General features: G+C 47.2%; 1 protein-coding gene across 1 annotated transcript; it reads right to left on the reverse strand.

Moving 5' to 3' along the window:
• Nucleotides 1-34,009: 34,009 nt before the first annotated feature.
• Nucleotides 34,010-118,607, reverse strand: LOC139259455 (uncharacterized). Its single transcript, XM_070874927.1, has 4 exons — nt 118,438-118,607; nt 107,897-108,663; nt 45,226-45,387; nt 34,010-36,449 (listed from the first exon to the last, which is right to left on the reverse strand). The coding sequence occupies exons 1-4, from the start codon at nt 118,487-118,489 to the stop codon at nt 36,270-36,272; spliced, it is 1,161 nt and encodes a 386-aa protein (XP_070731028.1). The 5' UTR covers nt 118,490-118,607; the 3' UTR covers nt 34,010-36,269.
• Nucleotides 118,608-144,179: the final 25,572 nt, after the last annotated feature.

Here is a 144,179-nt window from a genome sequence, read left to right on the forward strand (position 1 = left end):
CAAGGGACAAGGGACAAGGGACAAAGGGACAAGGGACAAGGGACAAAGGGACAAAGGGACAACGGACAAAGGAGAAAGGGACAAGGGACAAAGGGACAAGGGACAAAGGGACAAGGGACAAAGGGACAAAGGGACAAGGGACAAAGGGACAAGGGAGAAAGGGACAAGGGAGAAAGGGACAAGGGACAAAGGGACAAGGGACAAAGCGACAAGGGACAAGGGACACGGAGCAAGGGACAAGGGACAAATGGACAATGGACAAGGGACAAGGGACAAGGGACAAGGGATCTAGGGACAAGGGACAAGGGACAAAGTGACAAGGGACAAGGGACAAAGGACAAGGGACAACGGACAAGGGACAAAGGGACAAAGGGACCAGGGCCAAAGGGACAAAGGACAAAGGGACAAGGGGCAAAGGGAGAAGGGAAAAAGGGACAAGGGACAAGGGACAAGGGAAAAAGGGACAAGGGACAAGGGACCGGGGACAAGGGACAAGGGTTAGGGACAAAGGGATAAGGGACAAAGGGACAAGGGACAAAGGGACAAAGGGACAAGGGACAAGGGACAAAGGGACAAAGGGACAAGGGACAAGGGACAAGGGACAAAGAGAGAAAGGGACAAGGGACAAGGGACAAAGGGACAAAGGGACAAGGGACAAAGGGACAAGGGACAAGGGACAAAGGGACAAGGGACAAGAGACAAGTGACGAAGGGACAAGGGACAAAGGGACAAGGGACAAAGGGACGAAGGGACAAGTGTCAAAGGACAAGGGAGAAGGGACAAAGGGACAAGGGACAAAGGGACAAGGGAGAAAGGGACAAGGGACAAAGGGACAAGGGACAAGGGACAAGGGACAAAGGGACAAGGGACAAAGGGACAAGGGACAAAGGGACAAGGGACAAAGGGACAAGGGACAAGGGTCAAAGGACAAGGGAGAAGGGACAAAGGGACAAGGGACAAAGGGACAAGGGAGAAAGGGACAAGGGACAAGGGACAAGGGACAAAGGGACAAGGGACAAAGGACAAAGGGACAAGGGACAAGGGACAAGGGACAAAGGGACAAGGGACAAGGGACAAAGGGACAAAGGGACATCGGACAAAGGGACAAAGGGACCAGGGCCAAAGGGACAAAGGAGAAAGGGACAAGGGACAAAGGGACAAGGGACAAGGGACAAGGGACAAAGGGACAAGGGACAAAGGGCCAAGGGACAAGGGACACGGAACAAGGGATAAGGGACAAATGGACAAGGGACAGGGGACAAGGGACAAGGTTACAGGGTTTTACCTGCCACTGGAGGGTGCGACTGTCGGAGTCCCAATGGTCACTAGCAGACACGTGCAAACCATGTCAATAATATCGTAAGCCATGTTGAATCCTCACTTTGAATGTAAATAAACTGCAGTAAGGTCCTGCCTGAACTAGCTCACCGTACTTAGCCTTGGGGAGTTATTCGATACTTAACAACTGGTAAAAATACGCACTTTCACGCAACCATGTCTGTTGGAATTTTGGAGAGATTCGTGGAAGCGGAAGACTGGGAGGATTTCACTGATCACCTCGACCAGTGCTTCGTAGCCATCGGATTGGAAGGAACTGATAACGCAATTAAACACAGGGTGGTTCTCTTTACCGCTTGTGGGTTAAAAATTTATGGTCTTATCAAGGATCTACTCTCACCGACTCAACCATTGGATAAGACTTACGATAAATTGTGTACGCTGGTTCACAACCATTTTAAACCGAAGGAAAGCATCATCGTGGCGTGGTATCGTTTCTTTCCGCACAATCGCTCCGAGGGCCAGGAGATGGCAGAATTTGTCGCCGACCTGAGATGTCTCGTTGAGCCATGCAAGTTCGGAGCTGCGTTGGAAGAAATGCTGTGGGCCCTTTTCGTGCTTTGCATTGGCCACGAGGTAATCCTTCGAAAGCTGCTGGCTGCTGAATCTCTAGACCTGAGCAAGGCCGTCACGATTGCCCAGACATGCATGTCTATGGACGAAAACTCGAAACAGATATCATCCCAGCATTGGAACTCACCGGCAAATACTGTGCATAAAATAATTTCATCGGCAGGCAGAGCTGCACATGGCAGGGCCTACTCGTCCGCGTTCGTACGACCTGTAACTGCTCAAGGTCCGCCATTGTAGGTATTATGTCTGCAATTACCATCGAATAACTCTACGAGGCCTTGTACTGTGAGTAAGAGCTGTGTGACTTCAGTCCATTTAATACGACTGCAAAGTGAGGGGCAGCATGGCTGACCGCCTTTTATATGCCCCTGCACACCTGGGCAAGTAACCCCTGGGGCCTCCAACAGCAGCGCCCTCAGGTGGTACATCGTACATAGTTACATAGTGAATGCAAAGAATTTGCATATATAACATCATTCCCCCCCCCCCCCCATAGTCCTTGATGCGAGTTGATTACAGGTTAAGGCGTCTCGGAGCTCTGCGCTCCCTGGTTGACCGTCTGAGTGTTGCTTCTGGCCTGGGTGAGTTGGTTGGGCCACTGCTGTCTTGCAGCGCGCCTGTTGGGCTGGACTGTTGGGGATTGTGGGATCAGCCTCGTGTTTGGCAGCGAGGTCTGTTGTCGATTGGGCGTGTGTTGGTGGGTCGCTGAAGATGAGGTCCTCTTCCGGTGGTTCCTGATTATCTGTGAATCGTAATTTGGTTTGGTCCAAATGTTTTCTGCACATTTGACCGTTAGGCAGTTTGACAGCACTCTATTCCCCTCCTTGGCTAATACAGTGCCGGTGACCCATCTGGGGCCCTGACCATCATTCAGCACAAACAAAGGGTCATTTACAGTGATGTCGTGTGATACAGCTGCGCGATCATGGTACGTGTTTTGCTGATAGGGTCTGGTTTCCACCTGATCAATGAGGTCAGAGTGTACTAAGGAGAGCCTGGTTTTGAGTGCTTGTTTCATTAGTAATTCTGCAGGGGGAACTCCAGTAAGTGAGTACGGTCATGTCCTGTAGCTGAGCAGTACCCGGGAGAGGCGGGTTTGTAAGGAGTCTTCCGTGAAACATTTCAAGCTCTGCTTTATGTCTTGACTGCCCACTCTGCTTGGCAGTTAGATACGGGCTTGAACGGGGCAGATCTGACATGCTTGATTGCATTACGGGTCATGAATTCATTGAATTTCGAGCTTGTGGAGCACGGACCATTGTCACTGACAAGAATGTCGGGTAAGCCATGGGTGGCAAACATGGCCCTGTGGCGTTCAATGGTGGCTGCGGAAGTGGAGGATGCCATTATTACACATTCAATCCATTTGGAGTAGGCATCCACAACAACCAGGAACACCTTTTCCAGAAAGGGACCCGCATAATCCACATGGATCCTGGACCATGGTTTTGAGGGCAAGAACCAGAGACTAAGTGGAGCCTCCCTGGGAGCATTACTCAGTTGTGAGCATGTGTTACACTAGTGCACGCATGACTCCAGGTTTGAGTCAATGCTGGGCTACCAGACGTGGGACCTGGCGATAGCCTTCATCATGACTATGCCTGGTTGGGTGCAGTGTAGCCACGTATGAAGGTTTTTATGCCTTTCTTTGGCAAGATAACGCGGTTGCCCCATAAGAGGCAATCTGAATGGATCGACATTTCGTCTTGACGATGGTGAAACGGCTTGATCTCGTCTTGGATGTTTCTAGGGTCCGCTGACCAGTTCCCATTGAGGACGCAACTTTTTACAAGGGATATCAGAGGTCTTAATTTGACAGGCTGTTACGGGTGACCATTCGCTATCAAAGGTATCCATGGCCAGTAGCAGGTCTGCGGGCTGCGCCGTTTCCACCCCGGTGGTGGGCAACTGTAGTCGGCTGAGTATCAGCACAGTTTTCAGTGCCTGGCCTGTGATGGATCACATAGTCGTAGGCAGACAGTGTTAGTGCCAATCTTTGGATTCGAGATGAAGCATTGGTGTTTGTGCCTTTGCTTTCCGAAAACAGTGAGATTAGGGGCTTGCGGTCCGTCTCTAACTTGAACCTGAGTCCGAACAAATATTGGTGCATCTTTTTTGCATAGTAAACACAGGCTAAAGCCTCCTTTTCGACCATGCTGTAGTCTCTTTTGACCTTTAATAAGCTTCTGGACGCACATGCAACTGGTTGGAGCTTGCCCACTGCATTGGCTTGCTGCAAAATGCACCCGACACCGTACGACGACGCATCACATGCTAAAACTAGACATTTACATGGGTCATATAACACCAGCAACTTATTCGAACACAGCAGGTTTCTGGCCTTCTCAAAGGTGGCCTCCTGATTTTTACCCCCAGCCCAGTCGTCTCACTTGCGTAACAGCTTGTGCAACGGTTCCAGCAAGGTGCTCAACCCTGGAAGAAAGTTACCGAAATAGTTGAGGAGTCCCAGGAACGAGCGCAGCTCCATTACATATCGTGGTATGGGTGCATCCTTGATGTCTTCGAGTCCGTGGGTCTGATGTCGTCTGCCGCAATCTTCCTCCTCAGGAATTCTACCTCTGGCGCCAGGAAGGCACATTTGGATCGTTTCAACCGGAGTCCAACTCTGTTTATTCGACTTAAAACTTCTTCCAGGTTATGCAGGTGTTCAGAGGTATCGCGGCCAGTGATGAGGATGTCGTTGAAATCTGTGCGTGCAACCGATTTCAACAGGCTCTCCATGTTTCTTTGGAATATGGCTGCAGCCGAGCAAATCCCGAACGGGCGCCTGTCGTACACGAACATTCCTTTGTGCGTGTTAATGCATGCTAATTTTTTCGACGACTCAACCAGCTCCTGGGCCATGTAAGCGGAGGTTAGATCCAGCTTGGTGAATGCCTTTCCCCTTGCTAATGTCGCGAAAAGTTCATCGGCTTTGGGTAGTGGGTACTGGTCCTGTAACGAGACTCGGTTGATCGTTACTTTGTAGGCGCAGCAGAATCTGACCGTGCCATCGCTCTTTAGTACCGGAACAATCGGGCTGGCCCACTCGTTGAACTCGACTGGCAATATGATTCCCTCGCATTGAAGTCTGTCCAATTCGATCTCCACTTTCTCCCTTATCATGTAGGGGACCGCTCGAGCCTTGTGATGAACAGGCCATGCCTCAGGGACCAAGTGAATCTGTACTTTGGCGCCTGTGAAGTTGCCGATGCCTGGTTCAAATAAAGATGGGAAGTTGCTCAGCACTTGAGCACAGGAAGCATCGTCCACTGAAGACAGTACTCTGATGTCTTCTCAGTTCTACCGAATCTTCCCCATCCAGCTTCTGCCAAGCAGCATTGGCTCATCGCCTGGTACAATCCACAATGTCAGCTCGTGTGCCTCTCCATCAAAGGATACTTTTACGTTCGTTCTGCCGATAACTGGTATCAGTTCCTTGGTGTAACTGTGCAGCTTTATCTGAATCAGGCTCAGCTTGGGTCTTTGTGCTACAGCCTTTCAAATGCCTTCTGGCTCATAATTGACTGACTCGCCCCCGTGTCCAGCTCCATGGATACAGGAACGCCATTTAATTTTACTTTTATCATCATGGGAAGACTTTTTGTGGTGAGGGTGTGCACCCCGCACACTGCTCCCTCAGGCTGAGTTGCCTCTCTAGCTTGTCCTTTGTGATCCACGCTGGATCGGGACTCTTCTGCTCACTCCACTGCCACGTGGTGAGTTGCAGTGTGTTTGCACTTTCACTGGAGGTGGCCCCTTGTTCTGCAGCTTTTGCACGCATAGTCCCGCAACGCCAGCATTGTGTTAACGATTTCGCATTTACACCCCTTGGCGGCCTAGCAGCAGCAGGCATGTAGGCTCTGCTCTGTACAATTCTTATTAGTTCAACACTTCTGCCTGCAATCGGCGTTATTTTACGTACAGTACTTGCCAGTGAGCTCCGATTCTGGTAGGAAGTCATCTGTATGGTATCACAACTCGAGGACATGAACGCCTGGCTTATGTTGAAGCGATACCTAGCTGTTAAGATGCTCTCTGTTGGTTTGGGGTGTTCCCGAGTCAGCGTGTGCAGCTCTACGTATGACTTCTCTGTTGGTTTCACTGCCGCAAGCAGATCCCTGATGAGGCCGTAGACCATGGACCCACAGCTGGTCAAAAGAATTGCCTTGCGTTTTCCTTTCAGTGCCTCGCCGTCCAGGTCATTGGCCACGAAGTGCTGGTCAAGCCGCTCGATAAAGGCTTCCCAATCTTCACCCTCTGCATGCTTTTCGAAAACACCAACGGCAGCCATGACTGCGTAAAAGTTCGGGATCTGCAACTCGTCGCCAGTTATTATGTCTTCAATTATCATCGAATAACTCTACGAGGCCTTGTACTGTGAGTAAGAGCTATGTGATTCAGTCCATTGAATACGACTGTGAAGTGAGGGGCAGCATGGCTGACCGCCTTTTATATGCCCCTGCACACCTGGGCAGGTAACCCTTGGGGCCTCCAACAGCAGCGTGCTCAGGTGGTACATCATACATAGTTACATAGTGAATACAAAGAGTTTGCATGCATGACAGGGGATGAATCAAATCTCGCCTTGTTGACGTTGTGGGAGCTATCATCGGGCCCATCAATACCGATTCAAGCAATACGTGTGTAAAGGCTGTGAAACAATTGGGCACCTTCAGCGAATGTGTCCAACCGAGCAAGCATGCTGCGACACACCACGTGGCTGAGGATGATCAATCCAGTGTGGATCAAGCGGCACAGGCAACTCGACCCGAAGTACAGGACGAAGAAATGTATGGGGTACATTCTTTTACCAAAAGTCCTCCGATAATGCTGGAAGTTAAATTAAATGGGGTTCCAGTATCCATGCAATTGGACACGGGTGCGAGTCAGTCAATAATGAGTTAGAAAAGCTGTGGGACACTAAGGCAAAAAGACCCAAACTGAGCCCAATCAATGCGAAGCTGCGTACCTACACCAAAGAGCTCACACCAGTCATTGGCAGCGCGGCAGTAAAGGTATCGTACGATGGAGCTGTGCATGATTTATTATTGTGGATCAGGCAATGGCCCAATGCTGTTCGGCAGGAGTTGGCTTGAGAAAATTAAATGGAACTGGAACGATATTAAAGCCTTATCATCATGGATGATGCTTCGTGTGCTCAAGTGCTGAGCAAGTTTCCTTTGTTGTTTGAACCAGGCATCGGCAACTTCACGGGAGCCAAGGTGCAGATCCACCTAGGCCCGGATGCAAGACCCGTCCATCACAAGGCTCGGGCGGTTCCATACATGATCAGGGAGAAGGTTAAGATCGAACTGGACAGATTTTAATGGGATGGAATCATATCACCAGTAGATTTCAGCGAATGGGCCAGTCCAATTGTCCCGGTGTTGAAAAGTGATGGCACGGTCAGGATTTGCGGCGACTACAAGGTAACGATCGACCGAGTCTCGATACAGGATCAGTACCCGTTATCCAAGGCTGACGACCTGTTTGCAACGTTAGTGGGGGGAAGTCGTTCACCAAATTGGACCTGACCTCTGCTTACATGACACAGGAGCTGGTTGAATCTTCTAAAAAATAGACATGCGTCAACATGCACAAAGGACAGTTTATATACCACAGATACCCTTTTGGAATTCGCTCGGCAGCAGCCATATTTCAGAGAAACATGGAGAGTTTGCTGAAGTCTATCCCAAACCATCGTGTTCCAAGATGACACCCTGATCAGCGGTCACGACGCCACCGAACACCTGCACAACCTGGAAGAGGTTCTACGTCGTACAAACCGGACGGTCTCCACCTGGTCAGGACCGGAACCAATGTCCTAGAGGGAGTGTTTGCTAGTGCTGTTGAGAAGGGATTAAACTAATATGGCAGGAGGATGGGAACCTATGCAGGGAGACAGAGGGAAATAAAATGGGGGCAGAAGCAAAAGATAGAAAGGAGAATAGTAAAAGTGCAGGGCAGAGAAGCCCAGGGCAAAAATCAAAAAGGGCACCATTACAGCAAAATTCTAAAGGGACAAAGAGTGCTAAAAAGACAAGCCTGAAGGCTCTGTGCCTCAATGCGAGGAGTATTCTGAATAAGGTGGATGAATTAACTGCTCAGGCAGCTAAACGATTATGATATAATTGGGATTACAGAGACATGGTTCCAGGGTGACCAACGCTGGGCACTCAACATCCAGGGGCATTCAACATTCAGGAAGGATAGACAGAAAGGAAAAGGAGGTGGGGTAGCGTTGCTGGTTAAAGAGGAAATTAACGCAATAGTAAGAAAGGACATTAGCTTGGATGATGTGGAATCTGCATGGGTATGCGGAATACCAAAGGGCAGAAAATGCTAGTGGGAGTTGTGTACAGACCACCAAACAGTAATAGTGAGGTTGGGGATGGCATCAAACAGGAAATTAGGGATGCGTGCAATAAAGGTACAGCAGTTATCATGGGAGACTTTAATCTATATATAGATTGGGCTAACCAAGCTGGTAACAATGCGGTGGCGGAAGATTTCCTGGACTGTATTAGGGATGGCTTTTTAGACCAATATGTCGAGGAACCAACTAGAGAGCTGGCCATCCTAGACTGAGTGTTGTGTAATGAGAGAGGACTAATTAGCAATCTTGTTGTGCAAGGCCCCTGGGGAAGAGTGACCATAATATGGTAGAATGTTTTATTAAGATGGAGAGTGACAGTGTTAATTCAGAGACTAAGGTCCAGAACTTAAGGAAAGGTAACTTCGATGGTATGAGACATGAATTGACTAGGATAGACTGGCAAATGATACTTAAAGGGTTGACAGTGGATAGGCAATGGCAGACATTTATAGATTACATGGATGAACTTCAACAATTAGAACATAGAACATAGAAAATAGGTGCAGGAGTAGGCCATTCGGCCCTTCAAGCCTGCACCGCCATTCAATAAGATCATGGCTGAACATGCAACTTCAGTACCCTATTCCTGCTTTCTCACCATACCCCTTGATCCCCCTAGTAGTAAGGACTACATCTAACTCCTTTTTGAATATATTTAGTGAATTGGCCTCAACAACTTTCTGTGGTAGACAATTCCACAGGTTCACCACTCTCTGGGTGAAGAAGTTTCTCCTCATCTCGGTCCTAACTGGCTTACCCCTTATCCTTAGACTGTGACCCCTGATTCTGGACTTCCCCAACATTGGGAACACTCTTCCTGCATCTAACCTGTCTAAACCCGTCAGAATTATAAACGTTTCTATGAGATCCCCTCTCATTCTTCTGAACTCCAGTGAATACAAGCCTAATTGATCCAGTCTTTCTTGATATGTCAGTCCCGCCATCCGAGGAATCAGTCTGGTGAACCTTCGTTGCACTCCTTCAATAGCAAGAATGTCCTTCCTCAAGTTAGGAGACCAAAACTGTACACAATACTCCAGGTGTGGCCTCACCAAGGCCCTGAACAACTATAGTAACACCTCCCTGCCCCTGTACTCAAATCCCCTTGCTATGAAGGCCAACATGCCATTTGCTTTCTTAACCGCCTACTGTACCTGCATGTCAACCTTCAATGACTGATGTACCATGACATCCAGGTCTCGTTGCACCTCCCCTTTTCCTAATCTGTCACCATTCAGATAATAGTCTGTCTCTTTGTTTTTACCACCAAAGTGCATAACCTCACATTTATCCACATTATACTTCAACTGCCATGCATTTGCCCACTCCCTAACCTATCCAAGTCACTCTACAGCCTCATAGCATCCTCCTCGCAGCTCACACTGCCACCCAACTTAGTTTCATCCGCAAATTTGGAGATACTACATTTAATCCCCTCGTCTAAATCATTAATGTCCAATGTAAACAGCTGGGGCCCAGCACAGAACCTTGCGGTACCCCACTAGTCAATGCCTGCCATTCTGAAAAGTACGAATTTACTCCTACTCTTTGCTTCCTGTCTGCCAACCAGTTCTCAATCCACGTCAGCACACTACCCCCAATCCCATGTGCTTTAACTTTGCACATTAATCTCTTGTGTGGGACCTTGTCGAAAGCCTTCTGAAAGTCCAAATACACCACATCAACTGGTTCTCCCTTGTCCACTCTACTGGAAACATCCTCAAAAAATTCCAGAAGATTTGTCAAGCATGATTTCCTTTTCACAAATCCATGCTGACTTGGAACAATCATGTCACCTTTTTCCAAATGCGCTGCTATGACATCCTTAATAATTGATTCCATCATTTTACCCACTACCGATGTCCGGCTGACCGGTCTATAATTCCTTGTTTTCTCTCTCCCTCCTTTTTTAAAAAGTGTACATTCCTGTCTGGAGTAAAAATAAAATGAGGAAGGTAGCTCAACCGTGGCTAACAAGGGAAATTAGGGATAGTGTTAAATCCAAGGAAGAGGCATATAAATTGGCCAGAAAAAGCAGCAAACCTGAGGACTGGGAGAAATTTAGAATTTAGCAGAGGAGGACAAAGGGTTTAATTAGGAGGGTGAAAATAGAGTATGAGAGTAAGCTTGCAGGGAACAGAAAAATTGACTGCAAAAGCTTCTATACATATGTGAAGAGAAAAAGATTAGTGAAGACCAATGTAGGTCCTTTGCAGTCAGAATCAGATGAATTTATAATGGGGAACAAAGAAATGGCAGACCAATTGAACAAATACTTTGGTTCTGTCTTCACTAAGGAAGACACAAATAACCTTCCGGAAATATTAGGGGTTCGAGGGTCTAACGAAAAGGAGAAACTGAACGAAATCCTTATTAATCAGGAAATTGCATTAGGATAATTTTTGGGATTGAAGGCCGATAAATCCCCTGAGCCTGATAGGCTGCATCCCAGAATACTTAAGGAAGTGGCCCTAGAAATAGTGGATGCATTGGTGATCATTTTCCAACATTCTATAGACTCTGGATCAGTTCCTATGGACTGGAGGGTAGCTAATGTAACACCACTTTTTAAAAAGGAGGGAGAGAGAAAAGAGGGAATTATAGACCAGTTAGCCTGACATCGGTGGTGGGGAAAATGTTGGAATCAATTATTAATAGCAGTGCATTTGAAAAGCAGTGACAGGATCGGTCCAAGTCAACATGGATTTATGAAAGGGAAATCCTAGAATTTTTTAAGGATGTAACTAGTAGAGTGGACAAGGGAGAACCAGTGGATGTGGTGTATTTGGACTTTCAATAGGCTTTTGATAAGGTCCCACACAAGAGATTGGTGTTCAAAATTAAAGCACATGATATTGGGGGTAATGTACTGACGTGGATAGAGAACTGGTTGGCAGACAAGAAGCAGAGAGTCGGGATAAACGGGTCCTTTTCAGAATGGCAGGCAGTGACCAGTGGGGTGCCGTAGGGTTTAGTGCTGGGACCCCAGCTATTTATAATATTCATCAATGATTTAGATGAAGGAATTGAATGTTATATATCCAAGTTTGCAGATGACACTAAAGTGGTAATGGTGTGAGCTGTGAGGAGGATGCTAAGAGGCTCCGAGTGACTTGGGTTAGGTGAGTGGGCAAATGCATGGATGGCAGATGCAGTATAATGTGGATAAATGTGAGGTTATCCACTTTGGTGGCAAAAAGAGGAAGACAGAATATTATCTGAATGGTGACAGATTAGGAAAAGCGGAGGTGCAACGAGATCTGGGTGTCATGGTACATCAGTCATTGAAGTTTGTCATGCAGCTACAGCAGGCGGTGAAGAAGGAAAATGGCATGTTGGCCTTCATAGCTAGAGGATTTGAGTATAGGAGCAGGGAGGTCTTACTGCAGTTGTACAGAGAGAGCCTGGGTGAGGCCACACCTGGAATATTGTGTTCAGTTTTGGTCTCCTAATGTGAGGAAGGACATTCTTGCTATTGAGGGAGTACAGTGAAGGTTCACCAGACTGATTCCCGGGATGGCAGGACTGACATATGAGGAGAGACTGGATCAACTGGGCTTGTATCCACTGGAGTTTAGAAGAATGAGAGGGGATCTCATAGAAACATATAAAATTCTGACGGGATTGGACAGGTTAGAGGCAGGAAGAATGTTCCCATTGCTGGGGAGTTCCAGAACCAGGGGTCACAGTCTAAGAATAAGGGGTAAGCCATTTAGGATCGAGTTGAGGAGAAACTTCTTCACTCAGCGAGTGGTTAACCTGTGGAATTCTCTATCGCAGAAAGTTTTTGAGGCCAGTTTGTTAGATATATTCAAAAGGGAGTTAGATATGGTCCTTATGACCAAAAGGGATCAAGGGGTATGAAGAGAAAGCAGGAAAGGGATACTGAGGTGAATGATCAGTGATGATTTTATTGAATGACGGTGCAGGCTCGAAGGGCCGAATGGCCTGCTCCTGCACCTAATTTCTATGTTTCTATTTCTATGCTTCTATGTTTGGACAGAGTGGGACTCAGGCTAAAACGCTCCAAGTGCGGTTTCATGGCACCAGAATTCGAATTCCTGGGGAGAAAGATTGCAGCAGATGGCATCAGGCCTACAGACTCGAAGACAGAGGCTATCAAGAATGTATCCAGACCCCAGAGTGTGACGGAGCTGCGATCGTTCCTGGGTCTTCTCAACTATTTCGGTAACTTTCTACCGAGTTTGGGCACATTGCTAGAGCCCTTGCTGAGAAAGGGTAATGACTGGGTTTGGGGCAAATCTCAAGACAGAGCCTTTGAGAAGGCCAGGAACCTGCTATGTTCCAATAAATTACTGGTACGCTATGACCCATGTAAGCGGTTCGTGCTGGCCTGCGATGCCTCATCATATAGGGTCGGTTGTGTGCTCCAGCAAGCCAATGTATCAGGCAAACTCCAATCAGTTGCATATGCGTCCAGAAGTCTGTCTAAGGCTGAAAGAGCCGATAGTATGGTAGAGAAAGAGGCTTTAACATGCGTATATGGGGTTAGGAAAATGCACCAATACCTGTTTGGGCTTCAGTTTGAACTTGAAACAGACTACAAGCCGCTCATTTCATTGTTTTCTGAGAGCAAAGGTATAAACACCAATGCCTCGTCCCGCATCCAAAGATGGGCACTGACATTATCCACTTATGATTATGTCATCCGTCATAGACCAGGCACTGAAAACTGTGCTGATGCGCTTAGCCGGCTACCATTGTCCACAACCGGGGTGGAAATGCTGCAGTCCGCAGACTTGCTGCTGGTCATGGATGCCTTTGAGACCCATCACGGCTCACCAAATTAGGACCTGGACCAGTTAGGATCCTGTACTGTCAAGCGTAAAAAGGTTTGTCCTAAATGGAAATTGGTCTGCTATTCCCAGGGAAATGCAGGATGAAATTAAGCCTTATAGCTCCCGCAAAGATGAATTGTCTATTCAGTCTGATTATCTGTAATGGGGAAATCGTGTTGTTATGCCAAAAAAAGGCAGGGAAATCTTTGTGCGAAATTTACACAGTACCCACCCAGGCATTGTCATGATGAAGACCATTGCCAGGTCTCACGTTTGGTGGCCCGGCATTGACTCGGACTTGGAGTCATGCGTGCATCAGTGCAACACTTGCATGCAACTGAGTAGCACACCTGTGGAGCCTCCGCTGAGTCTGTGGTCATGGCCATCCAAACCGTGGTCAAGGATCCACGTAGATTTTGTCGGCCCCTTTCTTGGAAAAATGTTTTTAGTAGTAGTGGACGCTTACTCCAAATGGATTGAATGCGTAATCATATCATCCAGCATGTCCACAACCACTATTGAAAGCCTCCGGGCCATGTTCACCACCCAAGGCTTGCCCGATGCCCTTTTTTGTCAGCGACAACGGACCATGTTTCACCAGTTTGGAATTCCACGAGTTTTTGACCCGTAATGGCATCAAGCATGTCAGGTCTGCCCCTTTCAAACCTGCGTCTAACGGTCAAGCAGAGTGGGCTGTCCAAACCATTAAGCAGAGCCTAAAACAGATTCACTTGTCTCACATTCTGTTCAGTTACCGGACGAGACCCCACTCGCTCATTGGGGTCCCTCCTGCAAGCTGTTAATGAAGAGAGGCCTCAAAACCAGGCTCTCCCTTGTACACCCGGATCTCAATGATCAAGTCGAAACCAGAAGGCAATGACAGCAATGGCACCACGATCGCGCGGCCGTATTCCGTGACATTGCTGTTCATGACCCTGCGTTTGTCCTGAATTATGGTCATGGTACAAAGTGGATTGCTGGCGCGGTTTTGGTCAAGGATGGGAACAGGGTGTTTGTAGTCAGACTGTTAAATGGCCAAACGCGCAAGAGGCACATCGACCAAACCAAACTGCGATTCACAGACAACCCAGAACAAATTGAAGATGACATCATCATCGACCAACCAACACACATCCAACCATCAGTTGACCCTTGTGTCATTCACAAAGATGAACCTACCATCCCCGACAGTCCTGTCAGACCAACTGCTGTGCAATGCAGCAATGGTCCGACTAACTCACCCAAGCTTGGGTTCAAACTGAGAAGATCAACCAGGGAGCGAAAGGCCCTGGACTGTCTCAACTTGTAAATATAACCTGTACCAAGGACTTTGTGGAGAATGATGCTATGTATGTTAACTGGGTTGTACCTGCACCGGAGGGCGCGACTGTCAGAGTCCTAATGGTCACTGGCAGACACGTGCAAGCCCTGTATATAATGTTGGCAGCCATGTTGAATCCTCACTTTGAGGATAAATGTTGTGTATGGAAGAACTCCATGAGGCTGAGTACTGTGAGCTAAATTTGGTTTGAGCTTAGTCTTCTTTATTACAACACCAGAGTGTCTAAAAAACATGGCAGCCAAACTTTTATACTGGCTCTACAAGTGTGTGCAGGTGACCATTAGGACTCCAACAATCGCGCCCTCTGGTGGCAAGTATTACATAGTTACATACATAACATCACTTCCCCGCAAAGTGTTCGGTACAAGTTATTTACAAGTTGAGGCGATCCGAAGCCCTTCGCTCCCTGGATGAACGTCTAAGTTCAAACCCTGGCGTGTGTGAGTTGGTCGGACCATTGCTACACTGCACCGTGGCTGGTCTGACCGACTGTCAGGAATGGTGGGTTCGTCCTCATGATTGACAGCGAGGTCGATTGCTGGTTGGGTGTGTGTTGGTGGATCGTCGATGGTGATGTCCTCGTCAAGTCGTTCCTGGTTGTCAGTAAATCGTAATTTGGTCTGATCTAAATTCTTTCTGCACGTTTGGCCATTTAACAGTTTGATTATAAGTACCCTATTCCCTTCCTTGGCCAAAACAGTGCCAGCAATCCACTTGGGACCATGACCATAATTCAGGACAAACACAGGGTCATTGACATCAATGTCACGTGAAACAGCCACCGGATCGTGGTACATGTTCTGCCGGTGTTGCCGGGTTTCCACGTGATCATTAAGATCCGGGTGGACTAGGGAGAGTCTGGTTTTGAGGGCTCTCTTCATTAACAATTCTGCCGGGGGAACCCCAGTGAGCGAGTGGGGTCGCGTCCGGTAACTGAGCAGAATGCGAGACAAGCGGGTCTGCAGGGAGCCGCACATCACATGTTTCATGTTCTGCTTGATTGTTTTGACTGCCCGTTAGAGGCAGGCTTAAACGGAGCAGACCTGACATGCTTGATGCCATTGCGGGTCATAAACTCATTGAATTCTGTGCTGGTGAAACATAGTCCATTGTCACTGACAAGGACGTCGGGCAAGCCATGGGTGGCGAACATGGCCCGGAGGCTTTCAATGGTGGCTGTGAACGTGCTGGATGACATGATTACGCATTCAATCCATTTGGAGTAAGCGTCCACAACTACTAAAAAAATTTTGACGAGAAAGGGGCCGGCGAAATCTACGTGGATCCTGGACCACGGTTTGGAGGGCCATGACCACAGACTCAGTGAAGCCTCCCTTTGTGCATTGCTCAGTTGCGAGCAAGTGTTGCACTGATGCACGCATGACTCCAAGTCCGAGTCAATGTCAGGCCACCAAACATGCGACCTGGCGATTGCCTTCATCATGAAAATGCGTGGGTGGGTACTGTGTTGGTCGCATATAAACATTTCCCTGCCTTTTTTTTGCAAAACCACGCGATTACCCCATAGGAGACAATCCGACTGGATGGACATTTCATTTTTGCGTTGGTGAAACGGCTTAATTCCATCTTGCATTTCCCCGGGAACGGCCGACCAGTTCCCATTTAGGACGCAACTCTTTACTAATGATAGCACAGGATTCTGGCTGGTCCAGGTTCTGGTCTGGCGAGCTATGACGGGTGACCCCTCGCTCTCAAAAGCATCCATGACCAGTAGCAAGTCTGCGGGCACCGCCATTTCAACCCCACTGGTGGGTAATGGTAGCCGGCTGAGAGCATCGGCACCGTTTTCAGTGCCTGGTCTGTGACGGATAACATAGTCATAAGCGAATAATATTAGTGCCCATCTTTGGATGTGGGACGAAGCAGGTATTTATACCTTTGCTCTCTGAAAACAGCGAAATGGGCGGCTTGTGGTCAGTTTCAATCTCAAACCGATCCAAATTGGTATTGGTGCATTTTCTTAACCCCATATACACATGCTAATGCCTCTTTCTCTACCATACTATCAGCTCTCTCAGCCTTAGACAGACGTCTAGACGCGTATGCAACTGGTTGGAGGTTGCCCGATACATTAGCTTGCTGTAACACACAGCCGACCCCGTACGATGAGGCGTCACAAGCTAGCACTAAACGTTTACATGGGTCATAGTGTACAAATAACTTATTTGAACATAGCAGGTTCCTGGCCTTCTCAAAGGCTGTGTCTTGAGATTTGCCCCAAATCCACTCGTCACCCTTATGTAGCAACATGTGCAAAGGCTCTATCAACATGCCCAACCTTGGTAGAAAGTTACCAAAATAGTTGAGGAGTCCCAGGAACGAATGCAGCTCCATCACATTCTGTGGTCTGGGTGCATTCTTGATGGCCTCTGTCTTTGAGACCGTGGGCCTGATGCCGTCTACTGTAATCTTTCTCCCCAAAAATTCGACTTCTGGCGCCAGGAAAACACACTTGGAGCATTTCAGCCTGAGTTCCACTCTGTCTAGGTGATTTAGAACCTCTTCCAGGTTGTGTAGATGTTCGATGGTGTCATGGCCAGTGATCAGGATGTCGTCTTGAAACACAACGGTGCGCAGAACAGATTTCAGCAAACTCTCCATGTTTCTCTGGAAAATGGCTGCAGCCGAGCGAATCTCAAAAGGGCACCTGTGGTATATAAACAGCCCTTTGTGTGTGTTGATGCACGTCAGTCTTTTTGAAGATTCAGCCAGCTTCTGTGTCATGTAGGCGGAGGTTAGGTCCAACTTGATGAACGACTTCCCCCCCCCCGCTAACATTGTGAACAGGTTATCCGCCTTGGGCAGCGGGTACAGGTACTGTAGTGAGACTTGGTTAATCATTACCATGCAGTCTCTGCAATTTCTGACCGTGCCATCGCTTTTCAACACCGGAACAATTGGACTGGCCCACTCGTTGAACTCGACTGGCAATATGATTCCTTCACATTGGAGTCTGTCCAGTTCGATCTCGACTTTCTCCCTGGTCATGTGCAGAGCCGCCCGAGCCTTGTGATGGATGGGCCGTGCATCGGGGCCTAGATGGATCTGTACCTTGGCACCTGTGAAGTTGCCGATGCCTGGTTCGAATAGCGAGGGAAACTTGCTCAACACTTGAGCACACAAGGCGTCATCCACCGAAGATAGTGCTTTGATGTCGTTCCAATTCCATCCAATCTTTTCTCGCCAGCTTCTGCCGAATAGCGTTGGGCCATTGCCTGGAACAATCCACAATGACAGGTCATGCACAGCTCCATCATACGATACCTTCACTGCCGCACTTCCAATGACTGATATGAGCTCTTTGGTGTAGGTACGCAGCTTTGCATTAATCGGGCTCAGTTTGGGCCTTTGTGCTTTATTGCCCTACAGTTTCTCAAAAGCCTTCTGGCTCATTATTGACTGACTCGCACCCGTGTCCAAACTCCATGGATACTGAAACTCCATTTAATTTGACTTTCAGCATTATAGGAGGGCTCTTGGTGGTGAAGGCATGTACCCAATACACTTCTTTCTCGGGTTGAGTTGCCTGTGCTGCGTGATCCACGTTGGATCGATCATCCTCTGCCACGTGGTGTGTTGCAGCACGTTTGCACATTGGCTGGAGGTGCCCCATTGTTGCGCAGCCTTTGCACACGTAGAGCTTGAATCGACATTGATGGGCCCGATGATTACCCCCGCAGCGTCAACACGGTGCTAATGGATTCACATTCACCCCCGATGGCAGACTCTTGAGTCATCACAGGTCTTACAGCCGCAGACGTATAGGCCCTGCCATATGCAGTTCGGCCTGCTAGCGACGTCATTTTATGCACAGTACTTGCCGGTGAGCTTTGATGTTGAGAAGATATATGTTTGGTGTTATCGTCCATGGCCATGCATGCCTGAGCGATCGCGATGGCACTGCTGAGGTCTAGGGTTTCGGCAGCCAGCAGCTTTTGAAGAATGACCTCATGGCTGATGCAAAGCACGAAAAAGTCCCGCAGCATTTGCCCAACGCAGCTCCAAAATCGCAAGGTCCCGCGAGGCGTCTCAGGTCGGCGACATAATCTGTCACGTCCTGGTCCCCGGAGCGATGGTGTGTGTAAAAACAATATCTGGCCATGAGGATACTCTCCTTCGGCTTGAGGTGGTCCTGAACCAGCGTGCACAACTCTGTATATTCCTTCTCCGTTGGTTTTGATGGTACGAGCAGATTCTTGATGAGGCCATAGATTTTAGGCCCATAGACGGTAAGGAGAACTGCCCTGCGCGTGGCTGCGTTAGTGTCTCCTTCCAGCTCGTTGGCCACGAAGTACTGGCCGAGACGCTCGACGAAGACTTCCCAATCATTACCCTCTATGAATCTCTCTAATATTCCAACGGCAGCCATGGTTGCGTGAAGGCTCGTATTCTGTTACTCGTCGCCAGTTGTTGTGTATAGAAGAACTCCACGAGGCTGAGTACTGTGAGCTAAACTTAGTGTGACCGTAGTCTTCTTTATTACAACTCCAGAGTGCCTAAACAACACGGCAGCCAACCTTTTATACTGCCCTGCACGTGTGTGCAGGTGACGATTAGGACTCAAACAGCCGTGCCCTCTGGTGACAAGTATTACATAGTTACATACATAACAATAAATAAACTGGAGTAAGGTCATGCCTGAACTAGCTTACCGTAATTAGCCTCGTGGAGTTATTCGATACTTAACACAGGGGACAAGGGACAGGGACATGAGACATGGGACAAGGGATAGGGAAAGTGGGCAAGGGACAGGGACAAGGGGGCAAGGGGTAGGGGATAGGGGTGGGGTGACAGGGGACAAGGGACAGGGGACAAGGGAGAGGGGAGAAGGGACAGGGGACAGGGGACAGGGGAAAAGTGACAGGGACAGGGGACAGTGAAAGTGGGCAAGGGACAGGGACCAGGGGGCAAGGGGCAGGGGATAAGGGTGAGGTGACAGGGGAAAGGGACAGGAGACAGGGACTGGGGACAAAGGACAGGGGACAAGGAACAGGGACATAGAAATATAGAAAATAGTTTCAGGATTAGCCATTCGGCCCTTCGAGCCTGCACCACCATTCAATATGATCATGGCTGATCATGCAACTTCAGTACCCCATTCCTGCTTTCTCTCCATACCCCTTGATCCCTTTAGCCTTAAGGGCCACATCCAACTCCATTTTGAATATATCTAACAAACTGACCTCAACAACTTTCTTTGGTAGAGAATTCCACAGGTTCACAATTCTCTGGGTGAAAAAGTTCCTCCTCATCTCGGTCCTAAATGGCTTACCCCTTATCCTTAGACTGTGACCCCTGGTTCTGGACTTCCCCAACATCGGGAACATTCTTCCTGCATCTAACCTATCCAATCCCGTCAGAATTTTATATGTTTCTATGAGATTCCCTCTCAATCTTCTAAATTCCAATGAATATAAGCCTAGTCGATCCAGTCTTTCTTCATATATCTGTCTTGCCATCCCAGCAATCAGTCTGGTGAACCTTCGCTGCATTCCCTCAATAGCAAGAATGTCCTTCCTCAGATTAGGAGACCAAAACTGTACACAATATTCCAGGTATGACCTCACCAAGGCCCTGTACAACTGCAGTAAGACCTCCCTGCTCCAATATGCAAGTCCTCTCACTATGAAGGCCAACATGTCATTTGCCTTCTTCACCACCTGCTGTAGCTGCATGCCAACTTTCAATGACTGATGTACCATGACACCCAGGTCTCATTGCAGCTGCCCTTTTCCTAATCTGTCACCATTCAGATAATATTCTGCCTTCCTGTTTTTGCCACCACAGTGGATAACCTCACATTTATCCACATTATACTGCATCCGCCATGCATTTGCCTACTCACCTAACCTGTCCAAGTCACCCTGCAGCCTCTTAGCATCCTCCTCACAGCTCACACTGCCACCCAGCTTAGTGTCATCTACAAACTTGGAGATATTACATTCAATTCCTTCGTCTAGATCAGTAACGGGGCCCCAGCACTGAACCTTGCGGTAACCCACTAGTCACTGCCTGCCATTCTGAAAAGGACCCGTTTATTACTACTCTTTGCTTCCTGTCTGCCAACCAGTTCTCTATCCACATCAATACATTACCCCCAATACCATGTGCTTTAATTTTGCACACTAATCTCTTGTGTGGGACCTTGTCAAAAGTCTTTTGAAACTCCAAATACACCACATCCACTGGTTCTCCCTTGTCCACTCTACTAGCTACATCCTCAAAAAATTCTGGAAGATTTGTCAAGCATGATTTCCCTTTCATAAATCCATGCTGACTTGGACTGATCCTGTCACTGCTTTCCAAATGCGCTGCTAATACATCTTTAATAATTGATTCCAACATTTTCCCCACTATCGATATCTGGCTAACCGGTCTATAATTCCCTGTTTTCTCTCTCCCCCCTTTTTTAAAAAGTGGGGTTACATTAGCTACCCTCCAATCTATAGGAACTGATCCAAAGTCTATAGAATGTTAGAAAATGACCACCAATGCATCTACTATTTCTCGGGCCACTTCCTCTGGGATGCTGACTATCAGGCCCTGGGGATTTATCGACCTTCAATCCCATCAATTTCCCAAAAACAATTCCTGACTAATAAGGATTTCCTTCAGATCCTCCTTCTCGCTCGACCCTCGGTCCCCTAGTATTTCTGGAAGGTTATTTGTGTCTTCCTTAGTGAAGACATAACCAAAGTATTTGTTCAATTGGTCTGCCATTTCTTTGTTCCCAATTATAAATTCACCTGATTCTGACTGCAAGGGACCTACATTTGTCATCGCTAATCCTTTTCTCTTCACATATCTATAGAAGCTTTTGCAGTCAGTTTTTATGTTCCCTGCAAGCTTACTCTCATACTCTATTTTCCCCTTCCTGATTAAACCCTTTGTCCTCCTCTGCTGAATTCTAAATTTCTCCCAGTCCTCAGGTTTGCTGCATTTTCTGGCCAAGTAATATGCCTCTTCCTTGGTTTTAACACTATCCCTAATTTCCCTTGTTAGACACGGTTGAGCCACCTCCCCTGTTTTATTTTTATGCCAGACAGGGATATGCAATTGTTGAAGTTCATCCATGTGATCTTTAAATGTCTTCCATTGCCTATCCACCGTCAACCCTTTAAGTATCATTCGCCAGTCTATCCTAGCCAATTCACGTCTCACACCATCAAAAGTGACCTTTCTTTAAGTTCAGGACCCTAGTCTCTGAATTAACTGTGTCACTCCCCAACTTAATGAAGAATTCGACCATATTTTGGTCACTCTTCCCCAAGGGACAGAGGACAGGTGACAGGGGCGAGGGGACAGGGACATGGTCCGGTGTCAGTATACAGGGTACAAGGGACAGAGGACAGGGACAGGGACACGGGACACGGGACACGGGACACGGGATAGGGACAGGGGACAGCGGACAGGGGACAAGGGACAAGGGACAGGGGACAAGCAACAGGGTCAGAGGACAGGGACAGTGAAAGGGACAAGTGTCAAGAGACAGGGATAGGGGACGGGGACAAGGGACAGAGGACAGAGGACAGGGAACAGGGGATAGGGGACAGGGACAAGGACAGGTGACAGGGACAGGGAACATGGATAGAGGACAAAGCTATAAGGTATGTATTCCTGGGTTTATTGCCACCAGGGGGAGCGACCGTCGGATGTCATTGGGCTACAAACACACACGTGAGGCCCTTGTATATAAAGAAAACCTCCATGTTTAATCCTCACTTTGAGAGCTAATAAAGTAGAGTCAGGTCGCACCTGATTGAGTTCACAGTACTAAGCCTATTGAGTTATTGCATGCGCAACATTTGGCGACGAGGCACAAAACGAACTTTCACGCACACCAAAAAAAATGAGCACCGTTGGAATCCTGGAGCGATTTGTGGAGAAAGAAGACTGGGAGGACTTTACAGAGCACCTCAACCAGTACTTCGTGGCCAACAAGATGGATGAAGACACTGACGCAGTAAGGCGCAGGACGGTTTTCCTCACGGTTTGTGGTTCAAAAATCTATGGCCTCATAAAGAATCTGCTCTCACCTGCACGTCCAACGGAAAAGACCTATGAGGAATTGTGTGCTTTGATTCGGGACCATCTCAAACCTAAAGAAGACATCATTATCTCGAGAAATTGCTTTTACAAGCATGTTCATTCTGAGGGCCAGGATGTGGCGGAATTTGTTGCCAACTGGAGGCGTCTCGCTGGGCCGTGTAAATTTGGAACCACATTGGAAGACATGCTGCACGACGTCTTTGTAATAGTCATAAACCACGAGGTGATCCTGCAGAAGCTGCTGGCTGCGGAGACGCTGGATCTGAGCAGGGCCAGCACGATCGCGCAGGCTTGCCTGATCACGGTCGATAGTACAAAGCAGACATCCTCGCAGAGTTGGAACTCCATGGCAAGTACTGTGCACCAAATTGTGTCGTCAGTTGGCAGAGCTGCACCTGGCAGGGCCTACCCGACTGTGTTTGCGAAACCTGTAGCTGCTCGAAGTCCGCCATTGGGCACGAATCCGATTTCACCCTGTTGGCATTGTGGGGGCAATCATCTGCCTCATCAGTGTCATTTTAGACAGTATATTTGTAGAGGCTGTGCGAAAATGGGGCACCTTCAGCGAATGTGTCCGCAGCTCAGCAAGTGTGCTGCGACACACCACGTGGATGATGATGACCGATCCGGAGCGGATCCGGCAATGCAACCCGAGATATCCTATGAGGAAGTGTAAAGTGTACATTCGTTCCTGACAAAGAGCCAACCGATAATGTTTGAAGTAAAATTGAACGGCGGGTCGAGTCAGTCAATTATGAGCCAGAGGACTTTGAATAGCTGTGGGACATCAAGGCCGTAAAACCCAAGCTGAGTCCAGTAAATGCAAAATTGCGTACCTACACCAAAGAGCTCATATGAGTGATTTGCAGTGCAACAGTCAAGGTGTCGTATGATGGGGCGGTTCATGAACTATCGCTGTGGGTCATTCCAGGCAATGGTCCAACGCTGTTCAGCAGGAGTTGGCTCGAAAAAATAAAGTGGAACTGGAACGATATTAAAGGTTTGTCATTGGTGGATCACGCTTCGTGTGCTCAAGTGCTGAACAAATTTCCCTCGCTGTTTGAACCGGGCATCGGCAGCTTCATGGGAGCCAAGGTACAGATCCACCTGGATTCGGATGCAAGACCCGTCCATCACAAAGCCCGAGTCGTCCCGTACATGATGAGGGAGAAGGTCGATATTGAACTGGAGAGACTCCAACATGAGAGGATCTTTTCCTGGGCAAAATGTTTTTGGTGGTGGTGGATGTGTATTCCAAATGGATAGAATGTGTAATCATGTCATCCAGCACATCCACAGCCACCATTGAGAGCCTTCGTGCCATGTTCGCCACTCATGGTCTGCCCGACATTGTTGTGAGCGACAACGGATCGTGCTTCACGAGTTTGGAGTTTCAAGAGTTTATGAGACTCAATGGTATCAAGCACGTAAGGTCAGCACCATTCAAACCCACATCCAGTGGTCAAGCGGAGCGGGTCATCCAAACCATCAAGTAGAGCCTGAAACGCGTAACTCACGGTTCTTTGCAGACTCGCTTGTCATGCATACTGCTTAGTTACAGGACGAGACCCTACATGCTTACCGGGGTTCCCCCTGCTGGACTGTTGATGAAGAGAGGTCTCAAGACCATGCCCTCGCTTGTCCATCTTGATCTTAACGATCACGTCGAAAACAGACGTGTATCATGCCGTGTCACGCGACATCTCTATTAATGATCCTGTGTATGTGCTAAATTATGATCAAGGCCCCAAGTGGGTCACTGGCACTATTACGGCCAAGGAGGGTAATAGGGTGCTTATTGTCAGGCTCACTAATGGGCAAACATGCAGGAGGCACATTGATCAGACGCAATTGCGACACACAGACGAACCGGAACAACTTGAAGAAGACACCATCAATGACCAACCGATTCATATTCAGCCATCAGAAGGCCCTGCTGTTGTCAATGAATCTGGACCTTCAATCCCCGACATGGACACTGCCACTTCCATTAAATTGGCTATCCAGCCTCAAGTCATGACTGACTCGGAGAGCTCACCCAGATCTGGAATTGAACTGAGACGATTAACTCGAGAGCGGAAAGCCCCGGACCGTCTCAATTTGTAAATAGGACTGATACCAAGATCTTGGGGGGGAATGATGTAATGTATGTATGCCTGGGTTTACCTGCCACCCGGGGGAGCGACCGTCGGAGATCATTGGGCCACAGACACACACGTGCAGCCCTTGTATATAAAGAAAATCTCCATGTTTAATCCTCACTTTGAGAGCTAATAAAGTAGAGTCAGGTCGCGCCTGATTGAGTTCACAGTACTAAGCCTATTGAGTTATTGCGTATACCACATAAAGGGCAGGGACAGAGACAAAGGATAGGGGGAAAGGGACAGGGACAGGGGACAGGGGACAAGGGACAGGGGACAGGGGACAAGGGGACAAGGGACAAGGGACAAGGGACACGGGACAAGGACAGGGGACAGGGGACAAGGGACAATTTCCCTGCCCATAACCCCTTATTCCCTTATCGGTTAAGAAACTGTCTATCTCTGTCTTAAATCTATTCAATGTGCCAGTTTCCACAACCCTCTGAGGCACAGAATTCCGCAGATTTACAACCCTCTCTGATATGTCCTTACTATACAGTACAAATGCACACGAGGCCCAAACTAGAGAGAACGTCACTCTGTGACCAGTAATCTTTATTAGCCAGCACTGAAGTAAAGAAGATGGGTGGAGCTTCCCCTTTTATACCTGTGAGTCCAGGTTAGGAATGTCTCCCACAAGTTCACCACCTAGTGGTCAGTGTTCTCATGGTGTACAACTTAGGTCAGTTTCTACATGGATTACAATGACAGTTGAATACATGACATCACGTCCCCCCCCAAAGTCTTATTGGGATCACAGGTTAAGTCTCTCTGGTGGTTTACGCTCCCTTGTAGAGCACCTGAGTTGGGGCTCCGGTTGTTGGGCGCTTGCCTGAGTGTCTGCTGTTTGCGGTGCCCCAGCCCTGTCCGGACTGTCCACAGTGACTGGGCTCTCCTCCACTTGGTTCCGGTGTTCGGTCACCGGTGGTGGAGTGAACTCTACATCGTGTTCTTCCTCTGCTTCTTCGATGGGGTTGCTGAACCTTCTTTTTGTTTGATTCACGTATTTGCGGCAGATTTGTCCATTGGTAAGTTTAACTACCAGAATCCTATTCCCCTCTTTGGCAATCACAGTGTCTGCGAGCCATTTGGGCCCTGCAGCGTAGTTGAGGACAAAGACAGGGTCATTGACATCAATACATCACGCCCTCGCATTCCCGTCATGGTAGTCACATTGTGACCGGCGCCTGCTCTCAACAATTTCTTTCATGGTGGGGTGTGTAAGGGATAACCTGGTTTTGAGCATCCTTTTCATTAGCAGCTCTGCGGGTGGAACCCCTGTGAGCGAGTGTGGTCAGGATTTATTGGCCAACAGTAGGCGTGATAAGCGGATTTGTAGGGAACCCCCTTGAATTCTGAGCATCCCCTGTTTAATTATCTGCACTGCTCGTTCCGCCTGGCCATTTGAGGCCGGCTTCAACGGTGCCGTTCTGACATGGTTGATACCATTTCCTGCCATGAAGTCCTGGAATTCAGTGCTTGTGAAGCACGGGCCATTGTCACTGACCAAGATGTCCGGTAGGCCATGGGCGGCGTAGACTTTCTGCCGTGGCAGAGGATGTGCTTGAATTGAGAATGTCACACTCGATCCATTTGGAGTCGGCGTCTACTACAACCAAAAACATTTTTCCCATGAAAGGACCTGCGTAGTCCACATGGATGCGTGACCATGGCTTAGCGGGCCAGGACCAGGGGCTAAGGGGGGTTTCCCTGGGCGCATTGCCCAGCTGGGCACATGTGTTGCACCTGCAAACACAAAGTTCCAGGTCTGCATCTATCCCCAGCCATCAAACGTGTGACCTGTCAATTGCCTTCATCATGACAATGCCCGGGTGCGCATTGTGGAGTTCTCGGATGAACGCCTCTCTGCCATCTGGGCATGACTACGCGGTTTCCCCACAGTAGGCAATCGGCCTGAATCGAGAGTTCAGCCCTGCGCCTGTGAAATGGTTTAAAATACTCAGGGCATGCCCCGTACGTGACTGCCCAGTCCCCATTCAGGACACATTTCTTGACTAAAGACAGTAGCAGGTCTCTATTTGTCCAGACTTTGATCTGACGGGCTGTCACGGATGAGCCTTCGCTTTCGAAAGCTTCAACAGCCATGACCATCTCAGCAGCATGCTCGGTTGCCCCCTCGGTGGTGCCTGCTGAGTGCATCGGCGCAGTTTTCAGTGCCCGGTCTGTGCCAAATTGTATAGTCATAGGCGGCTAACGTGAGTGCCCACCTCTGAATGCGGGCCGATGCATTTGCAATTATGCCTTGTTGTCGGCCAAAAGGGACGTTAGGGGTTTGTGATCTGTCTCCAGCTCAAATTTCCTGCCAAACAGGTACTGGTGCCTTTTCTTTACTGCATATAGTCATGCAAGTGTTTCCTTTTCTACCATCCAGTAGCCCGTTTCTGCCTGGGACAGACTTCTGGAGGCATAAGCTACCGGCTGTAACTGACCTTTGGCATTAAGATGCTGCAACACACACCCGACCCCATAGGACGACGCATCGCACGTTAAAACAAGTTTCTTACATGGGTCATACAGCGTTAACAGATTGTTGGAGCATAACAAATTGCGTGCTCTATCAAAAGCCCTTTCCTGGCTGTCCCCCGAGACCCATTCGCGACCTTTGCGTAGGAGCACGTGTAGCGGCTCTAACAGCATGCTCAATTTGGGAAGAAAGTTACCAAAATAGTTTAGGAGCCCCAGGAACGAACGCAGCTCCGTCGTGTTACGGGGTCTGGGTGCTCTCTGGATCGCTTCCGTTTTGGACGCATATCCCGTCTGCTGCTACCCTCATCCCCAGGAATTCTACCTCTGGAGCTAGGAAGACGCACTTCGCCTTTTTCAGTCACAGACCTACCCGGTCCAGTCTGTGTTGCACCTCCTCCAGGTTGTGGAGGTGTTTTTCAGTATCGCAACCCGTGATGAGGATGTCGTCTTGAAAAATCAACGTCCTTGGAATCAACGAGGAGGCTTTCCATATTTCGTTGAAAGATCGCGGCGGCCGAATCCCAAACGGACATCTGTTGTACTCAAACAACCCCTTGTGTGTCGTGATGGTGGTCAGCTTCTTCAACTCATTCGCCAGCTCCTGGGTCATGTATGCTGAGGGCAGATCCAATTTTGAAAAAAGTTTGCCACCGGATAGCGTCGCAAAGAGGTCCTCCGCTCTCGGTAGCGGGTACTGGTCTTGGAATGACACTCGATTGATGGTGGCCTTGTAATCACCACATATCCTGACCGACCCATCCGCCTTGAGCACTGGCACAATCGGGCTCGCCCAGTCACTGAATTTGACTGGCGAGATGATGCCTTCCCTCAGCAGGCGGTCCAATTCGCCTTCTATCTTTTCCCGCATCACGTACGGCACCGCTGTGGCCTTGTGGTGCACTGACCTGGCGTCCGGGTTTATGTGAATCACTGCCTTGGTCCCCATGAAAGTGCCAATGTTGGGTTGAAATAGTGAACCAAATTTGTCCACGACCTGTGAGCATGATATTCACTCCACAGAAGAAATTGTATTGACATCGCCCTATTTCCAGTTCATGACAGCAAGCCAACTCCTCCCCAGCAGTGCGGGACAGTCCCCCGGGACAATCCAGAGTGGCAACCTGTTCTCCGAATCTTTGTGGGTCACGACTACCGTGGTGCTGCCTAGCACCAGAATGATCTCCTTTGTATGTGTCCATAGCTGTGCGTCAATCGGCAATAATTTTGGCCCCCTGGCCTTTGACGCCCACAACTTGTCGAAATGTTTGATACTCATCAGGGACTGGCTGGCCTCCGTGTCTAGCTCCATTGATATTGGGATGCCATTGAGGAGCACTTTCATCATTATCGGTGGCGTCCTGGTGTATGAACTGTATATGTGCTCCACCTGAACTCGCTGAACTTCAGCTTCCAGCAATTTCCCCCAGTGTCCAATTGGCCTCGTAGGGCTTACATCGGGCCCGTCCTCCTCGTACATCAACCTGGCTGCAGGCTTCCTGCACATATGTGCCAAGTGACCGCTGGCGTTGCAGTTTCTGCAGGTATATTGCTGATACCTGCAAGCTCTGGCTGTGTGTTTGCCTCCACACCTCCAACATGAGCCGTTGTTGTAAACAAAAGGTCCATTACCAATCGACCATCTCTGACTGTCTCTGTAACTGTCCTTAAACACACCATTGACAGGTGTTGATGGCCCCATTACTGGCCGCATTATCCCTTGCGATGGCATGAATCGCCGTTCAGCTAGCCATTGTCTCTGTTGAATTCCCCTTTGGGTTCGACTACATGCTCGGGCATGTCCGATTGCCCCTGTCTGCCTGGAGAACTGTGTGCCGCATTAACAATGTTGACTCCCTGTCCATTTGCTGCATTTAAACCAAGATTTTTGTCAAACATCATTCTGGTCTCTTCCTCACCTGAGATAAATGTCTGGGCCATCAAAGTCGCCGTTTCCAGGGTCAAGTCTTTGGTCTCAATCAGTTTCCTGAAAACCCCAGCGTGCCCGATGCCCTCAATAAAAAAGTCTCGCAGCATCTCCGCTCTGCAAGCATCTGGGAACTTACATAGGCTCGCCAGTCGCCGGAGGTCTGCCACGAAGTCTGGAACGCTTTGCCCTTCTCGCCGCCGGTGCGTGTAAAACCGGTGTCTCGCCATGTGCATGCTGCTCGCCGGTTTAAAGTGTTCCCCGATCAACTTACTGAGCTCTTCAAAAGTCTTGTCTGCCGGCTTCTCTGGCGCTAGAAGGTCCTTCATCAGGGAGTACGTCCTGGATCCACAAACCGTCAGGAGATGAGCCCTGTGTTTGTCAGTCAAATCCTGTCCCAGCCATTCCTTAGTGACGAAACTTTGCTGTAGTCTCTCAATAGAATTGTCCCAATCATCACCAACACAGTACCTCTCATCTGTGTTGCTAGTGGCCATGCTCACGTGGTTTAAATCCCAGTTTCTCGTCGCCAATGATATGTCCTTACTATACAGTACAAATGCACACGAGGCCCATACTAGAGAGAACGTCACTCTGTGACCAGTAACCTTTATTAGCCAGCACTGAAGTGGAGAAGATGGGTGGATCTTCCCCTTTTATACCTGTGAGTCCAGGTTAGGAGTGTCTCCCACAAGTTCACCACCTAGTGGTCAGTGTTCTCACTGTGTACAACTTAGGTCAGTTTATACATGGATTACAATGACAGTTAAATACATGACACTCTGAGAGAAGAAATTCCTCTTCATCTCAGTTTTAAATGGGCGGCCCCTTATTCTAAGATTATGCCCTCTAGTTCTAGTCTCTCCCATCAGTGGAAACATCCTCTCTGCATCCACCTTGTCAAGCCCCCTCATAACCTTAATACGTTTCGATAAGATCACCTATCATTCTTCTGAATTCCAATGAATAGAGGCCCAACCTACTCAACTTTTCCTCATAAGTCAACCTCCTCATATCTGGAATCAACCTAGTGAACCTTCTCTGAACTGCCTCCAAAGCAAGTATATCCTTCCGTAAATATGGGAACCAAAACTGCACGCAGTATTCCAGGTGTAGCCTCATCAATACCCTGTATAACTGTAGCAAGACTTCTTTGTTATTATACTCCATCCCCTTTGCAATAAAGGCCAAGATTCCATTGGCCTTCCTGATCACTTGCTGTACCTGCATATAAACATTTTGTGTTTGATGCACAAATTCTCCCAGTGCTGTACAGCAGCACTTTGCAAGTTTTCTCCATTTAAATAATATCTTGCTCTTTGATTTTTTTCTGCCAAAGTGCATGACCTCACACTTTCCAACATTATATGCCTTCTGCCAAATTTTTGCCCACTCACTTAGCCTGACTATGTTCTTTTGCAGATTTTTTGTGTCCTCCTCTCCCATTGCTTTTCCTCCCATCTTTGTATCGTCAGCAAACTTGGCTATGTTACACTCAGTCCTTTCTTCCAAGTTGTTAATATAGATTGTAAATAATTGGGGTCCCAGCACCGATCCCTGCAGCACCCCACTAGTTACTGATTGCCAACCTAAGAAGGAACCACTTATCCCGACTCTCTGTTTTCTGTTAGTTAGCCAATCCTCTATCCATGCTAATATATTACCCTCAACCAGGTGAACTTTTATCTTGTGCAGTAACCTTTTATGTGGAACCTTGTCAAATGCCTTCTGGAAGTCCAAATACACCACACCCACTGGTTCCCCAATTATCCACCCTGTTCGTTACATGCTCAAAGAATTCCAGCAAATTTGCTAAACATGACTTCCCCTTCATAAATCCATGCTGACTCTGCCTGACTGAATTATGCTTTTGCAAATGTCCTGCTACTGCTTCTTTAATAATGGACTCCAACATTTGCCCAACCACAGATGTTAAGCTACCTGGTCTCTAGTCTCCTGCTTTTTGTCTGCCTCCTTTTTTAAATAGGGGCATTACATTTGCAGTTTTCCAATCTGCTGGGACTTCCCCAGAATCCAGGGAATTTTGGTAAATTACAACCAATGCATCCACTATCCCTGCCGCTACTTCTCTTAATACCCGAGTATGTAAGCTATCACGTCCAGGGGATTTATCCACCTTTAGTCCCATTATCTTACAGAGTACCACCTCCTTAGTGATTGTGATTGTGTTAAGTTCCTCCCCCCAATGGCCCCTTGACTATCCACTGTTGGGATATTGTTAGTGTCCTCTACCGTAAAGACTGATACAAAATATTTCCCGGTCTCGTCCTCTAAGGGACCAACATTTACTTTAGACACACTTTTCCTTTTTATATACCTATAGAAACTCTTGCTCTCTGTTTTTATATTTCGTGCTACTTAACTTTCATAGTCTATCTTCCCTTTCTTAATCATTTTTTTAGTCATTCTTTGCTGGTTTTTAAAAGCTTCCCAATCTTCTGTCCTCCCACTAGTTTTGGCCACTTTATATGCCCTTGTTTGTAATTGGATACCATCCTTTATTTCCTTCGTTAGCCACGAATGGCTATCTTTTCTTTTACACCCTTTCCTCCTCACTGGAATATATTTTTCTTGAGAGTTGTGAAATATCTCCTTCAATGTACGCCACTGTTCATCAACCGTCCTACACTTTAATCTATTTTCCCAGTCCACTTTAGCCAACTCTGCCCTCATACCTTGATAGACTCCTTTATTTAAGCTTAGTACACCCCCCATCTGAATTTGAAATTCAGTCATGCTATGATCACTCATTCCGAGGGGATCCTTTACTAGGAGATTGTTTATTAATCCTGTCTTATTACACAGGACCAGATCTAAAATAGCCTGCCCCCTGGTTGGTTCCGTTACAGACTGCTCAAGGTACCCGTCCCTTATGCACTCTATGAACTCTTCCTCAAGGCTCCCGAGACCAATTTGATTTGTCCAATCAATATGGAGGTTAAAATCACCCATGATTATTGCTGTTCCCTTTTTACAAGCCCCCACTATTTCCTGGTTTATACTCTGACCAACAGAGTTGCTATTGTTAGGGGCCTATAGACTACGCCCATCAGTGACTTTTTCACCTTATTGTTCCTTATCTCCACCCAAACTGTTTCAACATCCATATCATTTGAACCAATATCGTTTATTACTATTGCAGTGATTCCATCCTTTATCAATAGAGCTACCTCACCACCTTTTGTTTTCTGTCTGTCCTTCCAGATTGTCAAATAACCCTGAATATTTAATTCCCAGTGCTGGTCACCTTACAACCACGTCTCTGTAATGGTTATCGGATCATACCCATTTGTATCTATTTGTGCCGTCAACTCATCTATTTTGTTACGAATGCTATGTGCATTTAGACAAAGTGCCTTTAAATTTGTTTTTTTCCTGCTGGTTTCCTCTCTCTTTCAAACTCACTTTCTTTATTTTTGCTTTCTAATTCCAGCTTTACTCCCCTCCTTACAGGGTCAAGGGTCAAGGCAAAGAGAAGGGGACAACGGAAGAGGGACAGGTTCAAGGGACGAGGGACAGGGATGAGGGACAGGGGACAGGGATTAGTGACAAGGGACAGGGATGGGATACAGGGAGAGGGGCCATGGGAAAGGGACAGGGGTCAGGGACAGGGGACAGGGGACAGGGGACAGAGGACAGGGGACAGGGGAGAGGGGAGAGGGGAGAGGGGACAGGGGACAGGGGAGAGGGGAGAGGGGAGAGGGGAGAGGGGAGAGGAGACAGGGGAGAGGGGACAGGAGACAGGGGACAAGTGACAGAGGACAGAGGGCAGGGGACAGGGGAGAGGGGACAGAGGACAGGGGACAAGGGACAAGGGGACAGGGGACAGGGGACAGGGGACAGGGGACAGAGGACAGGGGACAGGGGACAAGGGACAAGGGGACAGGGGACAGGGAACAGGGGAGAGGGGACAGGGGACAGAGGACAAGACACAGGAAGATGGGACAGGGTTAAGGACAGGAACAGGGTGTGGAGCTTCTTTCTATGGAAATTCCCTGGGTCACCATGGGTCTGTCCTAAGTCTGGGAGTTGCAATGTTAACTGTGATGGAGCATTTAGACTTACATTAGGGTGCACGTGGCTACAGCAGTGTCCAGGTTTGGATAGCAGTCTGCACCCCACAAATGGGCACATTTTCTTCTCTTATATTTTCTCCACCAGCATCAGCACAGAGCGCTGACCCCCCGACCTGTGAGGGAACATCATTAAAGGAGCAGCGGGGATAAAAGCAGCCGGCCCCTGCAGGGAGCAGCACGAGCAGTTCAGAGAGGGCGACAAAGGCAATGAGGGCGCCAACTTTTGAAGGCACAGGAAAGCAGGGAAGTGATTGGTTGGTGAGTTTCGCTCTCTTTTCTTGGGCTTTGCTTTCAATTAACGGCCTGGATTAAAAACTAAATCTAAGTAATGAAATACATTATAGATGGCAGGGCAGGCGATGTGTTACTGCTGAAACGTGTAGGAGTTGGTGGACACCATGGAGGTCAATTATGACCACATCTGCAGAAAGTGTCTGCAGCTCGAGGAATTTCGGCTCCACATCGATGAGCTGGAGTCCGAGCTGCGGACACTGCGACACATCAGGGAGGGGAAGAGTTACCTGGATGCTGTGTTCCAGGAGGCGATCACATTTGGTCCGTGGTCAGGGACAGGAGGGTGTGACTATGAGTGAGGCAGGTATAGGGACCCAGGAATTAGCATTGGAGGAGCTTCAGACCTTGCAATTGTCCAACAGGTCCGAGATTCTTCCTCCCTGTGTGGACGAGAGCAGGGATTGCATGGAGGATGAGCAATTCAAGTGGGGGGAGCAAAAAGAAATGTTGTAGAGGACAGTATCATTAGGAGGATAGATACAGTTCTCTGCAGTCGAGAGCGTGAGTCTTGAAGGCTGTGTTGCCTGCCTGGTGCCAGGGGTAAAGACACCTCCTCAGGGCTGGAGAGGAACTTGGAGTGGGAGGGGGAAGATCCAGTTGTCATGGTCCATGTGGGTACCAACGACATAGGTAGGACAAATAAAGAGGTTCTGCTGAGGGAGTATGAGCAGCTAGGGACTAAATTAAGAAGCAGAACCACAAAGGTAATAATTTCAGGATGACTACCTGGGCCACGAGCAAATTTGCATAGGGCAAATAAGATCAGAGAGTTAAACACGTGGCTCAAAGACTAGTGTGGGAGAAATGGGTTTCGGTTCATGGGGCACTGGCATCAGTACTGGGGTAAGAGGGAGCTGTTCCGATGGGACGGGCTTCACTTGAACTGTGCTGGGACTAGTGTCCTGGCAAATCAAATAACTAGGGGGAAGGGTTTAGGTGAGTGGAAATTAAAAAAGTCAAAGAGCAAGGAGAAGGCAATAGATCAGGGTAGCACTTGGGGAATTGACAACCAGAGCGTGACAGGAAGGGAAATAATATATAAACATGAGTGTATCAGAAAGTGGGGTCAAAGCAGGGACAAATGGTAAAAAAACAAAATTAAAAGCTCTTTATCTGAATGCACACAGCAGTTGTAACAAAATTGCTGAGTTGACGGCACAAATGGATATAAATGGGTATGATCTGATAGCCATTACAGAGACTTGGTTGCATGGTGACCAAGGCTGGGAACTAAACATTTAGGGGTATTTGACAATTTGGAAGGATAGACAGAAAGGAAAAGGAGTTGGGGTAGCACTGTTAATAAAGTATGAGGTCAGTGCAGTAGTGACAAATGATATTGGCTCAGAGGATCAAGATGTTGGATGGAGATAAGAAATAAAAAGGGAAAGAAGTCACTGGTGGGCATAGTCCATAGGCCCCCAAACAATAGCTACACTGTTGGACGGAGTATAAATCATAAAATAATGGAGGCTTGTAAAAAAGGAACAGCAATAATCATGGGTGATTTTAATCTTCATATTGAATGGACAAAGCAAATTGGTCAAGGTTGCCTTGAAGAAGGGTTCATAGAGTGTATCCGGGATAGTTTCCTTGAACAGTCCATTGCAGAACCAACCAGGGAGCAGGCTATCTTAGATCTTAGTACTGTGTAATGAGACAGGATTAATAAATGATCTCCTAGTAAAGGATCCTCTAGGAATGAGTGATCATAGCACGGTTGAATTTCAAATTTAGTTGGAGGGTGAGAAAGTTGGATCTCAAACCAGTGTCCTAAGCTTAAATAAAGAAGACTACAAAGGTATGAAGGCAGAGTTGGCTAAAGTGGAAAATAGATTAAAGTGTGGGACGGTTGATGAGCAGTGGCAGACATTAAAGGAGATATTCATTACTGTCAAGGAAAATATATTCCAATGAAAAGGAAAGACTTTAAGAGAAGGGATAACCATCCGTGGCTAACTAAGGAAATAAAGGATGGTATAAAATTGAAAACAATGGCATGCAAAGTGGCCAAGATTAGTGGCAGGCCAGAGGATTGAGAAACTTTTAAAAACCAGCAAAGAACAACTAAAAAAAAATAACGAAAGCGAAGATAAATTATGAAAGTAAACTAGCAAGAAATATAAAAACAGATAGCAAGAGTTTCTACAGGTATATAAAAAGGAAGAGAGAGGCTAAAGTAAATGTTGGTCCCTTAGCGGATGAGACTGGGGAAATAATAATGGGGACAAGGAAATGGCAGAGACTTTGAACAAATATTTTGTATCAGTCTTCAAGGTAGATGACACTAAAATCATCCCAATAATGGATAATCAAGAGGCTATAGGGAGGGAGGCTGGGTCATTGAATATATTTAAGGTGGAGGTAGACAGATTTTTGAGCGATAAGGCAGTAAAGGGTTATGGGGAGCGGGCAGGGAAGTGGAGCTGAGCCCATGATCAGATCAGCCATCAACTTATTGAATGGCGGAGCAAGCTCGAGGGGCCAAATGGCCTACTCCTGCTCCTATTTCTTATGTTCTTATGTTACATAGGGTGTAATAAATGGGATCCAGGGGAAAGGCATGGGCCCCGCATGGAGAGTAGGTAGGTGCCAGCATCTTCAGTAGCATGGGACAGCTGGAAATTCGCTAAGCCGTGCCAATGGGTGCCCTCACACTGATTACGCAAGCTCCGGAGGGCACGAAGCAACAGAACTGAGAGAATCACTCCCGGAGGAAGTTTGGCCCCAAGCCAATACCATGAGTTAATAGTCAGATTGCAGTAAAAGGAGCATTTGAAAGCTGAGTTTTGCACGTCCTGGAAGAGGAGCTGAAATGGCAGCAGTCACAGACATTGGTTCCCAATGCTTTCCAGCCTTCCACTGCTCTGTGATGTTGGCTCCACCTTGAACGAGCTCCCCTGGCTGGTGAGGTTGGTGACTGATCCAGTCTGCAAATCAGGGAGGCTGGCGAGGGTCTGAAAGATACTGACAGATCCACAGGAACAATGATTCAAGAATAAGTCCTGACCAGGGGAAGAAATAAAGTGAGAGGGTTAGAAAGGGACTTGTAGTGAAGGACTGACATGATAATGTTTCATCACCATTCCCCCAATGCTCCTTCCCACAACCCCAACAGATGAATCATTGTACATTTTCACCTCGAGTACCCATCGCAATATTATTTCAGTTAAAAGACATTTTATTTCTTCAATAGAAATAGAAAGTTCTAAAAACAGACAGCAGTTCAGTAGCCGAGTTGAACGAGAACTGATGAATAGTTGGGGAGGGGGAATTCCTTTCTTTAGAACCAGTTCCAGGAGTAGATCCTGGCTTTAGGCTAAGAGATCCCAGCCAGGAGAATGCGGAGCCATCTGCGCATGGGAGGCCGTGATGGGGAAATAACTTGGCAGCACATTTATTAATGTTTCACAGTTAATAAATGCTGATCAGGTCCAAAGATCATCTTAGCCAAGCTTTAGAAGAAGAAAGTGTCAGTGAAAAACACTCTATGTTCTCCAAAATCATGCTAGAAAAATTCAAAGGATTTCCTGTCTTCCTGCATCATATCAGCTTAAAAAGAGTGGAATTCAGTTTAACAGAAAAACTCAGTGCCCCATTGCAGAAAGACTGCAGCAGACAGAGAGACTGCACCAGACACAGGGACACTGCACCAGACACAGAGATACTGCACCAGACATAGACACTGCACCAGACACAGGGACATTACACCAGACACAGGGAAACTGCACAAGACACAGACACCGCACCAGACACAGGGACACTACACCAGACACAGGGACACTACACCAGACACAGACACACTGCACCAGACACAGGGAGACTGCACAAGACACAGAGAGAGACTGCACCAGTCACAGGGACACTGCACCAGACACAGACACTGCACCAGACACAGGGACACTACACCAGACACAGACACACTGCACCAGACACAGGGAGGACTGCACAAGACACAGAGAAATTGCACCAGACACAAAGACACTGCACCAGACATAGACACTGCACCAGACACAGGGACACTACACCAGACACAGACACACTGCACCAGACACAGGGAGACTGTACAAGACACAGAGAGAGACTGCACCAGGCACAGGGACACTGCACCAGACACAGACACTGCACCAAACACAGGGACACTACACCAGACACAGACACACTGCACCAGACACAGGGAGACTGCACAAGACACAGAGACAATGCGCCAGACACAGAGACACTGCGCCAGACACAGACACTGCGCCAGACAGAGAGACTCTACACCAGACACAGACACTGCACCAGACACAGAGAGACTGCACAAGACAAAGAGACACTGCACCAGACACAGAGACACTGTGCCAGACACAGAGACACTGCACCAGAAACAGAGACACTGCACAAGACATAAAACACTGCGCCAGACACAGAGACACTGCACCAGACATAGACACTGCGCCAGATACAGAGAGACTGCACCAGACACATAGACACTGCACCAGACAGAGAGTGAGAAACTGCACCAGACACAGAGAGAGACATTGCACCAGTAATAGAGCTCCCCCTAGTGGACTACTGCTCCACACCAATGGACGACTGTGGTAATGCTACTACTGATGTAAATAATAAAAGGGTCATGTGGCAAAGTTACATGATGACAGGTTATGTGTTAAGAGTGTGTTTGTTAGTGATGTTGAAAGAATATATCACATTGGCGATGAAGATAGGATTTATATTCCCTAGCTGAAATTTTTGTTGGTGGATCATCCTGACAAACTAAAGAGAGACTTTGAGAGGTTCTTTGTTTTGCAGAACAGCTAAAAATCCAAGGTAAATTTCAAGCACACTTGGCTGAACTATTGACATTGCCAGAGTCCAGATGGCTAGGCCTATGGGAATAATAGGGTGCTTGGGTGAGTTCTATCATGACTGAGAAACTTTCAGAGCATATGTGGAGTGGCTAGACATGTTTTTCACCATGAATAGTATCGTCGAAGTCTCCGACGATGAAAACCGTAACCGGGTAGTTTTAGAAAAGGAACGGCCTATTTTCTTTACTGAAGCAGGCCCTGAGGTTAATGAAACCCTGAAAATGTTGCTTGTTCCCAGCAAGCCAAAGGACATGCCACTGACGGAGATTCTAACCAAGTTAAAACAACACTATAGTCCTGTGCCCCTGGAAATTTATCATTTTGCAACACAAAATCAATTAAATGACAAGAGTATCAGTGCATACATTGTAACTTTAAAAAAGCTATCCATTCATTGTCATTTCGGAAATTTTCAGGACCGAGCATTGCGTGACCGCTTTGTTTGTGGGAAGAAAAATGAAGCAATCAGAAGAAACTTGTTGACAATCCCTAACTTGACTTTTGATTTAGCTTGTCAGACAGCTATGTCACTGGATATGGGCGACCAATATTCCCGAGAATTTCGCACCATTTTCAGTCATCAGACAACTGAGGTGAATCGCCTGCAGGTTAAAAGTAAAAGGCAGTTGAGCCCCTAGACCTCAGCAACTGGCCAAGGTAACAGTACATTGAAGTCGTGCTATCGGTGCCTGGGACAACACATTGCTCAAATCTGTCCATATGTGAAGGGAGAGTGTTTCTTCTGCAAGCCAACTGGACATCTTGTGAAGGCATGCCAACTGAAGAGTAAACCGATGTTCAATGCTGGAAGTAGAAATTGCCAGACACTACATAGCATTGAAGAGAAGCAACAGGATGAGGAGGTTCTGGAGATACACGTCATCAGGAGCACGATGGTATCTAAAAGCGATTCGCAATGTATCGTCATCCAAGTAGATGTTGCAGGAACCAGGATTCCTATGGAAATCGACTCTGGTGCATCCGTGAGTGTAGTACCGGAATCGTTATATCTCGACAAGTTGTGTGATTTTCCACTGGAGAAATCAAAGAGAGAGCTGCGAGGCTACTCAGGAGAGCAAATTCCTGTTGTAGGACATATAACCGTCCCAGTGAAATACAAGGATCAGTTTCAGAGCTTGCCTCTCATAGTAGTGACAGGAGACAAGCCTGCCTTGATAGGTAGAAATTGGTTGGGATCACTGAAGCTGGATTGGAATGAGATTTTTCTTGTGGAAACGAAATTTGCATCAAAAGATGATGTCATCAAGCAGAATCCGAAGGCGTTCTGCAAAACAGGCAGTCCAATCCAAGGCTTCAAGGTGAGTGTCAGAGTGCAGAAGGACACAAGACCAATTTACTGCAAGCCAGGTACCGTACCATACGCACTCAAGGAGAAAGTTGAGCAAGAACTCAAATGACTAAAATCTGAGAACAATATCTCTAGGGTAAATCTAAATAACTGGGCTACACCTAAGTCTGATAGTAATGCTGATGCTATGTCCAGGTTGTCTTCCCCATCACAAGTTACACCCAGTTGGGAAGAAGTGTTCTATTATTCATACATTGATGAGCTGCCTGTCACAGCTGAAGAGATTGGTAGAGCATCCAAACGTGACCCAGTTATGTCAAAGGTGTATGATTATATTGCAAATGGCTGGCCAAACCAGGTATCAGAGGAAGATATTCATCCATACCGCATTTATTGGAATGAAGTATCAGTCAATAAAGATTGTATCATGTGGAATGCAAGAGTAATTATTCCAAATAAATTCAGGTCCAAATTGTTAGGAGATCTTCATGACCAGCACCTGAGAATGTGCTTGACCAAGAGTTTTGCACACAGTTATTTATGGTGGCAAGTTTGAGACAAAAATATAGAGTACATCATTAGTCAGTATACAACATGTCAATTGGAATGCAAGAACCACCATTGGTACCATTACAGCGAGGGTTTGATTAGGAGGGGGAAAATAGAGTATGAGAGGAAGCTTGCTGGGAACATAAAAACTGACTGCAAAAGCTTCTATAGATATATGAAGAAAAAAAGATTAGTGAAAACAAAAGTAGGTCCCTTGCAGTCAGATTCAGGTGAATTTATAATGGGGAACAAACAAATGGCAGACCAGTTAAACAAATACTTTGGTTCTGTCTTCACGAAGGAAGACACAAATAACCTTCCAGAAATACTAGGGGACCAAGGGTCTAATGAGAAGGAGGAACTGAAGGAAATCCTTATTAGACAGGAAATTGTGTCAGGGAAATTGATGGGATTGAAGGCCGATAAGTCCCTGGAGCCTGATGGTCTGCATCCCAGAGTACTTAAGGAGGTGGCCCTAGAAATAATGGATGCATTGGTGATCATTTTCCAACAGTCTATCGACTCTGGATCAGTTCCTATGGACTGGAGGGTAGCTAATGTAACACCACTTTTTAAGGAAGGAGGGAGAGAGAAAACAGTTAATTATAGACCAGTTAGCCTGACATCGGTAGTGGGGAAAATGTTGGAATCAATTATTAAAGATGAAATAGCAGCACATTTGGAAAGCAGTGTCGGGATCGGCTCAAGTCAGCATGGATTTATGAAAGGGAAATCCTGCTTGAAAAATCTTCTACAATTTTTTGAGGATGTAACTGGTAGAGTGGACAAGGGAGAACCAGTAGATGTGGTGTATTTGGACTTTCAAAAGGCTTTTGACAAGGTCCCACACAAGAGATTGGTGTGCAAAATTAAAGCAAATGCTATTGGGGGTAGTATACTGACGTGGCTAGAGAACTGGTTGGCAGACAGGAAGCAGAGTTTCGGAATAAACGGGTCCTTTTCAGAATGGCAGGCAGTGACTAGTGGGGTGCCGCAGGGCTCAGTGCTGGGACCCCAGCTATTTACAATATATATTAATGATTTGGATGAGGGAATTGAGTGTAATATCTCCAAGTTTGCAGATGACACTAAGCTGGGTGGCAGTGTGAGCTGTGAGGAGGATGCTAAAAGGCTGCAGGGTAACTTGGACAGGTTAGGTGAGTGGGCAAACGTGTGGCAGATGTGGTATAATGTGGATAAATGTGAGGTTATCCACTTTGGTGGCAAAAACACAAAGGCAGAATATTATCTCAATGGCGGCAGATTAGAAAAAGGGGAGGTGCAACAAGACCTGGGTGTCATGGTACATCAGTCATTGAAAGTTGGCATGCAGGTACAGCAGGAGGTGAAGAAGGCAAATGGTATGTTGGTCTTCATCGCTAGGGGATTTGAATATAGGAGCAGGGAGGTCTTACTGCAGTTGTACAGGGCCTTAGTGAGGGCTCACCTGGAATATTGTGTTCAGTTTTGGTCTGCTAATCTGAGGAAGGACATTCTACCTATTGAGCGAGTGCAGCAAAGGTTCATTAGACTGATTCCCGGGATGGCAGGACTGACATATGAGGAGAGACTGGATTGACTGGGCCTGTATTCACTGGAGCTTAGAAGGACGAGAGGGGATCTCATTGAAACATATAAAATTCTGACGGGACTGGACTGGTTAGATGCAGGAAGAATGTTCCTGATGTTGGGGAAGTCCAAAACCAGGGGACATAATCTAAGGATAAGGGGTAAGCCATTTAGGACTGAGATGAGGAGAAACGTCTTCACTCAGAGAGCTGTTAACTTGTGGAATTCCCTGCAGCAGAGAGTTGTTAATGCCAGTTCATTGAATATATTCAAGAGAGAGTTAGATATGGCCCTTATGGCTAAAGGGATCAAGGAGTATGGAGAGAAAGCGGGAAAGGGGTACTGAGGTGAATGATTAGCCATGATCTTATTGAATGGTGGTGCAGGCTCGATGAGCCGAATGGCCTACTCCTGCACCTATTTTCTATGTTTCTATGGAAATGGTCTCCCAGGGTGCGGCAAAGGTTATATGTAGATTTTGAGCTAGAAGGACAATAATTGTTCATTGTGATTGATAGTCATTCGAAGTGGGTAGAGGTGTTTCTGATGTGGAAAATAACAACAAGTAAAACACTAGACAATTTGCGAAGATTGTTTTCTTCATATGGCCTCCCAGAAGAAATTGTGTTTGATAATGGGCCGCAATTTTGTTCAGAAGAATTTGCACAGTTCATGAGCCGAAATGGTGTGAAACATATCAAGGTTCCACCGTACTACCCTGCTTCAAATGGTGCAGCAAAGCACATAATACAAATTGTAAAACGTGCCCTCATCAAGCAAATGTTGGATCTAAATCCAAGGAAATAGCCATTGTCATTGAACCACAAGCAAGCAAATTTTCTGATTATTTATCGTAATACTCCTCATACAACTACTGGTAGAACACCAGGAGAGTAGTTTCTCAAACGACAGCCACGAACCAGATTCTCGTTGTTAAAACCAAACTTGGCACAGTCCGTAGAAGACAAACAATTAAGAAAAAAAGAGAATCATGATTGAGGTAGAGTAAGAGAGAGAAGTATAAAATTAAATCAGAAGGTTAAAGTGAAGAACCATCACCATAAATGGTTAAAGTGGTTACCAGAAGGGTGAAGATATGTCGCCCTTGCACGTTAGGTTTGTTCACATTGATCATATTTTACCCACAGATGTGGAAGGAGTTGAAAGTTGGAATGATTCGATTATGAATGATGAGTCAGATAGTCTTGTTACAAGTAGAGTACCAATACCAAATCGTGCATCAGACACAAAGACACTGTACCAGACACAGAGACATTGCACCAGATACAGAAAGACACTACACCAGACAGAGAGAGAGAGAGAGAGAGAGACATTGTAACCCGGGATTATGATGGGCGAATGTACCCAGACGCAAGGAGGGTGAGAAACCAGCCATACATCAGGAACTGACTGCACAATGTAGAGGTCTCGCTCAGTGTTAAAGGGGCTCTCGTGGCAGACAGCAGTGCTGACCCTGCAGTCCTCTGTTTCAGTGTAACCGGGTAACTTGATGCCCGTTAATACTGACTGGGATTATTTTTGTGTGCGGGACACCTGTTACTCTGGATTCTTCCCCGGCTTAGTTCCTCCCGGTCCACTGTTGATCGCAGAGCGAGCTGGATCCTGGGCTTAGCCTGGGAGATAACCTGATGCATGGCACGGAAAAATCCTGCTAGATCTGCTGCAAACACCGCTGACCAAAAATGTCCTGTCCACAAAAAGCAGGACAAACCCAATCCGGCCAATTACCGCCCCATCAGTCTGCTCTCAATCATCAGCAAAATAATGCAAAGTGTTTTCGACAGTGCTATCCAGCGACACTTACTCACCAATAACCTGCTCACCGATGCTCAGTTTGGGTTCCACCAAGACCACTTGGCTCCATAACTCATTACAGCCTTGGTTCAAACATGGAGAAATGATTTGAATTCCAGAGGCGAGGTGAGATGACTGCACTTGACACAGGGCAGCATTTAACCGAGTGTGGCATCAAGGAGCCCGAGTAAAATTGAAGTCAATGGGAATCAGGGGGAAAACTCTCCACTGGCTAGAGTCATAACTAGCACAAAAGACGATGGTTGTGGTTGTTGGAGGTCAATCATCACAGCGCCAGGATATTGCTGCAGGAGTTCCTCAGGGCAATGTCTGAGGCCCAATCAGACAGGGATTGCAGCAGTTTAAGAAGGTGGCACACCATCACCATATGAAGGGCAATTAGGGATGGGCAATAATTGCTGGCCTTGCCAGCAATGCCCTCATCACATGAATGAATAATGGAAAACTTGCTCCAATCGCCAAACACCATTCAAATCAATGGAGGCCCAGAGCCATTCGACCTGTTCCCCATCCCCCAACCCTTTAGCCCATCCCCCATCGCCACCCTGATCCCCACCCTGATCCTCACAGCCAAACCCATCCCCACCCATTCCCATCCTGATCCCCACCTCCACCTCCTTCCATGCTGTAAATTTCTATGATTCTATGTTTCTATCTTTGTATCTTCAGCAAATTTAGTTACATTACACTCGGTCCCTTCATCTAAGTCATTAATATAGATTGTAAATAGTCGGGGTCCCAGCACTGACCCCTGTGGTACCCCATTAGTTGCTGTTTGTCAACCTGAAAATGACCCATTCATCCCGACTCTCTGTTTTCTGTTAGTTAGCCAATCCTCTATCCATGCTAATATATTACCCTCAACCCCTTGAACTCTTATCTTGTGCAGTAACCTTTTATGTGACACCTTATCGATTGAATTCTAGAAATCCAAATGCACCATATCTACTGGTTCCCCTTTATCCATCTCGCTCGTTACATCCTCAAAGAACTCCAGCAAATTTGACAAACATGATTTCCCTTTCATAAAACCACGCTGATTCTGCTTGACTGTATTATGATTTTCTAAATGTTCTGCTACTACTTCTTTAATAATGGACTCCAGCATTTTCCCAACGACAGATGTGAGGCTAACTGATCTATAGTTTCTTGCTTTCTGTCTCCCTCCTTTCTTAAATAGGGGCGTTACAATTGCGGTTTTCTAAAATGCTGGGACCTGGCCAGAATCCAGGGAATTTTGGTGGATTACAACCAGTGCATCCACCATCTCTGCAGCCACTTCTTTTAAGACTCTAGGATGCAGGCCATCAGGTCCAGGAGATTTGTCCACCTCTCATCCCATTAGTTTGCCTAGTACTTTTTCTCTGGTGATAGTGATTGTTTTAAGATCCCCCCTCCCAATAGCCCACTGATCCCCACCCCCACCCTGATTCTCACCCCCATCCCCACCCTGATCCCCTTCCCCATGCCCACCCCCATCCCCACCAACTGGCTGGAGGGCTGCCCTTGGTTTCTTTCCAACAATTTGAATGCTTTACACTCCAAGATGATGCCGTTACCCACTAGACCCATCAGGGAAGCTGAGAGACCGGATCCCCAACTACTAAGCCAGGCTCCCCCTGAGCAGCTACATGGACATTGCTCTCCTCTACAACAGTCTCTTACCTCCTTCAGCCGGCTCAGCGCCAGGGCTTTCTCTGCAATCCACACCTGCTTTTGCAGCTGCTTGTTCTGGTCTTGGAGTTGCCCAATCGTTTTGATCAGCTGGCAGATGTGCTCCAGATATCCCAGGCCTGACCCCTGATCACGCATCTTATCCTGATGAACCTGAAGGCAAGGTTAATGGTTATAATTATAAAGCAGCAAAAATCTCCATCTGAAAATTGCAGTGATCAGCAGAGTTTACTTATTCTGGTACTGAACAAAATGATACCCTGACCCCAGGGCTATGGGAATGACTCTGACCCCAGGGCTGTGGGAGTGACCCTGACCCTGGGGCTGTGGGAATGACCCTGACCCTGGGGCTGTGGGAATGACCCTGACCCTGGGGCTGTGGGAGTGATACTGACCCTGGGGCTCTGGGAGTGGCCCTGACCCCAGGGCTGTGGGAGTGACCCTGACCCCAGGGCTGTGGGAATGACCCTGACCCTGGGGCTGTGGGAATGACCCTGACCCTGGGGCTGTGGGAATGACCCTGACCCTGGGGCTGTGGGAGTGACCCTGACCCTGGGGCTGTGGGAGTGACCCTGACCCTGGGGCTGTGGGAGTGATACTGACCCCGGGGCTGTGGGAATGACACTGACCCTGGGGCTGTGGGAATGACACTGACTCTGGGGCTGTGGGAATGACACTGACCCTGGGGCTGTGAGAATGACACTGACTCTGGGGCTGTGGGAATGACACTGACCCTGGAGCTGTGGGAATGACACTGACTCTGGGGCTGTGGGAATGACACTGACCCTGGGGCTGTGGGAGTGACCCTGATCCTGGGGCTGTGGGAATGACACTGACTCTGGGGCTGTGGGAATGACACTGACTCTGGGGCTGTGGGAGTGACCCTGATCCTGGGGCTGTGGGAATGACACTGATTCTGGGGCTGTGGGAATGACCCTGACCCTGGGGCTGTGGGAATGACGTCCTGTTGTTGTCTCCACATCCTGTTGTTGTATCTGCAGGACATTCTGAGGGGAGAGGGTGAACAGCCAGAGGTCGTGGTCCATGGCATCGGTAGGATGAGGTCCTGCAGGCACATTTTATGGAGCTGGAAGAGAGATTAAAAAGCAGGACCTCAAAGGTAGTAATCTCTGTATTACTCCCGGTGCCACATGCTAGTGAGTAGAGAAATAGGAGGATAAGTCAGATGAATGCGTGGATGGAAGAATACTGCTGGAGGGAGGGCTTTAGTTTCCTGAGGCATTGGGATCGTTTCTGCGGGAGGTGGGACCTGTACAAGCTGGATGGGTTGCATCTCAACAGAGCCAGGACCAGTATCCTCGTCGGAGGTGTGGGTTTGCTAATGCTGTTGGGGAAGGTTTAAACTAGCTTGGTTGGGGGATAGGAACCTGAGAATAGATTCTGTAGGGAGAGAATCAAAGCTGGAATTGGAAAGCAAAACAATAGGAAGTGAATTTGGAAAACAGAGGTAACAAAGGCTGGAAAATAGACAACAAGGAAGTTTGGCAGTGCTAAATGGTGTATGTTATATACTCTGGAGTCCTGCAATAAAAGACTAAGGTCACACTTTACTTTGAGCTCACAGTGTTCAGTCTGACTCTTTCTCCATACACAACAACTGGCGATGAGATACAGATAGCAAACCCAAAGATGCAGAGAACAGTGGGCATCCTGGAGAAATTCTCGGAGGGAGATGATTGGGGAACTTTTGTGGAGCGACTCAACCAATACTTCATGGCCAACGAGCTAGATGGGGAAGAGAGTGCTGCCAAACGAAGGGCAATCCTCCTCACCATCTGTGGGGCACCAACGTATGGCCTCATGAAGAATCTGCTCACTCCAGCGAAACCCACGGAGAAATTGTATGATGATTTGTGTGGTCCGAGAGCATTTGAACCCGAAGGAAAGCGTTCTGATGGCGAGGTACCAGTTCTACACCTACAAAAGCTCTGAAGGCCAGGAAGTGGCAAGTTCTGTCACCGAGCTGAGACGCCTTGCAGGACATTGCAAATTTGAAGGACATTTGGAGCACATGCTCAGAGACTTTTTCATACTTGGCATTGGCCACGAAACCATACTTCGCAAGCTTTTTACTGTAGAGACCCCCAACCTTGAGTAAGGCCATTGCGATAGCCCAGGTGTTCATTGCCACCAGTGACAATACTAAGCAAATCTCTTAGGACACAAGTGCTATTACAAGTACTGTGAACAAAGTGATGTTGTTTTCGAATCATAACGTGCAGGGCAGGTCACACATACCTGCAGCTACATGTCCGCAGATGTCTCAGAGTCCACCATCAAGGGTGATGAATGCAAGGCCATTAACACCTTGTTGGCGCTGCGGGGGTGATCATCATTTCCATTCATGCTGATTCAAAGAGTACGTTTGCAAGGGCTGTAGAACAATGGGACACCTCCAACGAATGTGGAGGCGAGCTGCTAAGCCTGTTAAACCTGCAAACCACCATGTTGTAGAGGAGGACAGGTCCATGGAGGATCACTACGAACCAGAGCCTCAGATAGAGGAGGCAGAGGTACATGGGGTGCACATATTCACCATGAATTGTCCCCCGATAATGCTGAATGTTGAACTAAATGGACTCCCGGTGTCAATGGAGCTGGACATGGGCATGAGCCAGTCCATTATGGGCAAAAAGACTTTCGAAAGGTTGTGGTGCAACAAGGCCTCAAGGCCAGTCTTAACTCCAGTTCGCACGAGACTAAGAACTTACACTAAAGAACTGATTCCTGTAATCGGCAGTGCTACCGTAAAGGTCTCCTACGATGGAGCGGTGCACAAGCTACCACTCTGGGTGGTACCGGGCGATGGTCCCATGCTGCTCGGCAGGAGCTGGCTGGGAAAGATACGCTGGAACTGGGATGACATCCGAGCGCTATCGCCCGCTGACGAAACTTCGTGTGCCTAGGTCTTAAACAGATTTCCTTCGCTGTTCGAACCAGGCATCGGGAAATTCCAAGGAGCAAAAGTGCAGATCCATCTAATTCCGGGGGCGGGACCCATCCATCACAAGGCGAGAGCAGTACCGTACATGATGAGAGGAAGGGTAGAGATCGAGCTAGACTGGCTGCAACGAGAGGGCATCATTTCACGAACAAGTTCAACGAGTGGGCCAGTCTTATTATCCCAGTTCTCAAGGGAGACGGCACCGTCAGAATCTGTGGCGATTACAAAGTAACTATCAATCGTTTCTCCCTGCAGGACCAATACCCACTACCAAAAGCCGACGACCTCTTTGCAACGCTGGCAGGAGGAAAGACGTTCACAAAGCTGGATCTGACTTCAGCCTACATGACGCAGTAACTGGAGGAATCATCGAAGGCCCTTACCTGCATCAACACGCACAAAGGTCTTTTTGTTTATAACAAATGCCCATTTGGAATCCGAACAGCGCGGCGATATTCCAGAGAAACATGGAAAGTTTACTGAAGTCGATCCTGCACACCGTGGTCTTCCAGATCACATCTTGGTCACAGGTCGGAACACAGTCGAGCACCTGCAGAACCTGGAGGAGGTTCTTAGTCGACTCAACCACATGGGGCTCAGGTTAAAATGCTCGAAGTGTGTTTTCCTGGTGCCTGAAGTGGAGTTCCTGGGAAGGAGGATTGCGACGGACAGCATCAGGCCCATCAACGTGAAGATGGAGGCAAGTGGTTCCCAAGAAGGGAGGAGGATTAAGGGTTTAATTAAGAGGGGGAAAATAGAGTACGAGAGGAAGCTTGCAGGGAACATAAAAACTGACTGCAAAAGCTTCTACAAATATGTGAAGAGAAAAAGTTTAGTGAAGACAAACGTAGGTTCCTTGCAGTCGGATTCAGGTGAATTTATAATGGTGATCAAAGAAATGGCAGACCAATTGAACCAATACTTCGGTTCTGTCTTCACGAAGCAAGACACAAATAACCTTCCGAATGTACTCGGGTACAGTGGGTCTAGTGAAAAGGAGGAACTGAAGGATATCCTTATTAGGCGGGAAATTGTGTTAGGGAAATTGATGGGATTGAAGGCCGATAAATCCCCGGGGCCTGATAGTCTGCATCCCAGAGTACTTAAGGAAGTGGCCCCAAAAATAATGGATGCATTGGTGATCATTTTCCAACAGTCTATCGACTCTGGATCAGTTCCTATGGACTGGAGGGTAGCTAATGTAACACCACTTTTTAAAAAAGGAGGGAGAGAGAAAATGTATGATTATAGACCGGTTAGCCTGACATCAGTTGTGGGGAAAATGTTGGAATCAATCATTAAGGATGAAATAGCAGCGGATTTGTAAAACAGTGACAGGATCGGACCAAGTCAGAATGGATTTATGAAAGAGAAAGCATGCTTGACGAATCTTCTGGAATTTTTTGAGGATATAATTAGCAGAGTGGACAAGGGAGAACCAGTGGATGTGGTGTATTTGGACTTTCAAAAGGCTTTTGACAAAGTCCCATACAAGAGATTGGTGTGCAAAATCAAAGCACATGGTATTGGGGGTATTGTACTGACGTGGATAGAGAACTGGTTGGCAGACAGGAAGCAGAGAGTCGGGATAAACGGGTCCTTTTCATAATGGCAGGCAGTGACTAGTGGAGTGCCGCAGGGCTCAGTGCTGGGATCCCAGCTCTTTACAATATACATTAACAATTTAGATGAAGGAATTGAGTCTAATATCTCCAAGTTTGCAGATGACACTAAGCTGGGTGGTGGTGTGAGCTGTGAGGAGGATGCTAAGAGGCTGCAGGGTGACTTGGACAGGTTAGGTGAGTGAGCAAATGCATGGCAGATGCAGTATAATGTGGATAAATGTGAGGTTATCTATTTTGGTGGCAAAAACATGAAGGCAGAATATTATCTGAATGACGGTAGATTAGGAAAAGGGGAGGTGCAATGAGACCTGGGTATCATGGTTCATCAGTCACTGAAAGTGGGCATACAGGTACAGCAAGCAGTGAAGAAGGCAAATGGTATGTTGACCTTCATAGCTAGGGGATTTGAGTACAGGACGTTCTTGCTATTGAGGGAGTGCAGTGAAGGTTCACCAGACTGATTCCAGAGATGGCTGGACTGTCATATGAGGAGAGACTGGATCAACTGGGCCTTTATTCACTGGAGTTTAGAAGGATGAGAGGGGATCCCATAGAAACGTATAAGATTCTGACGGGGTTGGACAGGTTAGATGCTGGAAGAATGTTCCCGATGTTGGGGAAGTCCAGAACCAGGGGACATAGTCTTAGGATAAGGGATTTAGGACTGAGATGAGGAGAAACTTCTTCACTCAGAGAGTTGTTAACCTATGGAATTCCCTGCCACAGAGGGTTGTTGATGCCAGTTCATTGGGAGTTAGATATGGCCCTTACGGCTAAGGGGATCAAGGGGTATGGAGAGAAAGCAGGAAAGGGTATTGAGGGAATGATCAGCCATGATCTTATTGAATGGCGGTGCAGGCTCGAAGGGCTGAATGGCCTACTTCTGCAACTATTTTCTATGTTTCTATGTAAGAAGGGCAGAGACACCTTCATCAATGACCTCCACAGTACCCAACCAAGCATTGTAATGATGAAAGCGATAGCCAGATCCCACGTGTGGTGGCCCGGTATCGATGCGGACTTAGAGTCCTGCGTTCACAGATGTAATACGCAGTTAAGCAATGTACCCGGGGAGGCGCCGCTAAGTTTATGGTCTTGGCCCTCCAAACCGTGGTCTCAGGTACACGTCGACTATGCAGGCCCGTTCTTGGGTAAAATGTTCCTTGTGGTTGTAGACGCGTATTCCAAGTGGATTGAATGTGAGAAAATGTCGGCTAGCACGTCCGCTGCCACCACTGAAAGCCTGCAGGCCATGTTTGCCACACACGGCCTACCCGATGTACTGGTGAGTGACAACGGGCCATGTTTTACCAGTGCTGAGTTCAAAGAATTCATGACCCGTAACGGGATCAAGCATGTCACATCTGCCCCGTTTAAACCAGCGTCCAATGGTCAGGCAGAGAGAGCAGTGCAAACCATTAAGCAAGGCTTGAAGAGGGTAACCGAAGGCTCACGGCAGACTCGCCTATCCCGAGTCCTGCTTAGCTACCGCATGAAACACCACTCACTCACTGGGATCCCACCTGCTGAACTGCTCATGAAAAGAACACTTAAGACAAGACTCTCGTTAGTTCACCCTGATCTACATGAACAAGTAGAGAGCAGGCAGCTTCAACAAAGTGCATACCATGATAGTGCAAATGTGTCACGCGAGATTGAAACCAATGATCCTGTATTTGTATTAAATTATGGACAAGGTCCTAGGTGGCTTCCCGGCACTGTCGTGGCCAAAGAGTGGAGCAGGGTGTTCGGGTCAAACTTTCAAATGGACTCATTCACCGGAAACACTTGGACCAAATCAAACTCAGATTCACGGACTACCCTGAGCAACCCACCTTGGACCCTACCTTTTTGGATCCCCCAACACACATACTAGTGACAACCGGCACCACGGTTGACCATGAAGCAGAACCCATTATCCACAGCAGCCCTGCAGGGCCGAACACACCAGGCAGCCCAGCAAGGCCAGCTGTACAGTGTAGCTACTTTTACAGGGCCTATATAGACTACTCCCACGAGTGACTTCTTTCCCTTACTATTTCTTATCTCCACCCAAACTGAATCTATATTTTGATCTTCCGAGCCAAGATCATTTCTTACTACCATACTGATCTCATCCTTTATTAACTGAGCTACCCCACCTCCTTTTCCTTTCAGCCTACCCTCCTGAAATATCAAGTACTCCTGAATATTCAATTCCCAGCCTTGGTCACTGTGCAACCACATTTCTCTAATGGCTGTCAGATCATTTATTTCTATTTGTGCCATCAATTCATCTATCTTGTTACAAATACCGAGGAAGATAAATAAAAAAAGGGAAGCTTATGACAGATTCTGAGAATCAATACTACAGAAACTCTAGAGGAGTATAGAAGTGCAGGGTTGCAATTAAAAAAAGATATCAGGAAAACAAAGAGAGAGCATGAAAGAATGTTGGCAAGTAAAAATCAGGGAAAACCCAAAGATGTTTTATAAATACATTAAGAGCAAGAGGATAACTCGAGAAAGAGTGGGACCTATTAGAGACCCCAAAGCAAATCTGTGTGTGGAGGCAGAAGATGTGGGTATGGTTCTTTATGAATACTTTGCATCTGTTTTCACAAAAGAGGGAGATGATGCAGACTTTGCAATGAGGGAGGAGGTGTGTGAAATATTAGACGAGATAAACATAGTGAGAGAGGCAGTATTCAGGGACTTAGCAGCTTTGAAAGTGGATAAATCCCCAGGTCCAGATGAAATGTATCCCAGGCTGTTAAGAGAAGCAAAAGAGGAAATAGCAGAGGCTCTGACCATCATTTTCCAATCCTCTCTGGCTACAGGTAAGGTGCCAGAGAACTGGAGGACTGCGAATGTTGTACCTTTTTTAAAAAAGGAGAACGGGATAGACCGAGTAAGTCATCCTAACCTAAGTGGTGGGAAAATTATTGGAAACAATCCTGGGGGACAGGATAAATCTTCATTTAGAAAGACGTGGATTAATCAAGGACAGTCAGCATGGATTTGTTAAGGGAAGGTCGTGTCTGACTAACTTGATTGAATTTTTCGAGGAGGTAATCACGAGAGTCGATCAGAGCAGTGCATATGATGTAATGCATATGGATTTTACGAAATGGCAAGTTAGCATTTTCCCACATGGCAGACAGGTCATGAAAGTAAAAGCCCCTGGGATCCAGGACAAAGTGGCAAGTTGGACCCAAAATTGGCTCAGAGGCAGGAAGCAAAGGGTAGTGGTTGATGGGTGTCTTTTGTGACTAGAAGGCTGTATCCAGTGGGGTTCCATAGTGCTCAGTGTTGGTTCCCTTGCTTTTTGTGGTATACATCAATGACATGAACTTGAATGTTGAGGTATGATTAAGAAGTTTGCAGATGACATTAAAATCGGCTGTGTTGTTGATAATGAAGAAGAAAGCTGTGGATTGCAGGAAGATATCAATGTACTGGTCAGGTGGGCAGTTGAGTGGCAAATGGAATTCAATCGGATAAGTGTGAGGTAATGCATTTGGGGAGATCTAATGAGGCAAGGGAATACACATTAAATGGTACGACACTGAAAAGTGTAGAGGAACAAAGCGACCTTGGAGTGCAGGTCCACTGATCCCTGAAGATAACAGGCCAGGTAGATAAGGTGGTTAAGAAGGCATATGGAATACTTACCTTTATTAGTCGAGACATGGAATACAAGATCAAGGAGGTTATGCCTGAACTGTATAAAACACTGGTTAGGCCGCAGCTGGAGTACTGTGTGCAGTTCTGGTCACCACATTACAGGAAAGATGTGATTGTACTGGAAAGGGTGCAGAGGAGATTTACAAGAATGTTGCCTGGACTGGAGAATTTTGTCTATGAGGAAAGAGTGGAGATGTTGGGTCTGTTTTCTTTGGCTCAGAGGAGGCTAAGAGGAGCCCTGATTGAGGTGTATAAAATTATGAGGGGCCTGGATAGAGTGGATAGGAAGTACCTGTTTCCCTTGACAGAGGGGTCAACAATTAGGGGGCATAGATTTAAAGTAATTGGGGGGGAGGTTTAGAGGAGATATGAGGGGAAATTTCTTCACCCAGAGGATGGTGGGGGTCTGGAGCTCACTGCCTGAAAGGGTGGTAGAGGCAGATACCCTCATCACATTTAAAAGATACTTGGATGTGCACTTAAAGAGCACAACATACAGGGCTACAGATCAAGAGTTGGAAAGTGGGATTAGGCTGGATAGTTCTTGGTCGGTCGCCACGGACACGATGGACCGAAATGGACTGCTTCCGTGCTGTAAATTTCTATGATCCTATGATTCTATTAATACTGCGTGCATTCAGATAAAGAGCCTTTAATTTTGTTCTTTTACCATTACTATTTTTCCCTACTCTGACCCTATTTGCTGGTGTACTCTTATATGTGTACGTTCTGTCCCTTCTTGTCAAACTCTGGTTATCATTACCCACATCGCTACTCTGCACTATTGCCTTGTCCTTTCTTTTTAACTTTCTAAATTTATCCTCACCTGACACCCCCCGCCCCCCCCAGCCCATTTTTTAATTTAAAGCCCTACAGCTTTAGTCATTCGATTCACCAGGACGCTGGTCCCAGCCCGTGGAACCTGTCCCGACAGTTCCCTCTTTCCCCAGTGCTGGTACTAGTGGCCCATGAATTGAAACCCCTCCCTCCCATACCACTCTTTGGGCCACACATTTAACTCTCTGATCTGCTTGACCCTATGCAAATTTGCATGTGGCTCAGTAACAATCCAGAGATTGTTGCCCTTGAGGTTCTGTTTATTAATTTAGACCCTAGCTCCTCAAACTCCCTCAGCAGAACCTTTCTTAGTTCTACCTATGTCATTGGTTCCTGCATGGACCACAAGAACTGGATCCTCCCCCTCCCACTCCAAGTTCTTCTCCAGCCGTGAGGGGATATCTCTTAACCCTGGCACTGGGCAGGCAACACAACATCCAGAACTCCCTGTCGTGTCTGCATAGAACAGTATCTATTCTCCTGACTATACTGTCCCGTACCGCTCTCACATTCCTTTTTACTCCCCCCAATTGAGTGGCCTCCTATACCACAGTGCCGTGGTCAGTTTGCCCATCATCACTGCAGTCCATTCAGGTAGCAAGTACATCGTATCTGTTGGATAGGGTCAAGGGCTGAGGCTCCTCCATCACTACATTCTGGGTCCCCATACCTTCCTGACTCACAGTCACACCTTCCTTTGCCTAGACATTGACTAACTCTAAAGTACTATGTATCTGTAAGGGTGTGACTGCCTCCTGGACAAAAGTGTCCAGGTAAATCTCTCGCTCCCTGATGCATCGCAATGTCTGCAGCTCGTACCCGAGCTCAACAAATCTGAGCCGAAGTTCCTCAAGTTGCAGACACTTGCTGCAGATGTGGTTGTTCGGGATCACAAGGATCTCCACCAACTCCCACATGTTGCAGTTATGACACACCACCTGCCCTGCCATCTATAACATTGTTTTATTTATTAATTAATTAGTTAAAGCTTTTATTCAATCGATATTTAGTTTTATTGGTTAATTATTTTACCTGATCTAAGTTATTAATTTAATAAGTACTAACAAGTTACAGCACGGGTTAAATACACAGTAAAGTTCCCTCTACACCGTCCCTTCAAACACTCCCAGGACAGGTACAGCATGGGTTAGATACACAATAAAGCTCCCTCTACACTGTCCCTTCAAACACTCCCAGGGCAGGTACTGCACAGGTTAGATACAGAGTAAAGATCCCTCTACATTACCCAATCAAACACTCCTAGGCCAAGAGCAGCACTTGTTTGATACAGAGTAAAGCTCCCTCTACAATGCCCCATCAAACACTTCTAGGCAGGTACAGCACGGATTAGATACAGAATAATGCTAGCTCTACACTGTCCCATCAAACACTCCCAGGGCAGGTACAGCACGGGGTTAGATACAAGGAAAACTCCCTCTATACTGCTCCATCAAACACTTCTAGGCATGTACAGCATTGGTTAGATACAGAGTAAATCTCCCTCTACACTGTCCCATCAAACGGTAATGGATTCAAATCCCACCATGGCAGCTGGAGAGTTGAAATTCAGTTAATTAAATTAATGAATTGTTGTAAAACTCCATCTGGTTCACTAATAATCTTTAGGAAACAAAAGCTGCCGTCCTTACCTGGTCTGGCCTACATTTAATTCCAGGCCTACATTTAATAGCAAGCCATTCAGTTGTAACAAACTGCTACAAGAAACAATAATAAGAATAAAACTGAATGGACCACCCGGCATCAAACTTGCCACCGACATCGGACACAACAACGGCACGCCCAGTCTAGTCGACCCGGCAAGGTCCTCCTCACCAACATCTGGAGACTTGTGCCAAAATTGGGAGAGCTGTCCCACAGACAAGTCAAGCAACAGCCTAACATAGTCATACTCACAGAATCATATCTTTCAGCCAATATCCCAGACTGCTCCGTCGCCATCCCTGGGTATGTCCTGTCCCAGCAGCAGGACAGACCCACCAGAAATGGCAGCGCAGTGGTATACAGTCGGGAGGGCATGACCCTGGGAGTCTTCAACATTGACTCTGGACCCCATGAAGTCTCATGGCTTCAGGTCAAGCATTGGCAAGGAAACCTCCTGCTGATTACCACCTACCACCCTCCCTCAGTTGATGAATCAGTACTCCTCCTTGTTGAACACCACTTGGAAGAAGAACTGAGAGTAGCAAGGACACAGAATGTATTCTGGGTGGGGGACTTCAATGTCCATCACCAAGAATGGCTCAGTAGCACCACTACTGACCGAGCTGGCCGAGTCCTGAAGGCATAGCTGCCAGACTGGGCCTGCAGCAGGTGGTGAGAGAACCAACACAAGGGAAAAACGTACTTGACCTCGCCTCACCAATCTACCTGTCACAGATGCATCTGTCCATGACAGCATTGATAGTGGTGATCACCTCACAGTCATTGTGAAGATAAAGTCCCGTCTTCACACTGAGGACACCCTCCATCGTGTTGTGTGGCACTCCCATTGTGCTAAATGGGATAGATTCAGAACAGATCTAGCAGCTCAAAATTGTGCATCCATGAGGGACTATGGGCCATCAGCAGCAGCAGAATTGTATTCCACCACAATCTGTAACCTCATGGCCCGGCATATCCCTCACTCGACCATTACCATCAAGCCAGGGGACCAACCCTGTTTCAATGCCAGGAGCAGCACCAGGTGTACCTAAAAATGAGGTTCCAACCTGGGAAGCTGCAACACAGGACTACATGCATGCTAAGCAGCGGAAGCAGCATGCTATAAACAGAGCTAAGCGATCCCACAATCAACGGATCAGATCAAAACTCTGCAGGCCTGCCACATCCAGTCGTGAAAGTTGATGGACAATTAAACAACAAATGGGAGGAGGAGGTTCGATGACTATCTCCATCCTCACTGATGCCGAATCTCAGCACGTGAGTGCAAAAGACAAGGCTGAAGCATTTGGAACATTCTTCAGCCAGAAGTGCAGAATAGATGTTCCCCATCAGCCTCCTTCTGAGGTCCCCAACATCACAGAAGCCAGTCTTCAGCCAATTCGATTCACTCCACGTGATATCAAGAAGTGGCTGAGTGCACTGGATACAGCAAAGGCTATGACCCAACAAAATCCCGGCTGTCGTACTGAAGAATTGTGCTCCAGAACTAGCCGTGCCTCAAGCCAAGCTGTTCCAGTACAGCTACAACACTGGAAAACAGACCCAGGTATGTCCTGTCCACAAAAAGCAGGACAAATCTAATCCGGCCAATTACCACCCCATCATTCTACTCTTAATCATCATAAAAGTGATGGAAGGTGTCGTTGACAGTGCTATCCAGTGGCACTTACTCACCAATAACCTGCTCACCGATGCTCAGTTTGGGTGCCACCAGGACCACTCGGCTCCAGACCTCGTTACAGCCTTGGTCCAAACATGGATAAAAGAGTTTAATTCCAGAGGTGAGGTGAGAGTGACTGCCCTTGAAATGAAGGCAGCATTTGACCGAGTGTGGCATCAAGGAGCCCTTGTAAAATTGAAATCAATGGGAATCAGGGGAAAACTCTCCACTGGCTAAAGTCATACCTAGGACAAACATAATAAGAACATAAGAATTAGGAACAGGAGTAGGCCATCTAGCCTCTCGAGCCTGCTCCACCATTCAATAAGATCATGGCTGATCTGGCCCTGGACTCAACTCCACTTACCCACCCTCTCCCCGTAACTCTTAATTCCCTTATTGGTTAAAAATCTATCCATCTGTGACTTGAATACATTCAATGAGCTAGCCTCAACTGCTTCCTTGGGCAGAGAATTCCACAGATTCACAACCCACTGGGAGAAGAAATTCCTTCTCGACTCGGTTTTAAATTGGCTCCCCCGTATTTTGAGGTTGTGCCCCCTAGTTCTAGTCTCCCCTACCAGTGGAAACAACCTCTCTGCCTCTATCTTGTCTATCCCTTTCATGATTTTAAATGTTTCTATAAGATCACCCCTCATTCTTCTGAACTCCAATGAATAAAGACCCAGTCTACTCAATCTATCATCATAAGGTAACCCCCTCATCTCCAGAATCAGCCTAGTGAATCGTCTCTGTACCCCCTCCAAAGCCAGTATATCCTTCCTTAAGTAAGGTGACCAAAACTGCACGCAGTACTCCAGGTGCGGCCTTACCAATACCTTATATAGTTGCAGCAACACCTCCCTGCTTTTGTACTCCATCCCTCTCGTAATGAAGGCCAACATTCCATTCGCCTTCCTGATTACCTGCTGCACCTGCAAACTAACTTTTTGGGATTCATGCACAAGGACCCCCAGGTCCCTCTGCACCGCAGCATGTTGTAATTTCTCCCCATTCAAATAATATTCCCTTTTATTGCTTTTTCCCCAAGGTGGATGGCCTCACACTTTCCGACATTGTATTCCATCTGCCAAACCTTAGCCCATTCTCTTAACCTATCTAAATCTCTTTGCAGCCTCTCTCTGTTCTCGACACAACTCGCTTTCCCACTGATCTTTGTGTCATCTGCAAATTTTGTTACACTACACTCCGTCCCCTCTTCCAGGTCATCTATGTATATTGTAAACAGTTGTGGTCCCAGCACCGATCTCTATGGCACACCACTAACCACCGATTTCCAACCCGAAAAGGACCCATTTATCCCAACTCTCTGCTTTCTGTTCACCAGCCAATTCTCTATCCATGCTAATACATTTCCTCTGACTCCGCGTACCTCTATCTTCTGCAGTAACCTTTTGTGTGGCACCTTATCGAATGCCTTTTGGAAATCTAAATACACCACATCCATCGGTACACCTCTATCCACCATGCTCGTTATATCCTCAAAGAATTCCAGTAAATTAGTTAAACAGGATTTCTCCTTCATGAATCCATGCTGCGTCTGCTTGATTGCACTATTCCTATCTAGGTGTCCCGCTATTTCTTCCATAATGATAGTTTCAAGCATTTTCCCCACTACAGATGTTAAACTAACCGGCCTATAGTTACCTGCCTTTTGTCTGCCCCCTTTTTTAAACAGAGGCGTTACATTAGCTGTTTTCCAATCCGCTGGTACCTCCCCAGAGTCCAGAGAATTTTGGTAGATTATAACGAATGCATCTGCTATAACTTCCGCCATCTCTTTTAATACCCTGGGATGCATTTCATCAGGACCAGGGGACTTATCTACCTTGAGTCCCATTAGCCTGTCTAGCACTACCCCCCTAGTGATAGTGATTGTCTCAAGGTCCTCCCTTCCCACATTCATGTGACCAGCAATTTTTGGCATGGTTTTTGTGTCTTCCACTCTGAAGACCGAAGCAAAATAATTGTTTAAAGTCTCAGCCATTTCCACATTTCCCATTATTAAATCCCCCTTCTCATCTTCTAAGGGACCAACATTTACTTTAGTCACTCTTTTCCGTTTTATATATCTGTAAAAGCTTTTACTATCTGTTTTTATGTTTTGCGCAAGTTTGCCTTCGTAATCTATCTTTCCATTCTTTATTGCTTTTTTAGTCATTCTTTGCTGTTGTTTAAAATTTTCCCAATCCTCTAGTTTCCCACTAACCTTGGCCACCTTATACACATTGGTCTTTGATTTGATACTCTCCTTTATTTCCTTGGTTATCCACGGCTGGTTATCCCTTCTCTTACCGCCCTTCTTTTTCACTGGAATATATTTTTGTTGCGCACTATGAAAGAGCTCCTTAAAAGTCCTCCACTGTTCCTCAATTGTGCCACCGTTTAGTCTGTGTTCCCAGTCTACTTTAGCCAACTCTGCCCTCATCCCACTGTAGTCCCCTTTGTTTAAGCATAGTACGCTCGTTTCTGACACAACTTCCTCACCCTCAATCTGTATTACAAATTCAACCATACTGTGATCACTTATTCCGAGAGGATCTTTTACTCGGAGATCGTTTATTTTTCCTGTCTCATTACACCGGACCAGATCTAAGATAGCTTGCTCCCTTGTAGGTTCTGTTACATACTGTTCTAAGAAACAATCCCGTATGCATTCTATGAATTCCTCCTCCAGGCTACCCCGTGCGATTTGAGTTGACCAATCGATATGTAGGTTAAAATCCCCCATGACTACTGCCGTTCCTTTTTCACATGCCTCCATTATTCCCTTGATTATTGCCCGCCCCATCATGAAGTTATTATTTGGGGGTCTATAAACTACGCCCACCAGTGACTTTTTCCCCTTACTATCTCTAATCTCCACCCACAATGATTCAACATTTTGTTCATTAGAGCCAATATCGTCTCTCACAACTGCCCTGATATCATCCTTTATTAACAGAGCTACCCCACCTCCTTTCCCTTCTTGTCTATCTTTCTGAATCGTCAGGACAAAGGAAAATGGTTGTGGTTGTTGGAGGTCAATCATCCCAATCCCAGGACATCGCTGCAGGAGTTCCTCAGGACAGTGTCCTAGGCCCAACCATTTTCAGCTGCTTTATCAATGACTTTTCTCCATTTAAAGGTCCAAAGTTGGGATATTCACTGATGATTGCACAGTGTTCAGTTCTCCTCAGAAAATGAAGCAGTCCATGCCCGCATGTAGCAAGACGTGGACGACTTGGGCTGATAAGTGGCAAGTAACATTCATGCTACACAAGTGCCAGCCATTAACCATCTCCAACAAGCGAGAGTCTAACCACCACCCCTTGACATTCAATGGCATTACCATCGCTGAATCCCCCATCATCAACATCCTGGGGGTCACCATTGACCAGAAACTTAACTAGACCAGCCACATAAATACTGTGTCTACAAGAGCGGGTCAGAGGCTGGGTATTCTGTGGCGAGTGTCTCATTTCCTGACTCCCCGAAGCCTTTCCACCATGTACAAGGCACAAGTCAGGAGTGTGATGGAATACTCTCCACTTGCCTGGATGAGTGCAGCTCCAACAACAATCAAGAAGCTCGACACCATCCAGGAGAAAGCAGCCCGCTTGATTGGCACCCCATCCACCACCTTCAACGTTCACTCCCTCCACCACCGGCGTACCGTGTCTGCAGTATGTACCATCGATAACATGCACTGTGTAAGGGTTACACATTTCGTGATCAAGGCACAGCAAGAGGCCAAGGACTAAAATGGTTTAAAGAAAACCTGTGGGACTGTTGGATGGGAGAAAGAGTGCCAACCTGGGGAAGGTGGTGACTCATAACTGATTAATGCAATTTCTGCGGTCAGGAGCGAGACCCGATTAACATTGAAACAAAGAGTTTTGATACAATCAAGCAGAGGAGCCCATGGATTAATTGGCTAGAGGGGAAAACCAGTTCTCTGTGGAGACTACAAGTCTGCGAAAACCCAGGACAACAAAGGATCCCACAAGGCGTGCATTTTTTGATAGCGGGGCACAAAAGATAAGGAGTTATCTTTTGCCCTGCCGATACCGTGCACAGAATGAGGTGCAAATTGTGGCTATCCAAACAGATCCAGACCCATCATCACAGCCATCAAGACTCATCCAGATGCATTAACTGAATGCAGCCCAGCAGAGATTTGTATAATCATATGGATATATATGAAGGAGCAGAGAACAAGAGCTCGGAACAACAGCTCAGAGCAACAGGTCAGAACAACAGTGCAGAGCAATGGCTCAGAATAACACCGCAGAACAACAGGTCAAAGGAACAACTCAGAACAGCAGATCAAAGGAACAACGACCATGAAGCAAGGAGCTGGGATCCAACATCTTCCCTAGCTCCACGAGCCTACAATCGACAATAGTAGCAACTGGCTGGATGGGTGATTGTATGTCTTCGATCAATTTCTAAGAAGTCTTGTTTTGTAATTTTTAGTTGGTTTTGTGTAAAAACTAATGGTTGGTTTTAAGCCTAAACTTTGCATTACATAATTCCCGCGGTCTATGAATCAAAGTAGAGTGGAAAACGAGCACCCTACATAAAATGGTGACCATGGCAGGACCTCGGAGTATGGAATAGGATCATGGACACAAATCAAGGGCAAAAAAGCCTGGTGAGGCTTGGTTAAGTCTCAGGTCAGCTAAAGTAATCGCAGGTAGTCTGCGAAGGGGTCTCGGGGAGACCAAGGTAATCTCAAGGGTGACTAGGGTAGCCGAAGAGCTCAGGCTGACTAGGGTAGCCCCCGAGAAAGGTAATCACAGGTAGTCTGCGAAGGGGTCTCAGGGAGGCCAGAAGTAATCTCATGGACACCCAGGGCAACCGGAGGAGAGAAACAGTCTCGGATAGACTGGAGTAATCTCGGGTTGACTGGGGTAGTCACAGAGAAGGGTGAGGTAATCTCAAGGGCAGCTAAGGCAACCGGAGGAAAGAAACAGTCTCAGATAGGGTGGAGTAATCTCGGGTCAACTAGGGTAGCCACAGAGAGAAGCCAGAGTAACAGTAACCGCAGGTCACTGCGAGACGGTCTCAGGGAAGACCAAGGTAGTCAGGGAGAATTTCTCAGCCAGAGGCACTGGAAATGGACTCACTGCAGCAAAACGTGGCAGAGCCCGCGGCTAAGAGTAGTCGTAGGAAGTCCGTGGAGGCTAAGGTAGCTGCATATATATGTAACAAACTGGACATTTCAGAGCCATGGGCACGAGAAATGCTACACTCTGGGGATCCGCAGGAAAAAATGGCAGAGTGGACAGTTAGTAGTAACCACAAAGGGTCAAACGAGAAGGCGATTTGGCTCATGTGCCTGCAGAAGCAAACACAACTGTTAAGGGAAAAGGCAGGACAGCTGGAGGATGAGAGTAGAGAATTAAAAGGTGAGATAAGCCATTTGAATAGAGAAAAGTAGGACCAAAGTATTAAAGAAGAAATGGCGCGTAATCACCTAGAATATTTGCAGTGTCAGGTAACTAAGTGCAAAAGGCAGCAGCAGACGTACATCGAGGAAAGTGAAAGGCATATAGAGAGAGCCAATGAAGCAGAAGAACAGCTAAGAAAGATAAAAATAGCATATCAGGTAGCGCAGAAACAGGGTTACGAGAGGACAGATCACGGACCTTGTAAAGAAAAGATCCGCCAGTTAACGGTAGAGTTAGGGGCCAAAGGGATGGTTTGTCCTTTGGCACCAGGGGAAGGCGAGAAAGTTTGGGACCCAGAGGGAAAGGAGTCAGACGATGGGCCCCAGTATAGTGAGCATTGGTCGGCTCCCGAGGCACCGGGACCCCTGAGACCGATGTGTCCCTTGAGACAGCAGAAATTCGGTCAACCCCCACCAAATGGTGGTCCGGCACCATTACAGAGCGACTATGTGATCCCATACACGCCGCTTCAGCTGCAGGAGATGCTGACGGGTATGGCAAAATTAAAGCAAGGAGTGGATGCCTCCGTTCATTTTGCCAACACAGAGCAGATAGGGGGTATCAATAACTGCAGCGAGGAGGAGATAGTGAAGTTAACACTGCTCTCACTGGAAGGGAAGCTATATCAGAGTTTGTCAACAGCCACCAAGTTAGGTGGAGGAACCCCACAGGGCTTACAGGAGGAAATCTCGGCAGTGTTAGGGTACAGTCAAGGTAGTCCACTCTGGCAGGTAGAACAGACTAGGTAGCAAGTAAACGAATCACCCGATACGTTTGCCGATAGACTGTGGCCTATTTATTTAAGGAAATCTGATACGGGCAGAGTTAATAGGGGAACCCGAAACCATTGGCTGAGAACCATAATGGCTAACAGTTTGCCACGGCTCAGAGCAAAGGTCGAAGTATGGTTTGACGCAGACGATCTCCAGAATACAGAGGCAGGAGTATTGAGAAGATTGACTCTAGAATTTAAGTGCAGACAAGGGGAAGAGGCGAAACAAAAAGGGAAAGTGCATGAAGTAAGAGGAGATGTTAGGTCAAAGAGAGAATGGAGACAAGAGGGAGGTAATGCTGGTCGATCCAGAGGGTGTTTTAACTGTGGGAAGTTGGGACAGTGAATCAAGGATTGTAGGCTCTCGAGAGGAGGGAAGCCAGGGTACGAGGGGGCTGAGGCAGAGAAGGGCCAAAGTAATGTAGTCGACAACCCAGAGCAGGTTTTAGTGGCCACATTACAGCAGGTTATGGGCAAGGGTGGAGGAAAGCTGGATACTGCAGTGGGTGAAAAGGGACCGAATGTGTCGGCACCCCCACTTTGAGGTTGCGCCCAGCCAGAATACCTGTGTCTGCTCATCTAGGATGAGTGGGGCAGGCCATGTGTAGAAAAAAAAGTGGAAGCCGTTAGGGGAAGGTATCTGGTAGATACAGGAGCCCCTAGCACGGTTGTCCACTCACCGAATCCGACCACTTCCCTGTGATCGAGCGGAGTCCCATTTACACTGGCAGGCTTTACGGCTAATGAGCAGGCTGGGGCAGTGTCAAATCCCTTAATTATAGAATTAGGACCGAACACAACAAAGTGGGAATGCATTTTAATGAAGTGGGAACAGTCCGGTTCGGGAGCTCTCAGGACCGACTACATGTTGGCACACCATGCTATAGTGGATATGAAGAACAATTGTCTGTGGGGGCAGTTGATGCAGATAGGATAGGGGAGATTGTAGTGATTCCCAGGGACAGTACAGATAATGGCAACACCTGCACGATGAAGGTGAAAGGGAGTTATGACTGAGAAAGATTAGTCGATAATGTTCCGGCCAGGTATCAAGGATATGTACGGGAGAATATAGATGCATTTGCAATGCACAAGCATGATTGCAGGAGAGTAACTGGGGTAGAGGTAAAGATAGATGGGGATCCGATAACACGGCCCCAGGAACAGTATAACTTTCCCCGGGAAGCAGAAAACGATTTGGAAACTGCTATAAATTCCCTGATGGATCAAGGTGTGTTGAGGACCATAGCCACACACGTAAATTCATCCCTATGGCCAGTAAAGAAGCCCGATAACTCATGGAGGGCCACGGTAGATTACCGAGTCCTGAATAAAAATATTCCAGCCTGTGCACCCACGGTAGCGGTGGTAGCAGATTTGATCGGGTGTATCCCTGCGGCCGCTACAACTTTCACCGTGCTGGACATTTCAAACGGGTTTTGGTCCATTTCCCTGAGACAGGAGGACCAGTATAAATTTGCCTTTATCTTTAAGGGCCATCCGTACACGTGGACATGTCTTCCACAAGGGTTTCACTTCAGTCCCTCAATCTTTCACCGAAGTATGGCTGAGGCACTAAAAGGTTTTAGTCAGGCGAATCGGTTGGTCCAATATGTGGATGACCTGTTATGATTCTCCAAAAGGACGGGGGACCACGAGCCATTATTGAGTGAATTGTTGAATTTGTTAAAAGAAGCAGGTTTTAAAGTGAATCCAAAGAAAGCTCAAGTTGGCCAAGAGGAGGTGCAGTTTCTAGGATTGACCATTAGAGCAGGAGAGAGAGCTATAGATGGAGCTAAGAGAAAGGCAGTCCAGGAGCTACGCGTTCCTAAGGATGTGTCTGGAGTAAGGTCTTCCCTGGGAATAACGGGTTACTGCAGGGAGTTTATTGAAGAATATGCAGCCATGGCAGCTCCTTTGTTGAGGCTTCTTAGGGAAGGGATAGAGTGGGAATGGAGTGAGAGTTGTCAGGAAACTTTCATTCAATTAAAGGAGGTGTTACAGACGGCACCATTGTTGGGAGCAATAAATGGGGACCAGGACTTTAGTCTGGAGGTAGCAGCGACTTAGGACAGTTACAGTGCAGTGTTACTCCAGGAGCGACACAGCAAGCTGAGACCGGTGGCCTGCGCCTCCCGAGTTCTCACAGAAGTAGAAAAGTGCTTTTCAAATTGTGAGCGACATCTGTGAGCAACTTTTTGGGCACCAAAACATTTTCGGTCGCTCACTGGGTTAGCTACAGTGACTCTACTGACCTGTCACACCCTGACACAAATGTTACTGGACAGTAGGATGAAAGATGGGGCAGTGAGCAGTAACGGGATTGCCTGTTGGACATTGTTGCTTACTCAGTTAGACCTGAAGTGAAAGGCTAGGAGAACCAAAGCTAGCCCCGAACCTGGTTTATCCGGAAGCAGCTCACGTGTGTTCAGGAGAAGGAGTGTGGGATGTAGATGTGGGATTCCGAGCAGGGGAACATCCGACAGGCAGAGACATTTATGTAGATGAGTCTAGTTCAGTGACGAAAGGAGAAAGAAAATCAGGCTGCGGGATTTATGATCCAGAGGCAGGAATAGAAAAGGCCATAAAGCACCCCGACACTTTAAGTGTGCAGCAGGCCGAGCTGGCAGCTGCAGCGTATGTAGTCACACACCCTAGTGAATTCCCAACTCCCTATACGATATGTTCAGACTCCATGTTCACTTGTAACTCCTGTACAGAGTATTTAGCAATATGGGCTAGGCGAGGGTTTAAGTCCTCAGACGGGAAGCTGTTGGTTACGGCTCCTTTGTTAAAAGTCATTCTGGACATCACAAGTAGGGAGCAGAAGGATTACTACATTCAAAAGGTCAAAGCACACTCTAAGACAGAGTCCAAGTGGAAAGGGAATGAGAAAGCTGACACACTGGCCAAAACAGGGGCAGAAGAAGGGACACCTTGGGATCCATATCACTGTGGACAGATCATGGCTGTGATAGGCAGAGAGGGCCCCAAAGAAGTACCATTGCTGCCTGATTTAAACCAGGCTCAGCTACGAGATGTAGACCTTAGAGTAGCGATTAGAGACAAGGTAGGCGGGAAGCCTGTAGCGGGACGTAGCAGTAAGACAGGGAATGCTATTTAAAGGAGAACATAAGAACATAAGAATTAGGAACAGGAGTAGGCCATCTAGCCCCTCAAGCCTGCTCTGCCATTCAACAAGATCATGGCTGTTCTGGCCGTGGACTCAGCTCCACTTACCGGAGACAGTTGGATTGTGCCTGGGCAGTGCAGGGAAGAATTCTTGCAGCTAACTCATGCTGTAAAGCTTCCACTGCACGATCCCATCAAACACTCCCAAAGCAAGTACAGCACGGTTAGATACAGGGTAAAGTTCCTTCTACTCTACCCCATTAAACATTTCCAGGGCAGGTACAGCACAGGTTAGATACACAGTAAAGCTCTCTCTGCACTGTCCCTTCAAACATTCCCAGAGCAGGGACATCAACAACTTCTATTCATATAGCACCTTTAACATAATAAAATGGCCCAAGGTTCTTCACAGGAGTGTTATCAAACAAAGTTTGACACTGAGCCACATAAGGTGCACAACGGACATGATCTTTGCAGCGTGACAACTGCAGGAAAAATGCAGGGAGCAGCGCCAGCCCTTATACCCTTTGACACTGCCAACCGTGAGGGTCTATGGAGCGCCCTCCTCCGTTTCGGATGCCCCAAAAGTTTGTCAACATCTTTCGCCTGCTCCACGACGACATGCAGGCCGTGATCCTTACCAACGGATCCAGTACAGACCCAAACCAAGTCCAGACCGGGGTCAAACAGGGCTGCATCATCGCTCCAAACCTCTTCTCAATCTTCTTCGCTACCATGCTCCACCTCACAGTCAACTAAACTACAGAATCAGTGGGAAGCTGTTTAACCTACGCCGCCTCCAGGCCAGGTCCAAGATCACTCCAACCTCTGTCATTGAGCTGCAGTATGCGGACGACGCCTACGTCTGCGCACATTCTGAGGCTGAACTCCAGGATATAGTCGACGTATTCACCGAGGCATATGAAAGCATGGGCCTTACGCTTAACATCCGTAAGACAAAGGTCCTCCACCAGCCTGTCCTCAACGCACAGCACTACCCCCCAAGGTTCATGGTGCAGCCCTCTACAACGTGGACCATTTCCCTTACCTCGGGAGCCTCTTATCAACAAAAGCAGACACTGAAGCGGAGATTCTACACCGTCTCCAGTGTGCCAGTGCAGCCTTCGGCCGCCTGAGGAAAAGAGTGTTCGAAGACCAGGCACTCAAATCTACCACCAAGCCATGGGCTACAGGGCTGTAGTAATATCCACCCTCCTGTATGGATCGGAGGCATGGACGATGTACAGAAGACACCTCAAGTAGCTGGAGATATATCACTAACGATGTCTCCGCAAGATCCTGCAAATCCCCTGCGAGGACAGGCGTACCAACATCAGTGTCCTCGACCAGGCTAACATCCCCAGTGTTGAAGCACTGACCACACTCGATCAGCTTTGCTGGGCAGGCCACATAGTTCGCATGTCAGACACGAGACTCCCTAAGCAAATGCTCTATGCGGAGCTCCTTCACGGCAAACAAGCCAAAGTGGGCAGCGGAAACGTTACAAGGACACCCTCAAAGCCTCCCTGGTAAAGTGTGTGACATCACCACTGACACCTGGGAGTCCCTGGCCAAAGACTGCCCTAGGTGGAGAAAGTGCATCTGGGAGGGTGTTGAGCTCTTCGAATCTCAATGCCGAGAACGTGAAGAGGTCAAGCGCAGGCAGCGGAAGGAGCGTGCAGCAAATCAGTCCCACTGACCCCTTCCCTCGGCGAATGTCTGTCCCACCTGTGACAGAGTCCGTGGCTCTCGTATTGGACTGTTCAGCCACCAAAGAACTCACTTCAGGACTGGAAGCAAGTCTTCCTCGATTCCGAGGGACTGAGTATGATGATGATGATGATAAGGTGATATTAGGGCAGATGTCCAAAAGTTTGGTTAAAGAGGTAGGTTTTAAGGAGCATCTTAAAGGAGGAAAGAGGTAGCAAGGCCGAGGAGTTTAGGCAGGGAATTCCAGAGTTTAGGGCCTGGGCAACAGAAGACATGACCACCAATGGTGGAATGTTGAAAATCGGGGATGCACAAGAAGCTAGATTTAGAGAAGAGCAAATATCTCAACGGTTGTAGGGCTGAAGGAGATTAAATAAAGATGAGAATTTCAATATCGAAGCGTTGCTCAGTGTAGAGGGACACAATATCAGAGGGGTGCTTTCTGGTGCCTACTTGGAGAAAGTAAAGGAATGGCTATAGGTGCTGGGAAATTTCCATCACATGTTCGGCTTTCCACGTTCTATAAAACTCATCATCCGTAACTCGGCTGCCTGTGTCCTAACTCATACCGAAACCCGTTCACCCATCATCCCTGTGCTCGCTGATCTACATTGGCTCCCAGTTAAACAATGCCTCGTTTTCAAAATTCTCATCCTTGTTTTCAAATGCCTCCATGGCCATGCTCCTCCCTCTCTCTGTAATCTCCTCCAGCCCCACAACCACCCAAGATCTCTGCGCTCCTCTAATTCTGGCCTCTTGAGCATTCTCGATTTTGGTAGCAGGGCACTTAGAAAATCATAATATGATTAAGCAGAGTCAACAAGGTTTTAAGAAAGGGAAATAGTGTTCAACAAATTTTTTGAGGATGTATCGAGCAGAATAGATAAAGGGAAACCAGTGGATGTAGTATATTTGGATTCCCAGAAGGCATTCTATAATGTGCCACACGAAAGATTGCTCCGCAAGATAAGGGCTCATGGGGTTGGGGGTAATATAATAGCATGGATAAAGGATTGGTTAATGGACAGAAAACAGAGAGTAGGAATAAACGGGTAATTTCTGATTGGCAGGGTGTAACTAGTGGGATGCCGCAAGGATCAGTGCTTGGGCCTCAGCTATTTACAATCTATATTCATGAATTAGATGAAGAGACCGAGTGCAATGTATCCAAGTTTGCTGACAGTAAAAGCTAGATGGGAAAGTAAGCTGTGAGGAGGACAAAAAGAGTCCGCAGAGATATAGGCAGGTTAAGTGAGTGAGCAATAAGGTGGCAGATGGAGCATAATTTGGGGAAATTCACTTTGGTAGTTAAAACAGAAAACCAGATTATTTTTTAAATGGTGAGAAAAAATTAAATATTGGTGTTCAGAGATTCAGGAAACACAAAGGGTTAGCATGCAACAATGAAGGCAAATGGCATGTTGGCCTTTATTGCAAGGGGGTTAGCGTACAAGAGGAAGGAAGTCTCGCTACAATTGTACAGGGCTTTGGTGAGACCACACCTGGAGTACTGTGCACAGTTTTGGTCTCCTTATCTGTGGAAGGATATATCTGCCTTAGAGGCAGTGCAACAAAGGTGCACTGGATTGATTCATGGGATGAGAGGTTGTCCTATGAAGAGAGATTGAATAGATTGGGCCTATACTCACTGACGTTTAGAAAAATGAGAGGTGATCTCATTGAAACATAAGATTCTGAGGAGAATAGACAGGGTAGATGCTGAGAGCTTGTTTCCCCTGGCTGGAGAGTTTAGAACTAGGGAGCATAGTCTCAGGCTAAGGGGTTGGCCATTTAAGACAGGAGAATTTCTTCACTCATAGGGTTGTGAATATTTGGCATTCTCCACCTGAAAGGACAGTGGATGCTGAATTATTGAGTATTTTCAAGGCTGAGATAGATAGATTTTTGGATTCTGGGTGAATCGAGGGATATGGAGATTGGGCAGGAAAGTGGAGTTGAGTTAGATAATCAGCCAAGATCTTATTGAATGGCGGAGCAGGCTCGCGGGGTCTTATAGCCTACTCCTGCTCCTAATTCTTAATTTGTTAAGTTCTTCTGCTCCACCATTGGTGGCTATGCCTTCAGCTGCCTTGGCCCTAAGCTCTGGAATTCCCTCCTTAAACCTCTCTGCCTCTCTACCTCTCTTTCCTCCCTTAAGATGCTCCTTAAAACCTACCTCTTTGACCTGCCTTTTGGTCATTTGCCCTAGTATCTCTTTATGTAGCTCGGTGTCAAATTTTGTTTTATAATGCTCCTGCGACACGCCTTTGGACGCTTTACTATGTTAAAGTTGCTTTATAAATACAAGCTGTGGTTTTTGTATGTTTTAAGGTCACACTGTGACCCTGAAACAAACATTATTATTACAATAATAAATCTAGTCAGACGTCAGCAGGAGCCTCGTGACTTCGACATTAATTGGACACATGTAAAGTCAACGTTCAAAACATGTTACATGAATGTGGGCATTCTCCTGATGGTTGAGTTGGTAAAGACAGTATGTGACTGAGCACACACACCAAAATATCCCAGACTTGATCCTTGGCCTTTTTTGAATTAGTTGATCCCAGTCACTTATTTAGGATTACATGGGATATATAGCAAAGAAACAGGCCATTCGGCCAAACCAGTCCATGCCAACATTTATGCTCCACTCAAGCCTCCTCCCTTCTTTCCTCATCTAACCCTACCCACATAACCCTCTATTCCCGTCTCCCTCATATGCTTACTTAACCACCCCTTAAAGGCATCTATACTATTTGCTTCAATTACTCCCTGTGGTAGCGAGTTCCACATTCTCACCACTCTTTGGATAAAGAAGTTCCTTCTGAATTCCCTGAATAAATGTGCAACATATATATCTGGACAACATGTGACAGCAGGGTTACCCAACCTGCACGCCCCATGGATGGCTCTTCTGGCGGGTGAGGTACCAGGGAGTAGCCAGCCCTTGTTGACCAGTGTCCCATGAGTTCAGAAGGGGTGGGGAGGAAACCAGTAAAACCATCAAATAAGGACAAACTGGAGAAAGCACAGAGTAATTCAAACAGCTCTGTCACCCTTCAGCTCATTATAGCGGCAATCAGTTAACCAGCTGTCTGATCTCTGCAGCATTGCTGCCTCTCCTCAAGATATAATAGAACGGAAGTTTGAAGCTAAATTAGTCTTGGTGTAAAGGACAGAACGTCTGATTTCAATATACTGCTCTTATACTGCTCCAACCAACGGCACATCTCAACAATAATTGCACTTTAATGGGCTTTGTCTCAACATAATTGGAAATTTCATCCACGGGACTCATTTTTGAAAGTAAATCTTAATTTAATTTTCATGACAGCAATAGGCCTATTTGAACAGACCCACCTGTCATGTATCTCACACTACTGTATATAACTGTATCTTACCATGCTATACATGACTGCAACTAGATATGACCTGTAACCACAAGCATACTTTACCACCAGGGGTGCACTTGCAGGAGACACTTCATACCTGTTCCACACAGGTATATAAAGGCAGGTCTCAGGCAAGTGCGGCACTCAAGAGCTGTGAAATAAAGGTGCAGGTCCAGAGTGACCTTGACTTCAGCATATGCCTCGTGTAAGTCTGTACTGCAGGGTCAGGACTTTACACCACCCCAACAGGCTTTTCCAAACAGGCTTATCTGACCAGGCCCACCTGAGCAGGCCTATCCTCCGCACCAATCCATGTTGACACTGATGTTGGGGGTGGGGTGGGTGTGTGGTCTTGGAAACAATGCCAACATCCTCTGCAAGAAAATGTCAGGAATGTAAACTATTTAACGCTCCGGTGATGAAAGAATCTGGTTATCTCCTCAGAATTTTTTAGCTTTGACACACTGCTTCAGGATGGCTGTCTTTAGATTTACTTCAAACCTGGAGATAATCACCAGACTTAATGACTAAATGGTGTTTTATGCGGTGTTCTCACCCTGTTAGGCCGGGGCACATGCTCACTCTTTCCTTATTCAGGGGCTGTTGATAAAGCTGCAGAACCCTCACGAATCTGCTTTTTGGGGCTCAGTAACTATGCTTCTCTTATTCTCTAAGCTCTATATCAGTGGCCCGACACGTTCTTCCGGTGCCCTGTGTTAAAGGTGAAACGGCAGTGTCTCCTGCTCTGATTCAATCTTTGTCAGGATGAAAAGCTGGATCTCCTCAGCCTTCCTTCCACACCAACAGGCTTTAAAAAGCCAAGCTCGGAGTACCCTAACATTACCACTTATCTCATTTCTCTCACATTCTTCCACCTTGAATCTCAGAAACCCTAGCCTTGTGTAGTTTGCAAAACGTGCCAATTTGCTATATCTATTGCACTCACGTGGAGATTCTGAATTTCAAAACTTTGTAAAATAGGAATTTGACCGTGCAGCACCTACATTTCAGGTGCTAAATGGCCTCCTAAGCAATGTTCCCTGTGAGCTGCAATTTGTTTTTTGTGGCCTGCTTCTTTTATGAGTGATCCTTTTAGAATTCAGTGCATGTGTGATATTTACAGTGTAAAAGCCGATCAGCGGCCTGCGCGGGACCTTACTGATGAATGTGTGGCCAAGTGCACAACTTAGCAGGAACATTGCTCCAGAGTCTCCAAAACGATGGGCAGAAAGCACACGAGCCTGGTGTGTGCCAGCCGCCATATTGGTGTCAGCAAAATAATTAGGGCCCAATTAAGAAAGCAAATGGTATGTTGGCCTTTATTACATGAGGACTTGAGTATATTATATAGGGCCCTGGTGAGACCACACCTGGAGTATTGTGTACAGTTTGATCTCCTTACCTAAGGAAAGATATACTTGCCATATGAAGGTGCAACAAAGGTTCACTAGGCTGATTCCTGACATGGGGGATTGCCCTATGAGGAGAGATTGAATAGACTAGGCCTATATTCTCTTCAGATTAGAAAAATGAAAGGTGATCTCATTGAAACATACACAATTCTTACAGGGCTTGACAGGGAAGATGCAGGGAAGATGTTTCCTCTGGCTGGGGAGTCTAGAACCAGGAGTCACAGTCTCAGACTAAGAGGTTGGCCATTTAGGACTGAGATGAGATGAAATTTCTTCACTAAGAGGGTAGTAAATCTCTGGAATTCTCTACCCCAGAGGGCTGTCGATGCTCAGTCGTTGAGTATATTCAAGACGGAGATCGATAGATTTTTGGATTTTAAGGGAATCAAGGGAAATGGGGATAGTGCGGGAAAGTGAATTTAAGGTAGAAGATCAGCCATGATCTCTTTAATGGTGGAGCAGGTTCAAGGGGTTGAATGGCCTATTTCTCATGTCCATGTGTTCTGATGTACTGTGTTTTGGGACGTCTTGAGGTCATGAAAGGTGCAATATAAATGCAAATCTTTCTGTTTTTTGGAATATACTCAGCGACTGAGCGTCCACAGGCCTCTGGGGTAGAAAATTCCAAAGATGAGGCCTGAGAACCAAGATCATCTGCACATGGGCCTATCCATTCAGGGGCAGGGGATGCACCCCATGACCCCTGCAGGCCTCTTTCTGGGCATGCATGAATTTCTAGGCCACTGTTTCTGGAGGTTATTTTGGTGAAAGGGTGATAACATGCACTAAATGGGTGCTGCGCTTATAAGACATGCCTGTTTGAAAGTCTGGTTTTAGAATGCAATTTTGGTCCTAATTGCTGATTACCAGGTGTTTATTTTAAAATAAACACCTGCAGGTTTAGAACTCAATCGCTGATTAGATGCAATTTTCCTGGAGCAGTATATGTGGGCTCCTCACACACACACTTCCCTAGAAGGTATGGAGTGGGCTGGCTGACACATAGCGGCAGGTTTCAGGATGGCTCAGGGACTGAGTGAGATGGCGCACAGGTTCTCAGCTGTCCCTCTCTCCTGTAGCAGCTGGTCTGCTCTGCCTGGCTTTGCGACCTCCTCTCATTTCTCCTGCAGACCAAGTGGAACCCATAGCAAGATGACCATGACCAAGCACTCCTTGTGACTCCTATAAGCTGTCCAATAAGATAGAGTAGCACAGCTCTCATTCTTTTTAGGTGAAGCCTCAGAGAATTTCCAAATAAATGTTGATAGGGGGACCAAAATTGCATCCATCCTTAAGTTGCCTTACCGCCTCTAAGAGGCAGCAATGGAGCGGAAAGACCTCACCGAGTGGAGACACGTGGAAAGGCCTCATCGACCGGGGCAGACGGATGGGCCTCATCGACTGGGGCAGACGGATGGGCCTCATCGACCGGGGCAGACAGATGGGCCTCATCGACCGGGGGCAGATTGATAGAAACATAGAAAATAGGTGCAGGAGTAGGCCATTAAGCCCTTCGAGCCTGCACCACCATTCATGCAACTTCAGTACCCCATTCCTGCTTTCTCTCCATACCCCTTGATCCCTTTAGCCATAAGGGCCACATCTAACTCCCTTTTGAATATATCTAACAAACTGGCCTCAACAACTTTCTGTGGCAGAGAATTCCACAGGTTCACAATTCTCTGAGTAAGAAGTTTCTCCTCATCTCGGCCCTAAATGGCTTACCCCTTATCCTTAGACTGTGACCCCTGGTTCTGGACTTCCCCAACATCGGGAACATTCTTCCTGCATCTAAACTGTCCAATCCCGTCAGAATTTTATATGTTTCTATGAGATCCCCTCTCATTCTTCTAAATTCCTGTGAATATAAGCCTAGTTGATCCAGTCTTTCTTCATATGTCAGTCCTGCCATCCCGGGAATCAGTCTGGTGAACCTTCACTGCACTCCCTCAATAGCAAAAATGTCCTTCCTCAGATTAGGAGATGAAAACTGTACACAATACTCAAGGTGTGGCCTCACCAAGGCCCTGAACAACTGTAGTAAGACTTCCCTGCTCCTATATTCAAATCCTCTCGCTATGAAGGCCAACATACCATTTGCCTTTTTCACCACCTGCTGTACCTGCATGCCAACTTTCAATGACTGATGTACCATGACACCCAGGTCTCGTTGCACCTCCCCTTTTCCTAATCTTTCACCATTCAGATAATATTCCGACTTCCTGTTTTTGCCACCAAAGTGGATAACCTCACATTTATCTACATTATACTGCATCTGCCATGCATTTGCCCACTCACCTAACCTGTCCAAGTCACCCTGCAGCCTCTTAGCATCCTCCTCACCGCTCACACTGCCACCCAGCTTAGTGTCATCTGCAAACTTGGAGATATTACATTCAATTCCTTCGTCTAAATCATTAATGTATATTGTAAATAGCTGGGATCCTCATGGATGGGTCTTACTGACCGGGCGCAGACGGATGGGCCTCACCGAGCGGGCAGTGGATGTGCCTCACTGACCGTGGGCAGGTGGATGGGGCTGACCCATCCTATATTGCCCCAGAGCTGGGAGCGGTGGGAACGGGTTTCTGCCACAGCTGCCGCCCGCCGGGCACACGCCGACCCCACATCGACTTCCCGACCCCCTCGGGAAATTGCCCCATACAGAATTGCCCCGCAGGAGCAACCACTGACAGCTTTCCCCTGCGGAAAGCTGTGTGCGGATGGGCGGCATAGCTGCCCTTAAAGGGGAGGGCGCGTTGCCGGCGCCTCCATTTTATTTTAATTGTTAGCCGACTCCGAGGTCGGCCTGACAATGGTGGCCATGGGTTCGGCCGAGACGCTAAGAGGCAGCTCTCCACTCCCTCTTGGGTATCGGGTTGCTGGCCGGGTTGAAACCCTCCCTGGTGGCCCAGTGAGCCTAATTAAACAAAATGCAGAGCTTGCAGCGACCCTCCCCCTTAACTGAAGGGAAGGGATGTTGTGACGCATCAGCGCCATGTGGCACATCCGCATCGCACTGATGTCCGCTCCCGACGTCCGCTCTGCTGCAACACCACTTCCGCCTGCAGCCGACCCGAACACCGCCCGGAAGGATAAAAAAAAATAAAGTGCTGAAAATCGCTCTACTTTCTGCTCAGTGGATTGGGGTGCAGAAACAACTTCAAAAACGATAGGTGCGCCTACTTTTAGTCAGGGGCATTTTTGGCCCCAGAGTGTTGGTGAAGTATTGACAAAGAGTCCCAGAAAGTCTCCCGTTATGTTTGCAAAGTCCTCTTCAAACCTTCAGCAGATCGCTGTTGGGAGAGGGCATTGGGTCCAGTGCTATTCACCAAAATGCTGTGCAACCTCATTAATGAGTGTGAGTAGGCAATTTAATTGTCAGTCAGCCCTTTACTGATCCTCCGGGCGCCTAGCATAAGCTTCAACTTCTTTACCAAGATGGCGTGTTGCGCTAAACTCAGGCTAAATCAGCAATACAGTTCAAGAGTGCCTTAAGTATTTGGCCCAAATCACCCCCTTAATCTCCACATAAACTATGAACAGCACCAGCATGTGTCTTGTGATTCATACTCCCACCACAAAGAACAGACAATCGGTCCACAGCTGTGCAAGAATCACCTTAGCAGCTCGGAATATTTAAATATTTTTTGCAAATAGTATAAAAGTTTTCTGCTTTTGCACTGCTGGTACAGAACTTCATACAAGCGAAAGGCATTCTGGAAGATTGGGGATGGACCATTCCTGTTAGAAACACAAGTTGGCCAAAGCGTACCTGATCCTCCGAGGGATGAGCCCCAGATCAGATCAGATACTAGCACCACGTATAGAGGCTAGGTTAGGGGATGGATCTTCATGTGGTGAATTACCAGCACAAGTGTGCAAGAGCTGCAGCAGGGCAAAGTATGCCAAAGGTGTCAACTCGCCGAAGGGCAAGTTCACACACTAGCTCTGCTCCAGAGTATTCAGATGCTGACTTCACGGGCCCAGATTACCAAAGAAGGCAGATGGACGGAACAGTGGCAAATGGAATTCAATCGGAGAAGTGTAAGGTAATGCATTTGGGGAGGTCTAACAAGGCAAGGGAATACACATTAAATGGTATGACGCTGAAAAGTGTAGACGAACAAAGGGACCTTGGGAGTGCAGGTCCACAAATCCCTAAAAAAGGTAGCAGTACAGGTAGATAAGCTGGTTAAGAAGGCATATGGAATACTTGCCTTTATCAGTCGAGGCATGGAAGACAAGAGCGAGGATGTTATGCTTGAACTGTATAAAACACTGGTTAGGCCGCAGCTGGAGTACTGTGTGCAGTTCTGGTCACCACATTACAGGAAAGATGTGATTGCACTGGAAAGGGTGCAGAGGAGATTTACAAGAATGTTGCCTGGATTAGAGAATTTTTGCTACAAGGAAAGATTGGAGATGCTGGGTCTGTTTTCTTTGGAACAGAGGAGGTTGAGGGGAGACCTGATTGAGGTATATAAAATTGTGAGGAGCCTAGATAGAGCGGATAGGAAGGACCTGCTTCCCTTGACAGAGGGGTCAACAACCAGGGGACATAGATTTAAAGTAATTAGGGGAGGTTTACAGTAGATATGAGGGGAAATTTCCTCACCCAGAGGTCTGGAACTCACTGCCTGAAAGGATGCTAGAGGCAGAAACTCTCACCACATTTAAAAGATACTTGGAAGTGCACACAAAAACCTACTGGAGTTTTTTGAGGATGTAACTGATAAAATAGATAAGGGAGAACCAGTGGATGTAGTGTATTTGGATTTTTAGAAGGCCTTTGATAAAGTCCCACATAAGAGGTTAGTGTGCAAAATTAAAGCACATAGGACTGGAGGTAATGTATTGGCATGGATTGAAAATTGGTAAACTGACAGGAAACAGAGAGTAGGAATAAACGGGTCTTTTTCGGGGTGGTGGGCAGTGACTAGTGGGTTACTACAGGGATCAGTGCTTGGGCCCCAGCTATTCATAATATATATAAATGATTTGGATAAGGGAACCAAATGTAATATTTCCAAGTTTGCTGACGACACAAAACTAGGTGGGATTGTGAGTTGTGAGGAGGATGCAAAGACGCTACAAGGCGATTTAGATAGGTTGAGTGAGTGGGCAGGTGCAGTATAATGTGGATAAATGTGAAGTTATCAGCTTTGGTAGGAAAAACATAAGGACAAAGTATTATTCAAATGGTGATGGCTTGGGAAGTGTCGATGTACAGAGGGACCTGGGTGTCCTTGTACACCTGTTATTGAAAGCAAACATGCAGGTGCAGTAAGCAGTTAGGAAGGCAAATGGTATGTTGGCCTTCATTGCAAGAGGATTTGAGTACAGGAGCAAGGATGTCTTACTACAGTTATACAGGGCCTTGGTGAGACCGCGCCTGGAGTATTGTGTGCAGCTTTGGTCTCCTTACCAAAGAAAGGATATCCTTGCCATAGAGGGAGTGCAGTGAAGGTTCACCAGACTGATTCCTGGGATGGCATGTCATATGAGGGAAGATTGGGTCGACTAGGCCTGTATTCACTCGAGTTTAGAAGAAAGAGAGGGGTTCTCATTGATACTTATAAAATTCTGACTGGGTTGAATAGACTGGATGCGGGGAGGATGTTTCCCCTGGCTGGGAAGTCTAGAACAAGGGGTCACAGTCTCAGGATACTGGATAGGAAATTTAGGACCGAGATGAGGAGAAATTTTTTCACTCTGAGGATGGTTAACCTGTGGAATTCTCTACCACAGAAGGCTGTGGAGGCCAAGTCACTGAATATATTTAAGAGGGAGATAGATAGATTTCTAGAAACAAAAGGCATCAAGGGGTATGGGAAAAAAGCGGGAATATGGTTTTGAGATAGAGGATCAGCCATGATCATATTGAATGGCGGTGCAGACTCGTTAGGGCCGAAAGGCCTACTACTGCTCCTATTTTCTATGTTTCTATGTTTAAAGTGCCATAACCTATAGGGTTACGGACCAAAAGCTGGAAAGTGGGATTAGGCTGGATAGCTCTTGGGCGGCCAGCATGGACACGATGGGTTGAAATGGCCTCCTTCCATGCTGTAAATTTCTATGATTCTATGAATCTATGAGATGGATATATAATGCCAAATGCTGGTGCACTGGGCAGCTTGCAAGCTGACTTGCGCACAATGTCGCAAAGCATGGAGGAGTCAGGCTCTAACTTGCACAGAGCGTGGAGACTATCTGTCCAACATGGATCGAGTAGTCAGCTCCATCAACACCACGGTGGCGCCCACCGCAGAGTGCTGAGGTGCAGTCCCAGGAGAGTGGCCTTGGATCCATGAGAGAGGCACCAGTTGTCCTCTCTCAGGATGACAACCTGCCTGCTCCCTTGCAATCCATTCCATCAGTGCCCTTGTTAGTGCCACACAGCAAGCTGGGCCGGAGTGCCCTGGCCCAGGTCAAGATGCTAAAGTTTGCTGCTACGCTCTCAAGGCACAGAGCTGCTTGGGATTGCACCCATGGCCATCTGAAGTGTCCTCAACAGAAGCTTGCCAAACCTTCTACCTCCCAAACTGTAGGAACCAGCTCATAGGAGCACTAGGAGAGGTAAATGAAGGTTGATTCATAAATATTTCTGTTAACTGTTAGGTATAGATGGAATTGAGCTGTTTGATAACTTTTCTTCGTGTTTTAGATAGCGTGTTGGTGTTTATATTATATTTGGAATAAAGTGAGTGCAAGACCCATACGTCTGGACTGAAGGAATACAATTGGATGGTGGTAGTAAAGACAGTAGGATACTGGTGTACTTGGTACTGTATAGATGGTTTAGGTGAAGTATGCTTCAATGACCTTCGCTCTGAGAGGTCTGGAAGCTATAAGTACTAGTGGTCGCTGCCTCTCCTGCTCTTCCTCCTCTTCATGCACCTGCTCCATCTCCTCCTCCTGCTCCTTTTCCTACACTTGTTGCTTCCCAGGTAATGGTAAGGGCTGGTCCCTCATGATGACAAATTTATAGAGTATGCAGCAGATGGCCACAAATCTGTATACCCACTCACGGTTTATTGCAAAGCTCCCCCCGAATGGTCCAGGCTGAAAAGCGTTGCTTCGGGTGTGAGCCTTTGGTGCAGTGGTAGCATTCCCGCCTCTGGGCCAGAAGGTGCAAGATTCAAACCCCACACCAGACAGTCCCGCGGAGCTCTGGCTCAGAATTCTGGGTTGAGATCCAATGGGAGAGTTATGTCCGGTGGGTGTAGGTGGCCCACCTCATCATATAGGTTGTAGGAGTCCATCAATCCCTCAAGCCCTATAAGATGAAACATCCTAATGGCTGGTGTAAAGATGGTTATGGCTATTGAAGGAGCACCAGACTGTTAATCAGCCTGCGAATCCTTCCACTACTTCACACTATTGTGTAGACAGTGAGAAGGCACGAAAAGAAGAAGAGCGTTGCTTCAGCTCGCCAATCATAGGCTCGATCATGTTTCTGGTTGCAGCATAGCTCTTGTGTGGGCCTGCTTTGCAGCTGTACTTGAGTTTGTGACAGGAGTTATGAGCCATGAGTTATGAGCCATGTCTGGAGGGGATATCCCTTGTCACCCAGTAGGCAGCCTGTAACCTGACAGCCTGGCTGGAATAAAGGTGGCACAGAGGAATAGCGCATGATGAATGATTCATGAATTCCACCAGAAGACTGGGCACAGACCTGCATGATGTACTGCCTGTGGTTGCAAACCAGCGGGGCATTGAAAAAATGGAATCCCTTTTAATTGATAAAGATTGATTATAGGGAGCACGTAAGGCAATATGGCTGCAGTCTATGGCATATTGCACCCTAGGGAAGCCTGCAATATGGAGAAAGCTTAGTGCTCTCTCATCAAGCTCAATGTTGTACATGGGGAAAGTAATCACTTTATTCATCCAATGATGTTTCATTACTTGCTACTTTGTTGTTGTTTTATTAGCAGAATATATTTGTGAATTTTAGTGATCACCATTTTAAATATTTCCCACTGCTGTTCTATCTCGGTCTGTTAAAAAAAGATTCCAGTTTACTTTCCCTAGTTCCATTTTCATTCCCTCAAAATTAGCTTGTTTTCAACCGATTACTTTTATCTTTGTCTTACTTACGTCTTTTTCAATCTTTGTTTTAAACGTTATTATATTGTGATCGCTATTGCCTAGATGTTCCACAATGCTTACTTCTCTTATCTGCACTGGTTCATTTCCTATTACTAGATCCGGTAGTGATTCCTCTCTTGTTGGGCTACTTACACACAGAAAAAGAGAAAGGGGGAGAAATTCACATCAGATGCACCTCCCATTAGCTCTCCCAGGGGAGAAAAATAAAGGGGAGGTGAGCGGCGCCATTTTTTTTACTCGACCTAATTATCAGTCCTGCCTTTCATTGCTCATTTCGCAGGGTCCATGCCGCGATGGTGTAGCCCAGCACCCTGCTTCTATGCTGGACTGCATCCCCGGTGGCGTAGTGGAGGTCCCTCGCTCCACTGCAGAGCTTGCAGCATGCCCGCCCCTTTAACAGAAGAGGAGGGCCCTGTACTCGCAACAGCTCTATGCGGAGAGGCCGCGTAGCACTGGAAAATTCACACGCTTACTGCCCCCGGTCCTGCCCCCGAGAAGAAGTGGAGCGTCCGATATTGTGTTCAAATTCCTCTTGGGGACGGTAATCCCAATTTCGCAGCTGGAACGGGACCTCCACACTGGGCCCAGCAAGTCCCGCCTCACCTCAGTTACTGTCTCCCAGATAGGGCGATACTGAATTTCACCCCCAAAGACTTGCATTTTTACAACACCTTCGCAATCCCAAAGGCTTTACGGCCAATACTTTTGGAGTGTAGCCACTGTTGTAATGTAGTAAACGCAGCAGCCAAATTGTGCACAGCAAGCTCCAACAGACAGCAATATGATAATGACCAGATAATCTGTTTCTGTGATGTTGACCAGGGAACCAGGGAGAACTCCCCTGCTCTTCTTCACCCCTTCTTGCCAATTTATTCGGGCGTAGTTGAAGTCACCCATGATTATTATTCCTCACTCATTTAATAGATTTGCCAACATATATCTTCCTCCACTTCCCTTCCACTATTGCACTGCCTGTAGAATACCCCTATTAGCGTGACTGATCCCTATTTCTCCTCTGTCTCAATCCAGAGGGCGAAAGTGAGAGTTGTGGAGAATTTTAGGGAAGGAATTCCAGAGCTTAGGGCCCAGGCAGCTGAAAGCACGGCCAGCAATGGTGGAGCGATTAAAACCGGGGATGCTCAAGAGGGCAGAATTGACAGAATGCAGAGTCCTTGGAGGGTTGTAGGGCTGGAGGACGTTACAGAGATAGGGAGGAGCGAGGCCATGGAGGGATTTGAACAGAAGGTTGAGAATTTTAAATTTGAGGATTTGCTGGATCAGGAGCCAATGTAGGTCAGCTAGCACAGGGGTGATGGCTGAGCAGATTTGGTGCGAGTTAGGACACGGGCAGCAGAGTTTTGGATGACCTCAGGTTTATGGAGGGTGCGGATGTGAGGCTGGCCAGGAGTGCATTGGAATAGTCAGGTCTGGAGGTAACAAAAGCATGGATGAGGGTTTTAGCAGCAGAAGGGCTGAGGCAGAGGCGGAGACAGGCAATGTTACAGAGCTGGAAGTAGGCGGCCTTGGTGATGAAGAGGATATGGGGTCAGGTAGAATGCCGAGATTGCGAACAGTCTGGTTCAGCCTAAGACAATAGCCAGGGAATGGAGTTTGTCAACCCACCTGCAGCACCAACTCCACTTCAACAGCCGTTGGAGAGGCGGTTGGTGCTGGGCTGCACTGTCCTTTGCCCGCAGACTCTCTCCAGCACTTTGGGGTCACTTGGTTTGATGCAGATATTCACTGTTACGGCCCTCGCCTGGTGGTAATGGGCGGATAACCTCCATATGGCCTTACCACCATCCCCGTTAACACCAACAATGTGGTTGGCTGCATTTTAAAGGTGCCAGGTGTCCAAGCCGCCCTCCTGATTCAGGCACTGGGCCGCTTTTATGATGGAAACTTGTCCTGTGATGTACGACTGGCTGCAGCTTGCAGGGTGCAGGCTTTGACCAGTCTCACGGCTGATGGAAGGGAAGGGGCCTGCTAAAGGTAAGTGTTGAGTTATTTTTGTGGGCCGCGGGTGAGCAGGTGAATTTTTTTTTTTGACATGCCCCTTAAACTGTCCGCTTCCTTTTAAATTTCAGATACACCATTTTCTGTTCCCATCTGAGCATTAGGTGCAAATATCAGCCTTCTGCTTGAATCTGTCTCAATCCAGCAACAACCATTTAGGTCTAAACCAGGGTGGAGAAAGATCTAGGGTAGTGGCAGTATTTCACAGCTTCTGTTATGGTGCTGGAGGTCTCATAATCCAACTATGGCTCCCTTCCATGCTCAGTAATTAAACACCAGGGAGTGGAATTTCTGCAGCGGTTCTCCTGGTGTCAGCAGAAAAGTAGCAGAAATTCTGGAGCAATGTGGATGATCAGGAGAATCCCTGTGGGAACTCAGGCCCCCAGCACTGAATTGTGAGGAAAGGGTTAATCAGACTGTCTTGAAGTCTACTAATGCTATATTCAGTTGGTAGCACTCTCGCCTGAGTCAGCAGGTTGTGGGTTAAAGTCCCACTCCAGGGACTGGAGCAGAAAAAAAATAGACTGACACTCCAGTGCAGTACTGAGGGAGTGCTGCACTGTCGGAGGTGCTGTCTTTTGGGATGAGACATTAAACTGAGGCCCCATCTGCTATCATGGGTGGATGTGAAATATCCCATGGTACTATTTCAAAGAAGAGCAGGGGAGTTATCTCTGGTGTCCTGGCCTATATTTATTCCTCAATCAACACCACACAAACAGATGATCTGGTCATTATCACATTGCTGTTTATGGAAGCTTGCTGTGCATAATTTGGCGGTCACATTTCCTACATTACGAAAGTGATTACACTTCAAAAGTTTTTAATTGACTGTAAAGCGCTTTGGGATGTCCAGAGGTTGTGAAAGGCGCTATATAAATGCAAGTCTTTCTTTCTTTAAACGACATTAGTTTCTCTTTATATTGCAGTATTATTGGCCTTCAACCTTTGCCTGTTAAGCAGAAAAATATAAGTTAATTTAAAGTAGCACTGTGCTGTTGGGCCTGGGCTGGGCCAGCAGCAATGGTCAGTTTCAGGATGCTTAAAATATTTGAAGCAGGAAGAGATGTCATTGAAGGTGTGCGATTTCACATTGGGTCCTAAAGTATCAGAGAACTTTAGTCATTTGATAATAGTGCAGGGAAACAGGAAAACCTCTGGGCATACACCATCCTTTGTAATTGCCACCAATGATTCAGAAACAAAGACAAACTTATAATTCAAGGTTTCACATGGTAGAATAGTAATTATTGGTAACAAGAGTGAAACTATTGCTAAGTAAGGGAGTTATACTTGTTAGCTCAACAGATAAAGAGCTTGTTAAGTAATGAACACTAAAGTTATTGATAAGGGTTAAATCAATCAAAATTCTCCTTTTCTGGAGTAGTATTTTAACTTTTGTACAATCATGTAATGCAGAAACATATGGATTGTCACCTGGAGGGACTGAAAGAAATGTATAAAAACTGTCAGTTAGATTGATGAAAGCTTAAGATACTGCGCTGAGAACTGGAACACATACTATATGCTTAATAAACCTATGACACCTGACTTCAATGTTCAAGAGACTTATTGAAGGCCTTATGCTAACAGAACCATCTAGAATAGAAATCCCTAGTTCCATTCCCAGTCTGTGATAGCAGTTGGTTGCTTCATTGAGTCGTTGTGGCCTGGGCGAAAGCAAGGGAGGAGGGCAAGTGAATTGTCAGCCTGGGTTCCTGCGTCTGATCACTATCCAGTGAACCTATGTGTCTTGATCGAGTGGGGACAGGATAGGACTGAACCATGAAGGTGAATTGCCTAACTTGTACTCATCTTCCATATTTATACTTAAAGAATGGTTACTAGGACAAGGTAGTGGATGCTGCCAGGGCCTGTGGCTTGTTTCATTCATACTCCATCATAATTAACAGCCTACAAACTGGGAGCCGTCACCGGTCCACTTCAATTCACAATGCAAGCTCCGAGTGTGGCACGCTGTGCCCAGGTTTTAGCCAGACAGTTCCATTTGTGATTGAACTGTTCCTAAAACATTCATTTCTGTGTCGAATGATCTGCAGATTCCCTTGCAGTCTCATGGTTCGGATTTGATACTTTCACCACCACAGCCTGGATTTGATTCCTGGTCAGGGAGCACGATTTTTATGCTGAGAGCATGTATCCGATGCCTGGAGAAGCTAGAACTACCGGTCAGAGTCTCAGAATAAGGGGTCGGTCATTTAAAACTGAGATGAGGACGAACTTCTTCACACGGCAGGTTGTGAATCTTTGGAGTTCTCTGCCCCAGAGTGCTGTGGTGCTGAGTTGCTCATAGAAATATAGAAACATAGAAAATAGGTGCAGGAGTAGGCCATTCAGCCCTTCGAGCCTGCACCACCATTCAATAAGATCATGGCTGATCATTCACTTCAGTACCCCTTTCCTGCTTTCTCTCCATACCTCTTGATCCCTTTAGCCGTAAGGGCCACATCTAACTCCCTCTTGAATATATCCAACGAACTGGCATCAACAACTCTCTGCAGTAGGGAATTCCACAGGTTAACAACTCTCTGAGTGAAGAAGTTTCTCCTCATCTCAGTCCTAAATGGCTTACCCCTTATCCTTAGACTGTGTCCCCTGGTTCTGGACTTCCCCAACATCGGGAACATTCTTCCTGCATCTAACCTGTCCAGTCCCATCAGAATTTTATACGTTTCTATGAGATCCCCTCTCATCCTTCTAAACTCCAGTGAATAAAGGCCCAGTTGATCCAGTCTCTCCTCATATGTCAGTCCAGCCATCCTGGTGAACCTTCGCTGCACTCCCTCAATCGCAAAGATGTCCTTCCTCAGATTAGGAGATGAAAACTGTAGACAATACTCAAGGTGTGGCCTCACCAAGGCCCTGTACAACTGTAGTAAGACCTCCCTGCTCCTATATTCAAATCCTCTCGCTATGAAGGCCAACATGCCATTTGCCTTTTTCACCGCCTGCTGTACCTGCATGCCAACTTTCAATGACTGATGTACCATGACACCCAGGTCTCATTGCACCTCCCCTTTTCCTAATCTGCCGCCATTCAGATAATATTCTGCCTTTGTGTTTTTGCCCCCAAAGTGGATAACCTCACATTTATCCACATTATACTGCATCTGCCATGCATATGCCCACTCATCTAACCTGTCCAAGTCACCCTGCAGCCTCTTAGCATCCTCCTTACAGCTCACACCGCCACCCAGTTTAGTGTCATCTGCAAACTTGGACATATTACACTCAATTCCTTCATCTAAATCATAAATGTATATTGTAAATAGCTGGGGTCCCAGCACTGAGCCCTGCGGCACCCCACTAGTCACTGCCTGCCATTCAGAAAAGGACCCATTTATCCCGACTCTCTGCTTCTTGTCTGCCAACCAGTTCTCTATTCACGTCAGTCCATTACCCCCAATACCATGTGCTTTAATTTTGCACACCAATCTCTTGTGCAGGACCTTGTCAAAAGCCTTTTGAAAGTCCAAATACACCACATCCACTGGTTCTCCCTTGTCCACTCCACTAGTTACATCCTCAAAAAATTCCAGAAGATTAGTCAAGCATGATTTCCCTTTCATAAATCCATGTCTTCTTGGACCGATCCTGTCATTGCTTTCCAAATGCGCTGTTATTTCATCTTTGATTCCAACATTTTCCCCACTACTGATGTCAGGCTAACCGGTCTATAATTACCCATTTTCTCTCCCTCCTTTTTTAAAAAGTGGTGTTACATTAGCTACCCTCCAGTCCATAGAAACTGAACCAGTGTCGATAGACTGTTGGAAAATGATCACCAATGCATCCACAATTTCTAGGGCCACTTCCTTAAGTACTCTGCGATTCAGACTATCAGGCCCCAGGGATTTATTGGCCTTCAATCCCATCAATTTCCTGAACACAATTTTCTGACTAATAAGGATATCCTTCAGTTCCTCCTTCTCACTAGACCCTCGGTCCCCTAGTGCATCCAGGAGGTTATTTGTGTCTTCCTTTGTGAAGACAGAACCAAAGTATTTGTTCAACTGGTCTGCCATTCTTTGTTCCCCATTATAAATTCACCTGAATCTGACTGCAAGGAACCTAAATTTGTCTTCACTAATCTTTTTCTCTTCATATATCTATAGTAGCTTTTGCAGTCAGTTTTTATGTTCCTGGCAAGCTTCTTCTCATACTCTATTTTCCTCCTCCTAATTAAACCGTTTGTCCTCCTCTGCTGAACTCTAAATTTCTCCCAGTGGTCAGGTTTGCTGCTTTTTCTGGCCTATTTATATGCATCTTCCTTGGATTTAACACTATCCTTAATTTCCCTTGTTAGCCACGGTTGAGCCATCTTCCCCGTTTTATTTTTACTCCAGACAGGGATGTAAAGTTGTTGAAGTTCATCCATGTGATCTTTAAATGTTTGCCATTGCCTATCCACCATCAACCCTCTAAGTATCTGTTGCCAGTCTATTCTAGCCAATTCACGTCTCAAACCATCGAAGTTACCTTTCCTTAAGTTCAGGAGCCTAGTCTCTGAATTAACTGTGTCACTCTCCATCTTAATAAGGAATTCTATTGTATTATGGTCACTCTTCCCCAAGGGGCCTCACACAACAAGATTGCTAATTATTCCTTTCTCATTATACATCACCCAGTCGAGGATGGCCAGCCCTCTAGTTGGTTCCTCGACATATTGGTCCAGAAAACCATCCCTAATACACTCCAGGAAATCTTCCTCCAGTTTGGTTAGCCCAATCTATATGTACATTAAAGTTGCCCATGATAACTGCTGTATCTTTATTACATGCATCCCTAATTTCTTGTTTGATGCTGTCCCCAACCTCACTATGACTCTTTAGTGGTCTGTACACAACTCCCAGTAACGTTTTCTGCCCTTTGGTATTCTGCAGCTCCACCCATACCGATTCCACATCATCCAAGCTAATGTCCTTCCTTACTATTGCGTTAATTTCCTCTTTAACCAGCAATGCTACCTCACCTCCTTTTCCTTTCTGTCTATCCTTCGTGAATGTTGAATATCCCTAGATGTTGAGTTCCCAGCCTTGGTCACCCTGGAGCCATGTCTCCGTGATGCCAATTGTATCATATTCATTCATTGCTGCCTGTGCAGTTAATTCGTCCACCTTATTACGAATGCTCCTCGCATTGAGGCACAGAGCCTTCAAGCTTGTCTTTTTAACACACTTTGCCCTTTTAGAATTTTGCTGTAATGTGGCCCTTTTTGAATTTTGCCTTGGGTTTCTCTGCCCTCCACTTTTACTTTTCTGCTTTCTATCTTTTGCTTCTGCCCATATTTTACTTCCCTCTTTCTCCCTGCATAGGTTCCCATCCCCTTGCCATATTAGTTTAACCCCTCCCCAACAGCACTAGCAAACACTCCCCCTCAGACATTGGTACCGGTCCTGCCCAGATGCAGACCGTCCGGTTTGTACTGGTCCCACCTCCCCCAGAACTGGTTCCAATGTCCCAGGAATTTGAATCCCTCCCTTCTGCACCACTCCTCAAGCCACGTATTCATCTGAGCTATCCTGCGATTCCTACTCTGATTAGCACTTGGCACTGGTAGCAAAGGAGATGAGCACCTTCAAAGTCCTACTTTTTAATTTAACTCCTAGCTCCCTAAATTCAGATTGTAGGACCTCATCCTGTTTTTTTACCTATATCGTTGGTATATTCAAGGCTGAGATAGATAGATTTATGGACTCTAGAAGTATCAAAAGATATGGAGATCGGGTGGGAAAGTGGAGTTCAGGTGAAGATCAGCCATGATCTAATTAAATGGCGGAGCAGGCTCGAGGGGCCGCATGGTCGACTCCTGCTCCAATTCTTATGTTCTTATTATTCAAACTTTCACTGATTTTTCATCAGCAGCTAAACTAACCTCGGGACGAAAGCCCTGATCATCCTTTGCCCCACAATATCCTGCCCCCACTTTCCGTTGCCACTTTGAAAAGGATGCCAACTGTCATCTGTGGTGTGTGATATTTTGGAGATTTATGGGATGACCATTTGGATTTTGTTAAGACTTGAGGGAATTTTTTAGGGGTTCAGCAGGCAGGATCAGTGGCAGGTCGGGTGGGAAAAATGTTTTTTAACAGCGGGTCAGGACCCTGCTGTGGACCCGTCACCACACGCCTTTCCCATTGATTTTTCTCTTTCAATTGCACTGCCTCAGGGGAAGAACAGTTGAACTTTTGGCGTGAGAAGAAGAATTTTGCAGGTATAAGAGTGGCAGTGTGCAACCATCTCTCTCTATCTCTCCCCTCTTCTATGCTTACTTGCTTCGTTCAACGCACAGGGACTGAGCATTCTGTCTGGGACGGAGAGAAGAAACACCATCTACGAGCAAAGAGAGCCTCGCTATTTCGACTGGGAAGCTGTCCTTGAGACTGGACTTGAATACCACAGATTGGTATAGAACCAGAAGATACGCCTCATCGGGCGAAGAAGTGAGTAAGCCAGAGGGGTAATTGGTGAGCATTTATCCCAGCCCACACATCTTTAAAAACACCACATAGTGTGAAAGGGTGTTGTGTGTCCCAACCAAGCCTTAGGGGTTTTAGTGGGGAGGTTTTTGCAAGGATCGTAAGCGTATGCACAATTCTGTTGGACAGATTCGGTGGCGTATTTTTGAATCCAAGCAGGGGTGTTTTAGACGTGGGTACTACACGTTAGGGGCCTGTTCAGATGCGCCAGAGTTATATGTTGTACTGTGCTTGTTTTACACCAGCAGGGTGTGTTTTTACTGGACGCAGGTGTGTGCTTTAACTTGAATAAACACATTGTGACGCTTGAGACCGAAAGATCTGGCTGTAACTGTATTTCTATTCACCACGATAATTCCGGTGTCTAGAACTGTTGTAAGGGGGGTTGATTCAAAACCACCAAAGGCAAAACCACTTACAGAAGCTGGTGATCACAGCAGGATATCAGTATTTGAGTGAACAGACAGTTATGGAAGATCTCAAGATCAAGAGATCGGCAATGGGGGATAGAATTTCCTCGTACGTATTTGGAAAAGTTAATGTAACACAGCAGTGGATGTTAGACCTGTTGCGGGCTGAAAGTCCAGAGGACAAAGCTGCAGAGTGGATGGGGAGTAAGGAGCACAAAAAAGCAAAAGAAAAGGCCATTTGGCTCCTGTATTTGCAGAAGCAAGTCCAGCTGCTCAGGGAGCAGGTTGGTAAACTTTAAGGCAGAGCTCTAAGAGTCAGAGGAGCAATCAGCCGCAAGAGCCACAGTGGGGAACAGATTAGTGGATAAGTTACGTGAGGAGAGGCAGGAAAGGCGTACTCAGGAGGAAACCTCCTGTAACACCGGAGAGTACCTGCAATGTCAGGTCACCAAGGCCAAGCTCAACAAGCAGGCTGTACGGGAGGAGAACGCCCGCTTAACGGGTAAAATTGATGGGCTGGAGGGACAACTGAGAGCTATTAAGACAGCTTACAGCGTAGATAGCAGTAGGGGATTTGAGAGTGGGAATCACGGGCCCTGCCAAGAAAAAATCCAAAGCTTGACTCAAGCTCTTGCCAAAGCCAAAGACATGGTTTGCTTGATAGCCCTGGGGGAAGCTTGGGTGGACTGGGAAGAGGAAGGAGAAGATAGCGAGGATTGGGGACAGGGTAGGGATGTCCAACCATGGCTTGAAGCGCCAAAGGAACCGATGTGGCCCATATGGCAGCAGTAGTTCGGCCTGTCCATAGAAGGCGCAGGTCAGGGTGCGCTGCACAGCGATTTTGTGGTTCCATTCACCACCCCGCAGCTGCAGAATATGATCTCGGGGGTGCCCAAGTTAAAGAAAGAAGGGGACCCCTCAGTTCACTTCACCAAGGTGGACCAGGGGGATTAATGGGTGTAGTGAGGCTGAGGCTCACAAGCTGTTGCTGTTTTCCCTGGATGGGAAACTGTATCAGGCCCTGTCCGCTGAGACCAAACGGTGACAGGGGACCACGGCCAGCTTAAAGGAGGAAATCCTGAGAACCATCCCGACTGCTACAGTAATTCCTCCACCATGACTAGCGCGCACCCAGCCTGACTACCTGTGTTCACTCACGTACGATGAGTGGAGTAGACCATGCTGAGGATGGGGATGGAGAAGGTAGAGGGGAAGTACTTGGTGGACACCGGAGCTTCGAGCACAGTGATCCATGCGAGTAGCCCGACCGATTCACCCTGGTCCAGCAAGGTTCCATTCAATCTCATGAGGTTCACCGGGAATGAGCAGGCGGGGGCGATGTCCAGGATGTTAGCCATAGATTTAGGATCGCTCCACACCAGGTGGGAATGCGTTCTAATAAAGTGGGAACAGCCAGGGTCAGGAGTCCTAGGGGCCGACTTTATGTTAGCCCACAGGGTTATAGTGGATTTGATGAATCACTGCCTTTGGGGAGCAATGGGTTCCGATAAGGAGAATGAAGTTGTAGCGATCCCAAGGAAAGGGGAAGGAAAAGGCAACATATGTACCATGAAGCCGTAGGGGTGTTACAACCTAGACCAATTAGTCAATACTACCCTGGCCAAGTACCAAGAGTACGTGCGGGACAACCTCACATCGTTCGCCACACACAAGCACGACTGTGGTAGGGTGATGGGGGTGGAAGTCCAAGTACAGGAGGCCCCATATCACGGCCACAGAAGCAATAGAGTTTCCCCAGAGAGGCAGAGGCTGACTTGGAGACGGCACTGGGATCCCTGGTAGCACAGGAAGCGTTGAGGCCCATAGCCACACACGTGAACTCGCCACTTTGGCCAGTTAGGAAACCGGACCAGTCATGGAGAGCTACCATGGACTATCGGGTGCTCAACAAAAACATCCCAGCCTGCGTGCCCACAGTCGCGACCGTAGCTGATCTGATCGGGAGTATTCCAGCAACCGCAACCACATTTACGGTGCTGGACATTTCAAACGGTACCCCTGAAACGGGAAGAGCAGTACAAGTTTGCCTTCACTTTTAAGGGACAGCAGTACACATGCACATGCCTTCCCCAGGGAATTCATAACAGCCCCTCCATATTCCACTAATGTATGACAGACGCCTTAAAGGGTTTCAGCAGACCCCAGCAGTTGGTGCAGTATGTGGACGATTTGTTTCTGTTCTCCGACGAGGGGGAGGAGCATGGTTCGCTGCTGGCTGAGCTGCTGAGACAGGGTTCAAGGTCAATCCTAAGAAAGCTCAGATCGGTCAGAGGGAAGTAAAATTCCTCGGACTGACCATGAGGCATAGGGAAAGGGCTATAAACGAGGCCAAACGGAAGGTGGTACAGGAGTTACCAGCCCCTAGACTGTGACGGGGGTGAGAGCCTTCCTGGGGCTCACAGGGTACTGCAAGGATTTTATTGAGCATTACGCCGCTACGGCAGCCCCTCTGCTTCGGCTCCTCCACAAGGGAATCGGATGGAAGTGGGATGAGAAATGCACGGCAACGTTTAATCGCCTCAAAGGAGACCTGCAGATGGCACCTGCATTAGGGAGATTAATGGTGGGAAGGAATTTGTTATGTATGTAAACCTGTAAATCCCATGTCTAACCACGAGAGGGCTTATCCCCTGGAGACCCAAGGGATCCCACAATCCCTTGGGAGCACCTGTATATAAGGAGGCCTCACAGGCTGGAGAGGCACTCTGAGATCTGCAATAAAGGACTAGGGTCACACCTTACTTTGAGCTTGCAGTGTCTAGTCTGACTCTGTATTCAAGACATAACAACTGACAACGAGATACAAATGACGAACCCCACCGCAACAATGCAGAGAACCGTGGGCATCTTGGAGAAATTTTTGGCGGGAGATGATTGGGAAACCTTCGTGGAGCAACTCGACCAATACTTCGTGGCCAACGAGCTGGAAGGAGAAGCGAACGTTGCCAAACGATCCTCCTCACCGTTTGCGGGGCACCAATGTATGGCCTCATGAAAAATCTGCTCGTTCCAGCAAAACCCACAGACAAGTCGTATGATGTGTTGTGCACACTGCTCTGGGAGCATCTAAACCTGAAGAAAAGCGTTCTGATGGCAAGGTATCGGTTCTACACATACAAGAGGTCTGAAGGCCAGGAAGTGGCGAGCTATGTCGCCAAGCTAAGGCACCTTGCAGGACATTGCGAATTTGAAGGACACTTGGAGCACATGCTCAGAGACTTCTTTGTACTTGGCATTGGCCATGAAGTAATACTTCGCAAACTTTTGACTGTAGAGACCCCAGCCTTGAGTAAAGCTATAGCGATAGCCCAGGCGTTTATCACCACCAGTGACAATACCAAACAAATTTCTCAGCACACGAGTGCTACTGCAGGTACTGTGAACAAAGTAACGTTGTTTTCGAATTGAAATGTACAGAGCAGGACTTACAGGGCTGCATGTCAATAGATGATTCAGAGTCCACCATCAAGGGTGGTGAATACAAGGCCATTAACACCTTGTTGGCGCTACGGGGGTGATCATCGTTTCCTTTCATGCCGCTTCAAAGGATACGTTTGCGAGGGCTGTGGAACAATGGGACACCTCCAATGTATGTGCAGGCGGGCTGCAAACCCTGCTAATCCTGCAAACCACCATGTTGCAGAAGAGGACAGATCCACGGTGGATCACGACGAACCAGGGCCTCAGACCAAGGAGGCAGAGGTATATGGGGTGCACACATTTACTGATAATGCTGCAGATTGAATTAAATGGACTTCAGGTGTCCATGGAGCTGGACACGGGTGCAAGCAAAAAGACTTTCGATAAATTGTAGTGCAGCAAGGCCTCAAGGCCAGTCCTGCCTCCCATTCGTACTAAACTGAGAACGTACACAAAGGAACTGATTCCTGTAATCAGCAGTGCTACCGTAAAGGTCTCCTATGAAGGAGCGGTGCACGAGTTACCACTCTGGGTGGTACCGGGCGATGGCCCCATGCTGTTCGGCAGAAGCTGGCTGGGAAAGATACGCTGGAACTGGGACGATGTCTGAGCGCTTTCGTCTGTTGACGACACCTCATGTGCCCAGGCCCTAAACAAGTTCCCCTCACTGTTCAAGCCAGGCATCAGGAAGTACCAAGGAGCAAAAGTGCAGATCCATTTGATTCCGGGGGCGCGACCCATCCATCACAAGGCGAGAGTGGTACCTTACATGGTGAGAGAGAGGGTGGAGATCGAACTGCACAGGCTGCAATGTGAAGGCATCATTTCGTCAATCGAATTCCATGAGTGGGCCAGTCCGATTGTTCCAGTCCTCAAGGGAGACCGCACCATCAGAATCTGTGGTGATTATAAAGTAACTGTCAATCATTTCTCACTGCAGGATCAATACTCACTACCAAAGGCAAATGATCTATTTGCGACGCTGGCGGGGGGTGGGGGGGAAACGTTTGCGAAGCTGGACTTGACCTCGGCCTACATGACGCAGGAGCTGGAGGAATCATCGAAAGGCCTCACCTGCATCAACACGCATAAATGTCTCTTCATTTACAACAGATGCCCGTTTGGAATTCGATCGGCCACGGTGATATTCCAGAGGAACATGGAAAGCTTGCTGAAGTCGGTCCCACACACCATGGTCTTCCAGGACAACATCTTGGTTTCAGGTCGGGACACCGTCGAGCACCCGCAGAACCTGGAGGAGGTTCTTTGTCGGCTTAATCGTGTGGGGCTCAGGCTAAAACGCTCGAAGTGCGTTTTCCTGGCGCCTGAAGTGGAGTTCCTGGGGAGAAGAATCGCGGCGGACGGCATCAGGCCCACTGATTTGAAGACAGAGGCAATCAAAAACGCACCGAGACCACAGAACTTGACGGAGCTGCGGTCGTTTCTAGGACTCCTGAACTATTCTGGTATCTTCTTACCGGGTCTTAGCACATTGTTAGAACCCCTGCACTCTTTACTGCGTAAAGGAGATGGATGGGTATGGGGTGAAAGCCAAGAAAATGCCCTTGAGAAAGCTAGGAAGCTGTTATGTTCAAACAAATTGCTTGTGTAGTACGATACATGTAAACGTTTGATACTAGCATGTGATGCGTCGTCGTACGGGGTTGGGTGTGTATTGCAACAAGCTAATGAATTTTGGAAATTGCAACCTGCGCTTATGCATCCAGAAGTCTGTCTAAGGTCGAGAGGGCCTACAGTATGATCGAAAACAAGCGTTAGCGTTTGTTTACGGGAGTAAAGAAAATGCATCAATATCTGTTCGGGCTCAAATTTGAATTGGAAATCGACCATAAGCCACTTATAACCCTCTTTTCTGAAAGCAAAGGGATAAATACGAATGCATCAGCCCATATCCAGAGATGAGCGCTCAGGTTGTCCGCATCCGCCACAGGCCAGGCACAGAAAACTGCGCCGATGCTCTCAGTAGGCTGCCATTGCCCACCACCGGGGTGGAGATGGCACAGCCCGCAGATTTAGTTATGGTAATGGAAGCATTCGAGAGTGAGCAATCGCCTGCTGCCGCCCGACAGATTAAAGCCAGGACCCCTTACTGTCCTTAGTAAAAAACTGTGTGCGCCACGAGAGTTGGTCGAGTGTCCCGCTGGAGAGGCAGGAGGAAATAAAGCCGTGTCAGCGGTGCAAAGATGAAATGTCTATACAGGCAGACTGCCAACTATGGGGTAATCGGGTAGTGCTGCCAAAAAAGGGCAGGTACACTTTCATCAGTGATCTCCACAACACCCATCCGGGCATCGTAATGATGAAAGCGATAGCCAGATCCCACATATGGTGGCCCGGTATCGATGCAGACTTAGAGTCCTGCGTGCACAAATATAATACTTGTTCACAGTTAAGCAATGCACCCAGGGAGGTGCCACTAAGTTTATGGTCTTGGCCCTCCAAACCGTGGTCCAGGGTCCATGTCGACTATGCAGGCCCATTCTTGGGAAAAATGTTCTTAGTGGTTGTAGATGCGTACTCCAAATGGATTGAATGTGTGATAATGTCGGCAAGCATGTCCGCTGCCACTGATGAAAGCCTATGGGCCATGTTTGCCATGCATGGCCTGCCTGATGTCCTTGTAAGTGACAATGGGGCCGTGTTTTACCACTGTTGAGTTCAAGGAGTTCATGACCCGCAATGGAATCAAACATGTCACATCTGCCCCGTTTAAACCAGCGTCCAACGGTCAGGCAGAACGAGCAGTTCAAACAATCAAGCAAAGCTTGAAAAGGGTAACTGAAGGCTCACTTATCCCGCGTCCTGCTTAGTTACCGCACAAGACCCCACTCACTCACCAAGGTCCCTCCCGCTGAACTGCTCATGAAAAGGGCACTTAAGACAAGGCTCTCGTTAGTCCACCCTGATCTACACGAACAGGTAGAGAGCAGGCGGCTTCAACAGAATACATATCATGATCGCGCAAATGTGTCACGCAAAATTGAGATAAATGATCCTATATTTATGTTGAACTATATACAAGGTCCCAAGTGGCTTCCTGGCACTGTTTTGGCCAAAGAGGGGAGTAGGGTGTTTGTGGTCAAACTCTCAAATGGACTCAGCTGCAGGAAACACTTGGACCAAACCAAACTCAAATTTATGGACTATCCAGAACAACCCACAGTAGACTCCACCTTTTTCGACCCTCCAACACACACACAAGAGGCAACCGACCCAGTGGTTGACCACGAAGCAGAACCCATCACCCGCAGCAGCCCAGCAGGACTCACCACACCCAGCAGTGCAGCAAGGCCAGCTGCGCAGCCGCCCAGTGAGGGCCAAACCAACTCACCAAAACCAGCATTTGCACCGAGATGATCAACCAGGGAAAGGAAGGCTCCAGATCGACTCACATTGTAAATAGCTACACGATCGACTTTGAGAAGGAGTGTTGTTATATATGTAAACCTGTAAATACCATGTTTAACCATCAGAGGGCTTAACCCCTGGAGTCCCAAGGGATCCCACAATCCCTTGGGGCACCTGTATATAAGGAGGCCTCACACGCTGGAGAGGCACTCTGAGATCTGTAATAAAGGACTTCGGTCACACTTACTTTGAGCTTGCAGCATCGAGTCTGACTCTTTATTCAAGACTTAACGGTCTTCTTTTTGGAAGTTGCAGCCAGCGGGGACAGTTGAGCGCGGTGCTGTTCCAGCAGCGGCACGGCAAACTGAGGCCCGTGGTGTACTCGTCAAGAGTCCTCACGGATGTAGAACGGGGATATTCCAATTGTGAGAGGCAGCTCCTAGCCATGCATTGGGCAGTGAAGCACTCACAGCTCTTTACGGGATCGTCCCTGATCATTCGACTAACCCACCATACCCCCACTCAGATGTTATTAGATGGGAGAATGAACGACAGCACAGTGAGCAGTGCTCGCATTGTCCGGTGGACTTTATTGCTCTCACAAATGCAGCTGAGAGTGCAAGGCCTGAGCAAGCCCAAGTTGGCCGCCAACATGAGTTACCCAGAGATAGCCCACAAGTGTATGGTGGACGGGGTGTGGGATGTGGACGTAGGATTCCGGGCCGGGTTACACCCAACAGGCTGCGAGATCTACGTCAACGGGTCTAGTTCGGTAGTTAATGGGGAGCGTTTCACTGGGTGTGGGATTTGTGACCCTACACCTGGGATAGCAAGGGCCATTAAACTCCTGAGCACCCTGAACGCCCAGCATGCCGAACTGTCGGCAGTGGTGTATGTCGTTACCCATGCCAACGAGTTTCCGGCCCCATACACCATCTGCTCGGATTCCATGTGCAATTCGTGTACCAAATACTTGGCCATCTGGGCTCGTCGCGGTTTCACATCCGCAGACGGGAAGCCTTTAGCAACAGTACCATTGCTGAGAAAGGTCTTAGAGGCCACGGGGACCCCGGGATGTCATTACATCCATAAAATAAAGGCTCACTCTAAGAAAGAGCTCAGAGGAGAAGGCAACCAAAGGGCAAACGAGTTAGCAAAGGAGGGAGCCAGGGAAGCAGTTTTTTGGGATCAATATGGGTCCAGCCCAGTTGCAGTGATTCGGGACAAAGGGGGGACACCAGGAAGTGCAGGGGTAGCATTGGCCCCGGACTTAAGGCAAGTCCAGGCACAGGATCCCGTCCTCAAGGTCGTCCTGGAGCAGCTGGCTCAGGGTGAGAAGGTAGAAGGTCCGTTCGGGGTAGCGGGCATCATTGTAAAGGAGGGGATATTCTTTAAGGGGGATTGGTGGATAGTTCCCAAGGTGCACCAGAGGGAATTCCTCCACTTGGCCCACAGTGGCCCAGGAGCGGGACACCCAGGACCGGAGACGACCTGGCAAAGGGTAGAACAGGCAGGCTGATGGCCGCAACTGAGGGAGGATGTCTGCGATTTTTGCGCAGACTGTCTGGTGTCTGCGGCGAACAATCCCGATCCGTAATGTAGGAAGGTTCCCATGGGGCACACGAGAAGGGTAGAGGGACCATGGCAGTCCGCACAGGTCAATTACATCGGGCCATTGCCCACCGCAAAGCGGGGGTTTACAATTACTGTTTGGTCCTAGTTGACATGTTCCCCAAGTGGGTGGAAGCCTTCCCTTGCCGGTCAGCCACGGCATTGGCAACGGCAAGGATTTTGGTAAGGGAAGTGTTCTCCAGGTGGGGACTGCCACAGATCATGAAGTCCGGCCAAGGGAGCCACTTCACAGGGCAAGTCACGCAGGCCACCTTGAAGGTTCTGGGGATAGAGGGTAAATGGCATGTGGCTCACAACCCACAGTCATCGGGGGGTTGTGGAGTGATTTAATTGGACCATCAAAGAAAGGCTGCGGAAGGAAAAAGGGCCATCCCCGAAAAAGTGGGATGAGGGCCTGCCATTAGTTTTGATGGGGGTCTGAGCCAGCCTCTCCAGGAGCACAGGGTCCTCCCCGCATGAGCTCATGACCGGGAGGGTCATGCGCATGGCCACCCATGTTCTGGCACATGTTCTCACCGAAGGTCAAGTGAGAGAAGTAAACCGGAATAAGTTTAAGAATCTGTACGAGAGGTTGAAGTAGATTCGTTGGCAGACAGCCAGTAACATGGGGAAGCAGCACCAGAGTAATCGGTTGCTGCTCGAGCCCCAGAGAATGCACCAGTGGAAGGTAAGGGACCAGGTGATGGTCCAAAACTACACTCGCACAGGGACGTTTGAGCCACTGTATATGGGATCTTACTGTATAGTGGATAAGGCAAGCCCCAAGGTTTATGTGGTTAAACTTCCAAGTCGCACAAAGTGGTTCCATGTGAACCAGTGTCAGTTGTTTAACCCGGGGGAAAGGGTAAGGAAAGGAAAGAAAGACCAGAGCGCTGTAAACAGCATGGTGGACACGGGTCTTCCTCCCATAGTTTGGGACGATAAGGATCCCATGGTGGGGGCTGTAAGAAGGAGCAGCAGGATCCCACGGCCAAGGACTCTCTGGACGCCTCCTTACACGCCGACCAGGAGCCGTAAAAGGCCCAGGCAAGAGGCGCCCTAGCAGGGCCACCCGGCGGTACGGGTGGTATTGTACATAGTTTCCTATTAAAGTGTTTTGATTAGTTATAATGAAGCCAGACCTGTGGAGGTCGACCCTCTCACAGCAAGGTGCCTGTTAGTTTTGTTTTACATGAAGCTGAGGACGGAATGGAGACAGCCCTGAGACTGAGCCTGATTTGGATGTAGTCCAGAATGGGGCACAGCAGGAGGGGGGACGCAGAGTTGTCCTTCCTCTACGGCTGTACTAGGAGGGGAATGGACCCACCATGACGCAGAGGGGTAGGACAGGGGACACGGATGGGATGGCAGCCTACTTCCACGAGGGAAGATGGCCAGGGTGGCTGGAATCAAATTCGACGAGATACTCCAGCCATGTCGGGTTCACATACGGGGAGGCATCCATACTGTGTCCCAGACTGAAGGTCACAGCCACACGGGTTGGGGTGACCAAGGGCAAACATGCATACTTGAAGTGCAAGGGACGGTGGTGGTTGCTCAGGAAATTGAGTCAGGATACGGGGAACCAGACAGCGGACTGGGAGAAACAAGGGAACAATACATACCGACAGATTACGGGGACACAGGGGGGAGTGGAAGTGTGCTGGGACAAGTGGTGGAAGGAGGAACAGTGAATTTATATGTGTATGTGGGGGTCGGAACGGATCTGCCCAGCGAGTGTGTCGATTGCCTATTCGAGGCAATGGCAGGACGTCGTGGCTGGGATCAGATGGGATCGGAATATGTACTCCTGCGTGATCCCAGACCCTCCCAACACAATAAATGCCACTGAACTTGTAGCACACAAGAGGATGCCTCTGCCCACAGCCCCACTGGTGCAAACGACAGAAGTTAGGTATCCCGCCACCACACCAAGCCAAGGGAATGGTTTAGTGTTAGTCCCGACCGGGAAGGTTCTATTCCAGGGGATGCATTGCGCGGTTGCATCAGTCATTTTAAACTTAACCAGGGTACATCTGCCCGAGTGGTGTCAAAAAGAAAATGAGCAGCTGTATGAGGCCCTCATTAATGCTCCGCCAGTTCTTTGAACTCAGTTGCGGGGATGTGAGTCTGGAAAAGTTGTGCGACATGGGAGTGTACAATAACGTTAGTCCGGGGAGGCAGAGGCGAGGGGTACTCAATGATGTCACTACGATGTTTAGGGCGGGTACATCTCTCGTCAATAGTTACATTGGAACAGACAAACCGGAACACAAGAGAGGAAATTAAAGGGATAAATTCCCCACCCTAGTGGGACATTGGTTTGAATGTAGAAGTTCCTCCGTGGATCCGGATTTGCTCGCACACTCTTGCAAGTGTAGTTTCTCATTGTAATGTATTTGTTGCGGCTGTCTTGCAAAAGGCGAAGCAAGGCTCTCCGAAGTCAGTGGGAGGCCTTGGTTAAAGGTTGAACCTGAATGCTTTTCTCTGTAAATATGTTGTACGAAGGTATTCGTGTTGTATTTTAAAGGGATGTATTTGGGGTGTTTAACAGTAAAGTATATCAGGTTGGTTGGAGGCCATGATGTATTTTCACCAGCGGCCGTTTGATATTCCAGAAGGATTCTTGAAATATAGGGGCGACTGTAAGAATTCGGCAAAAACATACTATTAGACTTAAGTTTGGACATTGCTTGGACATATTTTCTATTACTGCAGAGGAGCAGAGCAACCTGTCTTGGGACAGGTCCAAACATGTTCCACAGGAATACACATCAGGTGGACAGGAATGAATCATAGAAACATAGAAATATAGAAAATAGGTGCAGGAGCAGGCCATTCAGTCCTTTAAGCCAGCACCAATATTCAATAAGATCATGACTGATCATGCAACTTCAGTACCCCACTCCTGCCTTCTCTCCATACCCCTTGATCCCGTTAGCCGTAAGGGTCACATCTAACTCCCTTTTGAATCTATCCAACGAACTGGCCTCAACAACTTTCTGTGATAGAAAATTCCACAGGTTCACAATTCTCTGAGTGAAGAAGTTTCTCCTCGTCTCGATCCTAAATGGCTTACCCATTATCCTTAGACTGTGACCCCTGGTTCTGGACTTCCCCAACATTGGGAACATTCTTCCTGCATCTAACCTGTCCAATCCCGTCAGAATTTTATATGTTTCTATGAGATCCTCTCTCATTCTTCTAAATTCCAGTGAATATAAGCCTAGTCGATCCAGTCTTTCTTCATATGTCAGTCCTGCCATCCCGGAAATCAGTCTGGTGAACCTTCGCTGCACTCCCTCAATAGCAAGAATGTCCTTCCTCAGATTAGGAGACCAAAACAGCACACAATACTCAAGGTGTGGTCTCAGCAAGGCCCTGTACAACTGCAGTAAGACCTCCCTGCTCCTATACTCAAATCCTCTCGCTATGAAGGCCAACATGCCATTTGCCTTCTTCACTGCCTGCTGTACCTGCATGCCTACTTTCAATGACTGATGTACCATGACACCCAGGTCTTATTGCACCTCCCCTTTTCCTAATCTGTCACCATTCAAATAATAATCTGCCTTCCTGTTTTTGCCACCAAAGTGGATAACCTCACACTTATTCACATGCATTTGCCCACTCCCCTAACCTGTCCAAGTCACTTTGCAGCCTCTTAGCATCCTCCTCACAGCTCAAACTGCCACCCAGTTTAGTGTCATCTGCAAACTTGATATTACATTCAATTCCTTCATCTAAATCATTAATATATATTGTAAATAGTTGGGGCCCCAGCAGTGAACCTTGCGGTACACCACTAGTCAAGGACCTGTTTATTCCCACTCTTTGCTTCCTGTCTGCCAACCAGTTCTCTATCCATGTCAATACATTATTCCCAATCCCATGCACCTTAATTTTTCACACCAATCTCTTGTGTGGGATCCTGTCAAAAACCTTTTGAAAGTCCAAATACACCACATCCACTGGTTCTCCCTATCCACTCTAGTTACATCCCCAAAACATTCTAGAAGATTTGTCAAACATGAATGGCTGAATCAATGGCTGAAATGGCAGAAATGGTTGCTGAACAGGTCCTTTGTCATGCAATCAGTGAGAGATCAACAAGGTTGGTCGGTGCTCAGGACACAAAGAAAGCTCTTCGATCACCCAGACTGGTTGGAGCCTTATCGAGGAAACAGCCAATGACAAAGGAACAGGCCGAAGACATGATTTTGCTCTTTCAGTTGCACTGCCTCAGGCAAAGAACAGAAGAAGCATTTTGCAGGTATAAGAGTGGCAGTTTGCAGCCATCTCTCTCTATCTCTCCCCTCTTCTATGCTTACTCGCTTCGTTCAACGCACAGGGACTGAGCATTCCATCTGGGACAGAGAGAAGAAACACCATCTACGAGCAAAGAGAGCCTCGCTATTTCAACTGGGAAGCTGACCTTGAGACTAGACTTGAATACCACAGATTGGTACAAAACCAGAAGATACGCCTCATCGGGAGAAGCAGCAAATAAGCCAGAGGGGTAATTGGTGAGCATTTATCCCAGCCCACACATTTTTAAGAACACCGAATAGTGTGAAAGGGTGTTGTGTGTCCCAACCAAGCCTTAGGGGTTTTAGTGGGGAGGTTTTTGCAAGGATCACAAGCGTACGCACAATTCTGTTGGACAAATTCGGTGGCGTATTTTTGAATCTGAGCAGGGTTATTTTAGACGTGGGTACTTTGCGTTAGGGGCCTGTTCAGATGCGCCAGGGTTGTGTGTTGTACTGCGCTTGTTTTACACCAGGGTGTGTTTTTACTGGGTGCAGGTGTGTGCTTTAACTTGAAAAAACACATTGTGACGGTTGAGACTGAAAGATCTGGCTGTAACTGTGTATTTCTGTTCACCACTGTAATTCTGGTGTCCAGAACTGATTCAAAACCACCAAGGGAAAAAGCACTTAAACTACCATATATTACATCAGCATCGGTGCCCTTGAAACTACCTCAGCTTGGTCCTCAGAATCCCATCACGATCAGCCCCAACACCAGCAGTACCAGGTACACCAACAGCACCAGCAACAACACCAGCCTTCTCCACAATCAACTGATGCTGCACAGGACACAGGTTATCAGCACCCAGCCACATTGCTGCCCATTAGGCCAGGGACTGCCTCACCTTAGCCAGATTTACTTCACTTGGCGCTGTACACCCTGACTGCCAAATGATGTACCAGGTTTGCATCACCCCACCGTTATGTCTCCCTAATATCCTCCTGACAGATGACCCACCTTAGGGTGCGGACAGATGGCCCACCCGAGGGTGCTGTCAGATGGCCCACCCTAGGGGGCTGACAGATGGGTTGGACATTCCCAGTTGAACAGAGAAATTAATACTGAAGACAGATAGCTTGTGTGTTGTTAGTTGGTATGATTGTCTTGGATGAAGATGAGTGTGAGGAGTGGCTGGTGAGATGTGGATGTGATAATGTAGATAGAGAGGGATAGGTGAAGCTGCAAGGTAAGTTGGTGTAAGTAAGGATGTGCAGGAGTAGGATAGGGAAGGCAGATTAATGGGGATGTGATGAGTGGCACAGCAGGGCGAGGCTAAGTGTGGCTTTGCAGTAAAATTTCGTGATCTAATGAGATCATTGAAAGGTTTGCGCCATTGCAGCCAGGTCCTCCTGATGACATCCCTGCTTGTGTCCTCCTGCGCAATGTGTAACCAGATTGTATTGCTTTCCTGGGGCGGTCACGTCCACCCATTGTGACTCCCTCCATAAGCATGGGTGCAGCCGTGCATCTTTGTGCAGTTCTTGTCAGTGTTTTCAGTACCTCAATGCTGTAGAACAATGACAGCACATCTGTCAAAATCAATGAGGACAGGGTCCCTTTAAGGAAACCATTTGATGATGCGCCATCAAGTGACGTCATAAGATATGCTTCCTTCAATTGGCTGGCAAACGCGCTGGACGGGATTAATGTAAAATCATTCTACATAACGGGCTGGATCCAGCAGTGAGGCTGTGACTTGCCGAGGTAGAGGAAATTGCGACCTTGGACTCTGACTCTTCCCCCTACACAAAACAAGGTTATCGGAATCCAATAAATAAGCATCTTGCTGATGTATGTGGGGAGATGGCCCACTCTAGGGGACTGACGGATGGCCCACTCTAGGGGACTGACGGATGGGTTAGACATAGCCAGTTAAACAGAGAAATGAATACTGCAGACTGATAGCTTGTTATAGCTCAGTGGTAGCACTTTCACCTGAGCCAGAAAGTTGTGGTTCAAGACCCACTCCTGCTACTTGAGCATATAATCCAAGCTGACACTCCAGTGCAGTACTGTTCAAGGTGCTGTCTTTCAGATGGGAGATTAAACCATCTGCCCTCTCAGGTTGACATGGATCCCACGACACCCTTCCCTCAAGCAATATCACCAAAGCTGATTATCTGTTCATTTATTTCACTGCTGTTTGCAAATTAGCTGCTGCGTTTCCTACTTTCCAACAGTGCCTACACTTCAAAAGTACTTCATTGGCTGTGTAATGCTTTGGGACATCATGAGGTCAGGAAAGATCTTTATAAATATGTTTCTTATAGATCATAGGAGTGGTAGGTGCTTTGGATAGAGAGATGGGAAACTGGGAGGGAAAACATAAATCTCACAGGTTAAATGACAACAAAAAGCAGAACAAGAATTACAATAGCTTACCATTAATCACCTTTCCCCAGCTACTGAGCAAATAACCAAAAGAATCATGGAGACACGCTGCTGAGTGGTGTGATTGCACAGTATAGAGCTCATCTCAATTCCCAGCATTCCCAGAGAGAGTGGGGAAAACCTGCTGCATATTTCTTCTTCATTCAATAATGCACAATGTACAAAAAATGGGACAACGTTCCAGTGTATGTAAAAGGGGCTGCAGCCTTTTGGGGACAGATATCGCTACTTCTGAATGATCTGAACTGTGACCTCATTTAGTGTTATGGTAATGATACCCAAATTATATTGATCTAGAAATGCAAATTCAATCAATGTCAATCAATTAACTTGCTGCACACTGGGCCTATCCGTCTAGGCAAGCACTTCCCTGGCTCACTGGGCCTATCCATCTAGACAAACACTTCCCCTGGGCTCACTGGGCCTATACATCTAGGCAAACACTTCCCCTGGGCTCACTGGGCCTATACATCTAGGCAAACACTTCCCCTGGGCTCACTGGGCCTATACATCTAGACAAACACTTCCCCTGGGCTCACTGGGCCTATACATCTAGGCAAACACTTCCCCTGGGCTCACTGGGCCTATCCATCTAGACAAACACTTCCCCTGGGCTCACTGGGCCTATACATCTAGACAAACACTTCCCCTGGGCTCACTGGGCCTATCCATCTAGACAAACACTTCCCCTGGGCTCACTGGGCCTATACATCTAGACAAACACTTCCCCTGGGCTCACTGGGCCTATACATCTAGACAAACACTTCCCCTGGGCTCACTGGGCCTATACATCTAGGCAAACACTTCCCCTGGGCTCACTGGGCCTATCCATCTAGACAAACACTTCCCTGGCTCACTGGGTCTATCCGTATAGGCAAACATTTCCATAGTATCTAGGGGAAAATCAGGACACCTCAGTGTAGGAATTCCTCTCCGACAGTCGTGCTAAGTGGGGGTTACCACTTCGGCCGCCTCGTATATGTCCCGTCTGATATTCAGTTGCACTGTTTTTAAAATTTGATGTTACCAAATTGCTGCTTCCTGATTTCCCAACCCTCTCTGCTTAAACCAATTAGCTTCAAAGCTCTCATTCCCTATGGAACTTCCCAAAGCTCTAATTATAAGAACATAAGAACATAAGAAATAGAAGCAGGAGTAGGCTATTTGGCCCCTCGAGCCTGCTCTGCCATTCAATAAAATCATGGCTGATCTGATCATCAACCTCAACTCCACTTTCCTCTCTGTTCCCCATAACCCTTGACTCCCCTACAGTTCAAAAATCAGTCTATCTCCGCCTTGAATATATTCGAAGACTCAGCCTCCACAGCTCTCTGGGGTAGAGAATTCCAAACACTCACAACCTTATGAGAGAAGAAATTCCTCCTCATTTCCATCTTAAATGCGACCCTTATTTCCTCTGGAACTTCCCAAAGCTCTCGTTCCCTATGGAACTTCCCACAACTCTCGTTCCCTATCGAACGTCCCACAACTTTCGTTCCCCAATGAACTTCCCAAAGCTCCCATTCCCTATGGAACTTCCCAAAGCTCTCGTTCCCTATGGAATTTCCCAAAGCTCTCATTCTCTATGGAACTTCCCACAACTCTCGTTCCCTACGAAACTTCCCAAAGCTCTCATTCCCTATGGAACTTCCCACAACTCTCGTTCCCCATGGAACGTCCCACAACTCTCATTCCCTAATGAACTTCCCAAAGCTCCCATTCCCTATGGAACTTCCCAAAGCTCTCGTTCCCTATGGAATTTCCCAAAGCTCTCATTCTCTATGGAACTTCCCACAACTCTCATTCCCTATGGAACTTCCCAAAGCTCTCATTCCCTATGGAACTTCCCACAACTCTCGTTCCCTATGGAACTTCCCAAAGCTCTCGTTCCCTATGGAACTTCCCACAACTCTCGTTCATATGGAACTTCCCAAAGCTCTCGTTCCCTATGGAACTTCCCACAACTCTCGTTCCCTACGGAACTTTCCAAAGCTCTCATTCCCTATGGAACTTCACAAAGCTCTCATTCCCTATGGAACTTCCCACAACTCACGTTCCTTATGGAACTTCCCACAACTCGCGTTCCTTATGGAACTTCCCACAACTCTGTTCAGTCACTACTGAAATTAATTATAGTGAACCTTGGGACAAGCTGTAAATGATAAATGATTTAACATTCTCTTACCTCACTTAATCTGCAGCACTTCTCCATGTATTTGTCAAGGCTATCACTTGATGGTTGCCTTTTCAATGACTCTTGATCTAACCGAGCTGCATCTGCATGCTTCACTGCATCATTTGAACCTGGCAGAGAATTGGTATCAGCAATGACTATTTCAACAAGTGATATATGTCTGGGATGTGCCACTCCATCAGTTAAAATTGTAGGACGGTGACTGAAGTGGTTGCTTAACCTATTGGTCTTTTTCCAATCCACAGAGGCTGTGTACAGTTTCTTGGCTTTTACTGTGGCCTGTTGCTGCTCCTCAGCTTTTTGATCTTCTTTTATACACTTCTCAGAATTGGGACCGTGCCCTGGGAAAGGCGAATGTTGAATTGCAGGAGATGAGGATATGATGCTCAGAGCCATCCCTGAGTCACAAGATGATTCCCTTCGATGTACGACAAAACTCTGCTCGGACCCTGAAGGTGTAGTGGGAGAGTTTGCGCCACTTGGGAGTTCAACGCCAGAATCCTCGGATTCGGATTTATACAGTTTCAGGAGTGTACCGTTTGAAGGCCCCGTTACTGCAGCAAACTCTGAGAATGGGCTCTGGAATCCAGATGTTGTTAGTTCAGTGTGACTACTGGTTTTCTGCCTTGGGATGTTCTCAGGATCGCCGGTCTTGGCTAGCGCTGGATATGACAGGATGCCTTCACACTGGGAGCCATTTTTCAGAAGGGTTACTTTGGTCAGCACCACTTTCCTCTTGGATGATTCCTGTCTCACCACTGTAAACACAAAAGCACATGTGACCCAGTTCAGAGTTACTCTGGCAGCATAAGTTAAATGTTGAGATTCTGCAGTCAAACTAAATGCCAGCTTCCACCATTCAGCCTCAAGCAGCTAAGGCCTGGTCCTCATGGTTGTCACATAATCAGAATTAGGGCCAAAAGGGGATCTTAAATAATTTTAAGTTGGAGATTTATGACAAACATCTAATTTAATTGTGAGCTTGGAAAAGGCACATACGTGTTCAATCTATACACTCAGTCCTACAAGAGACATCACCATAACATATCAGACCAGCTAATGACACTGGGAAGATCTGCAGTGTGCAAATGAGAAGAAATGTTTATCAGTATCATTCCTCCACAGAGTCCATGCCGCCCCCAATTATCCTGAAAAACTCTTTCAGCAGCTCTGTGAATACAGCATTCATTTGGCTGAATTGCTGGCTTCACTCCTCCCTCCTCCCCATGCTCCAAGGTTTCGATAAAGCAATTCTCTTGTCTGAATATTCCAGAAGATGGTTTACAATTGGTAGGTCAGTCAGCATTTGCGGAGAGAGCAGATTAGCTCATGTTTCAGGTCTGAAGACTTTGACAAGCTATTTTAACAAACGGTTAAATGTTAAGGTCTCTGTTCTCTCCACAGATGCTGACTGACCTGCTGCCTTGGGTTGCCAACTCTTGCTGGCCGTATTCCTGGTGGTTTCATTAGGACCTCCAGCTTCCGCCCACCCCGCCCAGTCAAACAACCTTTTCCTCCAAATCCAATACTTCTAGCACTAATAAATTAAAGTTTGCAAATAAAATTAAAACTCTTTGAGCTAAATTTTCAGCTTTTGAGATTTCGGGGTGATAATGGCAACGGGGTTAGTCCTGATACTGCCTGGAAAAAGTTTGCGCCCTCATCTGCAAAATTCGGCAAAAATTGAGGTTCCATGATCGGGCGTTACACAAGGAAGTTTTTGTGCCCCAACTGAAAATCGCGACGTTAAAAAAGTTTTGTTGATTTAAGGGACTTCATTGTTGTTCAGTGTTCTACAATTGTGTGGTTTTCTTTTGGTAGGGGGAGCTTTTGTTACTTTGTTGCAGTAACATTTATGATTCATCCTTTGCCATTGGTGTCGTGTGTATCATTCCAAAATTCACCGGAGATGTGCCTTTATGGGAGCACATAGCGTGTCCAATCTTCGCTCCATTTAGAAAAACCGGTCCATTACGAACTGGCGATGTGCGACTCTAGGTCCAGCAGCATCTCCACGCTGCCTCTCCCGTAGATGAGGTGGCTCTCCAATGCGGGCCTCACCAGGCTCCTCTTCATCGACCTCCTCCTCCTGAGGTGGGCCTGCAATCCCCACCAGCAAAGTCTGGCCCCTCATGATAACCAAGTTGTGCAACATGCAGCAATGAATTCCGATACCTGTTGAGGGGAATATTGAAGACTGCCTCCAGAGCAATCCAAGCATCGGTCTGCCTGTAGGAGATGGCATATCTCTGTCAGCACTTCTCAGAGAGTTGGAGGTCTGAGCGTTGGTGCCTGTAAACCCGTGGGGGGTAAAACCGCCTCCCCAGATGTCTTCGACCTCTCCTCGTCCGTGGGCTAACATGGTCAAGAGCCCTTCTTCTAGCTTGACGCCGCCTGGTAATAGCAAGCAGCATGATACGCTGGCGAGCTAGTAATGCCGCTATTCAATTCTCTCACTGACATTGTAAGGACAGTGTAATGGCAGATAAAACTGCTGCTTTCAAGTCTGAGATTGACGCAGCATGCCGTACGCAACCATTGCAGTCAATGTGACCTGCGATGTAGGATCCTCATCCCTCCATTTAAATACACTGCCAATACCACCTGCTGGACCCTGGAAATGCCTGTTTTTTTCAGACGTTTCCTGGGGCAGGCATTTAAAGAGGTATTTTTTTTAATGCCCCTGTGATTTTTCTCCCAGGTTTGTTTGCAGCAGTGTTCAGGAGATTAATCATCAATTCATCGAGACTCCGGGATAATCCTGCAGGGTTGACAGCCCTAATGCTGAGTGCTTCCAGCTTTTCCTGTTTTTGTTTCAGATTTCCAGTTTCAGCACTTGTTTTTGCTTTTTGTTCTACAATAGTCCCCAGCACCCTGAGCTAAGGAATAGAGACAGAAAATTCAGCCAACGACCCTGCTCCTGACAACTTTCCCACAACTGGCACAGATGAGAGGGCCTAAATGGCCTCCTTCTAGGCTATAGTGTCTGCGTTTCAACTTCTCATGGAAAGTGTGAAGATTTGGACATTTAGCGCCATCAGGACTGGGCTGGCTCTTCCATGTTGAACATGGTTCACACATGCACAATGGCTACTCAGGTGAGCAGCAGGTGCCAATGGCGCTGTGGCCCAATGTGACGAGGCATTTTGAGCAGAGAGGGTGACAAGGAAATCTGATGCCAGAGAAATGATGAACTATGTCGATGTTACAATGTAGGCTACTTTATAGGGATATTGCCCGTGTACAGATTTCAGAGCTTTGACTTTTGTAAAACAATCACAAGCATCTGGCTAAACTGCCTATCTATTGGAGGCAGGGGTCCTGATGGTCACTGATTAGTACAGGCAAATGGCAATTCAGACTTCATATTATTCTTGCACACTTAAAACAATCACGCTTACATTGCATGGAGTGCTTACATGCTTAAAAAAGACACGCACACTGTGTGGAGTTCTTACACACATGCACACACGCACTCAGAGCGTGGCTTTCTAACAAACTTAAGGAGACAAACACATTGCGTGGATCTCTTACACATTTGAAGATGCACCCACTGTGTGTATTTAGGAAGATAGAAACAAGAGTAGGCCAGTCAGCCCCTCGAGTCTGTTGGCTCATGCTTATTCATTCCATTTACCTACCTTTAATCCAAATCCCTTGATATCCTGATCTAAGATTATCTCCCAATCTTCTAAACTCAAGGGAATGCAAGCTAAATGTATGCAACCCATTCGCATAATTTAACTATTTAAGCACTGGTTTCATTCTGGTGAATCTGTGCTGCAAGGCCCATATATCCTTCCTCAAGTTCAGTCGGCAAAACTGAATACGGTTCTGCAGGTGAGGTTTGAACAAGGCTCTGTACAACTGATGCACACTTCTTCACTTCCAACCCTCTTGAGATAAAGGCCAACATTTCATTTGCCTTTTTGATTACTTTTTGTACCAGTCCACTAGCTTTAGTGATTTAAGGACACCTAAATCCCTTCTTCCTCTTCAGCTCCTCGGCCGAAATTTTGCTGAGAGGACGGGATCGGAGGTGGGCCAGCTGTCAAAATAGAAATGATTGACTGCGGGTCGGGAGCCCGCTGTCAATCTGCCTCCACGCTAGTCTCCCATGTGTCAGGCCTGTCAACGCTGAACAGACCCAACACCAAGCAGCAGGGGAGGCAATTTAGATCATTAAGAGGTAGTGAAAAGCCAATTAAACAGCATTTTGCCCTGTACTTACTATTTATCCAGCTTTTTCAGGAGGTTCACAGTGCTCGGGGATCACATTAGGTAAGTAGGTCAGGTGTTCCATCAGTATCCATTCTTCTGAATAGTTGACAGCTGAAAATGTGGTATAAAAGCTACCATTTCACAGCTGTTCACTCTGCAATCTCAGAAGCTGGAGCCTTCAGGATTTGGAAGACACATTTGAGTTTCATGCAGGTCGGAAGTGTTTGGAGTAAATTCTCTATCCACTGTCACTTCCTTGGAACAACGTCTCTCACCATTGACAGATCGCTTCTTCCATTTCAACCTCACCTGCCATTTATTCCATCAGCATCGGTACCCTTGAAAACATCTCACCTCTGTCCTCAGAATCCCACCACAATCAGCCCCAATACCAATATCACCAGGCACATCAACATCACCAGCTACACCAGCAGCACCAGGCACACCAGCAGCACCAGGCACACCAGCAGCATCAACAACACCAACCCTTCTCCACAATCAACTGATGCTGCACAAGACACAGGGCATCAGCACCTGACCACATTGCTGTCAGGGAGGTCAGGGATGGCCTCACCCTGGCCAGATTTACTTCACTTGATGCTGTACACCCTGGCACTACCCCACACCAGCATCACTGCAATGCCCAAGCCATTCCTTTCAATTGAATTGTCATGTCTCACCATTCATTGCAAGTCACTTAGCCACTTTCAAAGGTGTATACAGATCTGTCCAAGAAGGCAAAGTATTGAACATAAAGATTTCAATGTTTGACACCACATGAACTGAAACTTTACATGAACATTGGTGATAACACCCAAGTGCCTGCTGTTGTGTGTTGTTAGTTGGTATGATTGGACCAGGATGATGGTGAGTGTGAAGGGTGGCTAATGAGATGGGGATGTGATAATATAGATAGAGAGGGATGAGTGGAGGTGCAAGGTCAGTTGGTGTGAGTAAGAATGTGCAGGAGTAGGGTAGGGAAGGCAGAATGATTGGGGATGTGATGAGTGGCACAGCAGGGTGAGGTTGAGTATGGCTTTGCAGTAATGTTTCGTGATCTACTGAGATCATTGAAAGGTTTGTGCCACTGCAGCTAAGTCTGCTTCACAACGTCCCTGTTTGTGTCCTCCTGTGCAATGTGCACCAGGCTGCGTTGGTCTCCTGGGGAAATCTCTTCCTCCCATTGGAAGGGAAGAGCACATCTCTGCGTGCTGCAGGCATATGGAGGAAGTCATGGGGGAACCTGGGTACAGCTGTGCATTTTTGTGCAGCGCTTGTCCATGTTTGCAGCATCTCAATGCTGTAGAACACTGACAGAACAACTGTCAAAATCAATGAGGACACGGTCCCTTTAAGGAAACCGGCTGACGGCGCATCATTAAACAACGTATTCAGACCCACTTCCTTTTAATTAGCCAGGATCCTCGCTGCGCGGGCTTAACAAGCCCAGTCAAGTTAAAGTCACTTGTAGAGAGCGGGATGGAACTGGCAGCAGGCAGGCGCCTCACTACAGACCCCAGCCACCTTGCTCCCGACACGATAGGCAAAATTGCGGTCCTGGTCTCTCATCACTAAGAAAATAATCAGATTTGTCTTTCTTGAATCCAAAGTGACTCACATTGAACTCCATTTTCCAGTTTTGCCACTCACTTAATCTGTCTATTTCCCTCAATAACTTTTTACTCCCATCTACATTATTTATTGTGCCTCCTAACTTGGTGTCAACTGCAAACTTAGATAAACGACTCTCTGTTCATTGACCCAAGTCATTGATATTTATGGTGAAAAGCTGAGACTCCAATACAGATTCCTGGGAACACCATTTATCACTTCTGGCCAATCAGAGAACGTTCCCTTTATCCCTATTGGGTCTCCAATCATTCAATCAATTTCCAACCAACGTCACAAGGTTCACTCCAATTCCGTGCATTTTTATTTTTGATAATAATCTATTGTATGGAACCTTATCGAATTCTTACACACTTAAGGACACACACAGTGTAGTGTGTATTCCTGTTAAACCAGTTCTTGTCACGGTACAATAAAGCTTTCTTTCAAAGAACCAGAAATAAAATTCACCCTAAATAAGCTCTGAATAATGAGGAGATTGAATATTTTTCCAGGATTTTGATAGTGCTGTAATTTGTTGTAAAATCTTTGTAAAAAGGGGAACTGTACTCACAACTGACAAGTGATCTGTTGTGTAATTTTATTTTATGTAAAAAGGTGTGGGGAGCGAACAGGAAATTAAAACTGTGTGAAATCAACCCCTGAAACGTTCACCTCTGAAACCCTCCCAATCAGAAACATCTGAGCTGTTGATCAAGCCATGGGAGTTTGAAAGTATGACAGACAGCGAGGTCAGCTCCCAGCTCGAGCGCACTGACCTGATCTGCAACTTCCATCCCCAGCTGTCCTCCTTCTGGAATCCATGATTCCTCAGGTCCCAGTGCAGTACTGTGTGCCAATTTTAAAATCCCTGTCCCACCAGCAGATCAGCCCCTTCTGCTGGTAGGAAGGCTCAAAAGGCGGACCAGATAAGATTGAGAAGTGGGCCAGCGATTGGACAGTCCATGGCTATAACATGCTCACAATCTGATCTCCACACCGAGTACTGTAAACTAGATGTTAATGCTGATCAATGCAACAGCAATGCTTTTAATACCAACAAGACCCCAATGCTGCAAATAGCAAACATCTGCTCCGGAAGTGTGACCAACTACCTTCTGGGTTACAACACTTCAGGGTCAGAAATCTCCCTGATAATATTTTGCTGTACAGAACCCACAGAAGGATCACGGGGAGCCATGTGCTGGAAACTGAGGAGAACCTCACATTGGGCCCAAGTTTCCACATGATTTGCGCCTGATTTTTAGGAGCAACTGGTGGAGAACGGACTATCTTAGAAATCGCAATTCTCCACATTTTTTTTTCTGCAGTTCTAGTCAGGTAGAACAGTTCTACTTTGGAACAGAATTTTTTCTTCAAAAGGGGGCGTGTCCGGCCACTGATGCCTGATTTGAAAGTTTCCACAGTGAAAACGTACTCCAAACTAAAGTAGAATGGAGCAAGTGAAGATTTTTGTAGAACTGAAAAAACCTGTTCTACACATTAAAAAATCAGGCGCAGGTTACAAATTAGGCGTCCAGAACGAGGTGAGGGGGGAGGGGGGGGGGGGGGAAGTCATTAAATTCTATAATAAATCCTTATTTATAATTATACAAATATTATACAAATAAATCCAACCTGAATAAACATTTATAAGCAAAGAAAAGATTAAATAAACCATCTTCCTACCTGTGTGAAAGTGCTTCAGGCAGGCCTTTCGGGACCGAAGGCTGAACGGGCCGGCCCGAGACTTCGGGCAGGGCCCGTCCCCAGCACCAGATTTACAGGTAGGTGGCGTTGGGTTGGGTCGGGTCGGGTCGGGTAGGTTCGGGGCGGGGGGAGAGAGAGAGAGGGGGGGGAGGGAGAGAGAGAGAAAGAGAGAGAGAGGGGGGGGGGGAGAGAGAGAGAGAGGGGGGAGAGAGAGAGAGAGGGGGGGAGAGAGAGAGAGAGGAGGGGAGGGAGAGAGAGGGGGGGAGGGAGCGAGAGAGGGAGAGAGAGGGGTGGGGGAGGTCAGGTCGGATCCAGTCCGGGAGCGGGAGTCAGGTTGGGTCTAGTGGGGGGGGTGGGGGGGTCGGGTCGGGAGCGCAGGTCGGGTCGGGGGGCAGGAGCGCGGGTCAGGTTGGGTCCAGTCGGGGGGGCGGGGAGTGGGAACAGGAGCGCGGGTCAGGTTGGGTCCAGTCGGGGGGGCGGGGAGTGGGAACAGGAGCGCGGGTCAGGTTGGGTCCAGTCGGGGAGGCGGGGAGTGGGAACAGGAGCACGGGTCGGGTTGGGTCCAGCCGGGGGGGGGGGGGTGGGGGCGGAGTGGGAACAGGAGCGCGGGTCGGGTCGGGTCCAGTCGGGGAGGCGGGGAGCGGGAACAGGAGCGCGGGTCGGGTTGGGTCCAGCCGGGGGGGGGGGGGGGGTGGGGGCGGAGTGGGAACAGGAGCGCGGGTCAGGTCGGGTCAGTCGGGGGGGCGGGGAGCGGGTGTCGGGTCTGGTCCGGAGGCAGGGGGGAGCGGGTGTCGGGTCTGGTTCGGAGGCAGTGGGGGAAGCAGGAGCTGGCCGTGGGAGGAGCCTTATTCACGCAGCCCCAGTGAGGCCATTCAGCCAGGGCTAGGGGGCTGCGTGCTTCGGGCCCCTCCCACACAGTTCGGCGCCTGGAGCTACTGCACTTGCGTGCCCACTGTAGCGCGCATGTGCAGAGGTCCCGGCACTGTTTTCAGCGCAGGGACCTGGCTCCGCCCCCCCACAGCTCGTGCTGGCTGCGCCGAGGGCCAGAGGACCTGCAGGTAGGTGGAGAATACCGAGGATTTTTTTAGACGCACTTTGTGGTGCGAGAAACGGGCGTCCAGGTCGGGACTGCGCCGTTCTAGGCGCGTGTGGAAACTTGGGCCCATTGAAAGACAAGTGTGAATACAATAAAAGCACACTTGAATTCCACACGTACATAGTGTCCAAAAATGGCACATCAACAGATTGAGAAAACATTCGGCCACAGAGAGATTACAAGTGCTTCTTGCAACCTAAGTGAAATCAGGCTACGAGAAATGGCTAACCACTGTGACAGATTCATGCCAAACTTTGCAACTAATCACAGAACTGGCACAGGTTTTTCTTTGAAAATGACCTACATACAAAAACAAAATACAGATGTTGGGAATCTGAAATGAAAACAGAAAATTCTGGAAATACTAAGCAGGTCAGGCAACATCTGTGGAAAGAGAAACAGAGTGACAAGAGATCATCGACCTGAAACGTTAACTTTGTTTCTCTCTCTACAAACTCTCAAGATCATTGGATCCCAAGCGATAATGTTTGATCAATGTCATCGGCTCTATGGCTACTGTTGCACACTGGGGACATTTGGTCACAAGGAATTGATGAAAACTGGACACAGTGTTCTAACTGCAGCTTATCCAATGACCTATATAGATGCAGCAATATCTCTCTGCTTTTGTACTCAGTGTCCCTATGTATAAAACCCAGGATCTCACATTCTTGACAGCTTTATCAACGTGTTCCTCCTTTTTTAAGAATTTGTGTATCTGAACCCTTGAGTCTCTCTGCTCCTCGACTCTCTTCAGTTTCACCATTTAGTATTTACTCAGGAACAGAAACAGGCCATTCCGCCCAACAGTCCATGCTTCACTCGAGCCTCCTCCCGTCTTTCCTCATCTCACCCTATCAGCATGACCCTCTATTCCCTTCTCCCTCATATGCTTATCTAACCTACCCTTAAATGCATCTATACTATTTGTTTTAACCACTCCCTGTGGCAGTGAGTTCCACATTCTCACCATTCTTTGGGTAAAGAAGGTTATTATGAATTCCCTATTAGATTTCTTGGTGACTATCTTATATTGATGGCCTCTAGTTATGCTCTTCCCCACAAGTGGAAACTCTCTCTATATCCATTCGATCAAAACCTTTCATGATTTTAAAGGCCTCAATTAGGTCATTCGTCAGCCTTTTTTTTTCAAGAGAAAAGAAACCCAGCCTGTTCATCCTTTCCTGATATGTACTCCCTCGCATTTCTGGTATCATCCTTGTAAATCTTTGCATCCTCTCCAGTGCCTCTAAATCCTTTTTATAATATGGCGACCAGAATTCCACACAGGACTCCAAATGTGATCTAACCAAGGTTCGATAGAAGTTTAGCATAACTTCACTATTTTTCAATTCGATCCCGCCACAAATAAATCCCAGTCACTGGTTTGCTTTGTTAACCTGTGTCATAACTTTTAGTCATTGTACTCCGAGATCGCTTGCATTTTTACTCTGAGATCACTTTGCTTCTCGACCCCATTTAGATTCTTATTTTCCAATTAATATATGACCTCCTTCCCTTATTCACCAGTGACATCAGGTGCAGAATTGGAGGCAGGGGGGCATAATAATATGTTGAGTGCAGGCTTTTTGTTCCTGGAATCCCGGCTGGCTGATACATTCGAAAGGTACAGGGCTCTCAGCTTTACGCCGTGCTCAGCAGCCAGGGCAGGGCTGGTAGACTCATTTACAAGCAGAGTTAAATCAGAGGTCAACGCTGCACTAACCCAGGTCCTCTTACCCAGAATTTTACAGGATAGAGGGAAGGGGAAGCCCAACAGCTGGACGTAGCCACTTTAAAAGGCTTTTCAGTGCAACCCAGTTTAACAACAGATTGGATAGGTTACAGTCAGTTACACTAACAATCCCACTACATGCGAGTCTCTTCCAATCCCTACCTTTTTTCCAGGGGCATCCTATTCCGAAGATGCTATTTTTCCCAAACATCATCACTCAGGGAGCTGTTTAAAATGAGTATCCTGCTGATCTGCTTCAGATTCCCGCTCTCCCCTTGCACACAGCCATGTCTGCTGGCAATATCCTTGGACTGTAAAAAGGGATATATTCCAATCACTCTATGGCTGGATTAAGCTGGTAAGGAAGGAAGGAACCTGGGTGTGAGCAAAGCTGGGTCACTGGCTGCACTTCCGACAGCCCAAGGCAGACATCCAGCAATCACTTTCTGAAGGGAACAGCTCCCTTCCTGATAAAGCGAGGGGGTGGGGAGGGGAGAGCACGTACCTCAGCTAATCAGCACAGCACTCAAACCCACAACAGGACTGGGGAGGCCTCAGCAGCCACTCACAGCCATGCCTTGGATAGGCAGCTGAAAGCTGAAGGTGGTCATTTAACAAAGTCTGAAATAAATAAAAACACTCCTCTTTTTTTCATTGTGGCAAATCTCTCCACTAAAAGGAAGGTGTTTGAAAGCTGCTTTTCTGGGTTGCAGGTCACATCCGAATCCCTTTTTCTTATTTTTAGCTTTTCTCCACAAGCAGGTGCAGTGAGAAACAGTCGTGGAATTGTCCCACTCAAGCCCCTGTATACTCTCTGCAGCTTTTTGGCAGGCACTAAAAGCCCCTTGTTGCACCTTTTAGTATTTCAGTTAATGACTAACTTCTCAACCATGGCACTGTCCCCAGTGAGCATGCAGCAAGTACTGAGAGAGTCGGCAAGGAATGCACTTCCGTCAGCCTGAGGAGGCTGGCGGCTGGTATGTGATGGTAGTTAAATATTTCCTCAAATGCTTTTATGACAATCTTGTGCAAGGACTGGATTGTGAAGTCAGCTCTTTCAAATAGTTATTCTGCAAAAGTCAGCTTTAGTTGCTGACCCGACTGCTTATGTTGTCCTACAGTCCGTCTCCACAACTCCAGGGCTTGGCAATGGCTAAGCTTCAGGAGTTCTAATTTTACACTTCTTTACAATATCAGGATGCACTGGCTCCCCAGACACTGTTTTATTTGTGGGCACCAACTAAGGATGTCAATTCTGGCTGAACATATTCCTAGAGGATTCATGACAAGGCCTCACATCTTCAACAGACTTGTCCAGTCAAACAGCCAGTTAGTCCACATCTCCAATAATGTTATAACAAATAAACATATTGTGTTCAAAGAATATCAAAACAACACACATTTGTTTATGTCCCATGATGTTTTTGCTCCTGGATTAATTACAGCAGTGTCCCAGAGATTAATCTTTAATTCCTGGAGATTCCAGGACAATCCAGGAGGGTTGGCAACTCTAGCACGAGCAATTCCAGCACTGTTTTGCATTGCTCTAATGTTGCATATGGGTTCCACTGATGCTGGCCAAACTCCAGTAGAGCTTCTTCCAGCACTGGCCACCCACCACTGACACTGGCTGCCTTCTAGAACATATGCTGCTGGAGCTGACCGGCCGCTGGTGTGGCTTTAACAGGGAATAGCATATATACATGAAAAGCAAAATGCCACAGGGTTATGGGGAAAGAGTAGGGGAGTGGGACTAATTGATAGCTCTTTCAAAAAGCCGGCACGGGCACGATGGATTGAATGGCCTTCTTCCGTGCTACCTGATTCTATGAACTGGTTCTAACAACTCACTTGCACAGGTTCCATTGGCACTGGCTGCTCTCTGGTACAGGATCCACTGGCACTGGCTGCTCTCTGGTACAGGATCCACTTGAACTGTCTGCTCTCTGGTACAGGATCCACTGACACTGGCTACTCTCTGGTACAGGATCCACTGGCACTGGGTGATCTCTAGTACAGGATCCATTGGCACTGGCTGCTCTCTGGTACAGGTTCCACTGGCACTGGCTGGTGCAGGATCCACTGGCACTGGTTGCTGTCTGGTACAGGATCCACTGGCACTGACTACTCTCTGGTACAGGATCCACTGGCATTGGCTACCCTCTGGTATAGATTCCACAGGCACTGGTTTATCTCTGGTATGGGTTACACTGGCACTGGTTTTTCTCTGGTATGGTTTACACTGGTTCTGCCTGCCCTCTGCTACCAGTTACACTGGTTATGGATGTTCCCTTTAGCTCCTCACCTCAGTGTCTATGTTTCATGTGTGAGTCTTGGCAGTGGATGTTGGCAGCTTACTAATTTGTGATGCGCTTCACAGGTAAGCCTGCTTCTGTCTTCTACTTACAGTATGTACTCCCCAGCAGGTATGTATAGTGATCAGGATCAGGAACCCTGGCTGATCATTGTTTCCCTCTCCCTAATTTCACTTACACCAATTGTGCCTCCTCAGTCAAGAATGACTCACTCAACCCACACTATGGATTACACCTTGGACATTCCTGATCTGCAAACCTCAGTCCCACATGGTGCAGACCTCAGTCTCACACTGAGATGTGTTAAATGAGTGCACACACCCAGACACAGCCTGAGGACCACTGGCTGTTCTTCACCAGTAGACAATGATTGAGTTATGCTTCCTGCCACAGTCTGACCTGTTGACAATCACCGCCACGAGCTAGATACAGGCAGTGACATCAATGTCCAAGGTTACCATCGACCTGCAGGGGCTAGAAATTCAGCAGTATCCCGGTTGGGGGGTTAAATTTTGAAAAGTTGAAAAAGTAAGGCCAAAGCTAATCATTCTCTCCTCCAGTGATACTCAGTTTTAGGATTCCAAGAGGGAAGTGGAGTGCTAAATTAAGCACTGACCACTTGTCTTAGGCCTTAAGTCTGAGAGCGGGGAGGTAACAGAGGAGCGCTAAACAATTTCGAGCACATTGCAAAATGTATCAGAGGCTGCTTCCCTCACTTAAAGGGAAGGGCCAATGATGCTGCACGAGCTAGTTGTCGGCAGTTCTGTGTTGCAAGGCAACCTGCGTGACTGCTATTACAGCACCAAATGCTCTCACAAAGTGGAGGGCTTGGACATCTTGCAGCAATGAAACATCAAAAACATTGAGCAGGCACCAGACTGGTGCAAATAATAAAGGTTGGCCTACCTGAAAACCATTCCCTTTAATTAGCGCTCCCCAAGCGACCAGCCGAGTAGACAATGCCGTTGTTCACGCCCGGCGATACAGCTGGGGTTATATCCGGGGCAATGCGCTTTTTATGACATCACGATCTGCGAGGCACGAGAGGCCCAGGCAGTAAGAGTTAGCACCAGCGTTAAACCAGCACTAACATTCGCGGGTATCGCGGCATTCGCCGTGCCTGGTGGCTTAACTCTTAGCACCCGGTTAGCACCCCCACCGGCACTAACGGGAGGTGCTAACCTGCCGAATTTCTAGCCCAATAATTCTGGATGATTCTTAGCTCACAGACTAAAGGAAACTATTGGAATGTTTGACCTGAATCAGATGCCTCACTAACCTCCTCAGCTCTCATGAAAAAAAAACCTAACTTTGCAATTCTTGCTTCTTAAGCACAATCCCTCATTCCCGAATTATTCCTGTTGTTTTCATTTCTGTCCTATTATTGGATGTCAATACCATGCATCATTCTAACTACCAACTTTTACAAATTCAACATTATTTCCATGTTATTGTAATGTCCACCTTTTGGTACAAAACTAAATATTCTGTTTGCCTTTTTATGATCTCATCTACTTGTACTGCCATCTTTAATGACTGGATTATTTACTGCTCGTACTTCATTTCCTGTCATATAATCCAAGGTACAGTGCTTTTACCTACAAATATTCCAAAATGTATTACTTCACATTTTCAACACGGAACTGCATCTGGCACCTATCTGGCCATTTTGTGAGACTACCTATCTTCTCCTGGAGTCTATACTTCACCTGCCCTGGGAGTGTTTGATGGGACAGTGTAGAGGGAACTTTACACTGTATCTAACCCTTGCTGTATCTGCCCTGGGAGTGTTTGGGGCAGTGTAGAGGGAGTTTTACTTTTTACCCAGTGCCAGATTAAGGCTGTGAGTGGCCTAAGGCTAATAGTAGGGAAGACAATTAGTGACCATTATTGGCAATTACAGCCGTAATGGAGTTTCTACATTTCCATGTGAAAAATTCCATCACATTGGATTCAATGGTTACACGGTACATCCAATAGACCTACTCTCATCCTCTTTTCTTTCTATATTTGAGAAGGTTGAAAATTCAACAAATTGGAGAAATTCTTTAGTAAAATTTACTGAGAGATCATCTGGATATTTCTGACATAAGCATCTGATACCTTCACTTACTTGGAAGCTTGATATATTATGTGAACAATTTGCCAGGATACTCAAGGTCTTGTCAATATCGGCATAGGCCTTGATTCGACATTTTAATGAACTCTTCAGTTTGTCAATGATTGTGAGGAAGGCTTCCTTGTCACTGAATGTGTGTGAAATTGAGTTATCACATGTCTTTTGACTTTTGCAGCGTTTGGCTGATTTATAATCCTGGTTCGCTTGTGCCTGCAACCCTAAGCCTTGTACTCATCAAAATGTCCCACATTTGTTGCAGAACAATGCTGTAACAGCTCTGGAAGTGTTTGGGGCAGTGTAGAGGGAGCTTAACGAACATACGAACAATGACGGACAGGTAAAGACCATCTGGTCCATCGAGCCTGTCCCACACAATTGCGATACTTTGTGTATCACAACATATACACTCCACCCCACCCGAAACCATGTGATCTCCTGGGAGAGGCGAATAAACAGATAAAAAACCCAGGCCAATTTCGGAGGAAAAAACTCTGGGAAATTCCTCTCCGACCCATCTAGATGATCAAAACTAGTCCAGGAAATCACTCTCACCTTGAATTCCCTGCAGTACCTACTATCTGTATTGTCTGTAAGAGGTGGTCTCCGCCGCAGCCAGAAACAAATCCAGCTTTTGCTTGAAGGAATTCAGCGAGTCTGCATCCAGCACATGAAACAGCAGCTTGTTCCAGAGGTCTACTTTTCTCTGGGAAAAGAACCACCTTCTGACGTCGAACCTAGATCTAGCCCTATACAACTTAAATTTGTGACTCCTGGTCCTGCCTAACCTATTTAATTGAAATAAACTGTCAGCTGGAACATCGTCTATTCCGTTCATTATCTTATAAACCACAATCAAATCCCCCCTAAATCTACACTGCTCTCAGGTATAGAGTCCCAATTCCTTAAGCCTAGCTTGACAACTAAGATGCTTTAGACTTGGAATTAGTCTAGTGGCCCTCTTCTGCACCCTTTCCAGAGCCTCAATATCACCCACCATGTTAGGAGACCAAAACTAAACACAGTATTCCAAGGGCGGCCTGACTAAGGTCAGGAACAAGGACAAAACAGTACGCCTCATCTTATACTCAATTGTCCTATGGATACACCCTAACAACCTATTTGGTTTAGCTTTCACGGCATGGGATTACTCATGTACCTTTAAGGCTGTATGTACTAGAATCCCAAATCTCTTTCTATCTCCACCATCTTTAATGCCTTTCCCTGGAGGGTGTATGAATGTTGAGCATTTGCCCTGTCCACATGCATAACACTGCACTTATATATTATTTTCCAATCTTGAGCCCAATCTCCCAACACATTAAGATCTGCCTGAAGCAGCAAGCATCTTCTACAGTTCTAACACTCGCTCAGATCTTGGTATCATCTGCAAATTTACATGTTGTGCCCCCAACTCGAAAATCCAGATCATAAATGAAAATAGTAAAAAGCAACAGTCCCAATACTGATCCCTGCAGGACACCACTGGTCTCCAAACAGATCCAAATCCATCTACAACTATAATAAAAACAGAAAATGCTGGAAATCTCAGCGGGTCAGGCAGCATCAGTGGAGAGAAAAACAAAGTTAATGGTTCGGGTTGACGACCCTTCGTCAGAACTGTCGAATGTTCGAAAAGGACACATTCTTAAGCACTGAAAGGGTGAGGGGAAGAACAAAAGGGAAGGTCTGTGATAGGGTGGAAGGCAGGAGAGATTAGAGAGACAAAAGGGACGATGGGCCGAATTGAAATGGTAATGACGGAAGTTAGAAAATGGTTAATCTGGATAGATTGTGAATGGCGGGGTAATGACCAGCTGCCATCAGAGACAAAGAGAAAAAAAAAGAAATCATAAGATGGGACGGGTGGGGGTCGGGGGAAGGGAGCCAAAGATGGCCAGAGGTTATACTCTGAAATTGTTGAACTCGATGTTGAGTCCAGAAGGCTGTAAAGTGCAAAAGATTAGGTGCTGTTCCTCGAGCTTGCATTGAGCTTCATTGGAATAGTGCAGGAATCCGAGGACGGAGCTATCAGAGTGGGAGTGGAGTGGAGAATTAAAGTGACAGGCGACCGGAAGCTCAGGGTCACACTTACGGACTGAAAGGAGGTGTTCAGCAAAGCGGTCACCCAATGTAGAGGAGACCACATCGTGAGCAGCGAATACAGTATACTAAATTGAAAAAAGTACAAGTAAATTGCTGATTCACCTGGGAGGAGTATTTGGAGCCCTGGATAGTGGGAAGGGAGGAGGTAAAAGAGCAGGTATTGCATCTCCTGCCGGAAATGTGCCGTGGGAAGGGGAGGGGGTGCTGGAGGTGACTGCGGAATGGACCAGGGTGTCACGGAGGGAGCAGTTCCTTTGGAATGCTAAGAGGGGAGGGAAGGGGAAGATGTGATTGGTGGTGGGAACATGCTGGAGGTGGCGGAAATGGCGAAGGATGATCCGTTGAATGTGGAGGCTGGTGGGGTGAAAGGTGAGGACACGTGGAATCCTGTCGTGGTTCTAAGAGAGAGGGGAAGGGGTGAGAGTAGAGGTGCGGAAAATAGAATGGACATGGTCGAGGGCCATGTTAACCACTGTGGGGGGGGAATCCTGCGTTGAGGAAAAGGGAAGACATGTCAGAGGCACTAGTGTGAAAGGTGGCGTCGTCAGAGCTATGCAACTGAGACGGAGAAACTGGGAGAATGGAATGGAGTCCTTACAGGATGAGGGGTGGGAGGAAATGTAGTCCAGGTAGCTGTGGGAGTCAATGGGCTTATAGTGGATACTGGTCGAAAGCCTATCCCCAGAAATGAAGTCAGAGAAGTCGATGAAGGGAAGGGAAGAGTCAGAGATGTGAAGGTGAGAGAAGGGTGGAAATTGGATGCAAAGTGAATGAAATTTTCAAGTTCAGGACGAGAGCAGGAAACGGCACCGATACAGTCATCAATGTACCGGAAAAAGAGGTGAGGGAGGGGACCCGAATAGGACTGGAACAAAGAATGTTCCACCTATTCCAAGGAAAGGCAGTCACAGCTAGGACCCATGCGGGACACATAGTATTGTATATGCTGACTATGGATGTACTCTATGTGTAGTCACTGTGAGATTGTATAAGATAGAGACTTGTTTACCTGATGTACTATCAATAAGGTTCACACTGTGTACATATATGCTGGCACCACCAGAGGGTGCAACTGGTGGAGATCGGGGGTTTCCTGCCCTGGTGGCAGGGCCCTGTATAAAAGGCTGCACACCATGCTTGCAAGGTACTCTGGAGTTTAGAATAAAGGATCAAGGTCACTACAGTTCAAGTACAACATATTGCCTTGTGGAGTCATTCATAAGTACACCATAGACATAACAACTGGCGACAAGAATAAAGACTTTCACGCAATCATGGCTACCTTTGGCACACTAAAAGACTTTGCAGAGGGTGATGATTGGGATGCCTTCATGGAAAGCCTCGAGCAATATTTCCTGGCAAACAACCTGGCAGGGGAGACGGACACATTGGCAGAGAAGCGCAAGGCTATACTGCTGACCAGTTATGGGCCCGAGGTCTACCGCCTCGTCAGGGACTTGCTGGCACTCACAAAGGCCAAGGATAAGACATACGATGAGTTGACTGAACTAATTTGCGACCAACTTAAGCCAAAGGAGAGCATCCTCATGACCAGGCACAGATTCTACACGCACTGCAGACCTGAGGGCCAGGAAATTGTAAAATATGCTGCTTACCTCAGGAGACTTGCGGCACCGTGTGATTTTGGCATGCATCTCAACGAAGTATTGCGAGACACCTTCGTTATAGGAATTGGCCTCGAGGGCCTCCTTCACCAGCTACTATCTGCCGACACCACAGTCAACTGCAGAAAGCCATCGGCATCAGTCACCAAGCAAATCATTCAACCTGTGGAATCAAACCCGCCAAGTACTGTACACAGAATGGTGCCTTTCAGCACAGCACCTGAGGGACAGATCTTCCATCGAGACTGCGTGGCAATGATCCGATTGGAATGATCTAAAAATACATTCCCAGCTCCAGTGGCAGGACTCCTGGGGAGGAAGATCGAAATCACAGGTATCCCTCCAGTATCTGTGGCAGAATCACGGGAGAGAAGGATCAAGGCAGTCGACTTTGAGGAACGAGGCAAGATGGCGTTCCTGCTGCAGCGAGGAGCAGTGTGGCTGAAAAGAAAGATGGCCGTGGCAACATCACGAGGTGCAACGCTGAGGGACCAACACGTGGGGTCCAACAAAGGATCTGATTGGGGTAAAGCCAGCAGGGTTCTCTTAAAGGAGACCAGCAACCAACTGAATTTAAAGAGACATTGTATGCATGGCAATCAATGTAACGAACCGATTAAGATTGTGAACAAAATGTTGTTGCGAAATGTCGGCACTGTAAAGAACAGAATGTTGTTGCGAAATGTCGGCACTGTAAAGAACAGAATGTTGTTGCGAAATGTCGGCACTGTAAAGAACAGAATGTTGTTGCGAGATGTCGGTACCAGTCCTAATGCAAAGAACCAAATGTTGTTGCGAGATGTCGGGAATAGAGTATCCCCGAGAGCAGCAAGCGAGCGAGTTCGGGAGGATAAAGGCGCAGAGCCTAATACCCTGCTCCAGGTCTATCCCACGCTGCAGGCAGGCGATGGCACTATTCGCCACGGACCTGGAAATGAAAACAGCGCCAATATGCGCAGTCGGCCGGCGTTGCCCACCACCCGGGTGGAGACGGTGCAGCCCCCAGACCCAGTCGCTACCTCGGCCATGTCCGGGTGCGAAAGGTCAGAACCAACGAGTTCCCCAAACGGGACCTGGAACAGTCAGGTTCCCTACACGTGAGAGAGCAGGCAGAAGACTCGGCAGCCCTCAAAGGAGGACAGGGAGGCCACACACATCTGTGGCTCTGCCCACCACGAGGCAACGGCAAAGGCCCTGAGTCCTGGCTTGGTGAGCAAACCAAGCCCAGCCTGCTAGCAGGGGGCGCAGCGCCGCCATCAGACGACTAGGACCCCCGTCCGGTTGCTCTGGAACCTGCGTCCTCGCATACCTGCACTGCCACCTCAGTACTGACCATGACTGAACCATGAATGCAATCTACCCAATCCTGGTGCACGGCCGTAAAACGTAACGAATGTAAGTCACGGAATCAAGGTGTCACGATACAAGCTGAAACATTTTTTTTTCTTCCTTTCTTTGTACTTGCACTGTGTCTGATCCTGTATGTTAATGTAACGGGCCAAAAGATCTCAATGTGGGGTGGGGGGGGGGGGTGGTGGGGAATGGATGTATGTAGCCATGGACACACATGGATCACAGCCAGAACCCAATGGAACCTCCACCACATCATCGAACCATCCAATCTGATAACCACTACCCAACGTTGTGGCAAAAGGACTTGGGGGTTAACAGGGAGAGAGCCAAGCCAAAGCACAGCCAAGGTGCAAGGACTATTGGCACTTAAGTCTGGGGAGAGCTAAGCCAGAGCACACAGTGCAAAGGTAATTGGCACAAAGGCCTTGAGGGGGAGTGATGTTGTATATGCTGATTATGGATGAACTCTATGTGTAGTCATTGTGAGATTGTATGAGATGGAGACTTGTTTACCTGATGCACTATCAATAAGGTTCACACCGTCTACATACATGCTGGCACCAGTTGAAGAGGCCTTCCTATTTCAACTGGTGGAGACCGGGGGTTTCCTGCCCTGGTGGCAGAGCCCTGTATAAAAGGCTGCACACCATGCTTGCAAGGCACTCTGGAGTTTGGAATAAAGGACCAAGGTCACTACAGTTCAAGTACAACACATTGCCTTGTGGAGTCATTCATAAGTACATCATAGACATAACACATAGCAACACCTTAATTTGGAGGAATTGAGTGGAATTAAAGGAGAAGTTGTTCAATGTGAGAACAAGTTCAGCCAGGTGGAAGAAGGTGGTGGTGGATGGGGACTGGTTGGGCCTCTGCTCGAGGAAGAAGCGGAGCGCCCTCAGGTCATCCTGGTGGGGCATAGATGTGTAGAGGCATTGGACATCCATAGTGAAAAGGAGACGGTTGGGTCCAGGAAACTGGAAACAGTTAAAGTGACGGAGGGCATAGGAGGAGTCGCGGATGTAGGTGGGAAGAGAATAGAGAAGGGGAGAATAAATAGAGTCGAGATAGGAAGAAATAAGTTCTGTGCGGCAAGAACAGGCTAAAACTATGGGTCTACCAGGGCAGTCCTGTTTGTAGTTATCCATCTATAACTACTCTTTGCCTGCATCCTGCCAGCCAGTTCTGAATCCAATTCAACATATTTCCACTAGGCTCTGATCTAATATTTACTCAGTGTCTAGCCTGTGCTGTAATTCCCCTGGGAATCTTTGATGGGGCAGTGTAGATGGAGCGTTACTCTGTATCTAACCTGTGCTGTACCTGCCCTGGGAATGTTTGATGGGACTGTATAGAGGGAGTGTTATTCTGTATCTAACCTGTGCTGTAGCTGCCCTGGGAATGTTTGACGGGAGAGTATAGAGGGAGCTTTACTCTATATGTAACTCGTGCTGTACCTGCCCAAAGTGTTCGATGGAACACAATCTTGATACTTTAAGTTTTCTATTTCCTAGTAAATACAGACCCAGTTTCATGCCCGTCAGCTGTCCACATTGATCACTGATAGTGTTTTGGGGCTTAGTCTGTGTGACAGCTCTCATTGGCCACTCTGCCCAGCGCCACTCCTACAACATTTCTGCCATTAATGGAGAGGTTCCTCCCTCTGCATAATGCAGGCAAGAATTCTGACAGGAACAGCATGAGCAGTGGCACAATCCCATTTCATTGCTTCAGGGATTGGGACAGATCAATGCTGAGGAGAGGGGAGGGGGAATGGAGGAGAAAAGAATCACGAATGGGCGGGAGAGTGAGGTGGGAAGCAATGGCAATGAGGCGGTGAGGGAAGGGGAGAAATGGATGAGAATAGGAAGAGGGGTGGGTGTAAGGCAGATGGGGAGACAAAAAGAGGAATAGATGGAAGAGGGAGGAGGAATGGATGGGAGAGGGAGAGTGTGAGGGAATGGTTCGACAACTCAGAGGAAATGGATAGAATGGAGGGGACGGGAAAAGGCAGAAACTGGGACTGGTGCTTTGTTGTGAGAGAAGCATCCAGAATTAACTGAGGGGTGGTGGAAGAGAAGATGGAGACTGAAAGGAGGTAGGGTAGCATTGCTGGTTAAAGAGGAGATTAATGCAATAGTTAGGAAATAGATTAGATTGGATGATGTGGAATCTATATGGGTAGAGCTGCAGAACACCAAAGGGCAAAAAACGTTAGTGGGAGTTGTGTACAGACCTCCAAACAGTGGTAGTGATGTTGGGGAGGGCATCAAACAGGAAATTAGGGGTGCATGCAATAAAGGTGCAGCAGTTATAATGGGTGACTTTAATATGCACATAGATTGGGCTAACCAAAATGGAAGCAATACGGTGGCGGAGGATTTCATGGAGTGCATAAGGGATGGTTTTCTAGACCAATATGTCGAGGAACCAACTAGGGGGAGGCCATCTTAGACTGGGTGTTGTGTAATGAGAGAGGATTAATTAGCAATCTCATTGTGCGAGGCCCCTTGGGGAAGAGTGACCATAATATGGTGGAATTCTGCATTAGGATGGAGAATGAAACAGTTAATTCAGAGACCATGGTCCAGAACTTAAAGAAGGGTAACTTTGAAGGTATGAGGCGTGAATTGGCTAGGATAGATTGGCGAATGATACTTAAGGGGTTGACTGTGGATGGGCAATGGCAGACATTTAAAGACCGCTTGGATGAACTACAACAATTGTACTTTCCTGTCTGGCGTAAAAATAAAAAAGGGAAGGTGGCTCAAACGTGGCTATCAAGGGAAATCAGGGATAGTATTAAAGCCAAGGAAGTGACATACAAATTGGCCAGAAATAGCAGCGAACCCGGGGACTGGGAGAAATTTAGAACTCAGCAGAGGAGGACAAAGGGTTTGATTAGGGCAGGGAAAATGGAGTACGAGAAGAAGCTTGCAGGGAACATTAAGGTGGATTGCAAAAGTTTCTATAGATATGTAAAGAGAAAAAGGTTAGTGAAGACAAACGTAGGTCCCCTGCAGTCAGAATCAGGGGAAGTCATAACGGGGAACAAAGAAATGGCAGACCAATTGAACAAGTACTTTGGTTCGGTATTCACTAAGGAGGACACAAACAACCTTCCGGATATAAAAGGGGTCAGAGGGTCTAGTAAGGAGGAGGAACTGAGGGAAATCTTTATTAGTCGGGAAATTGTGTTGGGGAAATTGATGGGATTGAAGGCCGATAAATCCCCAGGGCCTGATGGACTGCATCCCAGAGTACTTAAGGAGGTGGCCTTGGAAATAGCGGATGTATTGACAGTCATTTTCCAACATTCCATTGACTCTGGATCAGTTCCTATCAAGTGGAGGGTAGCCAATGTAACCCCATTTTTTAAAAAAGGAGGGAGAGAGAAAACAGGGAATTATAGACCGGTCAGCCTGACCTCAGTAGTGGGTAAAATGATGGAATCAATTATTAAGGATGTCATAGCAGCTCATTTGGAAAAAGGTGACATGATAGGTCCAAGTCAGCATGGATTTGTGAAAGGGAAATCATGCTTGACAAATCTTCTGGAATTTTTTGAGGATGTTTCCAGTAGAGTGGACAAGGGAGAACCAGTTGATGTGGTATATTTGGACTTTCAGAAGGTTTTCGACAAGGTCCCACACAAGAGATTAATGTGCAAAGTTAAAGCACATGGGATTGGGGGTAGTGTGCTGACGTGGATTGAGAACTGGTTGCCAGACAGGAAGCAAAGAGTAGGAGTAAATGGGTACTTTTCAGAATGGCAGGCAGTGACTCGTGGGGTACCACAAGGTTCTGTGCTGGGGCCCCAGCTGTTTACATTGTACATTAATGATTTAGACGAGGGGATTAAATGTAGTATCTCCAAATTTGCGGATGAAACTAAGTTGGGTGGCAGTGTGAGCTGCGAGGAGGATGCTATGAGGCTGCAGAGTGACTTGGATAGGTTAGGTGAGTGGGCAAATGCATGGCAGCTGAAGTATAATGTGGATAAATGTGAGGTTATCCACTTTGGTCGTAAAAAGAGAGACAGGCTATTATCTGAATGGTGACAGATTAGGAAAAGGGGAGATGCAACGAGACCTGGGTGTCATGGTACATCAGTCATTGAAGGTTGGCATGCAGGTACAGCAGGCGGTTAAGAAAGCAAATGGCATGTTGGCCTTCATAGCGAGGGGATTTGAGTACAGGGGCAGGAAGGTGTTGCTACAGTTGTACAGGGCCTTGGTGAGGCCACACCTGGAGTATTGTGTACAGTTTTGGTCTCCTAACTTGAGGAAGGACATTCTTGCTATTGAGGGAGTGCAGCGAAGCTTCACCAGACTGATTCTCGGGATGGTGGGACTGACCTATCAAGAAAGACTGGATCAACTGGGCTTGTATTCACTGGAGTTCAGAAGAATGAGAGGGAACCTCATAGAAACGTTTAAAATTTTGACGGGTTTAGACAGGTTAGATGCAGGAAGAATGTTCCCAATGTTGGGAAAGTCCAGAACCAGGGGTCACAGTCTAAGGATAAGGGGTAAGCCATTTAGGACCGAGATGAGGAGAAACTTCTTCACCCAGAGAGTGGTGAACCTGTGGAATTCTCTACCACAGAAAGTAGTTGAGGCCAATTCACTAAATATATTCAAAAGGGAGTTAGATGAAGTCCTTACTACTCGGGGGATCAAGGGGTATGGCGAGAAAGCAGGAAGCGGGTACTGAAGTTGCATGTTCAGCCATGAACTCATTGAATGGCGGTGCAGGCTAGAAGGGCTGAATGGCCTACTCCTGCACCTATTTTCTATGTTTCTAAGATTGTTAGATATGTTCAACTCAGTTATTTTTTAACCAGAAATATTTGGTGAAATTCAGTCTCAAAGGGGTTAAAATTGTGCATTTTTAGCTAGCTTTTATAAACAGCAAGAATTATGGGATTGTGAAATGTTTGGTGAATTACAGGAACAAGGAAATATCCTGGGCTTTACCTTGGAAATGATTCAATGCTTTCCGGTCCGGAATGCAACAATCACTGCCACTCAACCCTGTTCCATTTCCAACTTATCTGATCTCAACTTGATTCACTTTTTCAAACGGGCTATTAATGATTTGGATTGCGAATGTCAAAGTTTGAAGTTTGAATGTAACTCACAGCTTTGCTTACCTCAGAGAGAATGTGTTAAATTGCGAGCTAAGGTGGAAAGCCGAGGCCCCTGAATCAGGAGAGCACCGAGGGTGCAGAGGGAAAGGGAGATGAGGTAAGTCAGGAAAAGGGATTGAGTTGGCACCAAGTTTAAAGATTGTTGGAGCAATGAAGGAATAAAGGAGATGAAAGTTTCATTGTTTTGAGGTCCTAGAAAAGCATGGTGCCTGTAGCAGGCACAATAAAGAAAACACTGTAGGCTGAGCATTTGCAGTTTACGAAAAAATAGACAACATTTCAGCAGAGCACAATGTTAGTGGGAAAAAGAGGAAGGAAGATTGTGATTGGGTGTATCTACTCTATCAAAACTTATATAATTTTAAAGCCCTCTATTAGGTCACTTCCCAGCCTTCTCTTTTCAAGCAAAAGGAGACCTAGCTTGTTCATTCTTTCCCGATAGGTATACCCTCACAGTTCTGGTATCATCCTTGTAAATCTTCTCTGCACCCTCTCCCATGCCTCTATATCTTTTTATAATATGGAGACCAGAATTATACGCAGTACTCCAAGTGTTGTCTAAACAAGGTTTGATACTAGTTTAGCATAACGTCCCTACTTTTCAATTCTATCCTTTCAGAAATAAACCCTAGTGCTTGGTTTGCTTTTTTTATGGCCTTGCTAACCTGTTTCATAACTTGTAGCAATTGGTGTATTTGTACTCGGAGATCCCGTTGTTCCTTTACCCCACCTCGATTCGCACCCTCCAAGTAAGAAGTGACCTCCCTATTCTTCCTAACAAAATGTAATGCCTCACATTTATCTGTGTTAAATTTCATTTGCCAATTATATGCCCATTCTGCAAGTTTAGTAATGTCCTCCTGTAATGTCCTCCTCAGTATTGACTATCATCCCCAACTTGGTGTCATCTGCAAGTTTAGAAATTGTGTTTTGGATTCCAAAGTCTAAATAATTAATATAAATTTTGAACAACAGTGGTCCCAGCACTGATCCTTGTGGAACACCAATACCCACCTTCTGCTACCCTTTACCCCCACTCTCTGCTTTCTGTATTGAAGCCAGCTAGCTATCTGTTATATCTTGAATAAAGAGTCAGACTAGATACTGCAAGCTCAAAGTAAGGTGGTGACCGTAGTCCTTTATTACAGATCTCAGAGTGCCTCTCCAGCCTGTGAGGACTCCTTATATACAGGTGCTCCCAAGGGATTGTGGGATCCCTTGGGACTCCATGTGATAAGCCCTCTGGTGGTTAGACATGGTATTTACAGGTTTACATACATAACAACACTACCCCCCCCGCCCCCCCCAAAGTCAATAGTGTAACTACAATGTGAGTCGATCTGGGGCCTTCCTTTCCCTGGTTGATTGTCTCGGTGCAAATGCTGGTTTTGGTGAGTCGTTTGTTGGATCCTTGCTGGGCTGCTGCGCAACTGGCCTTGCTGGGCTGCTGGGTGTGGTGAGTCTGTTGGGCTGCTGCGGGTGATGGGTTCTGCTTCGTGGTCAACTGCTGGGTCGGTTGCCACTTGTGTGTGTGTTGGAGGGTGGAAAAAAGTAGAGTCTATTGTGGGTTGTTCAGGGTAATCCGTAAATCTGAGTTTGGTGTGGTCCAAGTATTTCCTGCAGGTGAGTCCATTTGAGAGTTTGACCACAAACACCCTACTCCCCTCTTTGACCAAAACAGTACCAGGAAGCCACTTGGGACCTTGTCCATAGTTCAACACAAATATAGGATCATTTATCTCAATTTTGCGTGACACATTTGAGCGATCATGATATGTATTATGTTGAAGCCGCCTGCTCTCTATCTGTTCGTGTAGATCAGGGTGGATTAACAAGAGCCTTGTCTTAAGTGCCCTTTTCATGAGCAGTTCAGCGGGAGGGACCCCAGTGAGCGAGTGGGGTCTTGTGCGGTAACTATGCAGGACTCGGGATAAGCGAGTCTGCAGTGAGCCTTCAGTTACTTTTTTCAAGCTCTGCTTGATTGTTTGAACTGCTCGTTCTGCCTGATCATTGGACACTGGTTTAAACGGGGCAGATGTGACATGTTTGATCCCATTGCGGGTCATGAACTCCTTGAACTCGGCACTGGTAAAGCACGGCCCATTGTCACTCACAAGGACATCAGGCAGGCCGTGGGTGGCAAACATAGCCCATAGGCTTTCAATGGTAACAGCAGACATGCTTGCCGACATTATCACACATTCAATCCATTTGGAGTACGCATCTACAACCACTAAGAACATTTTTCCCAAGAATGGGCCTGCATAGTCGACATGAACCCTGGACCATGGTTTCGAGGGCCAGGACCATAAACTTAGTGGCGCCTCCCTAGGTGCATTGCTTAACTGTGAACATGTATTATAGTTTTGCACGTCAGACTCTAAGTCTGCATCGATATCGGGTCACCACACATGGGATCTGGCTATCGCTTTCATCATTACAATGCCTAGATGAGTACTGTAGAGGTCACTAATGAAAGTGTCCCTGCCCTTTTTTGGCACCACTACCTGATTACCCCATACGAGGCAGTCTGCCTGTATAGACATTTCATCTCCAGAACCAGGGGTCACAGTCTAAGGATAAGGGATAAGCCATCTAGGACCGAGATGAGGAGAAACTTTTCACTCAGAGAATTGTGAACCTGTGGAATTCTCTACCACAGAAAGTTGTTGAGTCCAGTTTGTTGCATATATTCAAAAGGGAGTTAGATGTGGCCCTTATGGCTAAAGGGATCAAGGGGTATGGAGAGAAGGTAGAAGTGGGATACTGAAGTTGCATAATCAGCCATGATCTCATTGAAAGGTGGTGTAAGCTCGAAGGGCCAAATGGCCTGCTCCTGCACCTATTTTCTATGTTTCTATGTTTCTATGTTAGATGAGCACTCAAAGTTAGAGTCCCAACATCGGGAACATTCTTCCTGCATCTGATCTGTTCAATACCGTCAGAATTTTATATAAGGTGCCACACAAAAGATTACTGCAGAAGGTAAAGGTACGCGGAGTCAGAGGAAATGTATTTGCATGGATAGAGAATTGGCTGGCTAACAGAGAGTTGGGATAAATGGGTCCTTATCGGTGCTGGGACCACAACTGTTTACAATATACATAGATGACCTGGAAGAGGGGACAGAGTGTAGTGTAACAAAATTTGCAGAGGACACAAAGATTAGTGGAAAGCGAGTTGTGTAGAGGACACAGAGAGGCTGCAAAGAGATTTAGATAGGTTAAGCGAATGCGCTAAGGTTTGGCAGATGGAATATAATGTCGGAAAATATGAGGTCATCCACCTTGGAAAAAAAAACAGTAAAAGGGAATATTATCTGAATGGGGAGAAATTACAACATGCTGCGGTGCAGAGGGACCTGGGGGTCCTTGTGCATGAAACTCTTTTGAGTTTACCTGAAAAAGTTAGTTTGCAGGTGCAGCAGGTAATCAGGAAGGCGAATGGAATGTTGGCCTTCATTGTGAGAGGGATGGATACAAAAGCAGGGAGGTCTTGCTGCAACTGTACAGGGTATTGGTGAGGCCGCACCTGGAGTACTGCGTGCAGTTTTGGTCACCTTACTTAAGGAAGGATATACTAGCTTTGGAAGGGGTACAGAGACGATTCACTAGGCTGATTCCGGAGATGAGGGGGTTACCTTATGATGATAGATTGAGTAGACTGGGTCTTTACTCGTTGGAGTTCAGAAGGATGAGGGGTGATCTTATAGAAACATTTAAAATAATGAAAGGGATAGACAAGATCGAGGCAGAGAGGTTGTTTCCACTGGTCAAGGAGACTAGAACTAGGGGGCACAGCCTCAAAATACGGGGGAGCCAATTTAAAACCGAGTTGAGAAGGAATTTCTTCTCCCAGAATGTTGTGAATCTGTAGAATTCTCTGCCCAAGGAAGCAGTTGAGGCTAGCTCATTGAATGTATTCAAATCACAGATAGATAGATTTTTAACCAATAAGGGAATTAAGGGTTACGGGGAGAGGGCGGGTAAGTAGAGCTGAGTCCACGGCCAGATCAGCCATGATCTTGTTGAATGGCGGAGCAGGCTCGAGGGGCTAGATGGCCTACTCCTGTTCCTAATTCTTATGTTTATGTTCTTATCTTCTATGAGATCCCCTCTCATTCTTCTAAATTCCAGCGAATATAAGCCGAGTCGATCCAATCTTTCTTCATATGTCAATCCTGCCATCCCGGGAATCAGTCTGGTGAATCTTCGCTGCCCTCCCTCAATAGCAAGAATAGCAACCATTTCTTAAAAGTGGTGAGGGTTTCTGCATCCACCACTCTTCCAGGCAGTGAGTGCCAGATCCCCACAACCCTCTGCATAAAGAAGCGCCCTCCCCCCTCAAATCTCCTCTAAACCTTCCACCAACCACCTTAGAACGATGCCCCCTCATAATAGACCTTTCCACCAATGGAAATAGGCCTTTGCTATCCACTATATCCAGACCCCTCAATAATTTGTACACCTCAATGAGGTCTCCTCTCAACCTCCTCTGTTCCAATGAGAACAAACCCAACCTATCCAATCTGTCCACATAACTGAGATTCTCCATTCCAGGTGGCATCCTCGTAAATCTCCTCTGCACCCTCTCTAGTGCAATCATGTCCTTCCAGTTGTTATGTCTTTATGAAAGACTCCACGAGGTCTAGTATTGTACTTGAGCTGTTGTGACCTTAGTCCCATTTGTTGTAACTCCAGAGTGAGGCACAAACATGGTGGGCAGCCTTTTATACAGGGCCCTGCACACCTATGCAGGTGACCCTCAGATCTCCCACCGCAGTGCCCTCTGGTGGCATGCCTTATGTGACTATACAGTTTGTATACATGGTCTACATACCTGACACCTATAATACAGCGACCAGAACTGCACGCAGTACTCCAGCTGCGGCCTAACCAAAGTATTATACAATTTAAGCATAACCTCCCTGCTCTTATATTCTATGCCTCAGCCAATAAAGGCAAGCATTCCGTATGCCTTCTTAATCACCTTATCCACCTGGCCTGCTACTTTCAGTGATCTGTGGACAAGGTCCCTTTGTTCATTTACACTATTAAGTGGCCTACTATTTAGTGTGTACACCCTTTCCTTATTTGTCCTCACACTAAGTGCATTACCTCACACTTCTCTGAATTAAATTCCATGTGCCACTGCTCTGCCCACCTGACCAGTAGATTGATATCCACCTGCAGCCCATGACTTTCCTCTTCGTTATCAACCACACAGCCAATTTTAGTGTCGTCTGCAAACTTCTTAATTATACTCCCTATGTTCAAATCTAAATTGTTGATATAGAAACATAGAAACATAGAAAATAGGAGCAGAAGTAGGCCATTCAGCCCTTCTAGTCTGCTCCATCATTCAATATGATCATGGCTGATCCTCTATCTCAACACCATATTCCCGCTTTTTCCCCATACCCCTTGATGCCTTTTGTTTTTAGAAATCTATCTATCTCCCTCTTAAATATATTCAGTGACTTGGCCTCCACAGCTTTCTGTGGTCGAGAATACCACAGGTTCACCACCCTCTGTGAAAAAATTTCACTCATCTTAGTCCTAAATTTCCTACCCCATATCCTGAGACTGTGACCCCTTCTTCTAGACTTCCCAGCCAGGGGAAACATCCTCCCCACATCCAGTCTATCCAACCCAGCCAGAATTTTATACGTTTCAATGAGATCCTCTCTCATTCTTCTAAACTCTAGTGAATACAGACCTAGTTGACCCAATCTCTCCTCATCCCAGGAATGAGTCCGGTGAACCTTCGCTGCACTCCCACAAAAAGCAAGGAACCCAGTACTGAGCCTACGGAACCCCACTGGAACCATCCTTCCAGTCATAAAAACATCTATCAACCATTATCCTTTGCTTCCTACCTCTAAGCCAATTTTGGATCCACCATTTTGGACAAGTGGAGATAGGGAGGGGAGGTGGGACAGTAGGACAGTAAGGACGGGTAGTGGAATGGGATGAGGGGAGATAAGAATGGGAGGTGGGGAGGGGAGGTGGGAGAGTAAGGACGATAGTGGAGAGGGTGGAGGGGTATTAGAGAGCTGGTAGAGGAGGAGTGATAGAGAGTGAGGAAGGGTAATAGAGAAGGAGGAGAGGTACCAGACGGAGAGCTGGGGTGGCAAATAGGGATGTGGGGTTGGGTAGAAGAGGGGGAGGTGGGCAAACAGAATACTCTTTGTTATCTTGTGAAATCACCAGATCACAAGATAATTATGTTTGAGGAAGGCATTCGGCCCAAGGTGTAGGTCTGACCAGAACAGAAACCAGTGCTCAAGTGGGGTGTCACCAGAACTGGAACAGTGCTCATGGTGAGTCTGACCAAAAGTGGATCTATTGCTAAAAGTGGGTCTGACCAGAAATGGATCCAGTGCTCAAAGTGAGTTTGACCAGAACTGGACACAGTGCTCAAGGGTGTGGGTCTGACAAGAACTGCACACAGTGCTCAAGGGTGTGGGTTTGACCAGAACTGGACACAGTGCTCAAGGGTGTGGGTCTGACAAGAACTGCACACAGTGCTCAAGGGTGTGGGTCTGACAAGAACTGCACACAGTGCTCAAGGTGTGGATCTGACCATATCTGGAACAGTGCTCAAGATGCTTATCATCCGAACTGGACACAGTGCTCAAAATGGGACTGACCAGAACTGGACCCAGTGCTCAAAGTGTGTCTGACCAAAACTAGACAAAGAGCTCAAGGTGGGTCTAACCAGAATGTGGATCTCACCAGAACTGGACCCAGCGCTCATGTTGGGTCTCAACAAAACTGGACACAGTGCTCATAGAATCATAGAAATTAACAGCATGGAAGGAGGTCACTTTGGCCCATTGTGTCCAATGCCGGCTGACCAAGAGCTATGCTGCCTAATCCCATATTCTGGCTCTTGGTCTGTAGAACTGTAGGTTATGGCACATTAAGTGCACATCCAGGTATTTTTTAAATGTGGTGAGTGTTTCTGACTCTACTACCCTTTCAGGCAGTGAGTTCCAGACCCCCACCACCCTCTGGGTGAAGAGCTTTCCCCTCATATCTCCTCTAAACCTCCTCCCAATTACTTTAAATCTATATCCCCTGGTTGTTGACCCCTCTGCCAAGGGAAACAGATTCTTCCTATCCACTCTATCCGGGCCCCTCATAATTTTATACACCTCAATCAGTTCTCCTCTCAGCCTCCTCTGAGCCAAAGAAAACAGACCCAACATCTACAATCTATCCTCATAGACAAAATTCTCCAGTCCAGGCAACATTCTTGTAAATCTCCTCTGCACCATTTCCAGTGCAATCACATCTTTCCTGTAATGTGGTGACCAGATCTGCACACAGTACTCCAGCTGTGACCTAACCAGTGTTTTAGGGATTTGTGGACCTGCATTTGAAGTTCCCTTTGTTCCTCTACACTTTTTAGTGTCATACCATTTAATGTGTATTCCCTTGCCTTGTTAGACCTCCCCAAATGCATTACCTCACATTTTGGATCCAACTTGCCACTTTGCCCTGGATCCCATGGGCTTTTACTTTCGTGACCAGTCTGCCATGTGTGACCTTATCAAAATCTTTGCTAAAATCCATTTACACTTCATCATACACGCTACCCTCATCGACCCTCCTGGTTACCTCCTAGAAAAATTCAATCAACTTAGTCAGACAGGACCTTCCCATAACAAATCCATGCTGACTGTTCATTATTAATCCATGTATTTCTCAAGATTTAACCTGTCCTTCAGGATTTTTTCCAATAATTTTCCCATCATCGAAGTTAGGTTGACTGGCCTGAATTACTCGGTCTATCCATTTCTGGTCAGACCCACCTTAAGCACTGGGCCCAGTTCTGCTCACATCCACACCTTGAGCACTGGGTTGAGTAATGGTCAGACCCACCTTGAGCCTTATTCTAGTTATAGGGCAAGACTTTCCATTAGTTTTGCATCGCTACTGCCCACTTAACGTCCACTTTAACGCTGAGATGATGTATACCGCCCAGATACTGCCCATTTCGCTAAAAAATGGAAATTAACGCCCATTTTTCACTCACTTATCGCCCAGTGTTACTTTCGGCATTTAGTTAACGCTGAGAATTAATAATAGTGCCCGCCCATTTTTTCCTGCCGTAAACGTCAGAAAAATGGAGACTAACGTCCATAATATCGCCGAGTGTTACTTTCAGCATCTCGCACACATATCGCCGAAAATATCGCTCGCCGAAACAAACGTTGAGAAAAAGTTGCTCTCACCTGAATTAAATCCAGCGGTATGGATGCCATTTTGTAAATCGGAGGAGTTTTCATAAAAAAGGCTTCTTCAATTTCTGGGGAGTTTTGATGTAATCTGGAGTTATTTTAAGGTGCTTTGACCATCTGAACAAACATCTTATCATACTGTGGGAGAATTGAATTTATTTTATTTGGTTTTGGAAGGTAAATGTATTGTTTGTGAACAATAGGTATAATACTGATTGTTATTGTAATGGGGCCTGTAATTTCTCAGCCTGTCTTGATGACCGCGCACATGCTGCAGATTAGAGATGGCAGAAGATTTATTGAAGAGCATTATGTGCCCAATCAAAGAGGTGGCAGACAGAGGAGGAGGAGGACGAGAACATACACCTGACGCACTTACCAGGAGAATCGGTCTTATCTGAGAAAATGCACAACAATGTTATGTCAAATAAAATTAATTTAATATCTGTATTAAGTAATTCTGAGAACTGTACAAAACACCCCACCCCAACCCCACCCACCCCAACCCTACAACAAAATTAAAACATTTATATCATCTGTAAAATTTTTTATACTCACAACAATACTTCAAAAGAACACAAATGCAAAAAAACAAGGTACCCCCCTCCCCTTCCCCCCTTCCCCCAAACCTCCCAACAAAATAGCAACAACAACATCAAAATACTGTCACCAATACAACTCCTGCAGCCATGCACCTCGCTTTTCTTCCCCACCTCTACCCCTTCCCCTCCCGACTCCAAGCCGCCTTGCCGATCTGCTCCTCAGGTGCTGCTTCATTGGGGGGGATGATGGCAGAACCACTGCTTGGACGGATACGGGAAAGGACAGTCCGAGGAGGGAACAGCCTCCGAGCCAGAAGCAAGAGCTTTCTCCTGGTTCTCATGTGTTGTTGGCAATGGGGTTGTGGCACATTGGGGTTCAGTGCCGCGCTCCGGGACCATTGGTAGCCCTCTGGCACCAGTGTTCCTGGCTATCACCTCCAGGGCCTCCGCCATCCACGGCTCGTACTCAGTCATGGTGGCGGACATGCTGGCCAGCTGTTGGGATATGCCCCCCATTGTCTGGAGGATCTGCTGACCTATGACCTGATCTTCCTAGACAAATGTACCATGTCCCCGCTCAGATCTGCCACTCGTGGAGCAGTCGGACTGCATCCAACCAACCTCCGCGGGGTTGGCACCGGCACGGAGACACTTGGGGTGCCCTGCGGCAAAGTGCTTGTGCCCGCTACCTCCACGATTGAAGGAGGGCGTGGGCGCAGGAGCACTAGATGTCATCGGTGTTGGATAGATGATGCGGCCTGTCGATGCAGGCTCCTCAAAGTCGGCACTGTCATCAGTGGAGAAGGCACCCTGCAGCTCCACGAGTGCGATTCGGGGCTCCTCAGCATCAGATTGATGATCCCCTGCCGAGGCCGCCGACGGATCTGCACCTTCTTGGCTCGGTGATGTTGCCTGTGACTGCGATGTTGGCTGAGCTACAAAACATAAATGAGGTTATTAGAGAAGAAGGGGGTGCTAGAGTCACAGGGTGATTCAACTGCTACACACAGCATATGCATGACAAAAGCACTACCACTATCAAAATCATCACAGACATCACATTTCATGAACATGACCAAATTCTGCATTACAATGATTTTCATGAGGCCATCATTAATTAGATAACACTTTCATCAATCATCTATCATATATTATTGGTCGGATATGAGTGGATGTGGCACCTATTGACTTTACATCACGCAATGGTGTATACTTTACTTACGTGGCATCACATCAGGTTCTGCTGCTGCCTGCGTGGCCAAACGGGGGTGGCTCCCCACTAGTGCCAGCACCCGCTCCCCGATGTCTGTCAGCTCGATGATGACTGGTGGCCTGCCACCCGTGCGTCGCTGCTCAGCCCTATTCTTCGAAAGCTTCTTCTGAAAAAGGTAACAACAGTACGACATGGCATGAGATCATTGCGTAAGATAATTGCTAGGTACTGTCACAGAGACTGATACAACACCTAAGTGACAGATGTAATCATTATTATTATGATAATTATCATTATTAACCTAAAGACGTACACCATAAACACAGGCTTTGAGTAAAACAGTCCCTTTATAAATGCAAGACATCACATCTGAATTTAATCACTCATTACACTTACAATTCAAATTATATAAATATATAAGTAAATGTAAATAAATGTAATACTTACTCTGGCAGATCTGACAAGGTCATTCCAGCGCTTACGGCACTGGTTGCCCTCACGCACCTCGGCTTTGTCGGCCCAAATTTTTTGGTAAACCTTTGGGGTGGGCTTCCCATGCCCACCCCAGGTCAATTGACCCCAGCATGACTCCACCTCCTACAGGAGGGAGGCATTTGCCTCATCGGAGAATTTCCGAGCTCGTTTTCATCCTTCCCCCTCCACATCGTACTGTCTCGCCTCCTCCATACCTTCCATGTAAATATTTTTTTTGGCAAAATCTCTGTGCAAACAACGTTATTTGTGCTCTCAATTCTTTTTACTGCTGCTAAATCTCTTTCCTACATTCCACAACAGCCACACAACCAGACAACACACCCACACACGCCTTCATTTCCTCTCTGTTCTCTCTCTCTCCTCTTCTGCACATGTATTGATGACCCCTGACCTCCTCAAACACGAGAAACAACCATTGCCATGGCGTTGCTATGGACATCGACATTTTATGGCAGATGGGCAAAAAAATTACCGCTAATGCCCATTTCACATCGCTCCCGGTAGCGCCCATTTTATAAAGTGGAAAGTTGGGGTTTTGAAAATGGGTGATAATCCGGCGATCTCAATACACATAATAAACGCCAATGCTGGAAATAACACCCATTTATGGCGATCTGCACAATAATGGAAAGTCTAGCCCATAGCCAGGCCCACCTTAAGCACTGTGTCCAGTTCTGGTGAGACCCACATCATGAGCACTGGTCAGTCCCATCTTGAGTGCTGTGTCCAGTTTATAGAA

This window comes from Pristiophorus japonicus, chromosome 3, assembly GCF_044704955.1.
Source record: "Pristiophorus japonicus isolate sPriJap1 chromosome 3, sPriJap1.hap1, whole genome shotgun sequence".
In the NCBI taxonomy this organism is placed as follows: Eukaryota; Metazoa; Chordata; class Chondrichthyes; family Pristiophoridae; genus Pristiophorus; species Pristiophorus japonicus.

What these genes read in the sequence shown, in the direction of transcription:
- LOC139259455 (XM_070874927.1), bottom strand. Translation starts at nt 118,489, where the DNA reads ATGATGTTTGGGAAAAATAGCATCTTCGGAATAGGATGCCCCTGGAAA. An exon ending in AGTGCTGCAGATTAAGTGAG is followed by an intron (nt 45,388 to 107,896) that starts GTAAGAGAATGT and finishes CCTTGCCTTCAG; the next exon opens with GTTCATCAGGATAAGATGCG. An exon ending in CGCTGAGCCGGCTGAAGGAG is followed by an intron (nt 36,450 to 45,225) that starts GTAAGAGACTGT and finishes TCCCCTGGTCAG; the next exon opens with GACTTATTCTTGAATCATTG.